This window comes from Glycine soja, chromosome 14 (assembly GCF_004193775.1).
Source record: "Glycine soja cultivar W05 chromosome 14, ASM419377v2, whole genome shotgun sequence".
NCBI classification, from domain to species: Eukaryota; Viridiplantae; Streptophyta; class Magnoliopsida; order Fabales; family Fabaceae; genus Glycine; species Glycine soja.
Window position 1 is genome coordinate 29,536,604 of NC_041015.1, and position 144,179 is coordinate 29,680,782.

At 36.7% G+C, this 144,179-nt stretch overlaps 2 protein-coding genes, 1 non-coding gene and 1 pseudogene across 5 annotated transcripts; 2 read left to right on the forward strand and 2 right to left on the reverse strand.

Annotated features, from left to right (window-relative positions):
- Positions 1 to 16,839: 16,839 nt before the first annotated feature.
- On the forward strand, positions 16,840 to 17,506 carry LOC114383989. The gene is made up of 2 exons (XM_028343675.1): positions 16,840 to 17,208; positions 17,339 to 17,506. The coding sequence occupies exons 1-2, from the start codon at positions 16,840 to 16,842 to the stop codon at positions 17,504 to 17,506; spliced, it is 537 nt and encodes a 178-aa protein (XP_028199476.1).
- A 7,851-nt stretch (positions 17,507 to 25,357) lies between these two features.
- On the forward strand, positions 25,358 to 45,381 carry LOC114384597 (PHD finger protein EHD3-like). Of its 3 annotated transcripts, none has more exons than XM_028344301.1 (7): positions 25,358 to 25,541; positions 25,872 to 26,814; positions 29,520 to 29,705; positions 29,804 to 30,136; positions 42,652 to 42,741; positions 42,881 to 42,925; positions 44,017 to 45,381. In XM_028344301.1, the coding sequence occupies exons 2-7, from the start codon at positions 25,984 to 25,986 to the stop codon at positions 44,941 to 44,943; spliced, it is 2,412 nt and encodes an 803-aa protein (XP_028200102.1). In that variant the 5' UTR covers positions 25,358 to 25,541; positions 25,872 to 25,983; the 3' UTR covers positions 44,944 to 45,381. The 3 variants fall into 3 exon arrangements, with proteins under 3 accessions (XP_028200102.1, XP_028200105.1, XP_028200103.1); XM_028344304.1 differs by having other exon boundaries at positions 25,872 to 26,808; XM_028344302.1 differs by having other exon boundaries at positions 25,889 to 26,814.
- Positions 45,382 to 48,311: 2,930 nt separating this feature from the next.
- Positions 48,312 to 52,918, reverse strand: LOC114384230 (annotated as a pseudogene).
- Positions 52,919 to 121,756: 68,838 nt separating this feature from the next.
- On the reverse strand, positions 121,757 to 121,863 carry LOC114385614. The gene has a single exon (XR_003660979.1). It is a non-coding gene; the product is annotated as a small nucleolar RNA R71 (small nucleolar RNA).
- Between the last annotated feature and the right edge of the window lie 22,316 nt (positions 121,864 to 144,179).

The following is a 144,179-nucleotide window of genomic DNA, read 5'->3' on the forward strand; positions in this document are numbered from 1 at the left end:
ACAAAATTGATCACGGAAACGTCACGGAAGCGTCTCAGCCTTGATTTTTCTTCTTTTTTCTCCTTCTCACTAATTTCAGTGAAATATGCTTACTAAGGATGCTAAACCCTTTCCCTTTAGCTTACCAAGGATGCTTACTAAGGTTGCTTCACCTTGAAGCTTTCTAATGGGCCCAGGGGCTGAGGAATGCCCCCAAATTGACCATTTTGCCACCATTTTGAGTATTTTGCTCATTTCCTTCTGAAACGTCACAAAAACCTATGGATTGCGCAACAATTGGTGTTAAGCAGCTCAACTCGGCTGGCGAAAATCCACATGTTGACAAACAATCATCCCCAGACGAAATTAGGGTATGACAGTGAACATAAGCTGGTTATTTATAGAGAAAATATTTATAACCGTGTGTAATCAATTAAATCTATAAGGTAATTGATTATTTTAACAAAGTAATTGATTGGATTATTTAAGTAATTGATTAAAGTGTTCATCCAACATCTGGAAAACAACTCAAGAACAATGTAATTGATTAAGAGACCTAAGTAATCGATTAAAGTGTTCTTGCTCACCTCTGAACAACTTAAACGAGAGAGAAGTTATCAATAAATCCAATCGGTAAGAGACTCCTGAATAAATTAGTCATTGACTCAAACAACAGTGTAATCAATAATGAGATATTGGTAATTGATCAAACCAATACGAGGCTCAACTCTATAAGCTTCAGACAACGTGTTGTAATTAATTACAATGAGGTTGTAATCAACTAATACAGAGAGTTTTTGCCTTTTAAGAAATTTTTCTAACTTAGAAACTTTTCTTCACACAAACCATAATGATGCACAATGCAAAAAAAGATATCAAATGCACTAAGATGCAACAACCAAGATAACAACCAATTCAAATGCTGCTCTAGGGAGTTGGGTATGTAAAAGCCAAAACTTCCTCAAAAAAGACTTCTTCAAGCTCTTCCTTGAGCTTCTAGCTTTAGCATTACGTTGTTCACTATGTTGCTCCCCCTATCTCAAACATAGGTGCCGCTTTCTAGACTGGTTGGACTATCCTCCATAGGAAAAGTCACAAGCAATGGTGTTGATTACACCTCTGATGTGTTGGGCAGGTTCCTGTTCTGGTGGAGGTTCTCGCTTATGCTGGTGTTGCTGGTGTCTTTGTTTGCCTTGGTCTTCTGCTCTTCTTCTATCTGCTTCCTGGTTCCCACACTGATCCTCTTGATGTCCTCTAGGTCTTGGTCCTACTTGGTGATTTTTTGTTCTCTTAACAAACTGGGCTATGTACCCAGCCTGTATAAGTTCTTCTATCTTATCTTTTTGGGTCTGACAGTCTTCGATGTTATGACCAATACCGCGTTCATATCTGCAGTATTTGATTGTGTCTGACCCCGACCTAGGAGGTTTCATCTGAGGTAACCAAATGAGTATCTCCAGGTTGAATGCTTCCTTGAGAATCGTGGTGTGATTGGCCATTAGGGGTGTATAATGCTCGTACCTAGGCCTTTTGGAGAGAGACTAGCGATTGTCTGGCTTGTGTGCTTGGTGCTTGTCACACTTTTGTTTGGCTTGGTGGACTTCATTCAGGAATTTGTACATTTCTTCCATTTGGATGTAGCCCTTGGCTCATTCGTGCAGCTCGTCCATGCTACTAGGTGGTTTTTTGCACAGACTGCCTATGAACTTGTTGGGGCATAAGGTGAGGAGCATGGAATGCAACGCTATCTCGGGATTGAGATTTCGGATCTGGACAACTGTGTGCCCAAATCTGTCCATGAATTTTTTGAGGGACTCATCATTTGCTTATTGTAGACTGGCTAAGGAAGCCGAGGTCATGCAATGAGACCTACTGGTGGTGTTCTACGCACTTAATCATTCGACAAGGGTGTCGAAGCTGTCTATGGACCTAGGTGGAAGTCCACCATACTAGGTCAATGCTACCCCCTTGAGGGAGGTAGGGAAGACACGACATAGAATCACGTCATCATTGGTTTAGAGGTTTGCTTGTGTCAAGATGGCATCCAGATGCTTGTCTGGGTCTATTGTCCCATCGTATTGCTCGTCTGGATCTATTGTCCTATCATACTACTCAAGGTTGAGTGGTTTTCACCCTAAGGGTATATCTGCTTCCATAATGCGATTGACAAAAGGATGCCGACGGACAACCCATGTTGGACGGTGCACGTGTGAGAGACTCAGATCATCTACAACGTTGCCCATGAGTAGAGGGTGTGATTCCTCATGGGTGCATTCAGGAAAAGTGTGGGTGGATTACTCATCATCATGGGGACGTCTAACACGAGCCTCTAGCTAATCATGGTCAGCCTTTAGCTTTTTCAACTCTTCCTCATGGCGTCGCTCCATCTTTGCGATGCAATTTTTGGAGTTGTTTTAGAGTGTACATGTCTGTCATAACTGTCGGGCGAGGATGGGAGTCTGTGAGGGGGGTCTTACATCCGAGGCTAGACTGAGTGCTAATCATGGATGGATGTGAGAGGATTGATGAGAGGTCACGGGGTATATTTTACCACGGCCCCACCATGGGAGCCAAATGTTCTTACCAAAATTTGGAACTGTGGCACGTCAGGGTGGACGTGGTTGAGTGGGGTCCTGAACTTCATATGTCGGCTTGGAGAGGTGCCATTGACAGGAGGGGGGACCTACAAAACAGAGGACTCCAATGCTCAAGTAAGAATATAAGTTAGGAAAATAAAGCAAGTGTATGCTTAATAAGGCTCGTATGAGTGAGAAAGAGAGAGGGGGGCACAAGCTTGTTGTCGAGTGCTAAGTGTGTGACTGTTATCTTGTGATCGTGTAAAGGGGTTTGATGAGACCTGTATTTATATTAGTTGAGCATGGTTATTGGTCCTTGTTTGTAGGGATTGTTGTAGCCTTGTAGATAATTTTTGGCTTGTAGATAATAGCCAGGAGCTTATAGATAATGTTAGAGAAACATTTATTTATAAATAAAAGGTAGAACATAATCGTACCTTGTAGATAATGTGTGGCATTATAGATAATTAATTACCTGCCAATGGATAAGATATTCAAATACGTTTAAATATTGATAGGTTAGGGACAACCTATTTGTTAGGGAGCCTGACTGCTAAGGGTCAGGCGTCTGTCCTCATTTAGTAGGGCTAACATAGAGAGTTGACACGTGTCTTTGAGTGTCAAGTAGGATGTCACGTCGGTTTTTTGGGTCCTAGATAGTACATAAACATTTAACTAAACTAAAATGTATGTAATACTTTTAGGATTTCCATTGTTGTAATCATTCCATCATACATGACAATATGGAGAGGCTCCATACTTATTAACAATAAATAACGTTTTTTAAAAATTGTTTGTAGGAAAAATATTTTCTTCAAAGAATCATCATTCAACACAAGGACCTTTTTAGAGCATTAGACATTAGGTATTTTTGTTAGAAGGTGTCATATTAACATTGGTTTTCAGTTTGACAAGTACTTTGTTTGTGCTTGATGGCATCGTTTTGGTATCCTACTTGGGAGAATGATATTGATTTGGGTGGATGTAACCAAGACTGAGTAGTGAAGACTGTCTTGCAACAATCTTAATGAGGTTGTTGATGCCTTCTAGAACGAGCTCTATAAACCATGTCATTTTTCCTCCAATGTACCTTTCATAGTATATTTTAAAGAAAATTAATGAAAAAACATATAGACAAATACTAACATTTAATTTATGAACTCATGTGGTTGTTAATAACAAAAAAACCTTAATGTTAAATTCTTAAGCATTAGCATTTAGGGACCTAAAAGAGTTGTTCTCATATATGTATGGCTCTTACAATGTTGCAACGTTACTGACCAACAAAACAAAAGCATAAAATATGAATCAAATCGAAATGAAGTACTGTAAAATTGAGATGAATATGTAAAATGGCACACTTTTAATGAAACCATAAATGTTAGATTGCAAACTGATGGAACCCTTATTTGTGGATCCAATTTTTAGCATCAACAGACCGGGGAACCAATTCGGGGCTCTATGAAACTGGGGAAAATAAAAGGATAAAGTGAAATTAGAGATGAAGATGGAAAGAACAATGCTACAATCTTGGCAGATTGATAAGTTGAGGATGATTCACCATAAAGAATAGAATTCTTTGATAAGAACATAAGGTTTCACACAAGAACCAAGATAGTCACTCTCTTAACTGTGTCTAATCTGGAATTTCGTAAAAACTGTCAACAAAGTGTTTAAGGAGTCTATTTATAACTACTACTAATAATCCTAAAGGCCCACGACCCAATAACTAATCTAATAATTAAAATACTTAAAAATAACAATAAAAAGGTAACAACCCATTACAAGTCCAAAAATAGGCACAAAAATATAATTAAAAACGAAAATAAATCTTATTCTAACAGTTGGCTAAAATAAATGAACTTCACTCCTTCTTCTCTTTCCTCTGTGAGAGAATTTAGTATCTTGTCAAGCTTTTCTTTAAATCTCTTATGCCTTGCTCAAGTGATTGGACCATCCATGTTGAGCCCACCTAAGACAAACACTTTCTCCTTGGATAGTCCTCTATCATACCCTCCTTCTTAGGAAGAATTCGCCCTCGAATTGATGTCAAAGGTACCTACATCACAAAGAATCAAGTCAGTAACATTAAAAGTGTTGCTCACACCATAGTCTAGTGGTAAAGCAATTTTATATGCATTATAGTTGATGCACTTTAAAACTTGAAAAAGGACCATCTTTCTTTTCTTCAAGTTTAGATTTCCTTTTGGAAGTAAACCTAGTCTTCCTCAAGTGAATCCAAACCCAATCACTCGGTTTGATAACCATTTTCTTTCTCCCCTTATTGGAATATCTAGCATATTGTTCAATCTTTTTCTCAATTTTTGATTCCCTCTTCTCATGCAAACTCTTAACAAAATTTACTTCAGAAAGCCCATCGATATTCATCATTGCAGAAGTGTTAGGCAAAGGTAACAAATTAAGATGGGACAATGGACTAGAACCGTAAACTACCTCAAAAAGAGAATAAGTAGTAGAGTTTACTACCCTATATTATAAGAAAAATCAGCATGGGGTAGGCATTCTTTCCATGCTTTCAAATTCTTACCTGCCACATACCTTAGAAGTTGAGATAGGGGTTGATTTACCAGGATGATGGGCATAGCACATGGGCTCAAGATTTCTCTCACCCATCCTTTTTTTTCCATCAAGCTCTCCACTTGTCTACTGTGGGCAACATCCCTATCATGCTGCCAAGGCCTTCCAAGTAAGAGATGGCTAGCCCTCATAGGGACTACATCAAACAATATCTTATCAACATATTTTCCAATGGAGAAGCATATCAAAACCTATCTATCTACAACTTGTTCCTCATTCTCACTTAACCATTATAGTTTGTAAGGCCTAGGGTGAAGGGAAGTTTTCAAAACAAGCTTTTCAATCAATCTTTGGCTAGCTACATTAGTGCAACTACTCCCCATCAATAATCAAAGAGCATATTTTCCCCATGACCATGCACCTAGTATGAAAGATGTTCTCCCTTTGAGTTTCATCTCTATCCTTACACACACTCCCCCTTGACCTCCTAACCATCAAAAGATCACTTTCCAGGGGTTGTACATCACATTCACTTTTACTCTCACTAGAAGAACTAGAAGAGCTAGAAGAAGATGCATTAGTGATATCACCATTACCTAGCACAACCATAGTCTTATTGGGAGGCAATATGACCCTTTTCCAAACAGTTAAAACATTTAATAGAACTCGCCTTTGAAGAAGTGGGAGTAGGGTTAGAATTAATTTTAAAAATGGCAACACCTTTTTCATGATATTTGAATGAAGATCCTTCCTTCTTCTTGAATATATCCTTATCTTTCTAAGTTAAAGAGCCATAGGGGGACTTCTTGTATGTTTACTTCCTCTTTATTTGTTACTCCACCTTGATAGCTTGATGAACGAGATCCTCCAAAGAGGCATAGTGGTGCAACTTTATAATTTCTTAGATCTACCTATTGAGACCATGCAAAAACCTTTCCATGGTTTCCTCTTGAGACTCCTCAACTTGCGCCCTAATCAAGGAAATCTCCATCTCTTTGTAATACTCATCCACACTCTTATTTCCTTGAATTAGTCTTTAGAGCTTGTTGTGAAGGTCTCTCCCATAATAGAACAACATTAATCTCTCTCTCAAAACTCTCTTCATGTCTTGCCAAGTATTAATCAAAGGCTTTCTCATCCTCATTTAACATCACTCCTTACTTGATTCCACCACACTAAGGCATACCCCTCAAACTCCAAGGAGACCAATTTGATCTTTTTTTCTTCATTGTAGTTGTAGCAAGCAAAGACTTGCTTAATCTTCATCTCCAACTCAAGATACACTTCCGGATCACAAGTCCTTTTAAAAGTAGGGATCTTCACCTTCACTCCCTCAATCCCTTCCTCTCTTTGTCTACCTCCATATCTTCTATGATTTCTTCTCTCCCTATACCTCTCATTCCTCCTTCCTCCCTTATCTTCTCCATGAGAAGAATTAAATGATTTGTCCTCTCTTCTTTGCTCTATATTTTCAATTCTTACACTTAAAGCTTCTCTACTCCTGTGTATTCTTCCCAAACTCTTCTCATTCTCTTCATCCTTTCTTCATTGTCATAACTCATTCTTCTTATTTGATCATCAAGTTTAATCATCTCCGCCATGAGCCTTGCGGTTTTTGGAGATGGTGAAGTAGCATATCCACTTGTAGAAGCCATACCTACAAGAAAAGTTAGTGCACAACTTAAAAATAGAATAGGACCTCACCACTCAACTTAGTGTTTCTCTCAAGTTCACTCGTGTATCACTCTTTCAAGGCTTTTTCTTTCATATTATTGTTAGTCGTTATTTACGACTAACTTTTGTATTGAAAAGCATTATGAAATTTATGTCTTTTCCCCAATTTATAGTTCTTCTTGTAGGTTTGTACATACTTTTATGTTTAGTTTAATTTTTATGCAGTAGATATTCCCTTCATTGTGAATTAATGTGTTTTCAACTTCAGTTTCAAGTGAAAAGATGAAGAATAAAAAGGTTGCAGCAGCTGGTGTCTCGCTAAGCGAGGCATATGCGCTTAGCGAGCAACATCTGCTAAGCGAGACATCAACTCGCTTAAAGAGTGAGGAGAATCTACCACGCATGCATGCGCTCAGCACGCCATCAGCTCGCCCAGCGAGTCATTTGTCTCTTTGGGCGCCCATCGCGTCTGACTCGCTCATCCAAAAATCACTAACTCGCACTTAGCACGAAAATGGCTCTAAGCGAACCTTCGAGGACAGAAAGCCCTTAAAAGCTGAAGTTGGCATAAAAAAAAGGGAGTTTTTTTAGTAGTCTTTAGTGGAAGAAGAGGGATATACGTGAGAGACGCAGCAGGGCCAGGGAGCACTAAAAACCTCAGCTTTCAAGAGGATTCTAGGTTTTAGAGTGATTTATAGGTTCTTAGAGGTGAATGAGACATCCCTACCACTGTGTAATCTGAATTTTGCTTCTAAAAACCCCTATTGTAGTTGAAAGGTGATAACTTGCCATGGAAGGCTAAAGCTTTTGTTGGGAATTTCTGCTGAGCCTTGATGTAAAAACTCTTTACTATCTATTTAATGTTGTTTTGATGTGTTCATTGCTTCTATCTGCATTTAATTTTTGCATGCTTGTGGACTGATCACCCATGTGTGTGTAAAGTGAGGATTTTTAGCATTGGAAAATGTTTTGAATCCTTAGAACTGGATAGAGTAGGGCTAGATAACTGTATGTCTGGACACAGAGTGTAGGGATTTAGTTTTTAATATGTTGTAATCGTAATGCAATTCATTTAGGCTAAGTTTGACGAGACATCCTAGAACGTGGTTTAAATAGAATTAGTCCATTCACGCGAGGAATCGGTGTTTGGTGTATTTGCCCTCATCATAGAACACAAAAACAACCTTAAATAGAGAAAAACCTTTAATTACATCAAGTTACTCAGTAGAAGGGCTCAACGTTTTAATCATTTGTTTATCTCTCGCATTTACATAGTTAATTTTGTAGTTATCTTTAGAATTGCAACTATATCCTATGTTTATTTCCATTTCATGATTTTATACAAATGTCTACTTATTGAATGAACGCTTTTCCGAATGAAAAAAACTCCATGTGATTCGATACTCGGTTCTTACCGTTTTATATTACTTGTGACTCAGTACACTCACTGATAGATTTTACATTTGTCAAAGAGCGAACAATTATGCACTCTTGCCTTTTAGCACTCTTGCTTCTTTTCAGTTCTTATGCAGAACCTTCAAGCTCAAAATCAAGAAGTATTCAATGTGAAATATGTCACAAATCAAGACTCAATTCAAGAAGCCAAGAAAAGAAATACTCTAAGACAAAACTAAGGAATTTTAAAGACAAGCAAAAATAATAAAGGGAATACACAAAAGGAATGTCAAGGAGACAAACTAAAAGACTCTCGAATGAAGAAAATGATTGTCCAAAAATGGAACTATATTAGATGTAAATAACCAACAAGATACAATTTTTTTTAAATAGATGTAAAAACAAGAAAAACTCTGGATGCAGATTTTTGTTTTGCGTTTTTTTTTTCTTTTTTTATCTCTGCACTTTTTTTTTATTTTGGCACACAATTCACATTTGAATTCAAATATATGATTGGGAAAATCCAAATCTAGATTGTAGCAGAATTTTGCCTCCAAATCTGAAAACTGAATTTCTTTCTTTTTCTTTACTTCTTTCTTTCCTTTGAATTATTGCATGAATTTTAATACTACATTTTTAATATAAAAAAAAGAAAGAAGATAAAAGGATATTGATTCTGGATATCATGGTTGCCAAACTCTAGTGTCAACTCGTAGACTCTTACGAGCTTAAGAGTTTACTTGGTCCCTACGAGACAACTTGGAAGCAAACTCATTTTTGTGCAAACTAGGTGGACTTGCGGTAGACTCGTGTAAACTTGTGAGTCTGGCCTGAGTCACATGAGTTCAGTTGGAATTTTTTTCTGTGATACAACGTCATTTTGTGCCCACTACTTCACTCTAGTTTAGGGATTTTTCTTCTTTCATTTTGTGTTTGTCCCTGTTCTTCATTCACGGCAAGTTGGAGTTGTTCAGTAGCGGCGTGACACGAGAGTGCGAGACCAGATGACACATGACATCGTGGCACGGTGTGGTGGTTCCCTGGTTCAATCCGTGAGTCCCGCCCACGAACACGACGAGCTCAAGAGAAGCTTGGCAGCTTGCTACTTGTGTCAATGACGAGCTCGAGAGAAGCTTGGAAGACGAGAGTACCATGAGCCATGACCCACGAGGTCCATGATGACGTGAGTACCACATGACATAGATTCTGGATTTCATTACGTTGGTTGAAGTAAAATTTTAACTGTTAATCACTCTTGTATATCAGTTTCAGTAGGGCACTTCTGAGACATGGGATTTCATTGTGGATTGATGTGCCTTTAGATTTTGTGGCCGGAGATGTAATTGAATAGCATAGTCAATTTGCTCCATCTGAAATATCTATTTTAGGATCATACCCAGAGGTTTATTCCCTGTTGTGAAAAGTGTAGTGGCACAAGTTTATAAACTTCTTTCAGTAAATCTAAATTCCTAATGTCTCTGATAAATTATGTTAGGTACAGGATAAACTAGGCGCTCTGTACGATAAATACAAAGTTGGATATGCTACAGCTGATGCTATTATTTCAGTTCAAAGTACACCACGCTCCCTGGTGTTTTTGTTTACAATTTTTGTTAAGCAATGGAAGGTTGGGGTGGTTTAAAATGTTTGTCTCAAGTCCTAAAGGCTTCTTTCTTTTTTGCAGAAGTAGTTTCTCGGCTGGGTTGTGATAACTTAGATGAAATTACAAGAGAAGACATGACTTGTAATTTTTATGCAAGCAATTTGAAGCATGCCATGCTAACCGCTTCTTGTTAGGAAGTATTAGATGAGCTTAATTTTTTGTATAATGAGTAAAGCATTGTTTTTTACTCTAGATAGTTGATTGATTCCTAGTTCCTAACCATTTTGACTTATATAATTGTTCTTATTGAATCTTGACAAATTTTTACTGAATTTTTTTTTGGTTATGTTGTAGCCTTATTCTTATCAATTGTTATTCTTAACTAATTTCATACTCTTAGGGAAATTAAGAAGTTGACTAGAGTAAAGAAGATGTTGGAAGAGGCAGCAAAACCATTTAAACCAACTTGGACATGCTTCCTTCCTTTACCCGAAATCAAATTGGACAATCTAAACATTTTTAAATTTGCAATCCCTGGGTTAGCTTCTCGAATTTCAGTTTTCTTTTTAGTTGTTTTCCTTTGAAATTGTAGTCTTCCTATTGTTGTTGTTGTTGTTTTAAGACTTACTTTGTACTATAGTGATATACAAGGGAGGAGAAGAATACTCCTTTTTGTACCTCTAGTACAACTTTTTTGCCTACTTTGTTTGTACATATATTATAGGCTCTTCGTTGTTCAACCTGAATACCAGTTTCAATATAATTAAATAAATTAGATTTTGAATAAATTGAGATTAAAACACAAGTGAATGGAGAGATTCTTGTGACACTCTTTGTTGGTTTATTTCTACCTTTTTTTTCATCTTTGGTTGTTGTGGGTATTTATTTTCTTTTGATGAAGGTATTTTGTGTTCCATTTCAGTATGTCTGGGAGTGGGAATGGATCAAATTCACCAAATGCCAATACAAGCACATCCACAGGTGCAACAAGTAGAAGCAAAAATGCTCTAGGAAATAGGACTGATATTGGGTGGAAACATGGGACAGATGTTTTAGGGAATGGCGAAAAAGTTAAGTGCAACTACTGCTCAAAGATCAACAATGGGGAATTTTTAGATTCAAGCATCATCTTGCTGGGACTAGATGGGATTCTGAACCTTGTGCTTCAGTGCCTGAAGAAGTTAAGATGCTTATGATGAAAGTTGTTGCAAATGTTGCTAATGCATCAGAGAAGAGAACAAAATTGAACAGTATTCATGAAGAAGGTATAAATAGTGAGGGAATAGAGTCAAATACCAGTCAAAGTGGAATTAGAAGGGAAAGGGATGCTTGCTTTCAAAGGAAGAGGAAAAGCAAAATTTGTTCAAGCTAGTGGTGAGGGAGTTCATGCAACTTTAAATCAGTTATATAAAAAAGGTGACAAAGATAAAGTTGATGATCAATGTGCTGAATTTTGGTACACAAGTGCCATTCCATTCAATGTTATTAAAAATCCAGCTTTTGTAAAAATTTGTGACATGGTTGCAAGATATGGGGTTGGCTATAAACCTCTATCTTATCATGATATCAGAGAGAAGCTTTTGAAAATAGCAGTGGAGAAAACTGATGTAATGCTTCAAGAATTTAGGGATGAGTGGAAGAAAACCGATTGCTCAATTATGTATGATGGGTGGACAAATAAAAAAAGACGTTCAATTTGTAATTTTTTGGTGAACAATCCAAAAGGGACTGTACTTCTTTATTCATTGGATACCTCAAACATATCAAAAATAGATGACAAAGTGTTAATGATGTTGGATGATGTAGTGAATTTTGTTGGAGAGGAGAATGTAGTCCAGGTGATAACTGATAATGCTGCAAATTACAAAGCATCTAGAGATTGTTGATGCAAAAATGAGAGCATTTGTATTGGACCCTATGTGTTGATTTGATATTTAAAGATTTTGAGAAACATTTGAAGGTTCATCAAACTACTATAAAGAAGGGAAGAAGGATCGCCACCTACATTTATGGTAGAACAATGTTGATTAACATCATGAAGAAGTTCACAAATGGAAGAGACTTGATTAGGCCTGGTATGACTAGATTTGCCACAACTTATTTAACTTTAGCTTGCCTTCATGAATTGAAAGCATCATTAGTGAGCATGTTTAGATCTGAAGAGTGGAAAACAAGCAAGTTTGGAACTTCACAAGAGGGGAGAAAAGTACAGACTGTGGCTTTGGATAGTTAATTTTGGAAGAACGTAACCATGTGCCTCAAAGTTCCCGCCCCTCTTATGATGGTCCTTCGATTGGTGGATTCATATGTAAAACCCGCCATGGGTTTCATATATTAGGAGATGGAAAATGCAAAAGAGAAGATAAAATGAAACTTTAATAACATCATGAAAAGGTAAAATTTCTAAACTTTCTCACATTTAAAATTTACTTGTGTATTATTTTAAGTTTTAACTATTTCTAATATAGCATATTTGATATTTATGTACTATGTAGCTATGATCCTGTTTGGAAAATTATTGACTAGAGGTGGGATCATCAGCTTCACAGGCCTTTGCATGCAGCTGCATATTATCTTAATCCTCATCTGCATTATGAACCTACTATTAGACATGATGACCCTCAGGTGAAAGAAGGGTTGCATGTGTGTATGAGAAGATTGGTCAAGGATGTTGCAGAAAGGAAAAAAATTAATTTGCAACTTGTTTAGTTTCATTTTGCTAGAGGGCTTTTCTATATGGAAGAGACAAATGATAGTAGAAAAGTCATGCAACCTGGAGAATGGTGGAAGATGTTTGGTGATGGAACTCCAGAGTTGAGGAGATTTGCTATTCGTGTTTTGAGCTTAACTTTTAGCTCTTCTGGGTGTGAGTGTAATTGGAGTTCATTTGAAATGGTAATTCAATTCAACCTTATGACTTTATTTTATTTGTTTGATAATTTTACTTATTTGGTTTAGATAGTAATTAAAATTTGATTTTTAATTATAGGTTCATACAAAGAGAAGAAATCGCTTACAACAATAGAAAATGAATGACTTGGTTTATGTGATGTATAACTTGAAGTTAAAAAGTAAAAAAAAAAAATAGAAAAAGTATTGCTCTTCCATTTGATGAGATTGAGTCTAACAATGAATGGATAACTAAAGAGGGATATAGTTATGAGGATGAACAACCTCAAGGTGAAGGTGATGGTGGCAATATTGAATTAGTGGGAGATGTTGGAGAAAGTTCAAATGATCTAGTTGTAGACGCTTTTGATCTAGATAATTTAATTTTGGTGGAACCTAATGATGATGCACAATCTGAGGAAGACCATGATGATGATGGAGATGGTGATAAAAATGATGATATTCATGGAGATGATCCTATTAGAGGATTGAACATGTTTCTTTGAAGACATTTGTGATTTTTTAATTATTTAAATGCTTTAATTTTGAGAACTTATGTTTTGTAATAGACTAATAGTATGAACTATGAGATTATTGTCATTTGTTTGCAAAATGGTGCATTTTGAATATATTTACTTATTATCCATAGGTAATTTTTTTACAAAGTAGACTCTTACGAGTCTACGATTCGAGTCTACGGAGCTCTCACGATTCTACGTAGACTCTCGATTTTGATAACCTTGCTAGATATAGTTCACAAAAGAAAGATAGACTCAAAGAAATAAAACAAAGGAATATGAAATAATAATATAGAGTTAAATAAAAAAAAATGACAGAACAAACAAAGGAGGAAACTCACATGAAATAGAAAACACAAAGGATAGATAACACCTGATTTCAAAACCAAACCTCTGGTACCAATTGATGGAACCCTGATTTGCGGATCCAATTTTTAGCATCAGCAAATTGGGGAACCAATTCGGTGCTCTACGAAATTGGGGAAAATAAAAGGATAAAGCAAAATTAAAGAAGAAGATGGAAAAGAACAACGCTACGATCTTGGGAGATTGATAAGTTGAGGATGATTTGCCACAAAGAATAGAATTCTTTGATAAGAACCTAAGGTTTCACACAAACAAGAGAAACACTCTCTTAACTGTGTCTAATATGAAACTTCATAAAAACTATCAACAAAATGTCTAAGGAGTCTATTTATAGCTTCTACTGATAATCCTAAATTAGGCACAAGGCCTAATAACTAATCTAATAATTAAAATACTTAAAAATAACAATAAAAAAGGTAGCAGCCCATTACAAGTCCAAAAATAGACCCAAAAATATAATTAAAAATGAAAATAAATCTTATTTTATCAGTTGGCTAAAATAAATGAATTTCACTTCTTCTTCTCTTTCCTCCATGAGAGAATTTAGTCTCTTGTCAGCTCTTCTTGAAATCTCTTACTCCTTGCTTAAGTGATTGGTCCATCAGTGTTAAGCCCACCTAAGTCAAACTCTTCTTCCTTGGATCATTCATGTATGGCTCTTGCAAGGTTGCAACGTTACTGGTCAACAAAACAAAACTGTAAAATATGAATCAAATCGAAATGAAGTACTGTAAAATTGAGATGAATATGTAAAATGAGATACTTGTAATGAAATCATAAATGCTAGATTGCAAACCTAGAAAATTTGATCACTTGTATCTCCTTTAATACTTTTTCTTTTTGATGTGGATGTGTGTGGTGAAACATTTGGAGTCTTAGTGACCTTGGACTTCTTTGCTTAAGAAACGATATTTAGAGCCTCATGTTTATTCATTTTAGGTTTCTTCCATAAAACGTTGTACTGTGACATGAAGGGCTTAAATAGCATGTTCAAATAACAAAGGCTCTTGGAGAAAACCATGCGTAGAATTATGATGAAGGTAGATGAAGGTGAGACACACTTTGATTTGAAATGTTTACAATGTGTAAAACATATTGCAAGTACATGTTGAATCTGAGATAAAAAAAATTGGCAAATAAACACCATCATATGAGAGATTTGGAGGGATTTTTATTATTTTCAAATTTCATCAATGAGATAAATGTAAGCATTTGAGGGGAACATGTGGTTGTTTGTTTTGGTCTGTGACAATTTTTAGTTGTTTTAACACAAAAATGGTAAAACGTGGGATGCAGGAAGCAATGGAGTTCACCAGGGTGTCTTGTGAAGCTTTCTAGGGACTTGCTAGGTGCACCCAGCAATTATGTGAATAGGCTAAATTGCTCTTCTATTAAATTTTAAAAACCAACATGCCCCATCTCGCCTCACTTCTTCCGCACCTGGTCTTCTTCCTCCGCGTCTGCTCTTCTTCCTATTGCCATTTTCGTGTGTTTTTGGAGCTCCGTTGGTGTGTTTGCTGGCATTTTCCATCGTCGAGGTTAGTACCTCCTATCTCCCCTCCTCTTTAATTGCCATTGGTGATGTAGTTTAGGCGCTATGGCTTTAGGGTAGAAGACTTCCTTTTTTTGAGAAACCATGGGAGGAGAGGAAGCGTTTTTCGCTTATGAAAGAACCTTCTTCCGCATGCGTGATTGTTTGAAAATGCTTCGTACGGAAGAAGGTTCTTCCGTAAGTTCATAAGAAAGAACCTTCTTCCGTAAGAACTTACGGAAAAAGGTTGTTCCGTATGAAGAAATTCATTCGTACGGAAGAACCTTCTTCCATATGAAGGATTTCCTTCTTACGGAAGAACCTTCTTCCATATGAAGGATTTCCTTCTTACGGAAGAACCTTCTTTCGTATGAGTGAATTTCTTCTTATGGAAGAAGTTCTTCCATAAGAACCTTTGCAATCTGATTTTTGATTTTTTTTGTTTTTGTTTTAATTTATATTGCTTATATGTTTTTATTAGAATTATACATGATTATATGTAAATTAGGTTTGTTGCATAGTATATTCAATGAGTGTTGCTCATTTGTTTGTAATTTGTATTTTATTTTATGCTTAAAAATAAATTAAAAATTTAAGAAAGGTCAAAACACACACATAGGCTAATATACATTTCCATCCCTATGGCAAACATTGCACACTCTGATCACTGCAATTAGAATGAGAAGCATTAGAATAATTGTATTGAAAATGTAATCTACATCAAAATAAGAATCATTGTACAAGATTAGAATAATTTGTGAAACCATTAAGAGTTGCAAACAAGGAACTATATTGGTGCTACTGCTTAATCATTATATAGGTTACAAGCTACTATTGATTAATTGAAATGCTAGGTCAAGCACGTATGAAATGGTAGCTTAGCTGAAAAAATAAGCTATACAATCCCCTTAGCTAAAAAGAAAACTAGTCTATTCATAAGAGGAAATCAAATAATATGCTAAATATTATTGATTATTCTATCCCAATTATGATTTAAACTCATCACTACTTGTTTAATAGAACCAAATAGGGCAAATCTTGATATTGAGATAACAATAATGTTTTTGCCCAATTTGCAAAATCGGAATTCCCAAAGAAACCTGCTTATGAAAACTCCAGATTGAGAATTCTTGGATTCTACCAACTGTTTGAATTAAGGAACTCCAATCCATCACCACTTGGTCCAGCCACTTGATTTTTCTTTCTACTACACTTTAAATTTGGTATAACTTTATTCAACTATGATTATATAAGAACCTAACACGTTTTGCTTCACTTCACCAAATTGATACTCCTTGAAACTCACATTCATTTCACCTTGGACCATACCCTATGTCAACACAATTTATTGAATCACATATCTGTCACTCAGTGCACACATTGTATATATGAATGTTGAGTGTACCTAGACTGCACCATCCCTTACTATTTAAGAACCATATCTCCTTACATCACCACCAAATAGGACCTTGTTGGTGAAAACACAACCACTACTAAAGTAGAAAAAACACTACTATGCCCCCAAAATAAGGATTACTGTTTTCATAAATACTCATGAAAACGCAAATAAAAATAACAAAAGCTCTCCTATGATGTTTGACTTGTACTATCTAAAATTGCATGACATACCTATTTGTGTTTGATTATCTATAAATTTTTCAACAAATGAGTATTGAGAAACCTTATTTACCAATTATATGATGCATGACATCCGTTACTATTCAACAAATTTTTCAAAAAAAACTACATCTTCTTCATGATTTTCAGATCATGGTTAGAACAAGAGGTTTACCTCGTGCCTTAGGTAGTGGTACAGGCAGAGGCATGGGTCAGGATGAGCATGATGATGATGTTCCCAGGCATCGTAGGCCTACCGCTTCTGCCCGTAGGCAACGGGTTCAGGTTGATGTCGCTGAGGAAGTTCCTCAGGTGACTAAGGATGTTCCTCCTCAGGTGACTGAGGATGTTCCTGATGTGATTGCAGATGTTCCTCATGTGGACGAGGACATTCCAACTGCAGATGTAGATGTTGCGGACGTAGTTGCTGATGGTGCTGAGGGATCACCTGCTGAGCATGGCAAGGGATTCCCTGGTGGGCCACATGACACATCATTGCTGACATCATTTGTTGACCATGTGGCATATAGTATCTAGCGTGGTAAGGTATTTTAATCTGGATGTGTTGGTAGTTGATAATTATTTATTTTTTGTTGTGTTGTTTGTGATAATGAATGTCTAATTAACTTTTATGTTGTGCTATTCAACTCAGGAACGACATGAGTTGAAGGTGGTCTCCCACGGTAGGAAAGTAGATAAATTTGGGAGTTCAGCGCCTGAGATTGAAGGCCTAGTTGCCGGCACCAGATTAAGTTCATTGATTGGGTGTTCTATGGTCACCGGCGATCCTGAACTTATATATGCATTTGTGGAGAGGTGACATAGGGAGACCAACACCTTCCATCTTCCAGTGGGGGAGTTGACTGATGGAAGCTTGCTTGTGGAGCTTCTATGGAGGCTGGATCTTTGAGCTTCAATGAGGTCCTTTAATGGTGATTTTCCACCATGGAGATGCAGCGGAAGACAAAGGAGAAGAGGTAAGAGGCGGCGCCATCCACTAGAGAATAAGCCTTGGAAGAAGGAGCTTCACCACCAAGATGAGCCTTGGATAAGAAGCTTGGAGAGGATGCTTCAATGGAGGAAAAGAAAGAGGGAGAGAAAGAGAAACGGGGGAGCACGAAATTGAAGGAAGAAAAAGGGAGAGAAGTTAAACTTTGAGTTGTGTCTCACAAGACTCTCATTCATCAAAGTTACAACAAGTGTTACACATGTTTCTATTTATAGACTAGGTAGCTTCCTTGAGAAGTTTTCTTGAGAAAACTTCCTTGAGAAGCTTCTTTGAGAAAACTTCCTTGAAAAGCTAGAGCTTAGCTACACACACCCCTCTAATAACTATGCTCACCTCCTTAAAAAGCTTCCTTGAAAAGATTCCTAAAGAAGCTAGAGCTTAGCTACACACACCTCTCTAATAGCTAAGCTCACCTCCTTGAGATGAGAAGCTAGAACTTAGCTACACACCCCCTATAATAGCTAAGCTCACCCCCATGACAAAATACATGAAAATACAAAAAAAGTCCCTACTACAAAGACTACTCAAAATGCCTCGAAATACAAGGGTAAAACCCTATACTACTAGAATGGCCAAAATACAAGGCCTAAATGAAGGAAAAAACTTATTCTAATATTTACAAAGATAAGTGGGCTCATACTTAGCCCATGGGCTCAAAATATACCCTAAGGCTCGTGAGAACCCTAGGGCCTTCCCTTTGATCTCTGGCCCAATCTACTTGGAGTCTTCTATCCAATGCCATTGCGGGGTAGGATTGCATTATTGACGATCACACTGGACGATGTGGCGTGTCTCCTCCATCTTCCTATCACATGGGCATTACATAGGTTTGAGCCTCTGGGCATGGACGAGGCGGTCTTGCTGTTGACGGAGCTTCTAGAGGTATCCGGCGAGGAGGCTCGAACTGAGACCGTACGTGCTCATGGGGCTTACATCCGACTGTCATGGCTCCGTGAGGTGTATGAGAGTAGATGCCAGGCCCGATGTTGGATTGTAACAGCTCGTGCTTACCTCCTCCACCTGGTGGGTTGTACTCTTTTTGCTAATAAGAGTGCAACCCATGTTCATGTGGTGCATTTGGAGGGTTTTCGTGACCTGGGTCAGTCTGGGGGCTATGCCTGGGGAGTTGCTGCGCTGGTTCACATGTATGACCAGCTAAATGAAGTTTCCCAGACCCCCACATGACAGATGGGTGGGTACTTGATGCTATTACAGGTAAATTTTAAAGTTCGTAAACAGGTTTAAGTTGGAAAATGAATTTTAAAGTTTTTTTATGTTATGTTCACTTTATTTGTGTAGTGCTAGATATATGAGCACTTTCCCAGTGTTCATCAGTGCGTCACTGATGATGCATACGCTGAGACTATCCCACGTGCATCGAGGTGGCTTATGACAAAGGTGCACATGAAGGGGATCAAGGGAGCGTTGTACAAGGCATGTTTAGATGCTCTGACAATCACGGACGTTTTCTGGTTTCCCTACAGTGAGCATCGGGCAGTTAAGGGCTTCGAGCTTATTTCATGCTGCCAGGGGCAGCTCAGATGGGGTCATGTTGTGGTCTACGTCCAACCAAAGTAGGTGGTACGACAGTTCGGGTACATCCAGACCATCCTTCCGCCGTCGGTTACTGCTTCGTTGTCATATGACGAGAGGTGGATGCATTTCGGGGACCATTTAGCACCCGCGGGTGAGATTTGTGTTGTCCCCAGGCAGGTAACAGCGGACTACATGGAGTGGTTTTTCCAGATATCTCACCCATTCGTCATGCCGGCCCAGGAAGGCGATGAGCCCAGATAGCCAGCTGCCCCAGATATGGATGCATATGTCGAGCCACGTGTCCTTGAGGTTCCAGTCACAGCTGATCTCCCTAGACATTTAGTGGTATTTTAATACAAATTTAGTGTTTTGTAATTTGTTTTTTATTTAATATTTTGTAATAACTTTGTTTTTTTACTGTCACAGGTTGCTTGTGAAGGTTGCGAAATGATCGCTGAAAGGTTGGAGCGTGTGCTCAACCTTAGGATGGTGATTGTAGGAATAGAGTTACATGACATCATGCAAGATTGCCTACGGATCGCTAAGTGTGAGGCCTCTGATGGAAGTCTTAGGGAACGATGTAGATAGCGCATAGATTAGTTTTTGATATGATGTGTATTATTTTTGTATTTGATAACATTATTGTAATTGTTACATTATTTTGGTAATACAATTTTTGTAAATTATTTGTTTCATTATTTAATTTTCCGTGTAGTGTTTATGAGTGACATAATCAATTGCTGAAAATAAAATTTAATTACGCCTAGAACTTAAAAGCACAAAAAATAAAATAAAAAGTTGGATTTTGACCCTTCAAATATGTCTAAGTAGCCCTTTTCAGTGTTTTTTTTTTAAATTATGTGTGAGTTGCCTAAGATATTCGAGGGGCGCTATTTGTATTGTCTGCACGTCAAAGAAGTAAAAAAAAATATTGTGAACCAGTTCCATCGAATAGGCCCTCAAAAAACAACCACAAAATAAAAAAAAATGGATTTTGACCCTTCAAATATGTCTAAGTAGCCCTTTTCGGCGTTTTTCTAAAATTATGTGCGAGTCACTTAAGACATTTAAGGGGCGCTATTTGTATTGTTTGCACATCAAAGAAGTAAAAAAAATAATATCATGAACCGGTTCCATCAAATAGGCCCTCAAAAAACAACCACAAAATAAAAAAAAAAATTGGATTGTGACCATTCAAAGTATGCCTAAATGTTTTCAGATTGTGATGTATATTATTTTATCATATTAACTGACGTACCAATTCCAATTCTGATCCCGGTCCTTAAGCCAAGTTTTGGACTCTTATGAAGTTTGGATTAAAAATGTGAAGCTAAAAAAAAGAAATAAAAATTATAGATTTTAAAAAATAAGATAACTAAATGTTTATATTTTAAAATAAAAGGATCAAAATTATATTTAAGACGAAAAGAAATTTGATGTTTTTCTTTTTATTATTGGAAGTTAGGTCCAAGAAAATGCAAATGATATCTTGTATTTATTTAATTTTCATCTGGTTTTTTTATTTATTTGTTAGGGTTAATTATGTTTCAAGTCATTGAATTTTTTGAATTTTTAATTTTTAGTCATTGAACTAAATATTGACTGGTTTTGGGTCCTAAACTTTTGTTGTGTTAATATTTTCAAAATACACTTATTTAAAAATGCATTTAAATGTTTTTGCGGTCACCGCCACTTGTCTAACCTTGGTATCATAAAAATACATGTGTGCTACAACTGTGTTAGAAACTACAATAATCATAAAAAAAGCCAAACACATTTTTTCCCCTCAAATTCAAACATTACATTCACTTCAACATGCTGGAAAGAAATAAAATTTGCATGAAAAACTAGGAAATAAAACTTGCATTCAATCCTGTAGCGACGTAGGCTTGTCGTCTTCGATTTCCATAACCTGTTTAGTAAAAACAGCTAAAATTTCTATTGGCCCAAATTGTTTCCAATAGTTAGACTGTAGTAAGACCTTCAGCACGTCATCATTAGTTTTCAGCTCACTAATTTCAAATTTGATAACTTTGTCTGAATACTCAAAATGACTTGGTTTTCAAAAAAACAATCGCCTTACGGTTTGTGATGCATGAATTCCATGAGGGGGAATCCCTTTAGGTGTAACTTGCTTTATCAAATCCTTCAGTTCATCTATGGTACATCATGAAGGAATTTCAAATTTTTTAGGATTTTTTCCTATGAATGCGTAACCTACAAAGTTGTTTTGGCGTGGCATGTTCCACCTCACGTTGTAATACAGAAGCCCATCATGAGTAGGGGTCATAGTGCATTCAAGTAAGTTTATTATTCCACGTGGTGTTCTTCCAATGGTGTATAATAACTCAATCAAACCAACACACGAAAATTAATCATTACACATTAACATTGTGTTGACATCGTCATCATTTATCAATTGCATTCATTGAAAGTGAATTTGGTTACATGTATCTGTGAATGGCTGCTGGTAGTAAATTTCATCCAAAAATTGTTTGTCAGTTAGTTGAAGGGTATTGTGTATTCTGGTTTTTAACGTTTCAAAATCACAGTTGTTTGGTACTCGAATGGGCACTAGAGTGGAAGTTTGGAACTAAACCCCACTATCATTGTGAATAATCGATCTATTTGGAAAAATGAAACCCAACCTTGAGTTGACAATCGTCTGACTGTTAGTTTCTCCTAAAAATGTCATACTTTGTGTAACAATTGGGAGAGTATGTGAAAACAAGTTCATGTGTGATTTATTAGCGTTTGTCGTGTCTCATATATATAGTTGGTTCTCACTGACAGATTGGTTAACTTTTTTTTAAAAAAAATAGACATGCGTGAACATGTTTCGTATTTATGTTTTTTACTAAACCAATGTGGTGTCAAGCTGTATCGTGCATCAGAATGTGTTATCAAGTCAGTCAATGTGGTGTCACACTCAAACTTTAAATGACGCAAATTGATCCAACATCGGGATGATCCTTGTTGGCTTTGGCAGTTCAAAAGATGATGCACTATGTTTCACTAAAGAGTTGCTGCTTTGAACAGAATGAAAAGCATCAACATACTCCCAGTAAGACGGATCACGCTTTGTGGATCTTTGGCTTCTTTTCATCGGTTTCTTCGGTGCACCTTTAGTGTTGACCTTTGATGGAGGAGGGCACATGGAGTTTTGATCAAGGTATGCAATATCTCGAAGCTTACTCTTCAAAGTTACTTTGCCACACACATCAAATTCCTCAAATCTTTTAGATATGGTCTCAATCTCTTCCTTGATGATGACTTCGGCCTCACATAACCCTTGATATGAAAAGCAAAGTCTCCTCTAGAACATATGGACTAAATCCATTGGAATGCTGCCAGCAATATACCTAGATAGCTCACATGCACAAGGAAGATTGTGCGTGCTTCTCATCACACAACCACAAGAAGGGGGATCGTTGCCAAGATAACATAGACGCTCAACCTCAGCAGCAATCTCATTTAAAGCATTCCTTGAAACCATTCTAAGAAGCTTCTTGTATAAGGTTTTTTTAAATACATGTCCAACCACATGTGAACTGGTTTCAAAGGATGCTTTAATTTTAACGTGTTGCAGCGTGATCATGTTGTTCATGGCATCCCAAACACTACACAGGTCTTCAAGGCTATTTTGTAATACTCTTTTTAGAGTCCAATGAGTAGATTCAATCCTGCATTTAAAATGCACAACAAACATTACAAATATACAACAATTAAATACCATTTATTAATAACCCTTACTAGAAAAAAAAACATTTTAATACCTGCTTGTTGTTGTGTTGCCTAGGTGCATCACCTTATTCGTTCAGGCTGTAATAAATTTTTCCTTGTGTGGGATAATCCATGTTTCCTTAACATAGTCAACGAACATTGGCTAAGGTGAACAAACAATTTGAAACCTCTGAAGGCACTCAGCGAACTGGTGTTCAGACGGACAATCAACCAAAGTACCCCAATTATCCATCACATACTCCCATCCATTTTTTTGACTAATTAAAGATTTTCACTTGGCCTTGACATTCTTGTCGATGTAAAATTTGCACAACAAGTTTGTACACTCCGGGAACACATTTTTCACTGCATTCATCAGTGTTAGGTCTCTGTCAGTGACAATAACAACAGAGAGGCGATCGTTTCTTAAAAATAGACCTCAAAACCGTTTCAAAGCCCATACAATATTATTAACACGTTCACCCTCCAGATATGCAAATTCGACAGAGAATGTCATCCCCGTTGGTGTCACCCCAACAAAGTCAAGTAGTGGGAGTCTGTATCTGTTTGTTTTGTAGGTATTGTCTACAAAAAACACTAGATGACATGCATTGCATAACTTTACTGCATTTGGGTGACACCAAAACAGATCACGCACCACGACTTCATCCTTCAATCTATGCCAATAAATGTATTGATCACGTTCAAGAAGCTTCATTAGATGTTGCATTTCAGTATAAGCTCCTCTAATGGAAGAACGATATGCACTTCTTGCATTGTAAATTTGTTTAATTGTGGTGCAACTGTTGACATTGTGCTCCTTCAACGTTAGCAAGATGTTTTTTGGTTTCACCATAGGCTTTGTCATGTTAGCAATAATTTTCTTTTCATCCTTGGTCAATCGCCCAGCGTATGGATGTCCAACTAAGGACTTGACCAATTCATGATTGTGAATCCCACATATCAACTTCTCCATCCAACCTTCCCCTCCATGCACTGGTTTCCCACGAAGCCTGAAAGGACAATCACATTTCCTACTCCCAGTGTATCTTCTAACAAATTATTTATTCTTACACTTGTATAGACCGCTCCTTTCACACCCAATTAACACAAATGAACTTCTTCCTCTACTATCAGTATCTGTGTCAGACCTCATAATCACTGCAACAAATCCATTTTCATGGGCAACTATTCGAGCCCACTGGAAAACATCATCTCGGGTACCAAACACCTACAATGCAACCCCGACATATTAATTTTTATACAAAATATACATTCAACCAAATGACTCAAACTAATGAACACGATTACCTGAGAAGTATTAAAAGCATCCAAACAATCAACATGTGGTTGGTTCACACCACATTCTTCTTCATTTTCATAATCCGTATGAACTTCTTGTGACATCGTATTGTCATACGTCCATTGATCTTCGTCCATCTTAACGACATATTAATAAATTATGCATCATATACAAGTACATACAAATTACCATATTAGCAAAACTAAAAATTGACTAAATAATAACTACACACATATTAACAACTAATACAACTACAATCAAAATTTAAAACTAAATTATTTACTTAAACTAAATATTTTGTAGTTCTAAAACACAATAATATTAAATTTTATGAAACATCTAATTTCATAAAAAATTACTTCAAACAAATAAATATTTTGCACCGTAATTAACAATAAAAATATATAACACTATAACTAACAACTAATTAAACATTTTACTACTACAACATAATACAATTATTTTACTTAAATTATTTAATATTATACTTAATTAAACCAATTATCTACAATTTCAAAAATATGAAATACAAAAATTATAAATTTTAATATTCATATTTATTAATTTTTTCACATGTTTTAAAAAAATTAAACAATAAAGCTTATGGAAGAAGTTCTTCCGTAAGAAGCAGTATCCGTTTACGGAAGAAGTTCTTCCGTAACAAGTCTTTTACGGTTACAAAAGGAGTTCTTCCGTAAAAAATTTACTGAAGAATAACTTTTTTTCATATGTAACAGATCTACACAAAAAAGTGGTAAAATGCGTACCTTCGGCGAAATAAAAACAACTGCCAATATTTAACCTTCACCGAATGGCTACCTCGAAAAAACTTGCAAAAATCACCCAGAACGACACAAACTGGACGACAGTCAAAGAAAGAAAGCGTAAACTGTGAAAAATTACACAGGCATCGTAAATTTAAAGAAAAACAAGACAGGGGCAAAATTGGCATTTTATAAAAGTGCTGGGTGCACCAGCAATGTGTTGGGTGCACCTAGCAACTCCCTTCTTTCTATGGTCTTTCTCGAAGCCCAAAGCCGACCACGTGCTCTCCTCTTACAATTAAAAAAATAACAATGAAGACTAAAAGGTGAAAAGAAATGACCGGCGAAATAGAGCAAAACGGTTGCATTTCAAAAAAACAAAGAAGGATAAGAAAGCCAGCTTCTTCTTCTTCAGCTGCTGCTGCTGCTGCTGCTTCAACTTCCCAACAAATATTTCAACACACTCTCTCATTTCTTCAATTTCCGTTACGTAAAGCCACTTTCTCAAACCTCAGTTTCCGTAAGCGCTTCTTCTTCCTCTCAATTTTCCTCCTCTATTTCCGTTTCGCTTCTCAGTAACTCACTTCTTGTGTGGTAAATAAATAAAAGCTTTGGGGGTGCTTAGTTTTTTTTTTTTTTTTTTTACCTTTTTTTGCTTTTTTTATTTACTGAATTTTGTGGAACGAAAGGGTCTTGATGTTTTTGTTTGTGTTGGTTCTGTTGACATTTTGTTTCTGCTTACACTGCATGCATCTTGATGGTGATGATTGAAGTGTGTGTGTGTGTGTATGTGTGTGAGTTCTGAGTTGAAGTGTGCTGGTAATTTGGGTATTTCTGGTTTTCATTTCAGTGTTGTTGTGGTTGAAGTTGGTGAGAGACGAATCTTGGGGAATTTTGGATCTGTTTGCCGTGAAACCCTAATTTCTTGCTTGTGAGGCTTTGGAAATTGGGGTTCTGGTTAGATGGAAGCTGAGGATGGAAGTAGCAACGGTGATAATGGTGAAGGGGTTGGGTTGGATCGGAGGTTGGGTTCTGAAGATGGAGATAATGGGGGGAGAATTTTAGGTGGAAGTGGTGTTGCAGAAGGCGAAGAAGATCGGGGCTTGAAGGATAGAGCTGTAAGTTATGGGGTGGCAATTGGAGGTGAAGAAGTTCAGGATCTGAAGAAGGAAGCTGTAGATAATGGGGTGGCGGTTGAAGGTGGAGATGGTCTTGCTGAAGGTGAAGAAGTTCAGGACTTGAAGAATGAAACTGTAAATAATGGGATGGAAACTGAGGGTGGAAATGGTGTTGCTGAAGGCGAAGTTTGGACCTTGAAGAATGGCGTTATAAATAGTGGGGTGGCAATTGCTGATGGGAGTGCTGCTGCTGAAGATGGAGAGGTTTCAGGCTCAAAGAATGAAGTTAACGGGGTGGCATTTGCTGATGGGAATGGTGTTACTGAACATGGAGAAGTTTGGGGATCAAAGAATGAAGCTGTAAATAATGAGGTGGCAATTGTTGATGGGAATGGTGTTGCTTACAGTGGAGAAGTTCATGGCTCAAAGAATGGAGCTGTAAATAATGAGGTGGTCATTGCAGATGGGAATGGTGTTACTGAAGGTCAAGAGGATCACTGCTTGAAGAATGAAACTGTTAATAATGTAGTGGCAAATGCAGATGAAGGGAACTCTGGTGCAGTTGAGTGTTTTCAAACATACAAGAGGCGCAAGCATGCAAAGTCAAGTTCAGAATTTAAAGTCCAGGAGAACAGCAGAAAACATATGGGAGCTGCAAGTCAACTGTTGGTACAGGTTTTCTCTACTGCTTTTACGACATGTGTGCCTGTGATGGTTCTGTATTGCTACTTGTCGCACTGTATAAGAGATTTCATTTGTTATGTATGTCTTTTTGTGGAATTCTTAAGCTGCAAGCTGCTAGATTTTTATGTTTATGTAGAAAAGAGGTCAATCAGCTTGTAAGATGCACATGTGCTTATAATTTGTAGCTATGGAATAATTTGCAAGAGTGTCACGGGCATTCCTGTTCTATATGGATTGGGTTGTTTAGTCATATAGTTGAAAAAGTATTGATTGCAGAAAGATTTTATCCTTCCTTGGTTTTTATGGCTGATTTTACTCTGGCTATATTTGGATGAATGTAGTGCAGTGGTTGTTTCTTTAGCTGCTTCCTAAGGCATTTGTTCTAACCTAAGATATCAGGTTTCTGGTGTTTGGTTTCTTACAGTGGCTTCTTAATCTATGGTAGTGAGTATTGTAGAAGATTTATTAAGCTGAGTGATACCGAAGAAACATAAAGCTGAATGCTAATGTTATAGTAGAAGAAATACTGAATTCTGCTAATGTTTATGTTGTTCTGCTCTTAAGTCTTAATTTGTAAATGCTTTAAAGATATGGAATTACTCAGACAAAAGCACACACACAATCTTAGTTCAATAAATGGACTAGATGTTTGTAAGAATACCCTAACTAACCTCACCATGAGTTGCATTTGTTTCACACTTAGGTAGGTTATTGTTGGTTAATTTTGTGAATTTTAGGACAAAAATGATGAGGACAACATCCACACATGAAAAGAATCTGAAGATTTTTTTCTTCTTGTTTTGTAGATACTGTGCTCAAGAGCAGCTATGCCTTTTAAGTTAAAATTTTATTATGTTCAAAATGGAGTTGCAACTTTGAGCAGTGTACTCATTCAGACACTAGGGAAGGATGTATTTTGGTTATGGGTCATAATTTACGTTTCAATGACGAGAGAACTAATTTGCAAAGTTAATGTTTGGCATTGCTATTATGCTAAGATCAAATCCTCCTGTATGTACATTGTTGATGAAGATTAATGAGGCTGAATTGCAACCTATGTGCTGTATTTTCAAAATAATGTACTGGACAAGAAATTTACATGGAACCTTGGATTTATTGAGGGGGAGCCAGATTCTGTTTAACTTTTGTTGTAGGAGCCTAGGTGATGCAAGCTCCATTGGAGCTTGTAGGCCTAGGATCTTCTTCATCAATGGATTCCTTTGCTTCTTTGAAGATGAATGGCAGCGGAATGGAGAAAGGGAGAGAGAGAGGAGACGCCACTTTAAGGAGAAGATGAGTCTAGAAGAAGCTCACCACCATAGGAGGCCATGGATAAGAGCTTGGAGGAAGAAGGAGATGAATGAAGGGAGAGGGAGAGAAGAGCACGAAATTTTGTGCTCTAAATGAGCTTTGAAATCTGAAGTTTAATATTCAAATGATCAAAGTTGAAAAAAATGCACACACATGACCTCTATTTATAACCTAAGTGTCACACAAAATTGGAGGGAAATTCAAATTTCATTTGAATTTGAAATTGAATTTGTGGAGCCAAACTTTGGAGCCAAAATTTCACTAATTATGATTAGTGAATTTTAGTTATGGTTCAGCCCACTAATCCAAGATCAATTCCAAGATTCTCCACTAAGTGTGCTTAGGTGTCATGAGGCATGAAAAGCATGAAGGACATGCACAAAGTGTGACTATATGATGTGGCAATGGGTGTAGTAAGCAAATGCTCACCTCTCCCTCTAAAATTTAATTGGATTGGGCTTCTACCAATTCAATTAAATTTATTTCCAATCACACACATCAAATATCCACTTAGTGCATGTGAAATTACAAAACTACCCCTAATACAAAAACTAGTCTAGGTGCCCTAAAATACAAGGGCTGAAAAATCCTATATTTCTAGGGTATCCTACCTACATTATGGAGCCCTAAATACAAGGCCCAAAAATAATGAAACCTTAATCTAATATTTACAAAGATAAGTGGGCTCGTACTTAGCCCATGGGCCCGAAATCTACCCTAAGGCTCATAAGAACCCTAGGGCCTTCTCTTGCATATCTGGCCCAATCTACTTGGAGTTTTCTATCCAATGCCCTTGCGGGGTAGGATTGCATCACTAGGAGGGGGCTAATTTGCTTGATTTATGCAGGAATGATGTGATTCTCAATGATTATATTAATAATGGTAATACAACTTTCAAGGTTAAGGAGAAAATGACACTGATTGTATGTTTTAAGATATAAGATATTTAATTTGAGTAATGGGTTGAGAAAAATAAATTGCTTATTTTTAGCAGAAATTGTAATTTATATTTAGTAGATTTGTCTTTTTTTATTGGGTGGTGGTGGGGGTGTGGGAAGAATGATGGATAATTTGTTTTCCCTTTTGCTATCTTACATTATAATAATTTCTTTTATTGCATGTAATTACTCCAGCCAGTGGGGTTTAATTTTGTCCACTCATTACTTTGCTTGAATTACATTATTTTTTTTACTAGTTACTATTATAGTAGCATTTGTATTTAATGTGTGGGAAAAGAGAAAATTTGGCTGTAATCTACATTTGTGCTTCACAATATATCATGTGATGATTCTGGTCTTCGCCCATACATGACTTCAAGAGCACACTAAATACACTTTCTTGGCTCTTTCTGCAAAGCTGTATTTGAAATTTTCTCATGATTGTAGGCGGTGAAGAAACCATTTGATTTAGCTGTTGGCAACACTTCAAAAGATCATTCACATGACCATTGGGGGAATGTTGTACTAAAGCATTTATATCATTCATTAGGCAATGACAATGGTGGCATGAAGTGGTGTATAAGGGAAGCACTCATGAGCTGTCCTAAAATTAGTTGTGCCCCTACAATGAAGGTTGGTTCTGCAGTTAGAACTACACATATCCTGCATACACTACTTGCCCTAATTCACTTTTGTTCCTTCAGTTTTACTCTGCTCTTATTTTTCTGCAGGAAACTCTTAAAATTGTCAAAGATGGTCAGGAGTGCTCTCCGCAATTAGAAAGTTTGTTTTATAGATTACAGAGTGAAGCTAATGGACATGAAAATGTTGTGCACAACGGATTTTCTAGTGAGTCAAATGGCCGTGATACAACTGAGGGGTGCCAGCGTGTGTTCCGCGATATCTTAGCCTCTGAAAAGTTCAGTTCATTATGTAAAGTGCTACTTGAAAATTTCCAAGGAACGAAACCTGAAACTGTATTTGACTTTAGTTTGATAAACTCAAGGATGAAGGGGCAAGCTTATGAACAATCGCCTACACTTTTCCTATCTGATGTTCAACAGGTAATTTATAATAATAGCCTCTTTACTGTCAATTTTTACCCGGCTATATGATTTTACTTGAGAAAATTTGAAAAATTTAAATAACTGAATATGTGGTTTACCTTAGTGTCATGATGATGGTGTGCTTGTTTTGGCTTGCTCTTTTTTTTTTTTGGTGAAAACTTAATCAACAATCATGAATATCTTTTGCATCCAATTATCTATTATCTTCCTCAAAGAGATCCTTTCATTGGGAACTAAGCAGGTTTATTTTTTAATCATAAAGCACAGTGAAAACAAATGATATATCGATTTAAATAATCCATTTTTAAAGCAAAACCCCTTGTTAATGCAGAGAAAAAGTTCCTTGAATGTTTGCATTTTTTAAAGATCGCCCTATTAATGGAATTACAGTGTAAAATTGAGAAAGTTAATTTTCCCCTAATTGAGAAAAAAAAACACGGATTGTAATTGCAAGACCAGTATCAGTCAGTTGCTTGAGGAAATGGGGTAATACATTAAAAAATTGATACTTGAGAGGATTGCTAAATATTTTTTTTATATTGCTTGATCCCTAAAGTTCTAGTGGGTTGACCTGGATTTGGGAGTTTTTCTATTGGATTCATATAGTTCTGGGTTGTTTTTGTCTTTGTTGTTTATCATTGATCTTCAGAGCTACTTTGGTGCCTAGGCATCTTATGTTTATTTATAATTTTTTTCAAACTACAATGTTGCTTGGTATTCACATAAACTGTAAGTTGACAGGGTTAAGTTCTCATGTCTTGCTTCAAGGATTAGTATCTAAAGAAACAGATGATTTTCATTGTTCTCTATTTTAATATATCATTGTGAAAAGTGATGAGAAGATTCATTCATGATTTCTTGGCCCAGATATGTTGCACTTGAATTGGATATAGTCGGACTATATAGAGATAAATTAATGGAGGAGACAAACCTAACTAAATAAGGGAAAAACTTTGGACCTTTACATTATCTGATTCAGGAATCGATTATAATAATTCCTATTAACCTGATGTCCTTATCAGAATTCAGAACTGTCCATAATCTTCATTGCCTAACCATAACCATCCCTAATCTTCATGTCCCCTCAAGCTGGAAGTAGATGTTGATTAATCCCAGCTTGGAACTTATTTTTATACTTTTTAAAGCCTTTGCGAGTATAGCAATTTGAAGGTTTGAAAGAGTATAGTTAGTGTTGAGTCTCCTTCTATCTTCTTCATAATGAAGTGTCTATCAATCTCCACATGCTTGGTTTGTTGTAAAAATTCGAATTCTTTGCAATTCTTATTGTTTGCTTGATTGTTACAAAATAACTTTTTTGGTCCTTTGCTTGTGATCTTAAGCTCATTATCCTTTTCTGTCACCTTCTCTCACATGTGCCATGTGCCATTGTTTGGACTTCGAGTTTGAGCACTATTGCATGCTACCATTGATTGCTTTTTGCTTCTTCATGTTACCAAAATTCCCTACTTGTAAGTGCAATAATCATAGGTGAGATCTAGGATATGTTAGAGAAACTCTAATGGGAGTTGCATAACTCATTTTTTTCAAATAAGGAACTATTTCATTCTGAATATCATCACTAGAGTTGTTTTAGTTGCAAATTACACAAGGAACTGCATCCTCTTCAAGAAACCTTTCCAAATCATACAACACAGGCCTGACATTTAAGGTGTATTGTGAAAGCAACAAATTTAAGTACCCAAAAAGATAAAAAAGCTTAATGTGCGGTGAGTACCAAGACTAGCACATTCAGCCATATCCAAATCCTTCGAGCACAACCCCAACGAGGATCAATACCAACATGATCAGCCACATGTTGATGTCTAGCACACTCCTTTTTCCTTTTCCTATCTTTTGTGCATTAATCTGTTGTTTGATGTAGAGCAGTCATGTGGCAATGAGCCCACCAAAATATATGCTTTGAAGGGTAGAATTCCAGTTGCAATGAAAAACAAACCCTCCCCTGCCATCCGCCCATCCCATTCTAGAACCATGGGGTAAAACTGCAGTCAAATCCAATTGATCCTCACATGCTTACAACTCCTTCATGCTGTCACAACATATCTTAAAGAATCCTCTCCTACTGCCAGCATTAGATAGGTGCCAAGTAGGTGCTCACCACTTGCACTTGCAGCACCTGTGCGAAGGACACGTCAACATGATCTAGTGACATCCTGAAAGGTGAGGAGAGTTCGGTGGCACTGTCCTGTACATTTTGGACACCACAGATTGAAGGGATGGCTTTTATGGTGGGGGAGAGAAAAAAATACAAGACAGATCGAAGGTAGATCTACTTTTGAGAGATGAAAGGTTAGAGGTGAGTGGCTAGGAGATTGAAATGGTGAGTAATTGGGAGTAGTTGGAATTATGCATGAAAGTTATTTCTTTTGTTGGAATGGATGTAAGTCAATAAAATTGGGAACATTAAGATCTAAATGTTAAAAATGGTGATCAGTAAAAAAAAAATTCTACCATTTCACTTCTACGTTAAAATTGTGAATGAAAAAATGATTAATGTCATAAAGTTTTACTGTTAAAAATTGTATATATAGCAAATCAAGTGGCAAGATAATTTCACAACTCAAACCTCAAATTTCACTCATTTTGTTCACTTACACACTTTTCTATTCCTTTCATTTGATTTTTCCAAATGGATTCTAATCAATTTATTTCTTTTTTAAATTTTATGCAAAATTATCACTCTCCCCAACTCCTTTTAAAATCTTCCATTTTTAAAAAATTCAAAAAGTAACCCAACGATCAGAAATTTTCAATTTTCTATGTTGCCATTTGCATATCAATTTCCCTTGTTTAAATCACCATAAACTAATCTTGCCATGTTTTATGGGTTTTTTTAAGGGTATAAGTAGTGAGCAGTTCATTGATAAAGAACTCGAAATACTGGTTGGGTCAATGTTTGAGTGCCAAGTTCCACCATTTCCATCCAAGTAGGCATGGAAAAGTTTTATGTCAAGGGAAGGAGAAGGGTAAAATGCTCAAACAATTTAGAGAAAGATGCATCATTAAGGAGGATACACTTTTCATTTAAACTTGACCAAAAGACATAGTTTTTTTATTAAGGATTGAAGATAACCATAACGAGTATTGTGGTAATTTGCAAGAGGCAAATGATCCCACAAAAATCTCAACATAGATTGAGTAAAATCTTAAAAGTTTGTGGGGTGTTACAAACAAGCCATTCAAGTAAAGAAAAGTGGCAGCTTTGTTGAGAAAGCCATCATAGCATGTGCATGTAACATTTATGCATAAGATGAAGGCGGACATCATAGAAGGTCAACTTTTGGATACTGCACTTTCATTGGAGGAAATCTAGTTTACTTAGAGGAGTGAAAACCAGTGTGGTGGTTAGGAGTAACAGAGGTAGAATATAGATGAATGGCATAATGGATTTGTGCATAGGATCCTGAGCAAGGTGCCTAAAGGCAACTCTGAAGAGAGGAATGCTATACAGAGAAATGGATGCCTGATGGTGGAAATGTACAGGGATGCGAATTGGGAAGACTAGCAGTATTATACAGAATGAAGCATGTGGAAGGCGATAGGCATTTTGTTAAGGAGGAAATAGAGAAGGTTAGATTTGCATTCCTATACTCCAACCAAAGATCAAATTTGTCGACATTACGATCAAAACCTTGGGAGAACCACATCACGAAAGCTAGCTGTTGTAGTTGGAGAGTCCAAGGCCTTATCAAACCCACACTAGAATCCCATAATGTGGGACTCAAGTCCCATGCCTTACAATTGGATCCCAACATCCCACCATGCTCTGCAACCCTAGTGGCCATGCCATGCAAGTTTTCTGTGCACTATCCCTTTGATTAGTTCCGAGAAACACTGCAATGCCACCTTCACCACTTGTGCCACTCATTTGCATGTAATAGATATGGGGGAAGGCTCTGATACTAATTGATAGAATTGGATTAGATTTGTGAGTAAAAAGTACAAATTTTTATTGATGAAGCTTAGTTCACAATCCTGCCACAACATGGGTACAATACCAAGAACTGAAACTATGCAAAGAATAGTAAATTCCCTGGATATTAGAGAGATCCATGATTTACCCTATCCATAATGCTAACTCGCCAATTGACCAAGTACTTCCCTCAATCCGTTTCTATCTATAGGCAGCATGCCTTATTTCTCTAATTATTCTTGCCCTCAACTAACTAACTCTAATTATGTTACTAAATGGGTATCTATCACATAATAACCATAGGTTTATTCAAAAAGCAATTTGAGAGTATAATTCTTAGAATTTGGGCATAGGGTCTAACTCAACCCCTCAAAATTGGCTTGTAAGGTGAGGACTGCTCAAGCTTTATAAGCTCTATTTAAGCCATATCTTTAGTTGATGTGGGACTAAACCACCATCCTTGAGGTTGCAATTAAGGTAGCCCCCAAAGAGGCTGAAACTAAGGCTGGTTAGGGGTATCCGCAATTAAGGTGGCTTTCCAACAATAATTGACAAGCTGTCCATGGAGGATATCTCCAAGAAAATGTTTTTTGTTAGGGGTGGGGCAGGGGGTTGTTAGCATCCATCAATAAATGTTTGATTTTATTTTATTACTGTAAATATTCTGTTTTATTAGGTTAGAGTGTGAATATTCTACAAATTAGGAAATCAGCTCTCTAGGATGCTGCGATTAAGCTAGGATATTTTGTACTTTCTTTTATGGTAGTAATTTTTATTTATGGTTCATTGTTTCTCCCTGTCCATCCTCTCTGTAAGAGGATTTGTATTTGTAGTAGTACAGAAAACTTATTCCAAATGTCTTTGATATCCTTGTCAATAGTGTGTCTCCTTCCTTTAAACTTGATTTTTAGATTGGATCCACTTGGGTATTTGTTGGTTTGAACCCAAGTATTCTAGTTTTCTTTAGTAAACCAAGGATATATTTTCTCTGTGAAATTGAGGGCCTGTTTGATTTCAATTTTCCAGAACAATTTTTTGTTTTAAAAAACAGAAACATAAAAATAATTGTTTGAACATTTATTTTTTGCTTGATTGTTTTAAAAAACTGCTTCTCATAATCTGTTTCAAGAATAGAAAACTAAGGGGCAGTTTACTTGTGTTGAAAACCAGAATCAAATTTATTTTATTTGTCATATATCAGATTTGTAGGCAAGTAATCCGATTTAGAGAAAACAAAATCTCCTCTAATTTATGTGTATTTAATATCTATTTATTGTAATAAGCCAGTATAAACCTTGCTCCGTGTTGTCATTCAAACACACGGTTTTCAGCAAATATGCTCTATGTCTCTCTCTTTAAACAACTTATACCATTTTCTGTTTTTATTTTCAATAAAAATAGAAGATGATCAAGAAAATGTGCTTGCTTAGAATTTTCATTTTCAATTTTAGAAAACACTCAAAATTTCAGAAAATTTTGAAAACACCTGAAAGTCATTTTGGAAATATTTTTGAAATTTTCGTAGGTCCCTTTTATGGTTGTGGTGGAGGTCCCCATTCATCCCCACTAGAGTGCACAAAAGCATGTTGCACATGAACTTCCTCTCTCTATCTCCATCGTGTCATGAACAATTGCCTTCAAGTTGTGCCTCAGCTTCTTGAGGAGATGGTGAGACCTGGTATCAAGCTGTGCTTCAGTGGTGGAGGTCTGTGCATGGTGTTTGACAACAGTGCTTTGGTTTGGTTTGCATGGACCGTGGTAGGTTTGATGAGCAGTTGCACTTAATAATAGCAGCCTAGGAAATAGTCCCCACCAAGTCTATTAAGAGACTATATATACATGGATGATGCAGAACCTAAGAATTACATTCTCTTTCTCTTAATAATAAAGCTTTACCTTCTCTAAGTTCACCTTTTTTTCTCTAAATTCTCCCCCTCTAAGTTCAATGAAAGGCATAATATGTAAAAGGTTGCCATAACACACTAAGATATACAATCTTGGGTGTGTGACCGTGTGCTTTTCTATGGGCAATGGAAATATCAATCAAGATCATCAGTTGATGGTAAATTAGGAACATTTTGGGACTCAATATTTCTTAAACTTGCTGTTGTTAGAGTTAATGTGAAGAGGATAGTTAGGGATTGTCTTTATGTAATTACAAATATTCTAATTACTGTAATTACATAAGGAAATTTCCCAACTATCCTCTTTAGAATTACTCAACATATGCAAAACCACTAAGAAGGATTTAGATATCAATGGTTTGTCTATAGACATGATTCACAATAGAAAAATCTTGGTTATTGTCGAGTGAAATTTCTGAAATATAAATCTAGCTTTGGATTTTCCTTTTATGGGATACACTGAAGTAACTCTTGTTTGATCATCTACTATTGCAATGAACCATCTAGTGCTTGACACCTGTAACACAGGATGGCCTCCAAACCTTGAAAAGGGATGAGAAGGTTGATAAGTGTGTATAGAAGCAAGTTTTTTGTGTGTTTAGCTAGTTGACAGAATTCATGAATATATTTAGATTTTTATTTTAATCAATGGTCAAGTCAAATTCGACAAGGATTTTTGCATTAGTAGGGGGTAGCTTTTCTTGGATTTCTAGCAGTTGTTCTACTTATGTAGCCATATTATGGTTCCTAATGAAACTGTAGCAGTTTCACTAAGGAACCATGTGTATGGTATTCTACTTATGTACATAGTACCTCTGGTACTTGTATTTATTCATATATATATATATATATAATTATTTTTGCCGATCAAAAAAAAAATTAGATTTTTATGGACAAACAAGGATGGAAACAACTTTGCAGGATACATGATCATCAATCTAAAATGCCATAGCATAACATCATCATGGGTTTTGACAGAAGCAGACACCCTACTACATGCCATTGGGACTGAAGCAAGTTAGCTGTTCAAGTTTGAATTTATGGTCATTGTGAATTTTGTAATAGATAACAAGCTGCATTACAAATTTGGAACAAAGAGGACAGATTCAAGTGTTAAATCTTCAGAAACTTTGAGAGCCAGTGCAGAAGCTTTGGGTTTCCAGTCAGCAGTTTGCTGTGAATTTTCTAACTTGTATCCACAGTCCTTAATTTGTCCTAGACTCTAGAAAAGGTCACATGATGGTCTCCCTTTCCATGGTCTACCATCATTTCCCTGATTCTGGTTTACATGAAGAGCAGAATCTTCGCCTTCAGAAAGAGGTCCTTGATTTCCCATTCCATCATGACTTCTCTTCTGCTTTATTCTCTTCTAACCACTGCAAAAGTTTCATGGAGGGATGCATCTTCCATGAATTCTTCCTTGTACTTCATCAAGGTCATTATTGAGGCCAATAAAAAATTTGAAGATCCTCTCCTCCATGATTTTATTATATATTTATTGATCATCTTGGCAATTCCAACTGTCAGTTTCAAAATGTATCAAGTTGATGTCAGTGCTGAGTAAGGACATTATAATATTCAGTTAAAGAGGTTTCACCTTGCTGGAGGATGTAAGGATGCTTTTATCTTGAAAAATTCAGAAGTATTCACCAGGTTGAGTAGGTTTCCTTGATGCTGCCCAAGATTTCCTTTGCAGTTGAATAGAACATAAAGTTTTGACCTATTTTCAAGTTCATGATGTTGATCAACCAATTTCCAGTTCCTAGTTGGATTTGGATTAGACTTGGAAGGAGGATCAGCAGTGCTGGTAAGGTAATCACCTTTTCCTTTACCACTGATGAAATGGGAACAAATGGAGACCATTGGAGATAATTTTTGCCATTGAGTCTGTGCGTGATGAGGATGTCCAAAGCATGCAGATTTCATATTAGATTGACAGACAATGCTCATATTGGAGAGGTGATGTTGGAGTGTCTGCTGGTGTCATAAGTGATGGCTGGAATAGAGGGGTTCTTTAGTATTTGATGTTGGTCCAGCGGCCTCAATAACTTAAGAGGGATAGACTTAGAATACAGAAGAAGCAATAATCAATTTAATAATATTCTTTAAACATGCAAGACAAAATTGATTGCAACAAAATAAATGAGATAAGGGAAGAGAGAATGCAAACACAGTTTTTATACTGGTTCGACAAAATCCGTGCCTACATCCAGTACTCAAGTAACCCACTTGAGATTTTTCATTCCCTTTGTAAAAATCCGTTTACAAAGTCTGAACCACACAGGGACAACTCATCCCTTGTGTTTAGGAATCCTTATAACTTAAGAGACCCTCAGTCCCTTAATCAATCCCTTTGAATGAGAAGAAAGAAAGAAGAATTTTTTCTTGAGCAAAGGATATTACAATTGAAGTTCATGGAAAAACTCTTAATAGATTTGCAAGTGTTTGCCCAAGAGTTTCTTCTGAGAGAGCATTTGACAATGAAGTTCTTTTGGAATCTCTCTCATTTCCTTTTGAGAGAATAAAATATTTTGGACCAGCAAAACTCTCTTGAGAATTCGTGTCCAAGTCACCTATTTATAGGCCTTTGATGACCATTACCAATTCAATCAAAAGATATAACTGTTGGCAGATTTTCTGAAAACTCTCCACTGGTAATCGATTACAATATTTGTGTAATCGATTACACAGTTATAATTTGAAGGGTCATGATTTTTTAATTTGAATTTCAGGAGTTTCGTTGTTGGTAATCGATTATAGACATATGGTAATCGATTACATATTTAAAATTCAAATTCAAAATCCTTTTCAACAACTCTTTTTCATTATTCCCTTCTGGTAATCGATTATCAGAGCCTTCCATGACTTTGAAACTCTTTGTTTTGAGGCAAGACTTTATCTTTAGTGAATCTTGAAACAAAACTTTATTTGTTGAAACAATCTTGAATTAATCTTAAAACAAATGTTTATTCTTTGAAGCAGTTTTGTTTGATTCTTCTTTGGTATCATCAAAATTCATGTATTCATACATTCACATTCTCTCTTTTTGATGATGACAATCAAGTGATTTCTTTTCGACATCATCAAAACAATGCATGATTTACATTCTCCCCTTTTTGATGATGACACTCATTATCCAAGACTTGATCTTTTTGACATCATCAAAATCTTCATAATTTACATTCTCTCCTTTTTTGATGATGACAACCACCTGTAGGTTAGGAACAAAAAAAAAAATTCATTTGTATATAGTTTTACTCCCCTTTGTTTTGCAATGATTGCTTATATGAAACAGTTGAAGATTTCATATATAAAAAGTTGTTTTATAAAGATTTCATATATCTTGTATCTATCTCTTCCCCTTTGTTAACATAAAAAACAAATTATGAATAGAGAGGAGAAAAATGTTATCACTTGTTGCAATGTATGAGAATCAAGTGATATAAAAAAACATTAAAACAATCATTCAATATTAATCAAGCAAAAATAAGTACAATAACACATCAATCAAACACAATCAAATATAATCAATCATCAAACATTTCAAATCAAATTAATTAAATTAACAATCAACTAACTATGCACAATAATTTCTATTAAAAAAATATTCAAATTTTAAATTTCAAATTATAAATTTTAAATTTCAATTTTTAAATTTGAAATTTCAAACTTCAACTTCCAACTTCAACTTCCAGTAACTTTTCCTTCCAACTTTCAATTTTCATTTTCAATTTTCATTTTCAACTTTCAACTCCTAATAACTTCAATTTCCAACTTCTAACTTTCAATAACTTCCATTTATAACTTCCAACTTCCAACTTTCACTTCCAACTTCAACTTTAACTTCCATTTTTAACTTCCAAATTTTAATTTCAAATTTTAAATTTTAATTTTCAAATTTCAATTTTGAAATTCAAAATTTCAAATTTCAATTTCAAAATTTCCTTTTCTAAATTTAATATAGTTTTCTTAAAATATGAAATTAATTTGAAAAGTTTAATAGATTCTTTAAAGACAATCTAAAATTCAATCAGGAACAACCATCAAAGACAATCAAAACTCAATCAAGAACAATCATCAAACACAATTAATCAAATATAAAATATAATCCATCAAACTAACAAAAATTGAATATCAATCAAGATAAACACATCAATCAAAAAACACAATCAATCAAATTCAATCACAATCATCCAGAATAGTCTAAACTCAAGTAGAAAACAAGTATAAAAAGTAATCAATCAAAGACAAGTGACATGTTGGTATCATTTGATATCACTTGTTAGACTTGTTGATCAAGTGACCTTTGTTGTCTCCATAAATCACATATTCACTTTTCTTGGGGAGAAATGTGGCCATTGTTTGTTGTCTTCATAAATCACATATCCACTTAACTTAGGGAGAAATATGAATAAACTTTGATGCATGCCATGTGTTTGGAGAAATTGTTATCAATGTATCGACTTTGCTTTTCTCCGTTTTCATAGTCTTTTATCATGATATTCAGACTTACGATTTTATTCTCTGAATCACTTGAAGAATTTATGACATTATCTTTCCAAATGATGTATCCTTTATTTTCTTCTCTTTGAAATTTCTCGTCAGATTTTTCATTCTTCTTTTGAAGACAGGACAATTGAATCTCATGTGCTCAGATTGATTGCATTCAACATTTTGGGACTAAGGAGAAATCTTCTTTCTTCTTTCATCATCATCTTCTTTCTTCTCTAGTTTTTTTATTTTATGTAGTTGCATTTCTCTCTACCATTATAGGAATAAAAAAATCAAATTTAATGGCTTCCCATATCTTTAAATTTATGGCTTCTTTAAAGATTTGCATTCGGGTTTTTCAATAATGGTAACCCTCACCATTGAACATAAGAGCCTATTGATAGAATTTTCTCAGGAAATGGAAAGTTGGATGAAGCCATATTTATTCTTGAAGTTTTTAAAATTTATATAAGAATCCTGCTCTGATACCACTTGTTGGTTCAGTGGCCTCAATAACTTAAGAAGGATAGGCTTAGAATGCAGAAGAAGCAACAATCGATTTAATAATGTTCTTTAAACATACAAGACAAAATTGATTACAACAAAATAAATGAGATAAGGGAAGAGAGGATACAAACACAGTTTTTATACTGGTTCGACAAAGTCTATGCCTACGTCCAGTACTCAAGCAACCCACTTGAGATTTTCCACTCCCTTTGTAAAAATCCGTTTACGAAGTCTGAACCACACAGGGACAACCCATCCCTTGTGTTCAGGAATCCTTACAACTTAAGAGATCTTTAGTTCCTTAATCAATCTCTTTGAATGAGAAAAAAGAAAGAAGATTTTTCTCTTGAAGCGAAGGATATTAGAATTGAAGTCCATGGAGAAACTCTTAATGGATTTACAAGTGTTTACCTAAGAGTTTCTTCTGAGAGAGCATTTGACAATGAAGTTCTCTTGGAAGGTCTTTGATGGCCATTCACAACTCCAATAAAAAGATGTGACTGTTGGCAGATTTTCTGAAAACTCTCCACTGGTAATCAATTACTATATTTGTGTAATCGATTACACAGTTATAATTTGAAGGGTCATGACTTTTGAATTTGAATTTCAGGAGTTTCGTTGCTGGTAATTGATTACAGACATATGGTAATCGATTACATGTTCAAAATTCAAATTCAAAACCCTTTTCAACAACTCTTTTTCATTTTTCCCTTCTAGTAATCGATTATACTTCCTGGTAATCGATTACCAGAGCCTTGCATGAATTTGAAACTCTTTGTTTTGAGACAAAACTTGATCTTTAGTGAATCTTGAAACAAGACTTTGTTTGTTGAAGCAATCTTGAATTAATCTTGAAGAAAATGCTTATCCTTTGAAGCGGTCTTGTTTGATTTTTCTTTGACATCATTAAAATTCATGTATTCATACATTCACATTTGAGAGTGCTTTGGTACCATAAAAAGTCATATGATACCATGGAGAGGTGATGTTGGAGAGGCTGCTGGTGTCAGAAGCCATGGCAGGAATTTAGGGTTTCGTTTGTATTTGAGAGCGCTTCGATACCATGAAGAACTAATGAATGAATTCACTTCTCTCAGTTGTAATCCTAATCCTAATATATAATAAAACTGTCCAATCCTCTTCCACGTGTTGCTTTTTGGTGGAAAATTTCCCGCCTAATGGCATTAATGTTAATTTCATACAAAACATTTTATTTATTATTTGAACATTTTGCCTTTTTCTGTGCATGTACGCAGCTGCAGGCACTTACTCTAGTATAGTGATACAGTGTTTACAATTATACAATTCAATACAGGTGGTGAGAAGATTCACCGATGATTTCTTGGCCCATATTTGCTACACCGAAATCAGATATAATCAGATTGTCCAGAGCTAATTAATGAGAAGAGACAAACCTAGCTAAATAATGAAAAAAAATAGGTCCTACAATTTTTATGTGCTACAATATTTCCTAAACTGAATAAATTATGATAACCCCTATCAACTTGATTGCATCAGAACCATCTATAATCTTTGCCTAATCAGAATCATCCATAATCTTCAGTGTTGTTTAAGGATATTTCTTTAGAGTGCTTGTTAATTTTATAGCTTTTGAGCCGGTGACAGGAGAATTTAATTTCTTATTTTACATGACATGACATTGTCGATATTTCTAGGTTTGGCGAAAGCTTCAAAGTACTGGAAATCAGATTGTTGCTATGGCCAGGAGTCTCTCCAACATGTCAAAAGCTTCCTTCTGTGAGCAGGTAAAGAAAACTCTTGTAGTTATTTGCCACAGCACCTAAGTTCCATTCTTTTTTCTTTGCTTCTGAATTTTATTCTTTTTTAGCTATGCGTTATGTTTTTTCTTGTCTTTTTTTGATCATATCTTTTCCTTATTGTCAGGTGGGAATTTCAGCGCAGAGTTCCTTTGAAGATGAAAAGGAAGTGGTAAGAGTATTAAATTTTTATTCTGATATTTCATATGCTGATAATGCATTTATCCGGATCAAGTTTGATAAATCTAATATTTAGATAAATTTTGTTTTGGCATCAGAGTTAAGGAAGCTTTGATAATTGGATAATTTTTTTGCACAGATTCCTAATCCTCTCATACCTCTGCCATTATTCTATGCAATATGTACAGGAGACTATTATTTTTATTGTAATATCATAAGTTACAGTTTTTGTATTGGAAGATACAGTATAAAATAAAATACATGCATATATGCCCTGGTATTTTTGAAAAAAAGAGAAGAATAACTGTTTCAGTTTTGTTAAAAAAACATGAAATAAAATTAAGAAGCAAACCCTGAAGAGTCTTTTAGCTCAAGTGACAGCAAATCTCTATGGGGACATAATGCAAGGTCCAAATTCCACTGAGGATGCTTTGCTCCAACTCTGGCTTGCTCTCCCTCCCCCACTCGGTTGTCGATCTCCTTTTAACCATTAAGAATAAAGAAACCAAAGTTGCAACCCTTTTTTCCTTTGCACCTTCTAGCTACTCTGACAGACCAATGCTGTAAATTACATGACAGAGACACATGATATTGATTATTAATCAACTCTGGTCAAATGCATAAGATCTGAGACCAAAATTGGTTGTCCTTTTTGTTCTGTTATGTCTTAGCTATATCATAGATTAGAGATTCCTCATCCCTAACACCTATTTCTGCATGATCAAAGACCAATGTTTCTTCTCTTTTCTTCTTCCTTTTATTTTTGTTGCTTTTTTTTTTTCTTTCTTGAAAGACTAAATGAATGAAGAATGAGTTGTGGTTGTATGGCCAGAGTTTATCCCTTATCAATCCTCTGGCATCTAAAAATTCACTGTAATCAGCAGTCAGGGAACTTGTTTGATTTTTAAGAGCTTTCTGGGTTTTTCCAAGCTTAGCCTATCTATTGTGCACAGGATTGTTTAAACTGCAAAAGCTCTGCCTTTTTATGTTGCTCAATCAGTAGCAAGTGTACTTCATTCGATATGAAATTTTGCTTGGGATATATTAAACTTAAAGTTGTTTTTATGTTGTCATGTCAAACAGCTCTGTAACCAGGAATCCATCTCTCACATGAAACCAGAGCAGACAGTAGAATGTGTTGCATTCAGACTTGGCACTTGCTGGCATTGTGGAGACAAAGCAGATGGGACAGACTGTTTGGTTTGTGATTCATGTGAGGAGATGTATCATCTGTCCTGTATTGAGCCTGCTGTGAAGGAAATACCCTACAAAAGCTGGTTCTGTGCCAATTGTACTGCTAATGGAATTGGATGTCGACACAAGAATTGTGTGGTGTGTGAACGGTTGAATGCCCTGAAGACCCTGGATGATATTGTTGGTGAGGAAAACATCCCTACAAATGAGGAAACACTGAATGAATTAGAAGAGAATTCAAATTGTACTTATGATGGGATTCAAATTTCCACAGATAGGAGAAACTCATCCGACTGCAAAATTTGTAAAATGGCGGTGGATGGTGAAAAAGTAAAAATCTGTGGTCACTCTTTTTGCCCTAGTAAATACTACCATGTAAGTTGTTTGTCAAGTAAGCAGCTAAAGTCATATGGTCACTGTTGGTATTGCCCTTCTTGTATATGCCAAGTTTGCCTCACCGACAAAGATGACAATAAGATTGTACTCTGTGATGCCTGTGATCATGCATACCACGTCTACTGTATGAAACCTCCACAAAATTCTATTCCGAAAGGGAAATGGTTCTGCATAAAATGTGAGGCAGGGATACAGGCAATACGCCAGGCAAGAAAGGCGTATGAGAGTAACAAAGGGAAAGTTGGTCAGAATGATTCAAAGCCAAATGAAGATATTGACAAGAAATGGAACAAAAAGCGAGGACGGGAATTAGACAATGTTGGAGGAATGATGGACATGCTTATAACTGCTGCAAATACTCTGAATTCTGAAGAGGACTTAAATGCAATGCTGATTGACTCAAAGAAAGCATTAACATGAGGGCGTGTGTGCTAACTGCTAATACCTAATGTTTTCTATTTCCTGCATTTGTTTAAGTCTTTAGATAACTGATTTTGTTACCGTTGGAGAGAAAGGATTATAGAGGCCAAGGAGCAAAAAGCATCAATAGAAAAAAAACTGTGATAAGTGAAGTATGGGATATTTTGCAGGCCAGATACTGATGCAATATGTGGTTGATATGAAATTTAATAGGTTGCTTTGCTCCCTGCAGTATATAATGTTTTGGATTGTCATGATTACTTAAGCGAAGACTTCAAATTAGAATAATATCGATTTCCAATTTGTGGATAATCAAAAGGGATGATGTTTTACCCTTTAGATTTCAATGTTTCAGTGCCAATTTTGCACAAGCCTTGAACAGTATTCTGTTCTTGATTTTCTTATCCGTTCAATGAATGACTCTGGGAGTGTTTGAAAGAGTTTCTTCAATTCTCAATTTAGTTTACAAAAATAAAATGACCTTTCTGTAAACTTTTTTTCGGCTGATTTCCAATTTTTCATAAGTTGTACGGTTAAGTTTATGAACAAGTTCTTACCACTTTTTTTTTTATATTTTAATTTTTTTAACTTTGTTTTCCTAAAGTCTTGAGTAGAATCACGTCTCCCTTATGTTTTAACCTCTTTTCTAAACAAATTTATTTTGAAAATTTATTTATTTAAAATGACTTCAATCAAATAAAAAATGAAAGTCAAGTTTTAAAACATAATCTTTGGAATATGACTTTTCATCTATTTATATATAATTTACCCTTTCTTGTAGTTTTGCATAGATAAAAATACAAAATTTAGTTTCTGGAAGTGTAAAAAGTGCAACAAATGTCCTGTTGTAAACTTTTGTCTGTCACCATTAATAAAATAGACTATGTGACACGGAGGGACAAATTTGTCACTGAAATGATTGTCAACGTGGATTGCTAGCATAGGGACATATTTGTCATAATTTTTTTTTATTTTTAGTCTTCCTACTTCACTAACAAATGTGTTCCTAAAAGATGAAAATGCTTGAAAGTATAAAAAGTGCGATAAATATATCCGGACGTTAATAATGATTGTGACTAATTATTATTATTATTATTATTATTATTATTATTATTATTATTATTATTATTATTATGTGTTTATAATTTACTGCTTCTATTCGTTTAGCATTTATGCAATATATTTTTTAAATTTTCTTTTAATATATATTTTTATTATTTTGATTTTCTTATCAAACTTTAATCTTTACTATTAAATTTTTTTTATCTTATATCTTATAATTTTATCAAATTTCTACTAAATTTTTCACTTTTAATCTTTAAAATTATTCCATATCACAATTCTAACTTAAGTGTCCTCATATTTAGATTGAAAATAATATGTTAAGAGTTTTGAGTAGAAAAAACACAATCGGTTGCATGACCAAATTTATTTATTTATTTATTTTTAAAAAAGAATTTATTCAACTATTTTTTTAAAAAAAATCTCACAAAATTTAAATTAGATAAATCTAAAGTGGAATTATAAGTCTTTTTTCTTAATCAATAATACATATATACCTCAAATATGAAAGAATCTCTTGCATAAACCTTATGCGCTTCCATTCGAGACAACACTTATTATAAATATGAATGAAATCAAAACAGTTACTAAAAAATAAAGAACCCAAATAAATTTAAATAAAAAATACAATAATGTTCAAACTAATACAGAGATTAACTTTAAACAAAAAAACTAATACAGAGGTTTATTCTTTGCCTTTGGGATATAGAATTGTATCTCTCGCTGATATAGGGATTGCAGCGACCTTGCATTTCATTTGACATACTGTGCAAAGTACGTAATAAAGATTAATAATTAATTGAAGAAGCAAAAATTTTCAAGAAATAAAAGCTTTCAATTTTTTAAATGGTAACTCAATTTTTTTATGTCATAAAACTAAAGAATTTTATTTTATTTTGAAAAATAAGTAGTTATATTTATTAATTAAAAAACTAATTAACAATTTGATAGATGGATAAATAGATAGATAATCAAAGTGTAAGAGTTCAAATCTTAAGTTGTATTTTACTATTTCTTTTAATCCCTTTTTCCATAGCTTATCTCATATACAATTCCTTGATAACATCCGAATATATTTGTTGCACTTCTTATACTTTAGAAGATTAAATCTTGCATTTTCATCTTTCAATGACGTATGTGTCAACGGAGTGGGAAGACGAAAAGACAAAAAAATATTATGACAAATATGCTTTGACAATCCACGTTAGCAATCATTTCAGTAATGAATTTGTCCCTCCTTGCCACGTAGACTATTTTATTAACGGTGACTCACATAAGTTAACGACAAGATATATGTGTCGCACTTTTTACACTTTTAGGGACTAAATTTTATATTTTCATCTTTCAAGGACGTATTTGTCAGCGAATTACACATTGAGGGACAAAAGTGACTATTTATCCTAAAAATTACCCTTTTGTAAAGATCTAACGAGAGTAAAGGACAATGTTTTCGGGAAAAATGAAGACCTACTTAGAAAATTTGACAAAATAAAAAGAACTATTATTTTTAAAACAGTACGAATCATTATACCAGACAAAATATTAGTTCAATAACATAATGATGTCTATTAACAATTTTAAATTTAATTTTAGAATAAAAAAGAAAATAAAATTACGCATTTTAACTGTTTTTTATATTTTAGAGAAAATAAAGAATGTTGTATTAAACATTTTTCATTAATTTATTGAGTCAATATTTGTCCGGTTTTCTTGTTCTTTGATTGATTTTTCTTAAGGTTTATTTTCCGGTCAGATCGAAGCCCATAATTTTGACGACCCCATCTAGAAATCTAGAAATTGTTATAGAAATTCAACCATCTTCCCTAGACAGTTTCTTCCACTACGAATAAATCTATATAAATATATATAATAAATTAATCATACTTTACACACAGAAACTAGCATAGCATCTATGCATTTTCACTCAACTTTTTCCCACAAATTAACATATACTCCTACAGGTAATACATTATTTTGAGTGTATCCTTTTAGTTTATTTCTTCAGGTTTCCCTCATACAATCCAGAAGAAAAACGGCATAAGCTTTATTCATTCGCATACAATCCGCAAAAGGATAATGGGTAAAAGAACTGTTACGTTTTACCATTTTTAGGATGCAGTTTAATTGATGGCAATTGCTTTCTGTACTTCCGAAATTGCTTCAATTACTTCCATTCCGGAAGCAATATGAGAAGTGCAGAAAAAAACACCCTGGATTGATTTGTAGTTTTGGGTCATACACAGGAATTTATTTTACTTTCAGGAACCAGTGCATTTTAGTAATCAAGTAATCTCCAGCACAAAGCCTTTCTGCAATTACTGATCTATTGGATCTGCAACAAGTTATCATTATTACACTATCACATTAACATAACTATTATGTCAACTACACGTCCTAATCAACTTTGTTGAGCATTTAGCATTGAGCTTCTGAACAGTATATAACATGAAGTTTCCTATCTCAACAGAAATTTAGATAATCAAATATTACTAACGTGTTTGGTTGCACGTTGTCGATGTGACTTACGACATTGCCCAATCGATGTGATTCTTACTTTTTAACCAGAAGCTAACAGTTATATCTTCCACGTTTTTGGGCCAAATTGATGTGATTCTTACTTATAGACGAGTTTTCAAACATGTACTACATTGGAATATTTAGATAACTTTCGCCTTTTTTTTCTGTACCTTCACGAGCTTTCATCCTTTTCACCCACCCCATAACGATTTTGAGAGGCACACATGCCAGATGAGTGAAGTTGCTTTCTCTTCTTTACAAGACGTAATGCAATTTTCCTATCATCTTGAGCTTCCTCATAATCAGGCTGCACAAAACAAAAACCTTTGTTTAGAATCCATTTGAAAATGGATGGAAAGATACATCCTTTAGAATCCGTTTGATTCGTTAAAAATTACGGTCTAGGATAACACAAATACAATTGTTCTATGTTTGATTTTAAAAATGCTCATGGGACAGCACAAGTGAGAGAAAGATGGACAGCACAAAACTTCAAATTTTTGTAACTTAAAAAATCACCTCACAATTTTTTGTTCCTAAGTACAGCATGTTTAAAGACTAAAATACCCACCTTTCTCCCCACTATCTTGCTCTCCCCACTGGTCTCTCCTCTAACAATCTTTTCTTTCACGGTTTCACCCCACCTCTCCCTTTTCTCTTTCTTGTTCCCATTCTTTCGACTCTCGTTCAAAGAAAATTGTAATGGTGCAGGTTCCTTGGATAAGGCAATGCCATTCAAAATGGTTGACTTTCCTTCAAATCCATATAAAGGTAAGGATAAATAATTATATAATATATTTATATTTTATATTAGATAAAATATAATATTTATAATATGGCTTTATAATTCTGGTTTAGAAAAATTATATTTATAATATATATTAAATATATAATCCAATATATTATTTTATATAATAATAATGATGATGATATGAATTATAAAATAATAAATATTAAAGGTTATTATAATAAATTTCACATTATTTTGTCTGTGCTGCACCTTGTCCACCAAACAAAGTCCACCAAACAAAGTATAGGATTAAAAGTTGTCCAGCAACTTACACTTTTGTCTTGTGCTGCTTTCTTTGTTCCGTACCTCAAGGTTGTATCAAACGGACCCTTAGTGATTCAGCTTAAGCTTCAGAAGAAAACATGCATATACCAGTGGCAAGAACCCAGCTTTCCACAAAAATCTCACAGGCCCAAAATTAAAATGTAACAAAAGTTCTCATTTAGTTCTGCTAATTAAAATATTGAAGTTGGGATCAAACAATGATTTTAGGTTCCCCCAAATGCAACTACTCCAAAGTCTATTTAACTGCATGTTTGATTCTTAAAATTATTTACCACTTTATCTATCCATTTATATTGGAAAGCCAATTATAACTAGACAATCGTCTGGTTCTTTGATGTTGTAAATATAAATACAAGCTCAATACAGGATTATCTAACCCGACTAGCAAGCAAGCATCATGAAGACACTTGAAAAAGGAGACTAGGAACTGAATATTATTTTCTGAAAATGAGTGTATGGTGATTATACGTTTATATCGGGAGGCTAATATATATATATATATATATATATATATGTTATAATTTTGCTGTCATAATTACAGTTAAAAAGGAAACTAAATTACAAGTAAATAAATCGATACAAATAAAAAGTGAAATAATTAAATATGGAAAGAAAATCATGACTAACCTTGAGAGCTAAAGCACGGTCAAAGCTTTCAATAGCATTATTAGGTTCGCCAAAATTTAGTTGTGCTCTGCCAAGTGTGACCCATGCCTGGAAGGATCAAGATATAAATAAATGCATTACTTAGAAGACTGAAATTAATTGGCATTGCTCTAGTTGGCATGTGAGCACTGGTGATTCAAAATCAAACTTTGGAATATTTTTCAGTTTAGACTATATGTCCTACAAATACAATCCGCAAAGGATTTGGTATAAAATATAAGCAGTGATCGTATACCAAATCTAACACAGACATAGCCAAACACAGAAATAGCATACAAGCCGACCTAGCATCGAAGAGGGTGAATCAACAAAATATTTGCAAGTTCAAGTTAGAGCATTTTCTCTTGTTCACAAGAAAAATATAACAAGGTTCTAGATCTTACAACTTGGATTTGCAATGCTAATTCCTTTACGGCATTGACCACATTCATCACTTTTATGCATATACATTACAAGAACAAATGTGACAAATGTGAGTCACGTGAAACTGATATTGAATTTCAAATATGTATTCAACCACTAGCTATTTTGGATACACTAAACAAAACAAGGCAAGCAACCAACGATTGTCACATATTGCAACCTGTATTTGGACATCAAAATGAGGAAGACCAATTGTATGCATGAAATAGATTACATATGCACAGGTCAAAGTTTTTCTGAGTTTAACAAATTTCTAAAGAGAATCTTTCAAATTCCCCTCACCCATTGTTAAACTATGATTTATATATTTACTTAGTCATAATTACTACTTGAAACTACTTAACAAAATTGCAGCACAAAATTAATATACAGAACTATCATGAGTAGGAAGTAATATTGCAGGAGTTGCGGTGTTAAATTTTACATGGTGAATACAAATATTGTAGTATCATACCTCAGCCCATGATGGGTCCAATTCAGTAGCTCCTGTCAAGTCGAGAGCACAATTATCAAATTTCAAGCACTAAACCACTAACAATTTAAGTTATACAACAGAACTACTACTTTACCAGAATTGAAGTTCATACAGGAAAGATGAACTTTCTTAATTTGTCACTAAAAGCAAGGGGCTTACTATATTCAAATTACACCTCAGGAAACAGTTCAGTTGTTACATTTAGTTTAGTAATTTAAAATTTCATTTAATATAGCTCAAATAAACAAGATTAAGAAGAATAAAGCGCATGGACGCACGAGTTGCAGCCTTTAATAAAGCATTCCAAGCATCTCCAATTTCTAGTAAAACTTGGGCCTTTTGTTCATGCACAACTGGAACATCAGGTGCCAACACAAGAGTAGCTTCCCATTTACCTAGTGCTTCCCGGTACTTCCCATCCTGCAAGAAAGAATATGGAAGTAACTATGTAGCACAGGCACTGACAGAGGCATATACAACATGACATGGGGACAACCAAATTTTAAAAATTGCACGATAAGAACATGGAATATATACCTATATATAATTGAAAATTTAAGGAAAAGGATTCACAATTAATAAATCATATATAAGTTTCAATATTACAATATCTTGATATATGTCATATGTGTCAAATTGTATTGTAGTCATGGAAAATGAAATTTGATAAATGACAAAAGCACCTACCTTATTTATCTTCTTTACTATTAACAGTCTCTTGAGTGCTTGTAAGTTTTAATGAGGGTCATTAATTGTGGAGCCAATTTTTATTGTTTTAAAATTTGGATACACACAGACCTGTTTTGGACATGTGTTGTCAGTGTGTCATGTCCGACAAGTACAACACATAGATACAACACCAAAATGGACTGTCCATGCTTTAAAAACAGGATGTCATATTGATTCTATTTTTATGGCACAAAATCACAAAGGACACATTGTGTGCCACTTTCATAACCATGTGACAGATTGCACTATTGCCTATTAGAATTGAAAAATACAAACTTTCAATTAGGAATATACCTCAGATCAGAGCTAAACTATAAAAGTTAAATCCACATTGACAGAAGTTAATCTGAAACAAATCACAGGGGTATGTGTGCAATATTTAAGAATTAAGAAAGAACTTTCAAATCAATCACAGGAAAATAAAAAAGTAGCAAGCTGTTAAAATTACAGTGTCTAGATGAATCCACAAAATAAAACAACTTATGCCCTTATCACGAATTCATTCATGCTACTCCTTATTAGAAATTAAGTTCACCAAATTCAGCATTGCCTCATCATCTGTCCATGTCATCTAAAATTACAGAAAACACAAGCAACGTGTAAGAGAATGCCACTACTGCAGCTATGTCCATAGTCCATACAGCTGAAATGCAATTGATAATTCAATTTTTCCTTAGTCCACCTTTTCCTTCCCCAAAAATAAACAAACAGCAGAACCTAAAACAAACCACATGGGTAAGTGTAAAAAGGAAACATGATACCAGAGCAAGCTCGTCTCCTTGAGCTTGAAATTCGTTAGCCAATTGTGTTGCGTGGGATTGATCAGGGTCGGGAACACGCGCGCCGTCTTCAGCGTCAGTGTTGGAGTGTTGGTCGTGTTGTTGTTGTTAATGATTATCCTCAAAGGGAAGGTCAGTGAAGTGTGACAACGTGGGTAAACAACGTTTCTTCTTATTGGTGCTGTTCTTCCAAGCCACTTTCATTTTCCACCGCCACTTCTCTCTTCCAATGTTTTTGTTTGTTTGTGCTGTGCATGTGTTTGGGTTTGTTATGGCTTCTCTTTGGGAGTTGCTACGTGCACCCAGCATTATTGTTGGGGCACCCAACAAAGTGGCGAAAATGACCTTCCGCGAAGACTATTTCCGGAAGAACCTTCTTCCGAAATCATTCCGGAAGATACCTTTTTCAGAAACTTTCCGGAAAAACCTTCTTCCGGAAGAAAATTTCGTGATTCCGGAAGAACTCAGGAACACTTTTTGGAAGAACGTCATCCGGAATGTTTCCGGAAGAAGGTGCTTCCGGAAGATAACCTTCTACTTCCGGAAGAAGGGTTTTTCGGAAATTTTTTTTTTTAAAAAATGATATTTTTTGTAATAATTTAATTTTAATGAATAAACTAAGTTATAAAATAATTATTATTATTATACATAAATAATTAGTGAACATAATTATAACTAATATTTATAATTTCTTTTTTACGCGCATGTAAATGTAAATATTAATTTGTGTGACAATTTAGTATAATTTAAACCATAAAAATTAATTAATTTGTATATTTTATTAAAAATATAAAATATTTATTATGATAAAATTTAATTTGTATTACAAAAGTTAATATATAATAAAAAATGATTATTATTTTATAACAATGTGAAGAAAAAATAATTTTCATTTTATAATAATAAGTAAAAATAAAATAATATTTAATGCATATGTAATGACGATTTTGCCCCTGTATAATTTTCTTTAAATTTACTGTTTCACGGCTTCCATTTCACGCTTCCATTTCTTAGTGCGCCTTCTTCCTTCGTTGCTTTCTTTCCTTTTCTTGCTGTTGCTTTCCACGCTGTGTAGCTTTGAAGATTTGGTGGTCCCGTGAAGTATTTGAAGATTTGGTGGTCCCCGTGAAGTAGGTGTTCCGTATTTGAAGTTTTGTTAGTCGTTGTTCTTCCTATTTCGTTGGAGGTACGCATTTATGTGTATTTTTTGCGTTTTCTGGCTAGTTTTTAGAGAAGAAAAATAGTAAAAACCTGTATCCGGAAGAAATTTTGTTATAGGAGGAAGAAGTTCCGGAATGAGAATCTTAGTAACTTCCGGAAGCACTTCTTCCGGAAGTTACTAAGGCTCATTCCGGAAGAAGTACTTTCGGAACTACTTCTTCCGGAATGGGCCTTAGTAACTTTCGGAAGTACTTCTTCCGGAATGTTACATTATTAACAAATCTTTTTATTTCTATTTTAAAATTTATATATATATATATATATATATATATATATATATATTGTGGATTATTGGTTTAATTAGGTTTAATGATTTGGTATAATATTAAATGATTTAGGTAACTTAATTGTATTTTGTTGTAGTAGAAAAATGTTTTATTAGTTGTTTATTATAGTGATAAGTTTAGTTTAAGTAAATAATGTAGTTATAAATTTAGAATATATTTGTATTAGTTGTTAGTATGTTTGTTAGTTAATAAGTAGTCAATTTGTGGATGTGGTTATATGATAATTTGAATATACTTGTGTATGATGCATATGTCCTGTTAATATGTTTGTTATTTAATGTGTAGTAAATTTTTGGATGTGATTATATGATAATTTAAATGTACTTGTGTATGATGCATATGTCCTTAAGATGGACGAAGATCAATGGAGGTATGATTATGCGATGTCACAAGAAGTTCATATGGATTATGATTATGATAATGAAGAAGAATGTGGGGTGAATGAACCGCATGTGGATTGTTCAAATGCTTTTAATACGTCTCAGGTAATCATAGATAATTTGAGTCATTTGGTTGGATTGATGTTTTGTATGAAAATTAATATGTTTGGGTTGCGTTGTAGGTATTCGGTACTCGAGATGATGTTTTGCAATGGGCTCGAACAGTTGCCCATGAAAATGGATTTGTTGCAGTGATTATGAGGTCTGACACAGAGACCGGTAGTAGAGGAATAAGTTCATTTGTCTTAATTGGGTGTGAAAGGAGTGGTACGTACAAGTGTAAGAATAAAGAATTCGTTAGAAAAGACACTGGGAGTAGGAAATGTGGTTGTCCCTTCAGGCTTCGTGGGAAACCAGTGCATGGAGGGGAAGGTTGGATGGTGAAGTTGATCTGTGGGATTCACAATCATGAATTGACCAAGTCCTTAGTTCGACATCCATACGCCGGGCGATTGACTAAGGAAGAAAAGAAAATTATTGCTGATATGACAAAGTCGATGGTGAAACCAAAAAACATCATGCTAATGTTGAAGGAACACAATGCCAACAATTGCACCACGATAAAGCAAATTTACAATGCAAGAAGTGCATATTGTTCTTCAATAAGAGGAGCTGATACCGAAATGCAGCATCTGATGAAGCTTCTCGAACGTGATCAATACATTCATTGGCATAGATTGAAGGATGAAGTTGTGGTGCGTGATCTGTTTTGTGTCACCCAGATGCAGTAAAGTTATGCAATGCATGTCATCTGGTGTTTTTTATAGACAGTACCTACAAAACAAACAGGTACATACTCCCACTACTTGACTTTGTTGGAGTGACACCAACGGCGATGACATTCTTTGCTGGGTTTGCATATCTGGAGGCTGAGCGTGTTAATCATATTGTATGGGCTTTGGAACGATTTCGAGGCCTATTTTTAAGAAACGATGCCTCCCTCTTGTTATTGTCACTGACAGAGACCTAGCACTGATGAATGCAGTGAAAACTGTGTTCCTCGAGTCTACTAATTTGTTGTGCAGGTTTCATATCGATAAGAATGTGAAGACGAAGTGCAAATCTTTAATCGGTGAAAAAAATGCGTGGGACTATGTAATGGATAACTGGGGTACTTTGGTTGATTGTTCGTCCGAATACCAGTTCCATGAGTCACTTCAGAAGTTTCAAGTTGCTTGTTCGCCTTGGCCGATGTTCATTGACTATGTTAACGACACATGGATTATCCCCCACAAGGAAAAATTTATTACAGCATGGACGAATAAGGTCATGCACCTAGGCAACACAACAACAAACAGGTATTAAGAACTGATTTTATTTGTTAGTAAGGATTAGTAATAAATGGTATTTAATTGTTGTATATTTTCATGTTTGTTGTGTATTTTAAATGTAGGGTTGAATCAGCTCATTGGGCTCTCAAAAGAGTACTACAAAATAGCATTGGAGACCTATGTAGTGTTTGGGATGCCATGAACAACATGATCACGCTGCAACACGTCGAAATTAAAGCATCCTTTGAAACCAGTACGCATGTGGTTGGGCATGTATATAAAAAAACCTTATACAAGAGGCTTCTTGGGATGGTATCAAGGGACGCTTTAAATCAGATTGCTTCTGAGGTTGACCGTCTATGTTATCTCGACAAAAATCTCTCTTCTTGTGGTTGTGTGATGAGAAGCACGCACGGTCTTCCTTGTGCATGCGAGCTTTCTAGGTATACTGCTGGCAGCATCCAATTGGAGTCAGTCCATCTTTTCTAGAGGAGACTTTGCTTTTCAGACTAAGGGTTATGTGAGACGGAAGTCAGCATCAAGGAAGAGATAGAGATCATATCTAAAAGGTTTGATGAACTTGATGTGTCTGGCAAAGTAACTTTGAAGAGTAAACTTCGAGAAATTGCATACCCTGATCATAACTCTATGTGCCCTCCTCCATCAAAGGTCAACACTAAAGGTGCACCGAAGAAACTGATGAAAAGACGTCAAAGATCCACAAAGCGTGATCCGTCTTACTGGGAGTATGTTGATGCTTTTCATTCTGTTCAAAGCAGCAACTCTCCAGTCAAACGAAGTGCATCATGTTCTGAACCGCCTCAGCCAACAAGGATCATCCCGATGATGGATCAATTTGCGCCATTCATTCAAGGTTTCATTCGTGACGTTGTGGATGTGAAAGTAGACGGTAACTGTGGATATCGGTCCATTTCCGCTTTATTAGGTATGGGGGAAGATTCGTGGCCGTTAGTGCGTAATGAATTGATTAAAGAACTTGGCAGGTGGTCGCATGAGTACATGAACCTTTTCGGTGGCACAGAGAGATTTGAACAATTAAAGTTGTCCCTACTTGTTGATGGGTTTTTGAAGGTATGTTTTTAGGTTAATTTTTTTAATAACAATCTTTAAATTACTTACATGTGTATGTTTGGTTCATTCAGGTTAGTGTGGACAAGTGGATGGATATAACGGAGATGGGATATGTGATAGCATCACGGTATAACGTAATCCTTGTATCGTTGTCCCAACAACAAAGCATGACATTTTTTCCTCTTAGAAGTCAACCACTACCTGATTCTTCTGGGCACCGCATGATATGTGTCGGTCACGTGTTTGGAAATCATTTTGTTCAGGTACATTGAATATAATTAGTATAACAATTATGCAATGACTTCGTTGGTTCGTTTGACACGGTCACCGCATGATATAATGTTTGTTCATGTACAACAGGTTTATTTGAAAGACCATTGTCCCTTACCGCCTCCAGCATTGTTGTGGTCATGCAATTGTTATTCTCAGGCAAAGCAGTGGACAATTCCATATATTAGTAGAATGCAACAATACACAAGCTTGATGTCATTCAAAACACACTATGTCGACCTAAATGAAGACTAAACATGCATTGTTTATGTAATTGTATTCATTATGCGATATAATTTGTTGTAACCCATTACTAACCAATTAATATTATTAAGTACTCGTTTGGTTAAGCAAGAAAATTGTTGGTCCAACAAAAATCATTTACGCGTGCAGCATACATCATTGTCATAATTGACAACACATAATGACATGCATGCGTATTAAAGTTTGAGCGCGACAACACATTGGCTAACTTGACTACACATTCTGAAGGAAACATAAACACGAAACATGTTCACGCGTGTCTATTTTTTTGTAAACAAAGTTGAGAAATTGCTCGGTCACAACCATCTATATATATGGCAGACACGGCTAATAAATCACACATTATCTTGCTTTCAAATAGTCTCCCAATTGATACACAAAGTATGGCATTTTTAGGAGAAACTAGCAGTCAGACGATTGTCAAGGTTGGCTTTCATTTTTCCAAATGGATCAATTGTTCACAATGATACTGGCGTTTACTTCCAAACTTCAACTTCGGTGCCCATTCGAGTACCAAATAGTTGTGATTTTGCAAGCCTAAAAACCAGAATACACAATACCCTTCAACTATCTGACAAACAATTTTTGGATGAAATTCACTACCGGAAGCCATTCACCGATACAGGTAACCAAATTCGCTTTCAGTGTATGAAGTTGATAAATGATGACGATGTCAACACAATGTTAATGTGTAATGATCAATTTTCTTGTGTTGGTCCGATTGAGTTATTATGCACCGTTGGAAGAACACCAGATGAAATAATAAACTTACTTGAACGCACTATGCCCCGTACTCATGACGCGATCCTGTATTACAACGGGAAATGGAACATGCCACCGCAGAACAAATTTGTTGGATGCGCGTTCATAGGAAAAAATCCTAAGAAATTTCAAATTCCTTCAACATGTACCATCGATGAACTGAAGAATTTAATAAAGCAAGTTGCACCTAAAGGGATTCCCCCTCTTGGAATTCACGAATCACAAACGGTAAGACGATTGTTTTTCCGCCAACCAGCTCGCTTTGAGTATTCAGATACGCTTATAAATGTTTATTTTTTTGCTTTTTCGTTGATGTAACCTTTATCTGTTTACGGCGTGTTTAATTCCCATAATAAAGTTGAATGTGTTGTTTCAATGGTCCAAAAAATTAATTGTTAGAAGGGTCGGATTCCTATTTTATAGGATTTTCTGGCTTTGTTTTTAGGTGTTATTTGACGGAACCGGGGTACGGGACTATTTTTTTTGGATTCTTTGACGTCCAAACATGAGAAATGGCCGCCTTCCATTGTCTCACGTCACTGGGACACCCACGGAAAAAAATTTCAAACATGGGTACTTGAACATGAAAAAGGGCCCATTTCCTATTTTTTTGGATTTTCTGGCTTTGTTTTTAGGTGTTATTTGATGGAACCAGGGAATGAGACTAATTTTTTTAGGTTCTTTGATGTCCAAACATGAGAAATGGAAGCCCTCCATTGTCTCACGGCACTGGCACACCCACGGAAAAAAACCCCAAAAATGGGTACTTAAACATGAATTTTTTTTTTAAAGTGATATTTGTAGTATCTTATATGGCGATTTCATTGTCATGTAATTTTTTTTAATATTTTGTTTTTGGTACGAGCTTATATATTAATAGTGTAAATTATGCTCGAATCATAATTTATTATATATGATAATTACTTTAAAAGTCTTACTAACACATAATTATGAATTATGAGTTATGAATGATTTTAAAAACATTTATTTTTTATGTAATTCTTACAAACAAAATTCATGATTTTAGGTTCACCTTTTTTAAAAATAAATTTAAAACACTCGCAAACTTCGCTTAAGGACCACAATCGGAATAATAAACTATAGTATAAAATAATAAACTGTGCAAAACAAGTCAACTATATTAAACAAAAAATTGTAATAATTACAAATATTTATGTTAACTACAAGACAAAAAATAAATACAATGATCAATGGTTCGTGCGGCGTCTCTGACGAGCCCTGACAGTTCCATCAGCACTGGGTCCCTCTCTCGCGATCGTCTGGCAGTCCTGCATAATGTCATATAACTCTGTGCCTGCAGTGACTATCCTAAGGTTGAGCACACGCTCCAACCTCTGTGCAATCGCTTCATATCCGTTGTAATCATCCTGTCAAAGTCATTAAAAACATTTATTATGAAATTTAAAATAAATAACAACTCATGAAACATTAAACGCGCAAAGAATCTTACCACATGTGGAGGGGGGTCAAATGCCACTGGAACCTGGGGGCTGGGCGGCTGTATGTAGTCCTCAGGGTCTGCAGCTGGTGCATCTCTCGGCTGGTCACCTGCCTAGGTCGGTATCATGAATGGGTGAGATATGCGGAAAAACCACTCCATGTAATCCGCAGATACCTGCCCAGGCACTAGACAAAGCTGACCTGCATGTAGTAAGTGCTCCGCAAACTGCATCCACCTGCCATCTATCTCATCGTGTGACAATCGAGCACTAACAGGCGGCGGAGGGATGCTCTGGATGTAACCAAACTGGCGTAGCACCCTCTCCGGTCGAGCTATGACCACCATAGGACCCCATCTGAGCTGACCCTGGAATGATGAAATCTCCTGAAAGGCCCTAACCCCCCGATGCTCCGTGTACGGCAACCAGGACACATCTGTGACGGCCAAACCATCACAACGTGCCCTGTAAGGTGCTCCTGTGATTCCCTTCATGTGCGCCTTCGATGTCAACCACTGGGAAGCACGTGGGGACGTCTCCTGGTATGTATCATCTGTCATGCACTGGTGCACACTAGGGAAGTGCTCATAGATCCAGCACTACACAATAAATGAGGTTAACATAACATAAAAACATGTTTAAATGATAATCGAACGTAACATATTAAAAAACACAAAATTTACCTGTAGTAGCGTCAAGTACCCCGCAAGCTGTCGGGTGGTGGTCCTACAAGCCTCATCTAACTGGTCATACATATGAACCAGCGCGGCAACTCCCCAAGCATAACCACCACTCTGAGCGAGGTCTCGGAAAGCGTCAAGGTGAACAACATGCACATATGTTGCACTCTTATTAGCAAAAAGAGTGCAATCGACATGGTGCAGCAGATAAGCGCGAGCTGCGACAATCCACTGCCGGGCCTGACATTTCGTCTCATAAATGTCTCGAACCCATCCTAGTCGTACATATGCCCCACGTGTCAGTGCTGTCTCGGCTCTGGCCTCCTCGGCAGACACCTCGAGCAACTTTGTCAGCAAAAATCTAGCCTCCTCCGTAGAAAGAGCATGGAAACTGTGCAAGGCGCTGGTGATGGGCAAATGAAGGAGTGACGACACATCATCCAATGTGATCGTCAACTCTCCTACCGGAAGGTGGAAGGTGCTGGTCTCACCGTGCCACCTCTCCACGAATGCGGATATCGATCCAGGATCGTCAGTAATAACTGAACAATCAATCAGTGGACTTAATCCTTTGGCAGCCACCAGGCCTTCAATCTCAGGCACTGGCCTCCCAATCAGTGTCACCTTCCTCCCATGTGACACTAACTTCAAATCAGGACGTTCTTGATTTGAAGTACAAATTATACAAGTTTTAAATAAATTAATGACAAACAAATAAATCAACAATGATAAATAATTAATAAATTAAAATACCTGTCCACTCCAAACAGCATGTGCAACATGCTCGACAAATGATGTCAGCACTGATGGGTCACGTGGCCTATCAGGGAATCCCTCAGCAGCATCATCAGCATCTGACCCCTCAGCACCATCAGCACCCTCTACGTCCGCACGCATCTCAGGTGCCTCCGCAGCCAGCTTAGGGACATCGTCAGTCATGTCAGCAACGTCCTCAGCCATATCACGTCCCTCCGCAGTCATCTGATGAACCCGTAGCCTACAGGCTGAGGCAGTAGGCCTATGCCTCTCGGGAACATCAGCTACATCATGGTCATCATGTCTATCTCTGCCCACAAGTCTATCTATGGCACGACCTAAACTTCGTGTTCTAGCCATGATCTGCAAATCATGTCGAACACGTATTTTTTTCGGTCAAAATATACACAACTTTCTTTATAAAAATAAAACAAGTTTATTTGTAAACAAATAAAACTAATTTAAATCAAATTATTTGAAAACATACACAGCATAATTTTTAAAAAAAATTAAACAACTTCATTTATAAAAAAACACAACTAATGTAAAAAAAAATTAATTAGTAAACATGCACAACTTAATTTAAAAAAAAGTTAAAAAAACTTCATTTATAAAAAAAAAAACAACTAAATTATTTAATAAAGAGAAAGCAACTTATTTTTTTTAAAAATAAACAACTTCATTTATAAAAAAAACACAACTAATATAAAAATAATTAATTACTAAACATCCACAACTTAATTTTAAAAAAAAACTTCATTTATAAAAAAACCACAACTAATGTAAAAAAATTAATTAGTAAACATCCACAACTTAATTTAAAAAAAAATAAACGACTTCATTTATAAAAAAAATACAACTAATATAAAAATAATTAATTAATAAACATCCACAACTTAATTTTTTTAAAAAATAAACAACTTCAATTATAAAAAAAAACATAACTAATATAAAAATAATTAATTACTAAACATCCACAACTTAATTTTAAAAAAAATAAACAACTTCATTTATAAAAAAAACACAACTAATATAAAAATAATGAATTACTAAACATTCACAAATTAATTTTAAAAAAAATAAACAACTTCATTTATAAAAAAACACAACTAATATAAAAATAATTAATTACTAAACATCCACAACTTAATTTAAAAAAAAACTTCATTTCTTAAAAACCACAACTAATATACAAATAATTAATTATTAAACATACACAACTTAATTTTAAAAAAAAATTAAACAACTTCATTTATAAAAAAAAATACTTAATTTATAATAAAATAAACAACTTTATTTATAATAAAATAAAAAAGTTTATTTATAGACAAAAAAACACAACTAATTTCAAAATATATAATTAGTAAACATACACAACTTAAATTATATATAACAATAAAAGAAAAATGGGAAAAAAAATTTCCAAACATACACAACTTTATTTATAAAAATTAACTACTTCATTTATAAAAAAATACATAAGTAATTTAAAATTAAATAATTAGTAAAATACTCAACTAAAATGATATAAAAAATAAACTGAAACAATTAACAAAAATAACAAACTTAATTAACGGAAAGTGCTTCTGGAACCACTGAAAGGTCATCCGGAAGAATCCTTCTTCCGGAATGTTTTCGGAAGAACTACTTCCGGAAACTTTCCGGAAGAGGTGTTCCGGGAGCTTTCCGGAAGACCTTCTTCCGGATGTTCCGGAAGAACCCCTAACGGGTCTTCCGGAAGGCGCCACCGTCACCAAGCTATCGCCATTTTTTCCGGCGTCTTCTACCCTAAGGTTCCACTAACCTACCCTAAATGCTACAAATGTAGTGCATAACAAAACCAAAGCTAAGAAGAAGGCCACCTACCTCGAATGCAAATGGGTCCAAGGGCTGCCGGAGAAGCCTCGTGGAGAAGAAGCTCGTCGTGGAAGAGAGAAGAGAAGAAGCTTTCGCGGAAGAGAGAAGTGAAAAGAGAGAATGCTTCCGAAAGAGGGAAAAAAAGATTTTTAATTTTTTAAATGAAGGGCAAAATTGACCTTTCAATAAATTGCTGGGTGCACCAGCAATATTGCTGGGTGCACCTAGCATATCCCTTTCTCTCTTCTCTTCTCTTCCTACCAAACTCTCCTATTTTTCTCTCGTCTCTTTGTTGTTGTCTTCTTTACACTTTGGGCCTCTGTGTTTGTTAGTAGGTACTTGGTATTTACACCTTTGATTTTCCTAAGTACACCCCAATCTCCCTCTCACATCCAAATTACCCATTATACCCTTTTTCCTTAAAGGAGTACACCCCTAGGTACCCATTTTCCTTTCCAGAAATGTCTTTCCAAAATACCATATATCTACTCCAAAAATATATTTCTAGAACCATATATCATAGTTGCATAAATACATTTCTGGAATAAGTATATTGTATTCCAGATATTTTTTTTTGATAGTAATAAACTTAAGATTGCTGATATTGTAAACACTTATCTTACATCAATATTTGTTAGTCTTATTTTCTTCCTGTCATTAGTGTTCTTTGAACCCTATCTAAAATCTTTTTTTTATCCTACCTTTATTGTTCTTTAAATCCTAATTTTGAGCCCCATGCCTCATGGTATAGAAAAAAAATATGATTTTGGCAATATAATGCCAAAAGCTATACCAAACTTCTTCTTCTTATATATTATTCTACTTGGAGGCCCTTTGACCTCGAATTCATAGATTTATCCTTTATCAATACCCCTACACTAACCATCCCTTGTAGCACACTTGGAATATATTAGAAAAAAAGAAAGAGGACAAGATGCATTGGGGGAAAGAATTTGACTTAAGAAACAAACACTACTATTTGAATTTAAGAGAAATGTTAGGAATACATTCTCTCTAAAACACTCTTTCTTATTGGTTGAAATTTATCAAAATTCACAATTATGTGTGTCTCACATGCTATTTAATGATTCTCTCTTATGATTTTAATTTTTTTAATAAATTTTAATTAATAAAAGATAGTATGCTAGGAGGATTGTGTTATAAAGTGTGTTGCTAGGACTTTTTCTTTAAAAATTGATTTCCTCTTTGATATGAACCCCCATGAGAAGTGGATGTTTGGGTCATCCATGAATTTATGCCCAAAATCCACCCTCCACCACATATTGTTACACATCTAAAATTATACACCTCAAAATTGAGGGATTCCAAAACAAGGTGAAAGATTTCTTTATGAACCATAGGATAGACTCAAGAATCACCGAAAAAGGTCATGTATATTATGAGATATTATTTGAGGTTAGATGAGACAAAAAAAATGGGAATTTGTGAATGAAAATAAACATACGAACCATAATTAGAAGACGTCACAATCCATAAATTGATAAGCCTATGAAGTCACAAGGATAAGCTGATATGAACCCTCATGGCACAAGGGTTGACTTAGGATCGTCTAGGATTAAACCTTGATGGAAAATGCGGAAATTGATTAAGGAAATGATGGAAAATAAGGTGGTTAATTTCGTGGGTCTTAATAAGGTGGTTCTTGGCATAAAATGGATGAATGGGATGGTAAAATGTAGGTTAAGTGGTGGCTGGACAGAAATATAGAAATGGCAATAACTGAAGCTACAGGGCTCCAAATGAGGTGATTTCAAAACGAGGTGAAAGGTCTCGTTTTGAAAGTCAATTTAGGCTCAAGAATCACTTAATTTGAGTGCGTAAAATGGGAGTTATGGCCACGAGATAATTCTGGGCAGAGGTGGATTTTCTGGAATTGTGGTTTGAAAGAACAAGGGTGGAGATGATAGGAAGGAAAGAATCACTCTTTCCAGCGAGGGCAACACACAAAGGTTGTGAAAGTCCTTTGATACAGCCAGGGTGTTCTTGAATCACTCAAGAATTTAGGAGAATCACTCTCACTAAGATAAAAGAGATAAACTCTAATTTTCTGAATAAAACTCAACTTGTGTTTATTGATAAAATGGTTCAGCTTATATAGAAGCTTTACAGCAGATTTTAGTAATGACCCACTAACCTAGAATTAAAATAACTTAATGCCATTAACCTAGGGAATTAAAAAAAACTTAATGGCTGAGTGTAACTGAAATTGTGGCAACCAAAAGTCACCCCCAACAGCCAACAAGTCAGCCACCATTTGGTCTCCCAAAAGGCTGATGCCTAGGTTGCCAATTGGGCCCTTATTACAACTTGAACTAAACCTAACTAAAGCCCTTTTAATTGATTAACCCAAAACATATTTTTGGTCAGCCAACTTTACAAGGATTGGGCCATTATTTAGACAAACTAAACACTCTAAAAATTGAGACAAAGTGGTGTCATTTAGTCCTCCTCCATTTGGGCCATGATACAACTCACAACCTTGGACTTTTCTCCTTGAAACTTGGGCTTGTATTCAAATAGTATGGACAGCACTTGTTGAAGAGCTTCCTTGGCTTTCCTTGCTCTAGCCCTTGTCATAGGTCCTCCAAGTCCTTCAAGTGGATCCTTGCCCTTGCTCTTGGTCATGTCCTCATCATAAGCACCCTTGATAAGTCCAGAGATTCTGAGAAGAATCTAAGAGAACGAGTTTAACACAATGGCTAACTTGTAATGACTTGAATTTCTAAATTTCCATAAGCTTTGGTGTGGCTTTTATAATGGGCAGCAACCTTACAAACTGTTTGACATAAACTTAGTGATAACGAGTATTCAGCCCAGATAAAAAATAACAAAGAAAAAATGAAATTAAATGGAATAACTGGGCCAAGTATGCATGCAAACAAAATAAAACCAGCCTAATCAACCTTATTAATCTAATTGTGAGAAAATAAAACTAAGTGCAGAATTTGGACCAAGTGGAATGCAGCCTTCATGCTCTTAATTCTTCATCAATTTGGACATCAACTTAAGTTCGCATGTCTAGCAATGTTTATTCCTCAAGGTCTTCAATCTGAATTAGCTAAAATGCTAATAGTTGAAAATAAGTTTGAAAGTTGAAAAAATTGAATCATAAGTGTTTGATAAAATAATCTAGTTGAAAATGTACCATTAAACAATCAAATATGCTTTTGAGCTAATAATAAAAAGTAACAATTAACTTAAATATCTTATCAAACACATTATAAACCATTTTGAGCTTTTTTTCCTCTAGACTTGGCCATGTCTCAAATAAAGTAGCCACTAAGTGATTTAGAGCCTTGTTAACTTTGTTAGTTCTTGTTCTTGTCATTAGGCCTCCCAGGTCTTGTGTATATGTTCTCCATGTCATCTACCTTGCTCATGTCACCTCCTATGTCCTCATCACTATTACTACATATTTTAGCATAATGCGTTTTCAACTGTATTTAGAAATGTATCATTAATTTTTTTTATAAAAAAACATGCAATTTAACACCATTTCTTATGATTTTTCTTGCTTTTTCAATTGTTAACACACTTCTTCAACCGCTACGTTACACAACAAACAAAAGATAGTAGAATTTTAATTTGTATATGATGCATGTAGTCGCTTAAAATTAAACCTATTTTAATTAATCGTTCTTGGCTACTTTGCAACTATATTTGAGATATGGAGTTCTTGGGGTTCATTTTTTAACTGCACCTATGAAGTTTGAATATAATCTAATTGCTCTTTTTAACTATGCACATAAGTATTTGATATTTGGCTAAAATATGTTTCCAGTCCCTGCAAAATTTTGGGTATGTTTTTTGTCATCGCAAAATTTAATTATGTTATTTTTGGTCCGAAGCTAGGCTTGGGTTGTCCGAACCTACATGATAATTTTTTTCGACGTTTTATAATAAAAAAGGGTTTGTTTCTTTTGGTTCATCTTCTTTGCCATCTTTGACCTTCATGTTCATGTTGTTCAAACTCTTCGACCTTCACGTTTATGTTAATCGACCTCTTCGACCTTTTTCTTCATCTTCTCTCTTGTGAACCTTCACCTGTGACGTGACCTGCCAATGGACAAATTTGGAGCTTGTCAGCGATGGGGTGGTCCAAGTACATTGTCATCTTCATTTGCAAGGGATGACGAGTCCATGTTGTTCCAAACTTCAAGGAGTGCCGACAACCCCAGAAGACATTTTTAGAGATGTCTAAATTGGACGGTAAGTGCTCTAATTGCTGCATTTTTATGTTCTCCATGTTCCCTTTTTATGTTTTTCATGATCTTGCAACTTTTTAAGAGTCCAAGTACCTGCAATTTTTTTGACTGGGATAAGGGTCCTGTGAATGTTATAGGAGCAAATGTTGATGGAAGGCAAATGGCTGTTGCTGATCCAAGTCAAGGCATATTTTTTAGGACAAAACAACAATTGGAGCAACAATTAAAAAAGGCTCAAAGGAAGATTATTAAATTATAGAAGAAAGTTGTTGGTGAAAGAAGAAATGCATATTTGTTGATGGGTCTTTTGGTGATGTGTTTGTCTATGTTAAGGGCATTGATTTTCATTTTTCTATTGAAATGTAACTATTGAATGTAATGGATTGATGTTGTTGCTAGCAATAAAGAAGAATGTAATGGTTTGATGTTGTTGTTAGCAATGAACAAGAATGCAATGGGTTGATGTTGTTGTTAGCAATGAACAAGTTGTTCTTTCGTATTAATGGAGTTTTACATACTTTATTTTTAAATACTTCATTTTTAATTATACAAATTACAACATTCCGTTTTAAGAGTCCATGCAAACACTTCAATTTAGCATGGTATTAATTTGGTTTTACATTAAATCATTTTTAAATACTTGAGTAAAGCATTCCTGTAAAAAATACAATAAAGCATTTATTCGTGTATTGAATGAAACAACAAAGTTGATGTAAAATATAGAAAACAAAGTTTAATATTGATAAGGATAGTCTTTAGTAATCACATAATATTATAACCATTGTCTAGTCAAAAAAGCAATAACAAACAGTGTTTGGTACTTTGTGTTCAATCGAAAGACTACATAGAAGATTCTCATTGTTTAATTGAACCAAAAAAAACCTCACCCACTCAACAAATACATCCAAAAAAATCCCACTAGTATTATCCACCACACATCAGCACCCAACTTGATTCCCTTTCACATGTGATTATCCAGAAATCACCACCTCTTTCCTTTGTCCTTGTTTTGGTTCATCATCTTTTGATTCACAATCATTGTTAGCAATTGTGTTGGAGTACAATTTGAAAGGAATTACTTTTCTTTGTTGATTTCCTTCATGCTAGGGGCAAAACATGTCTTCTCCTTTGTTTGCATGAGTAGACATGTTTAGAATACAAATCAGTAAGAAGTACAATAAAGTGTAGCAATTTTTATCTTTTGTTTTGGTTTTGGTTTCTTTTTTCTAGATTTACTCCCACTCGGGTTGGATGTCCCAACTTGAGATGCCTGTGTTGGAATATCATATTTAGTAGCTGTTGAACAATGTTTCCTATTGGAATTGTAGATCTAAGTCCTTCCACCATAAATCCAACATCTACAACATTGTTTCATGCTGTTGGAATTTCAGATCCAGTAACTTGTGCCTCAAATCCACCATCTTCAAAAGTGTTTCCTACTGTTGGAATTTTAGATCCAACAGCTTGTGCCTCAAATCCACTAGCTTCAACAGTATTTCCTGTTGCTGGAATTTTAGATCCAATAACTTGCGCCTTAGATTCACCAGCTGCCATAGGTCGCTCTTTGCAGGTTTGAGTGTTGTGTCCATATTGAAGGCATCTCTTGCATTTTATTTTTGGTATTTTCTCTTCTCAATTTAGTTGGTCTTGTCTCTTCATCTGGCTCTTTTCTTCTTAATTCTTTTGGTCTTCCAGGCCCAACCTTGTAGATTGGAGGCAAAATTGGATTGGTAGTATCCTTTGGCTATCTGCCTTCACCATTTATAGGATTCATTGTGTGATTGTAGATCTTAGCATAAGTCTTTCTATGGTAGTAGGCATGAACATAGTCTTCTAGTTTCTCCCTGTTTTGTTGTATAGTAGAAACAAAATGCCTACAAGGTATGCCAGCCAATGTCCACAGATTACAAGAACAAATCCTAGATGCTAGATTTATGATGAACTTTTTAGTAAACAGTGTGTGTGACCTCATACAACATGTTTCCAGCATATTCAACAAACCAATGTTTTGATTTTTCAGTCTCCCATTCTAACCTTTTCATAGGTCTTGGCATTATCTTACCCTGAATTTTTTCCAACTTTTCCCTCATGACATTAAAATCTAGTTACTAAATAAGTCCTAATCCAGTCTAGCATAACTATTTTTGGTTTATCTCTAGCAGGCAAAATTACACTATTAAAAGACTCACACAAGTTATTCATTACAACATCACACTTGGAGTAAGTAGTAAATGCATGCTTACACCATGCATTTTTGGGAAATTCATCTGTCAACCAGTCATAAACCTTGTTGTTGATCTCTTTGATCTGATTCATTTTCTCTTCATATGCCTCCAAATAAGTTGCTTTGAAGCAACCATTACTACGTCTCTTAGCAGAGCTCCTCCTCCATTTTTTTTAAAAAATTAGCATACATATGCCTTACACATAATCTGTGTTCAATTCTATCATCCGTCTCATGGAATGCCTTTACAAGTCCCTACACAAAAAAACAATTTGTTTGTCACGAATTATAAAAATTACATAATCTAACATTACATAATAACATATTAAACTTAATTACCTTTTTCCTGTCAGAAATGAAAACCCATTTGTGCGTTTCAAAATCTCCAATGCCAGCCAACAACTCATTTAAGAACCATTTCCAACTCTCTTTGTTCTCAGTCTCAACAACAACAAATGCTAAAGGATAGTACTAGTCAATAGCATCTGCCCTCCATACTGTGTCTTAAGGTGACAAGCATCTACTTCAATAAAAGGTCTGCAACCATCTACAAACCTCTTTTGCAAGCATCCATACACATGTAAAAAGATCCAAACCGTGGTGGAAAAGTAGGAACAAGTCTGTTCACATGGATCTTAAAGGTTTTGTTTACATTTATGGATATTGATTTCACTATTGTAGCGTCTGAGCAATGTGTATTGTTTAATTGCATCACCTTCAATTTGACATAGTGTTAGTTTCCTAGCAAAAATTGCACAAGATCTGGTTATTCCCACAACATAAGTGGATTTCATCTCCTGCATGATTTGTGGAAATTTGAACCTTTCAGGTGTTCTAAACTTGTCAAGTAGCACCTTTGTAACCCATTTTGATTTGACATTTTTATTGTAAAAAACTCTAGCACATGTGTGGGTCAATTCCAGTGTTTTTAGTTGGAAGGTAATGGTCTCACCAACCCTAGATACATATGTTGTAAATGGACACTCCTTTATCTTACATACAGGCTTAACCCTTGAATGGTCATTTTTTGGGAAACAAACCTGATAACCATTCAAGACAAAATACTCCATCATTCCTTCCTTAAAATCTTGCAAACATGTGAATTGCATTCCTAGTGTCCACTTGAAAGCCTTAGACAGTTTTTTCCCCCTAAACATTGGAAACCTTTTTCCAGGCTTTGTAGTGTCATCCTTAGATTCAACATCACTATACAACTCCTCAGTTTCATTACCAGTCTCCAAATCATGCATCTCTTTAAAATTTGTATTAGGTTCCTCATGTGGTGGGTTAGTCATACTATCGTCATCCATCCAATTTGGGTCTTCATCACACTGACTAGGATTTTCAACAAAAGGATCTTCATATCCAGAATCCTTTTGTTTTCCTTTGTTGCTGACTTTGCTTTTCACTCTAAGCTCATTTTGCTTCCTGGATGGCTCATCGTTGTCATCAAATGCCATAACACTATCCCAATCAAACAAATCATCTACACCATGGTCAAACACTAAAATTTGTTGGTCTTTGAACAACTCTTCACCCTCAGTAAGTTCACCCCTAACTTCATCCTCAGTAACTTCTTCATAATCACTCTCCCTAAACACCACATAAATATCAATTTCACACTTATGACTCAAAGCATACCTTGCCAAATCCATAGAGTCTTGATCATTGGACAAATCCCTTAAGGTTTCATTATTAACATCAAACCCTTTCCACCACATTTTAAGCCCATCAATAACAAAATACTCAAGATCATGTATCAGGTCAACAACTTCAAGGAATGACCATGTGCCCATATCCAAGTCATGATAGACATTCTCCTCTTTCCCTCCCCATTTCAATGTTGGGTTCATAACCCATGAGCCCATGGAATGAATAGCAATTGAAAACCCTATACCTAATGAAAAATCAAACACAAATAAGTCAACAATGACCAAAATCCTTAACCTAGTTCAAAAATATAAAATCTCCAACTACTATAACCCAAATCGCACCCACAAAAATTAACCCAGTTTGCATTCACGTCAACACACCCATGAACACAAATCAAACTCACTTCCAACCCAAATGAAACCAAACCACAAATAACACTATAACACCCTGAAATATTACTAATTATAAATCAATGTTTAATTGTATTTATTGTGTTATTTGACTATATGGTTGACTTGAATTAGTTGAGGTATGGCTTGAATTAGTCATATGTGAATTTCTTGATGTGGATGTTGAGTTATGTGGAGTTTTGTTGAGCTAAGTTGAAATTATGAGATTTCAAATTTTACCTAAACCTATTTCAGTAAAATCGCTATCCCGGATTTTTTAACCGTTGGATCGTCTTCAAATGTTGTCTGGAGGTTCCTAAGAAAATTATAAACATTCTGACTGTTGGGATTTGAAATAGAGCAACTTGAGTATGGGATATGTTTTTTTACCGAAGTAGAAAAATTTGAGCTGGATCAGCTCGCCCACGCGAGCCAAACTCGCCTGGGCGAGTTTTGTAGGCTACAAATACGTCCAATAGCGTAAAAGAGCCATCTTATTCCTCCTACTCTTTCCCTAAACCTTCCCCCAACACCCCAAGCTCCTCCTTCACCATCGGTGACCGCCACGAGCCGCCTTTGCTTGCCATCGGATCACCACACGGAGAAGAACAGTTTAATCGGAGCGGAATCTTCAAAACTTAACTCGAGGATTTGGTAGAGAACGAAGCCTCCAACCCTTCCTTCGTGGTTTCTTCAAGGTAACCGTGATTCTAAGCCTTCTCCTTGTTAGTTTGAGCTTATCTTTGCATCTCTTCTGACTTGGGAACCATTATTGGATGTTTTTACACTTCCTTGGAAAAACCCTTGAGAATGAGACATTGCAAAAGTTATCTTTTTATAACATTAATTTTATTTTCTTGACCTTCATTGAACCTCGGTCACATTGACATGATTGAAATTTTAAAATGATGTCTCCTTTTAAAATCCGAAACACCCCTCAGTCCTTTACATTTTGACAGGGGTATTTGACTCCGAATGTTGTCATTAACCTTGTTTCTGAAATCTATACTAAATTTCCTTCAATTTGGTATATAGAACCTTGCTTTTGGACTGACGAACATGAACGAGAGAGGTCTTTGAGCGACGCAAAGAGAAACTGACGTAGAGCTCATGATAGGTGAGAGGAGTTTATTATCATTTACAGTTTTTAATACCATAGTTGGGGGTTAGGGAACCTAACTATGGGGATGTATGCCTGCCCCTGTTGCATGCTGATTTTCAAGAAAAAAATGTTTTTGACTAATGGGATGCGATATATCTATTATTGATGAATAAAATTATTGTTTTTATTTGACTTGTGTTGTCTGAAGACCTGAGGAGTGTGAATCTCAGGCATGAACTATATATGTATATGCGGAGTGTGACTTACTGATGATATTTCTATTGATGACATTAATTGATATGAGGTGACGTTGATGTTTATGATAATATTGACATGAAACGATGTTGTTATTGATGACTATGTTAACATGAGTTGATGTTGTTATTGATGATTATGTTAATATGAGATGATGTTGTTGTTGTTGTTAATGCCATTAAGATGAGATGATGTTGATGTTGAGATGAAATGTTGATGATTTTGAAAATGCATTGTGATGATGTTATGTTGTGTATGTACATGGGGGGTGCAGTGACCTTGTTGGATATCCCTGGTGGGGGAAATAAAGTGGTTAAAGAGTTTTAAGCATCTCTAGAGGGGGGTGGCTTAGAATCTTTAATTATCTATGGTCAGTGCATTGATGGTGCCCATGTTTCATACGTTGTGTGTTGTGTATGTACATGGGGGGTGCAATGACCTAGTTGGATATCCCTGGTAGGGGAAATAGAGTGGTTAAAGAGTTTTAAGCATCTCTGGAGGGGGATGACTTAGAATCTTTAATTATCCATTGTCAGTGCATTGATGGTGCCTATGTTTCATACTTCATATGACATGGAAATAGTATAAACTTCGTCAGTAAGTACTTGTAGTTTCTCATGAGTAGGAATACTTGTACTTGGGGGCATGTCACTCGGTTTGGAACTCCATTGAGACTCAGGCTGATCACCATGGGGGGGGGGGGTGGAGTTACCTATGCACGACAGGGTGACCTCGACACTTACTGCGTAGTTTTCCTAAGTGAGAGTGTCGTGTGGATACAATTAGGCTATTTCCTTGGGGATGGTACCACATTGCATTTGAGAGTTGAGGTCAGGAGCATGCATCATACTGAGCATGATTGATTGGAACTATGGACGGATGATGACTACTTGTTGAGTGTATGTTGGACTAATGGATGTGTATGTTTATGGTATTTGATAATGTTTTCTTAATAATTATGATTATTTGATTTTTTGTATTAACTTCTTTTATAATAAAATCATCCCTCGCAATTTTTGTACCGTGTGGTTGGTACCTGTGATGATCGCGAACCTTTGTTCGTGGGAGCAGAATGATAGCAGTAAAGTACAAGAAGTGAGATTCTTTTATGGAGCCGCCGAGCCAACGTGATGATGTTGGGATTATTTTAGGAGAGAGTTGTGTTTTGTTAATCAACTCCTCCATAGTTGATAATTCTTTTTGTTGATTGAACAAATTTAATTATATATATGAACAAATTTACTTTCCATTATGTGAATGATGTGTACTGAGTTACTATACCTATATATATATATATATATTCATTTACTTAAGTGATGGTACGTTGTTTGGTGAATGTATATCGAGAAAAAAAAATTACTTTAATTTTTCATAAGCAAATTAACGGAGTTTTCATTTAAAAAAATTAAAATTCTCACGGTTTAGAGTGGTGATATCATAGCGATGAGGCAGGTCGTTACAAACACAATTGAATAACCCAACCTCAAATAGAATGAAGAGTAAAAGAGTTAAAAAAAAATTACCTTCCTATTTGGGACGACAACCACATTCAACTTTGAACCACACCACCTGCTTCAAGTTTCAACCACCACCACCTTCAAGTACTCCAATAACAGACGATGTGCCCTCTCAGAGCATCTCGCATAGTGCCTCTTTGTTAATAATTACTCAAATTCCGAATGGGGTAATGATGTGATCCTTACTAGGAGCAGATCGCTTGATACAGGTTATAGAGTTTTGGATGACGCCACTTCCAGAAAGGGAAGATAAGTTAGGATAAATGCCACAAGGATTACCTTGATAAGTCTGAGTTTGGGCCAAAATTAAAATGAAAAATTATAAATATAAAAAAATAGAACATTTTTGGCATGGGCCTTCAAATTAGTTTAGGCCTTCAACAACTATTAATAGTCTTGGTAGTGCCTCTGCCTTTGGGCCTTCATCATTCTCCACTTGGGCCTTGTTAAGTGTGCTTGCTACCATTTGTTGGAGGGTATCCACTGACTGTTAATTTGGTCTTACTCTTGGTCATAGATCCCTGTATTTGGGTAGTTTTTTTGGATTCTCATCATTCCCTCCTTCTTGGAAAGCATTTGCCCTCAAATGTTCAAAATCATCACCGGGTTCAAGTACCACTTCCTTCCTGTTATTGTTGGCTTGCTTGGCATAACTATCATTCTTCTTTGCAATTTGCGCCTTCACTTGGTCATGCAATCTTTTCACATACTCAACTTTAGCCTGTGCATCCTTATGTTGAGTCTCTTGGGGATTGCTTTTGTAAGCTGGCCTATTAGGCAATGAAGCTCCTGGAAAGAGGTCAATTTGATGTTCTATGCCTCTTGAAGGTGGTAGTCCATGAGAAATCTCCTTGGAAAAGATATCTTTAAATTCCTGCAATAAGGGTTCAACACTAGGAGAAACAGAAATAGTTAACTCATTAGAATTATCAGTAGAAATTTTACTATCTTTGCAATACAATAGATATAGTGGCTCATGAGCAAGTAACACTGCCCTCACTTCACTCGCATTTGCTAAATAATTAAATTTTCTCTCATGTGTATCACTCTTTCTCTCAGGCGAATCACTCTTCTTTTTCCTATTCCTCTTTGGTGCCTTACTCTTTTCTTTCTCTTGTTCTCTCTTTTCTCTCATTCTGATTTGGTCATCCACACTTCTCTAGGGGATAGAGGTTTAAGAATAATCTTCCGATCAAGGTGCTGGAAAGAAATCTTTTTGGTGAAGCCATCATGCACTGCCTTGGTGTCTTATTGCCATGGTCTTCCCAATAATATATGAGTCGCCTCCATTGGAACCACATCACACAACAACCTATCATTGTTGTATCTTCCAATGGTGAGACACACCTCAACCTGTTGAGTCACCTTTACCTCTTCATCTTCACTAAGCCACTGAAGTCTGTATGGCCTAGGATGGGGTTGAGTATCCAAGTTCAGCTTGGACACTAACCTAGAACTTGCAACATTGGTACAACTTCCTCCATCAACAATTAAAGAGCAAAGCTTACCATTAATTGTACATATGGTGTGAAAATATTTTCTCTTTGGGTGTCATTCAGTGGCTGCATCTGACTTCCTAATATAGCCTTCTCACCTTTAGCATATCACCCTGCATAGCTTCCTCCTCAAGCTCTTCTTTCACTGATTTTAGATTCACTAGTGATTCCTCCATCTGCCTTCATGATCATGGTCCTCTTGGTTGGACACTTAGAAGCAATATGTCCTCTACCTAAGCATTTTATGTTTCTGGTACCAGTGTTGGATGATGAGGCAGAATTATGCTTGGTTTCAGCACTTGAAACTGCTGACTTTCCATGGGGACTGGATTAGTTGCCTCCCTCCTTCTTGGATCTGTCATTCTAGTTCTGGTTGAAATTGTTGGATAAGTCCTTCTTGCTGCAATTTTCCTCTTCAGTTGCTATTTAACCTGGACTGCCTTATGCAACAAGTCATCCAATTCCACATACTCCTGTAATTCAACAACATCTCTAATGTCATGATTTATGCCACTCAAAAAATGAGCCATTGTGTCCCCAGTTTCGTCTTCAATGTTGGCCCTTACTAGTGCCATCTCCATCTCCTTGTAGTACTCTTCCACAGCCAAACTTCCCTAGGACAGCCTCTGGAGTTTTTGTCGCATGGTTCTATTGTAACTAGTTGGAACATACCTTTTTCACATAACCCTTCTCATCTCAGTCCATGTATCTATCTCCTGCCCTTTCTCTCTCTTCATCTCTCATTGATTTTTATTCCACTAAACAAGGGCATAGTTTGAGAATTCAGCTGCTGCTAAACTTCACCTCCTGTTCTTCAGTATAATCATTGCAGGAGAATACATGTTGAATCTTTGTCTCCAAGTCAAGGTAGGCGTCTGGGTCACTCCTGGCTTTGAAAGGGGGTACATTGAGTTTTACTCCCTCAATTCTGTTCTGCCCCTCCATTTGGTTCGGTCCATCATTGGCCCTTCTATTCCCACCATAAGGTCTCCCAACATTTGGATTCATTTGGTGCTCTAGTCCTTCTATTCATTTGTAGAGCTCTTCATTGTTATGGTTCAGCAAACATTGCATTTGTGTAGTCATCACGTCCAGTAATAAGCACCGAGATCCGTCTAGTTGATGATATTCACCACCACCATCACCAGCTCCTACCATGATTAAGGAACAAACAATTTTGTAGTAATTTAAACAAAGATTACAGGACCTCACCACACTCTACTCACATGTTTCTCTCTTTGATGGTAGTTCACTCGTGTTTGATGCTTTCAATATAGGCTTTTGTATGATGTTTTTATTTCACTCTTGACTTTTACCACTCACTCCCTCTTAAGTTCCTGGATGAATCAAATTGGACGCACAAAGGTAATAGAATAGGAAAGACAACTTAATTATGGAATAGTAGACTGGATAACAAACTAACAGATTGGATAACAAACTCGAATAACAGATTTTTGCCAAAATAAAATGCCTCTAACTGCCTCAAATTCGTGTTCAAAGATTCAAACACCCACTTTGTTTTTTCAAACTTTCTGCAGCTTTTTTTTTTCAAAATTCGTCTAGGATAATAGATTGGTTTTCACTCAATCAATTCCATTGGTCCAAATTCAATAGGCAATTGGGAAATTCGTTCAATAGTCAAACAAACAAATATGAGAAATTCAATGGCTTACTACACCCTAAACCCCCAAAATTCTTCTAGTAAGCCAAATTGTCTCCAAACAAAAATTGTAATAGAACTTGAAACATAATTCAAACAATTTTTTTTTGACACAGAATCTGAAAGAAACAAGAACAAGAATACGAACGAAAACAAGAACACAAACAAAAACGCAAGCAAGAACACAAACAAGAACACAACAAGATGCAAAGAAGAACGCAACAAGGACACAAATAAGAACGAAACAAGACACAAGCACAAAATTGAGAAACAAATGAAAAAGGAAAAAAATAAAAATTGGATAGGATAGGACCTATAACAAGAGTCGAAGCTCTAATACTAGGTGATGTGATCCTTACTAGGAGCGGATCGCTTGATACATGTTATAAAGTTTTGGATGACGCCACTTCTAGAGAGGGAAGATAAGTTAGGATAGATGCCACAAGGATTACCTTGATAAGTCCGATATTGGTTCAACAAGGAACCCAGAGAGAAGCTCTCACAAAATTTTATCAAATGCCAAAAGTTCCTTCTATTGAAAACAAAATCCATACATATAGTGTATCTGAACAAAAAGATAGAAATAGACATGGGCCTTCAAAGCAGTTTGGGCCAAAATTACATCGAAAAATTATAAATATAAAAAATAGAACATGTTTGGCATGAGCCTTCAAATTAGTCTGGGCCTTCAGCAACAATTAATAGTCTTGGTAGTGCCTCTGCCTCTAAGCCTTCATCCTTCACCACTTGGGCCTTGTTAAGTGTGCTTGCTACCATTTGTTGGAGGGTACCCACTGACTGTTTGGTCTTACTCCTGGTCATAGATCCCTGTATTTGGGCAGTTTTCTTGGATTCTCATCAGGTAACAAACTATTGAACAAAGAGTGGGTTCATAGACAAAACGTGTCATTGAAGACTATAAGCCACTAAAATTGATACCAACCTTGTCTTCAACATGCACCCAAAAGATAGCCAACAAGAAATCGACACATGGCAAGCTCCAATTCACTTGTTGACGCATTTACCATTGCCATGTAGGTTTGGATAACCCACGTCTAGCTCCAGGAAAAAAATAACAATTAAATTTTGCGAAGATGAAAAACATATCCAATATTTTGTAAGACCAGATTCTAAACTTTTTAATATTTATAGGAACTGGAAACATATTTTAGGCTTAATATTTTTATATAAAACATACTTAATAGTTTCAGGACTAAGATGTATTTAGTTCACGAAACAACTGCAGCGGACCTGAGTCATGATAGCATAAGGTCTCTCTAGTTTGACTTGTTAATACTTCATATAGCTTATGATATGATGGATAAATGGATAGATAGTTAGATATATAGAGAGAACACAATCTGTGGTAGGACCCGTTGCAATATGCTTACTCACATGCATTCATATTGAATTGATCATTCTTGGTCACTTTTGTTTTACCATCATCTAGATCACAAAGTATTTTGCAAAATGACCTTTTGTACTTAATGAACATTCCCGCAATTATCATTACATTATAAGAGAGATAAAAATGTCTTCAAAGTAGTGTAGGACCTGTCATGTCAATTATGAAATTCTCCAAGGAAAAAAATAACTTTAATTTTCTTCTCTTTATTCGTCAAGGAGATGATAAAGTCCTCGGGTTTTTTTTAACACACTGCACCTTCTCTCTCTTCATTTTTTCCAAAATACGCCTATTGGAAAACTATTTCCTAAAGAACATTAGTTGAACACTACAGTAAAGAAGTCGGGTTTGGCCACCCCGACTTCCGTGCTTGATGTTTTTTTAAATTTAAATTATTAAAATAATATAAATATTATGTTATATAAATATAATTTTAATTGGTTTTAAAAATAATTTTTTATTAAATTAATTTTTTAAAATTTTTTAAGAGTTGATTATATTAATGTTTTTAATAAGAAAATGATACTATTAAATATAATTATTTTTCTTATATTATTTAATTTACTTAAGACATTTTTTAGATGAAATTTTTTTTTAAAAAAATCTGAATTTTGTCTAATAATATATGTATTTTAGTAAAAAAAATTAAAACTTTTAATATTATTATTTTACTAAATATAATTTGTTAGTTTATGTCATTAGATTTATTTAAAAATGGTAATACTTTTTGTTTAACAATTTATTTATAGAAGAACATTATACTACATTATCAATAAAATACTTAAACAATCACATTTGGCTAAGAAAAAACTTAAGATGAAGATATGATAGGACAATTATTTTTGTTATGGCCATGTCGGAAAATTCCACATTTTTTTGTACTTTCCTGTTCATTTTCGTCTTCGTCCATCTCAGTAGGAATGCGAGTTGAAACAGGACGACCCTTTGCAGTCCTCTTTCCCCTTGGATTAGGACCCCACTAATCTCCTTCATATTCTTGCCACATTGATTCGTGTGACAGTAAACCAAAGGAGTTGTCGTAGACGTGTAAAATATGTTGTAAAGTGCATAACGGCGGCACATAGTTCATGGGATCAACATTGAAAGATTTACAGGCAGCCATGACATGAGAACACAACAAGTGTTTAGCATGATATTCACCACAATCACACTTTTGGGATTGTAACATTACTCTAAACCTTCCTGGTGGTCTGGGTGTTTGAAGTGGGGATTGGATCTCTGTTACAATAAATGTGTGATTGTGTCTGTTTAATTTGTTTACAATGTGTGTATTTGATTCTTGTTGACCACTATTCATTGCCTCAGAGACTAATTTAGAATAATGTGAGCCGGAGTTGATCATTGCCCGAGTTTGTCGACCTTTAATAGCAAAGAGTTGTGTGGTCTTGATGTACGTCTCCTCAACCAATGATGCCACCGAAAAATGTCATGGATTTTTTGAACATTGAATTAACAGACTCAGACAAATTGGTAGTCATGTGTCCCCAACGTTTCCCCTCATCGAAGCATTGTACCCAATTTTTTTTGGGTAATTGATCAAGTCATTCAGCTGCACTTGGCTTATTCGCACAGATATCCCCAAGATGTTATAACGACCCGCCTCGTCGCTATGATATCACTTACTATAAAATGTGACATTTCAATTTTTAAGTGAAAGCTCCATTAATTTGATTGTGAAAACGATGGTAAATTTTTTTGCGATGTACATTCATCAAAAAACTCACAAACACGTGAACAAATTCATACTTATATATATATATATATATATATATATATATATATATATATATATATATATATATATATATATCATACACCACTGCACATCTTTCAAATGTAAGAACATAATTGTGGCGTCCCTAAATAATGACTGGTTTAATAGTAATAAATTAAATAGCAGAAACCATGAGAATTTTTTTTCTCTTTTTTTTGCACTGTTATTTATTTCACGGTAATTAATTTCAGAAGGAAAATTATCACTATAGAGTCCTGAGTGGCCAGTTCACAACTCTATTCGGATTCATTTCTTTCTGATCACTTATAACCTCCAAACTATTTTTCTTTTTCAGAAAAAATACCAACCATCATTTTGGGACGTCACGTGAGAAATAATAAGGTGCGGTCGGTAAACTCTTTTCAAATAAAGTTCGTTAACATTTCTTTTTCAAATAACAAGATAAAACATAATTGTTTTCATCATAAAAAATTGTCCAAAACATGGGAGTTTGCAAAATAGCAAAGGTAACAACTGTGGTGGCATCAGTCACAATATATATACAATCATCAAAATTTCTATACAAGAGGTCTACCCACCCAAAAATTAAAAGAGTAAACCTACCAGTCTGAACTAGATACACCCACCCACAAAAGTATGTACGCTTAATCTAAGGAGCCGTCTGCTATGATGAAGAGTCGTCACTATTTGCTGTCCCTCCAGGGCCACTCTCCTCTGTAGAGTCTGCCTCTGATGCTGGCATAATATCCTCTGGAGAATCTACATCAGGGAGCTGGTCCTCATCATCCTCTGGTAAGTCAGGGGCATCCATAGCAGGTTCAGGAGATAACTCCTCTGGGTCCTCTTCAAGATCCTCTTCAGAGGATGACACCTCTATCAATTGAACAGGCTCAACTAGTATCCACTCCACAGGCGTAGGTAGTATCCACTCCATAAGCTGTTGAAGTGTGCGTGCGGGTTGCTTCGGATGTACTAGCGAAGTAGCAGTGAGTCGAACTGTGCCACGGAATCGGCACCTCTCATCGCCTTTGAGGGTCTCCCAAACACCCTCTAGGCACACCATCACGACGCGATCATGGATCAACTGCGCTGCCATCACGATCTACAAGAGATGAAAGAAAGGGGGTAGACTCTTTCACAAGAAATCTAACTACACAGGTAACAATACAATGCGTCCCATAACGGCTACGCACAGTCAAAATGTCTTTTTCATGAGATTTCCTCTCTGGTAATCGATTACCAAAGTATGTAATCGAATTAACAGTGCCCAAAAATGAATTACAACAACCATTGCACATTGGAACTTAAAATTTACACTGTGTAATCGATTACACATAAATGGTAATTGATTACCAGCAGCATATAACACTGTGTAATCGATTACACACAAATGGTAATCGATTACCAGCAGCTACTGAACGTTCTGTTTCAATTTTTAAACCCTATAATCGATTACACAATGTGTTGTAATCGATTACCAGAGGGAATTTTTCAGATAAAAACACAAGATAGATAGCTGGCCAGCCGCCACACAAGCCTCCCTGCTTCGTGGACTTTTGTTCCTTTATTGGTTGACTGCCAGAAGCTCGCCTGCTGAGGTACGTCACAGGTTCTCACTGGCTGACTATGCCCAGGTTGGGTTGGGATTGGCCAAGCTTGGTTTTGGGCAATAGCACCCCACCTGACGTCCCCAAGGTCTCCTGACCCCCGCGACATATCCTCAGGCACCACTCTGTGGTCAACTAATAAAAGTTGGAAGACTGACTCTTCCACGCTTTCTCACACAAGGCTTATTGGGTTATGGGGCACCCGTCATATGTGGTACTAGGTGGCGATCGGGCGATGGCGCAAAACAAATATCCCATTTCCACAAGTCCAGGCATAAACACACCATCCACAGTTGCCCACCTTTAAATTGAGCTCACGTACACGTATGTAGCCCTTCTCCTCGTCTCTCTCAGCATCGGGTCCCCATCAACCCCTCCAAGCCTTCACAATGTCAAATCAATTCAATTCCATTTGACATGAAACTACCTTGGAAAAAAACAGAGTGGAGGCAGAAATCTTAACACAAGATTCATTCGAATTCCATAGAGTTTTTCCTACCAACATACCTCAGTAAAGTCCTCATCCCCGATTCATTAACCATTGGATCGCCTTGAAAAGTTAACTGGGGGTTTCTAATACAGAAATCTAAGTTTTGACCGTTGGGAGCTGCTAAAGAATGTCTAGAACACGAGATATACTGTTAGACAAGTGGCCTCAGATATCTTAAGAAGGGGGGGTTGAATTAAGATATTCCAAACTACTTCCCCAATTAAAAATCTATTTCACTTTCTATTCAAGTTATAAATTGCCTTAACAATGAACTTCTTAAATATTAATTCAAATAAAAACAATTTGAATATGAATATAAAGCAATAATAAACAAAGGAGTTTAAGGGAAGAGAAAGTGCAAACTCAGATTTATACTGGTTCGGCCACACCCTTGTGCCTACGTCCAGTCCCCAAGTAACCCGCTTGAGAGTTCCACTATCTTGTAAATTCCTTTTACAAGTTCTAAACACACAAGGAAAATCCTTCCTTTGTGTCTAGAATTTCTTTACAACAAAAGACCCTCGGTCTCTTAATCCCTTAGAGAATTAAAAGGAGAAGAAGAATGAATCTCTCTAGAAAGAGATAGATTTTACAGGTTGAGCACTCAAATAATTCCTTAATGAATTGCAATTGAATTGGCCAAGGAATTCTTAAGAGGATAAAATGATTTTGCTCTTTGAGAGGATAAACACTTTTGTTCTGAAAAACTCTGAGCAAATTCGTGTTATAAGTCACATATATATAGACCATTGGTGGTCATGAAAAAAACCCTTTGAGAAGTTGTGACTCTTAGAAAGATTTTTCTGAAAATCTTGTCTGGTAATCGATTACAGGAATTGTGTAATCGATTACAGCTTTTAAAATTTGAATTAAAACGTTTATTAACTGCAGGTAATCGATTACCAAAATTGTGTAATCGATTACACAGTCTAAAATTTAAATTCAAATTTTAGTAGCTGTTGTAAAACATATTTGGCCATTGGTAATCGATTACCAGAGAGTAAATCCTTGGAAAAACACTTTTTAATTTAAATTACTTGGCCAAACCTTTTGCTAATTCAATTAGGAATTCCCTTCCTAATATACTAGTGATCATCTTGATGTTGTGACTTGTAATCTTGAAGTATTGTCTTGAATTTAATCTTGAAAAGCCCATTTGCATCAATTGCATCATATCATCATGATCATCATCAAAACACCAAAGGCAATTGCATCTACATATACTACCTTTCCCGTGACAGCAGAAACTAGCATTGCACAACTAGGTTTTTTTTTTCCTGCATAATTGGCAGATTTGCTGCATAATTGGGCATTTTTCCTGCATAATTTTGCAGATTTTCAAAGTCTAGCTTACACGCATCCAATGCCACTCAAATTGGATCCTACAAGTCCTAAACAATGTATAAATCATGTTCAGGCCAAAAACAAACTTCAAACCAAGGTAAAGCGAATTATAGGTATCCTAAACCCACCAAATTTAGTGAATTTTCAAGGTTTGAAAGGTGAAAATGAAAATTGGGTGATTTTGGGGTAAACTTTCATCTTCATCAAGTCTATAACATTGAATTAGACTTGCTCAAACTAATTTTAAGGATTTTAAGGTAAAATCTCCACCTATTCAAAATTTGACCTCTCAACACTCAATTTACACTATAAATGACTCTTTTCTTTCACATTTGCCACTAATTTTCCTCATTTGCTTTGACCAAGCTTTCCTACAAGTCCTAATTGACATTCTAAACTAGAATCAACTCACTTTAAACTCAAATTTCCACTAACACAAAATTTGGCTTTCTAAACCTCAAAATCTCACACTTTTCCACCTACAACACTACCATTCTCACATTTAACTCTAAGCTAACTCTCCCCATCCTCTCTACCAGTTTTCTATCTACATTTTAAGCACACATATATCTCAAAACATCATTATTGAACCCTAAATCAACATGGGCAGTTTTGCTTACATTAAACATGTCAAGTTTAGCATAATTACAACAATTTCCTTCACAAACAACTACCCTAAAGAAATAACCTAGTAGAACTACCCATTATAGCTCCCAAGAACCCAACACCCACAGATTTCAAGTGAGGATAAGTCCACTCTTACCTGAAATTGAAGGTCCCACGAGGTAGAGGTAGGCTCCTAGACTCCAAAAACAGCTTTATCTTGCAATTTGGTGTGGAAATGAAGGGGGATTTGAAGCTTGAAGAGAGACAACAATGGTGGTGAAGAAAATGAAAAAGAAACGTGGAGGAAGAAAGAGAGAGCTGTGCTAGAAGTTTCTAGAGAAAGAGAGAGAAGATTTGGCTTTTAAAATGGTTTTTCTTTTCTTTTTCATTTTCTTTTTAAAAGCAATTCCACATGTCATTTTTTAAATTGGAGCAAAAAGGGCCCACCTTTACCTTTGACTTGACCACATACTCAGCTATAAAAGAAGAAAAAAATCGGACCTTTTTGGATGCTGAAATCCTGCTTCGGTTTGCGTGCCGTCTCTCCCGTTCCAATTCTTCGCGTTTGTTTGCACCCGTCGGGGCCCGTTTTCAAAGATAGGAAATATATATATATATATCAAAACGCTTAGAATGAGACCCTGAGCGTGGTTCAGAGGTTGGTTTTGTTTAATTATAAGTTTCACGCAAAACGATAATTTTTAGACTAATTAATTGCGAATTAATCTATAACCATCCAGTTATGGGTTACTCTTCGTTAATTAGTCTAACCTGCGTATTTCTCCCCCAATGTACATACTTATACCAAGAATATATATATATATATTTAAATGTAATACTTACAAAATTTCGGGTAGAAATTCCAGGATGTCACAATAATTCAGATTTTTTTTACATATATCTAAATATTCAAGGAACCAACTAAGGAAGAGTTCATAACAAAACAAAACTCTCCCCTAAAATAAATTTCAACGTTATCACGTCGGCTTGGCGGCTCCAACAAAAGACTTCCCTCCAAGTCACCTATTGCTGCTCATCTGCTCCCACGAACGAAAGTTCGAGATCATCACAGGCACCAATCACATGGTACAAAATTTGCAAAGGTGAGTTTATTATAAAAGATCAACAAACACCAAAAGACAATGATTAACAAGAAAACAATAACAATGACCACAATCATTCTTAATAACCCATTGGTTCAACGTACCCTTAACAAACTAGTCATCAACTTTTCCATAATTCAAATCATATATGCTCAGAATGATGCATGTACCTAACTCAACTCTAACATGCAATGTGGTACCATTTATACAGAAATATCCTAAGCGTGTCCACATGACACTCTCACTTAGGAAAACAAGGCAGCAAGTGTCGAGCTCATCCTGTCGTGCACAGGCAACTCCCCCCCATGGTGATCAACCTGAGTCTCAAGGAAGTTTCAAACCGAGAGACAAGTCTCCAAGTACAAGTATTTTTCCTCATGAAAAACTACGAGTACTTACTGACAAAGTTTGTACTATTTCTATGCAATATGAAGTATGAAACATGAGCATCATCAATGCACTGACCATGGATAATTAAAGATTCTAAGCCATCCCCTTCTCTCTCCAAGAATTCTTAAAACTCTTTAAAACACTCTATTTCCCCCTCTAGGGATATCCAACATGGTCACCACACCCCCCATGTACATACACAACATAATCATCACAATAACATCATCAACATCAACATCATCATCAACATCACAAGCAATCACATGCCACATACATACATATAAATTCATGCCTGGGATTCACATTCCTCAGGTCTTCAGGAAACATAAACCTCATACAACAATCTATAATATCACGAGACTCATATTTTTAAGGAAAATTATTAATTAAAGAGGAAAAGTATGGTATTAAAAAAAAACTCTTATGCCTATTTAAAATTTAATAAAGAAGTAAATAGAAGAACAAATATAAAATTTTGGGTAGAATCTCCTCTATAATTAAGACTTTTCCCAAAAATTCCAATCAATACAACAACAACATCATTGACAATTTCAATCATCAATAACAAACCTATCACATCCCATTAGTTAAAAATGCAGTTTTTCTTGAAAACCAGCATGCACAGGGACAGACATACATCCCCATAATTGGGTTCCCTGACCCCACCTATGGTATCAAAAGCTATAAACAAACAATAAACTCCCTTCACCTATCTATATATCTCTTTGTTAGTTCCTTGCGGCGTTGTTCTAAGATCTCTTAGGTTCACATCCGTTCGTCCAAACGCAAAGCTCTATATACCAAATTAAATATAATTCAGTATAGATTTCAAAGATAAGGTTAATATTAACTTTTGGGGTCAAATACCCATTTAATTTAAAAAAGGGATAAATGGGTGTTTTGAAATTCATATCAAAGAGAGGTCATTTTAAAATTCTAATCACGCCACTGTGACCTGGGTTCAACAAATGTTACAAAAGCAAAGTCTATTTTATAAAAAGGCAACTTTTATAACATCTCTTTTTCAAGGGTTTTTCAAAGGAAGTGTAAAAGGAAGAGAAGTTTAACTTTGAGTTGTGTCTCACAAGACTCTCATTCATCAAAGTTTCAACAAGTGTTACACATGCTTCTATTTATAGACTAGGTAGCTTCCTTGAGAAGCTTTCTTAAGAAAACTTCCTTGAGAAGCTTCTTTGAGAAAACTTCCTTGAGAAGCTAGAGCTTAGCTACACACACCCATCTAAAAACTAAGCTCACCTCCTTGAGAAGAGAAGCTAGAGCTTAGCTACACACCCCTATAATAGCTAAGCTCACCCCTATGAAAAAATACATGAAAATACAAAAAAAATCCCTACTACAAAGACTACTTAAAATGCCCTGAAATACAAGGCTAAAACCCTATACTACTAGAATGGCCAAAATACAAGGCCCCAAAGAAGAAAAAAAACCTATTCTAATATTTACAAAGAAGAGTGGACCCAACCTTGGCCCATGGGCTCAAAAATCTACCCTAAGGTTCATGAGAACCCTAAGGCCTTCTTTATCAGCTCTAGCCCAATCCTCTTGGAGCCTCTTGCTCATGGCTCTGGTAACTGGTCCTTTCCTAGGGAGGATTGCATCATTCCCTCCCCCTTGAAGAGGATTTGACCTCAAATCTGTTGGTTCCTCCTCCTCTATATCAGCTCCACCTGCAAAAGGAATTAAATCAGAAATATTAAAAGTGGTGCTTACTCCATACTCTCTTGGGAGGTCCAACCTATAGGCATTATTATTGATCCTCTCCAAGACCTGAAAAGGTCCATCCCCTCTAGGGCTAAGCTTGGATTTCCTTTTAGTAGGGAATCTTTCCTTCTTAAGATGGAGCCAAACCTTGTCCCCTTCATTAAGAACTAGCTCTTTTCTTCCTCTATTGCCCTTAGTTGAATACACCTTTTTTTGGTTCTTTATTTGGGTCTTAACCCTCTCATGCAACTTCTTTACAAACTCTGACCTAGATTCCCCTTCTTTATGTATAAAAGAAGTGTCAAGTGGGAGGGGAATGAGGTCTAAGGGTTTTAAGGGATTGAACCCATAGACAACCTCAAAAGGGGATTGCTTGGTGGTTCTATGAACCCCCCTGTTGTACGAAAATTCTACATGACGAAGATACTCATCCCAAGACTTATGGTTGCCTTTTAGAAGAGCCCTTAAAAGGGTGGATAACGACCTATTCACTACCTCTGTTTGCCCATCAGTTTGTGGATGACAAGTGGTAGAGAAAAGAAGCTTAGTTCCTAGCTTAGCCCATAATGTTTTCCAGAAGTGGCTAAGGAACTTAGCATCTCTATTTGACACAATGGTCCTAGGCAAACCATGGAGTCTCACAACTTCCCTAAAAAAGAGTTTTGAGATGTGGGAAGCATCATCCACCTTGTGGCATGGTATAAAGTGTGCCATCTTGCTAAACCTATCCACCACCACAAAAATAAAGTCTACACCTCTTTGTGTTCTAGGGAGCCCAAGGACAAAGTCCATACTAATGTCTACGCAAAGTGCAGATGGAATGGGTAACGGTGTGTATAGCCCATGAGGCATCATCCTAGACTTGGCTTGTAAACAAGCCACACACCTAGTGCAATGCTTATGGACATCTTTCTTCATATGGGGCCTGTCATACCCTAATTTCGTCCGGGGACCATTGTTTGATGGCATGCAACCTTTGCTTGACCGCTTCGAGGTACTTGGCACCCATTGTTGCACAATACATAAAGTTCCATAACGTGCCTGAAGTCAAAAGAAAGCATTGTTGCATGATCCATGAAATTCCGTAACATGCCGGAAACCAAAAAGAAGCATTGTTACGCAATCCGTGAGTTTCCGTAACATTCTGAAAGCCAAAAAAGGGATGATTACGTGATCCGTAAAGAGATAGAAGTCTATGTAGATGACATGATCGCCAAATCTCAGACCGAGGACGAACACCTCATCAATCTGCGTAAGCTGTTTGGAAGGCTGCGGAAATACCAACTGAAACTAAACCCCGCCAATTGCACCTTCGGGGTAAAGTCAAGAAAGTTGTTGAGTTTTTATCGTGAGCCAGAAAGGGATAGAGATAGATCCCGAGAAAGTGAAGGCCATTCTTGAAATGCCAGAGCCACACATGGAAAAGCAGGTTCGAGGTTTCCTGGGCAGGTTGAATTACATCGCGAGATTTATCTCGCAACTCACCCCTACCTACGAGTCCATCTTCAAACTATTGCGTAAAAACCAGGCGGTCCTGTGGAATGGCGATTGCCAAGAGGCCATCGAAAAAATCAAACAGAGCCTCGCGAATCCCCCGGTGCTCATGCCACCTGTAACAGGAAGACCTCTTTTCCTGTACATGACTGTTTTAGGTGAGTCTATGGGGTGCGTGCTGGGTCAGCACGATGACTCTGGGAAGAAGGAACAAGCTATTTACTATTTAAACAAGAAGTTTACCGCATGTGAGATGAATTACTCGATGTTGGAAAGGACGTGCGCCTTGGTATGGGCGTCACATCATCTTAGGCAGTACATGCTCAGTCATACCACTTGGCTTATTTCCAAAATGGATCCCGTGAAATACATCTTTGAGAAACCGGCCCTCACGGGACGAATCGCTAGGTGGCAGGTACTACTATTTGAATTCGATATTGTGTACGTCACCCAAAAGGCGATAAAGGGAAGCGCCTTGGCAGATTACTTGGCCCAACAACCCCTCCAAGATTATCGGCCGATGCACCCTGAGTTCCCGGATGAAGACATCATGGCCCTATTTGAAGAGAAGCGGACGCACGAGGATATAGACAAATGGATTGTTTGTTTCGATGGGGCATCAAATGCTTTGGGCCATGGAGTAGGGGCAGTCCTTGTATCCCCAGATGATCAATGTATCCATTTCACGGCCAGGATGGGTTTCGATTGTACCAACAACATGGGCGAATATGAAGCATACGCCTTTGGGATTCAAGTTGCCATTGATTTTGACGTAAAGCTACTCAAAGTGTATGGAGACTCGGCTTTGGTAATACGTCAGTTGAGAGGAGAATGGGAAACTAGGGATCAAAAATTGATACTCTATCAAACTTATATCTTGAAGTTAGCCGAATTCTTTGACGACATTTCTTTCCACCACATACCTCGGGAAGAGAACCAAATGGTCGATGCATTGGCCACCTTGGCATCCATGTTTCAACTTGCCCCACACGGGGATCTGCCGTACATTGAATTCAGATCTCGGGGCAAGCCGGCACATTGTTGTGCGATAGAGGAAGAGCGAGATGGGAAACTGTGGTATTTCGACATCAAACAGTATGTAGAGAACAAAGAATATCCACCAGGGATTTCCGACAATGACAAAAGAACGTTAAGGAGATTGGCTACTGGTTTCTTTGTGAGTGGTACCGCCCTGTACAAACGAAACCATGACATGACCCTCCTGCGATGCATAGATGCCAAAGAGGCGAACTACATGATTGAGGAAGTCCATGAGGGTTCATTTGGGACGCATGCCAATGGGCATGCTATGGCCAGGAAGATCCTTAGAGCAGGTTATTACTGGCTCACTATGGATAGCGATTGCTGCACCCATGTAAGGAAATGCTATAAATGTCAAGCGTACGCAGACAATGTCAATGTTCCGCCACATCCTCTAAATGTCATGTCCGCCCCTTGACCTTTTTCCATGTGGGGGATAGATGTCATAGGGGTCATCGAACCCAAGGCTTCGAACGATCATCGCTTCATTCTCGTGGCGATAGATTATTTCACCAAATGGGTCGAAGCGGCTTCCTATACCAATGTCACGAGGAGTGTGGTGGTCAGATTCATAAAGAGGGAAATGATTTGTCGATACGGACTCCCTACGAAAATCATTACTGACAATGGCACAAATCTGAAAAACAAAATGATGCAGGAAATGTGCGAGGATTTCAAGATCCAGCATTATAACTCCACCCCCTACCGGCCTAAGATGAATGGGGCTGTGGAGGCTGCAAATAAAAATATTAAGAAAATTATTCAGAAGATGACAATGTCGTACAGAGATTGGCATGAGATGTTGCCTTTTGCCATGCATGGATATCGAACCTCAGTACGAACTTCTACTGGGGCAATGCCGTACTCCTTGGTTTATGGGATGGAAGCGGTACTCCCATTTGAGGTAGAGGTCCCTTCCCAGAAGATACTAGCGGAATCAGGCCTAGAAGAATCAGAGTGGGCTCAAACACGCTACGACCAACTCAACCCTATTGAAGGTAAGCGTTTGACGGTCATGAGCCATGGGCGCCTGTATCAACAACGGATAAAGAACGCATTTGACAAGAAGGTGCGCTCGCGCAAGTTCAACGAGGGGGACCTTGTGCTGAAGAAGATATCCCACGTTGTTAAAGATAATCGAGGGAAGTGGGCCCCGAACTACGAAGGGCCTTTCTTTGTGAAAAAGGCTTTTTCTGGAGGGGCTCTGGTGCTCACCAACATGGATGGCGAGGAGCTACCCTCACCCGTGAACTCCGATGTTGTCAAGTGATACTACGCTTAAGATTTAGGGAAATTGAGGAAATCACTGCATGTTCTTTTATTTTTGTGTGTTCTTCTTGGTTTCCCCCAGGGATTCCTGTCCGCTGTAATTTTCTCATCACAGTTCTTTAAAAGAAGAGAACATGGGTTTGAGGCTTCAGTCCTCACTTTGGTTTTAAACCATGTGCAGTTTGTGATAACCTGAGCCCTTTCGCTCAGTTCATGGGGTGCCCCAAGCGGTTAATTAAGACTGGACCTAACTAGCTTTCACTAAGAAAATTGTTGCATTTGAAAACACTCATGCATACGCATACGCATGCATATTTTGTGATAACAGGGGCAGAATTGTCATAGGTAGCGGTCAGATGTCGGGACGAAGCTAAAAGCAGAAACCAATCAAGGTAAAATGGTAACGCGGCCACAGTTTGCCGCGCAATGTCGTTTCCTACTTTCAGGTACTTAGGGACGGACGCAAGTAGAGGCTAGGGTCACGACCGATGGATCGTCGTCCCTTGCCCAGCTCTGGACAAACGGAAAGCACTGCTGCAAGGCAACCCAGTATCCTTTAAATTCCCAGTAATTATTACTATTATGTCTTTAAAGTAAATATTGGATGCCTAATATACCCTGAGGGGGTTCGAGTAAGCGAACGCCGACCCCTAGAAGCCTTACTTATTTCCTCCCAAAAAAAAAATGTAGGTTAGCTCGCCTGGGCGAGCTGAGCTCGCTTGGGCGAGCAACCCCTGCACAAAATGGGTTAAAAAGGGGAGGGGGAAGGTTTCTGCACCAAAAACTCTCCCCCCCTCATTCAAAAAAGCAAGAGCTCACGGGATTCACGAATTTTGCAGCCCTTAGGTCACCATTTTTCGCATTTTTGATTCCATTTTGCTCTATTATTCATCTCCAACAAGTAAGTACCTCATTCTTGGGCTCTCTAGTTTTCCATGGATGTATTTTGGTGCTCTAAGTTGCATGTATTTGCTCAAAAACGTGAGGGATTTATCCTTGGATTGTTGCTTGTTTTTGATGAATTGAGGGGTTGTAGGGGATGGCCCTAGGCCTATGGTGCATGCCACATTGCCCCCATTCCTTTGATTTTCATGCTTAAACATGCGCCCACCAAGAGTTCGGTGAAATTCCTCAATGGCATTTGCGCATGATTTTGTGAGACTTAGCTTGTGAAACAAATTGTGCACATATGGCTGCCATTGTGAGTGTGTGGGTAGTTTTGTAGAAGCTAGACCAAAGTGCCAAAAGCACGACTTACGCCTAGGAATCTAAGTTTTTGGTTTTGAATGTAAAAAATGCATGAATATTAGAACATGTTTGAGAAGTTTTTGACTAGAATTTGAATTTGCTGCCTCATGAGGAATACCTTGCACCTAGGTAGCATGGAAAATACCTCTCTATAGTATGTATATATGTGAATAAAATGCCTTGCAAGGTGTGTGAATGTATAGAAAAAAATGTCTTTCAAAATTTGTATATGTTGGATAGGTAGCGCAAAAAATGCCTTTCAAAATATGTATATTTGTGAGTAGGTAGAATAAGGAGCCTTTCAAAAAATGTGCATATATGTGGGATGTAGCATGGAAAGGCTTGTCAAAAACATACATGGACGTGTGTCATAAAATTCCTTTCACCAAAAAAATTTATGTGTGCGTGTGTAAATGCATGTATATAGACATGTGTCATAAAATAACACATGCCCCAATATGATTATTTTGTAAAGTGCATGGTGACACTCGCACCATATAAGTGTTGTTGGGCTCTTGTTCGTAATGATTGGTATTTTCTTGTAAACTAACTTTCCAAATGTTTGTCCTCGCAGGAAATGGCTCCGAAAAAGCTTTCCGCGAAGAGATCTAGGAGTGACGCTGCAGCTGAAGGGACCAGCGCCGCCCCCGAGTTTGATAGCCACCGTTTCAGGAGCGCCGAGCACCAGCAGCGCTTCGAGGCCATCAAAGGATGGTCGTTCCACAGAGAGAGACACGACCAGCTCAGGGACGATGAGTACACGGATTTTCAGGAAGAGATAGCTCACCGACATTGGACGTCGCTGGTCACTCCCATGGCTAAGTTTGACCCGGATATAGTCCTGGAGTTTTATGCTAATGCTTGGCCCACAGTAGAGGGAGTGCGGGACATGCGGTCATGGGTGAGGGGTCAGTGGATTCCCTTTGACGCAGATGCCCTCAGCTAGTTCCTGGGTGACCTGCTAGTGTTAGAGGAAGGCTAGGAGTGCGAGTTTAGTCAGAGGAGGAATAGGGCCGATGGGTTTGACGAAGAGGCCATTGCCTAGTTATTATGCATACCGGGTCAGGATTTCGCTCGGACCGCTGCAGGGAGGCGGGTGTGGGTCATGCGCACCAGCATGACCACCTTGACCCAGGTGTGGATGACATTGCTGCTCAGCAATGTCTTGCCTAGTGATCATAACTCCGACCTTCCTCTGCCGAAGTGTCAGCTGGTGTATGCCATCCTGACACGGATGAGCGTCCATGTGGCTCAGTTGATTGCTGACGCCATCTATTTATTTGCAGGTATGCCACCCACTAGGCACCCTCTAGACCCGGATAAGTCTAACAGGGCCCTGGGGTTTCCAGCATTGATCACGGGCCTTTGCCAGTCATTCGGGGTTCCCGTCACACCTAGTAAGGTGATCCGACCACCGATCACCCGGGCCTTCATTGAGAAGTATTGCACGCCTAGGCAGGCACAGGGCGATGCACCACAGGCCGCAGATGCACCACCACCACCTCATCAGGCTGATCTTGTTGGGTCATTAGGCATGGAGCGGTATCTACAGCACTTGGTTCGCCAACAGGCGGCCAACCACCGGGGGCAGGTGCAGATACATGAGTGTCTCTACCAGCTCAGCCTTAGTCAGCAGGGCCAGGGTTTCGTTCCTTTTGTGTGCCCTACTCCTGATCAGTTTAGGGCTGAGGTCGCATGGCCTGGAGATTGGCTCGAGGCCCAGGCTGGGGAGGCGCCTGCAGAGGCTCCCGGCGATGCAGAGGAGACCTGCATGGATGAGGAGATGACAGATTTGCTCGGTTTCTTGGGAGGGAGTGGAGCCACATGACCATGGGATCCCCAGATTCATATTCTTTTTTATGTTTCATCCTTTATCATTTACATTTTATTTTATTTCTATGACTTGAGGGACTAACGCTTGTTTTTGTTGTTTTGAGATTCATTTGTTTTGTGCATACATTTTGTTTGGACTGTTGCCTTAGTGCTTACTTCGTTATTGTCGATAATGTTTGTTGAAATTCTGGAACCGTGTAGAGTCTTCATTTAGGAACATCGTCCAAAAATAAAATGAACAAACATCACGATAACACAAAGATTAGAAAAAAGAAAGAAGTGTTGTGAACAAAATGTCATGTCTGTATATGAAGAAAAGAAAAGAGTTTTTGTATATAATAAGTGTATGAAAAGATTTTGTGTGTATAAATAATGTGTGAAAAGAAATTATTGTGTGTGAGCAATGAGTGTATATAAAGAATGGATGGATTCGTTGAACCAATGAAAGAACATAATTTGGAAACATTGGGTTTACTTGCGTAAATCCCAAGCCTTAGTATCACAATGCCATAAGTTGGATGCTTGAGTACCCACCTAGCTGTATGCATGACTAATTTTGCACGTTATTTTCAAATCATCATTGTTACACGTGCCTCGTGGAAATGATAGGGAAGTTTAACCCGAAACCGACACCCTACACATAAATCTGTTTCGGCCCAAATATCAAAATCGGGCGCACACAATGGAAAGACCATGTTGAGACACAACCTTAAGCTACTTTGAACCTTTGCCCATGAAGAAAATCCTCATCCTTTCCCCCGAAGAAGAGGACAGCAGAATCTCCTCAAGGGAGAGCGAATAACGAATGCTAAAACCCAAATTCCCAATCAAAAATCGGAAGAAAAAGAAAAAAGAAAAAAACAAAGAAAAGGAAGAAATGAAAAGAAAGAAAAGAAAAGGAAAAGAAGGATTCCCGATCGAAGATCGGAAGACAGCAAAAAGGGAAAGATCGGAGGAAAACAGAATAATTCCCGATCAATAAAGGAAACCAGGAAAGAAAGCAGAAGATCTTCGGACCGGATAAATTTTCTGCGAGGTAAATGACCCCTGGCGAAGGGAAAACCCATTTTTTAAGTGGTTCTTCCTTTGGGATTGCCGTTCAAGGTCGCTCCCGACTGGCAATGTCCCACCCCACATAAACAAAGAGGAAAAGACCGAAACACCCAGCTTCCTCTCCAAAAAAAAAACACTACCCTCGAGAAAATCCTATTGATCCGTGATCGTGTGTGTAATCTTTTGGTTTGATAGGAAATCATGTGCAAAATAAAGTCATGGTGCAGCTATGGTTTGGAATTAGGGTAAAACACTTACCTGTGTGAGTTTTTATACACCATAAGTGATTTTATTCCCAATTTCGGTTTGACCCGACGTTTCCCCTGAATGTTCATTTAAAAGCTAAACGTTGACATCCTACCTTTCATTTTCGGTTACAAGGAAAACTATTTTTGGCATAAGCATATTGTTTCTCTAAAATATGGTGCTCTCGTGAATGATTTATTTTTCCTTGCTAATGCATGTTCGCCTTTTAGGTGAAAGAACCCGGTGGACCATTCGGTCCTAAAATCAAATCAAATCTTATTCGGAGCCCCATGAATTGATTGTCATTCATGCATCCTCCACCATTAAGTCTGGAGCCCCATGAATTGATTTCCATTCATGCATTCTACACCATCGAGTCTGGAGCCCCATGAATTGATTGCCTAGCGCTGTTCATGCATCCTCCACAATCTTACTCAGAGCCCCATGAATTGATTGTCATTCATGCATCCTCCACCATCAAGTCTGGAGCCCCACGAATTGATTGCCTAGCGCTGTTCGTGCGTCCTCCACCATCAAGTCTGGAGCCCCATGAATTGATTGTCATTCATGCATCCTCCACCATCGAGTCCGGAGCCCCACGAATTGATTGCCTAGCACTGTTCGTGCATCCTCCACCATCAAGTTCGGAGCCCCGTGAATTGATTGCCATTCATGCATCCTCCACCATCGAGTCCGGAGCCCCACGAATTGATTGCCTAGCACTGTTCGTGCATCCTCCACCATCTTATTCAGGGCCCTACGAATTGATTGCCTAGCGCTGTTCATGCGTCCTCCGTTATCAAGTACGGAGCCTCTGGTGAGGGGAAAATACAGTTTTTTGTTATTTTCCCAATCGGTTCCTTCACCAAACATGCGTATACGTATATATATTATGTTATTTTTGTTTGTTTGTTTGTTTTGTTTTGTGTTGTGCAGTGAAAGAAGAAGGAGAGACGGGAGTCACTTATTTCAAATCGTTTTGGGTTGGAACTATTGTGATTGAGATCAATTAAATCCCCATGATGGGCAAAGGATGGCCTTTAGGAGTCATCATAGATTTATTACGGAAAGGGCTAAGATGGACGAAATCAGTATTTTATCTTTGCTTTCCTCCTATCTCTGATAAAAGGCAAGTAAAGAGGGGCAACTGTCATACCCTAATTTCATCCGGGGACCATTGTTTGATGGCATGCAACCTTTGCTTGACCGCTTCGAGGTACTTGGCACCCATTGTTGCACAATACGTAAAGTTCCATAACGTGCCAGAAGTCAAAAGAAAGCATTGTTGCACGATCCGTGAAATTCCGCAACATGCCGGAAACCAAAAGGAAGCATTGTTACGCAATCCGTGAGGTTCTGTAACATTCTGAAAGCCAAAAAAGGGATGATTACGTGATCCGTCAGGTTCCATAACATTACGGAAGGAAAACAAGTATCGTTACGAAGTTTGTAAATTTCCGTAATGTTACGAAAAAAGAATCAACAAGAAATGGCAGGGGGTGTATTTAGTAAACAGGGGGTGCAAATAGCAACCAGGCCCACTTGGGCCTTCCAAGATGTTCCTCCAGAAGGCGGTTGCTTCTGGAGGAAGGCGAGCTGGGTGGCAAGCTCCTCCCTCATTTTCCTATAAATAGGGGGAGGAGAGAAGAAGAAAAATGTTCAGCCCTCCTGGTTTCTTGGGATCAGTTGAAATTAGTGAAAAGAATCGTTTCCGTGAAGAAAATCCAAGCCAAGGCATTTCCGTAACTCGTCCGAGACGTTTCCGTAAGCAAATCCGTGAAGATTTTCCACCGTCTTTCGTTCGTTCTTCGTTGTTCTTCGGTCTTCAATCGGTAAGTTCCCGAAATTGAACTTTTTAATTCATTCTATGTACCCTTGGTGGTCCCCACTTGTTTCGAGTACTTTTATTTTCATTTCATTTACTTTCTGTACCCCCTTTTAATGTGCTTTAGTAATTTATTTAAGTCATTTTCTCGCCTAATCAAAAAATAAAATAAATTTCCACCGATCATTTGAATTGTAACATCTGTTAATTTCTGTTAAAATGAAATCTAACTGTTTGGTCATGCCGTAACCACGTTGGAAACCCAAAAAGAGGTAAAATAATAATATAATAATAAAAAATATCTTTTAGTAAAATAAAACAAAAAAATCAATCGGACGTTTCTCTTTGGGATTTTTCTTTCTTAATTGAATTGACCAATAACTAAAGTGAAACTAAGGCTAAAATCGACTCACAAAATCAAGCTTTGTCCGCAAAAATCACTGAAAAAAACGTTTTAAGGTCCAACGCCTCAGCTTTTCTCACCAAGTAAAAATGGATCATTTTAAGGTCCAACGCCTTAAATGACCACCTTCCAAGTAAAAAAGAATCACTTGATTCGCCCCTTTTTGAAAGAACTACGTAGGTCTGATTTCCTCTTCGATGGAGGGTACGTAGGAGCAAGAGCCCCGCTTTTGTCAACCTCAAAAAATAAAAAGAAATAAAAGTTTAGATACATAATTTCACACAATTCTAATCTAAGGATGTTGTCCTTTGGTTTTTCTAACGTTTTCCTTTCAATAAACGTTGGTGGTGACTCCGCGCATTTTCCTCCTATGGATGACGCACCCGTGAGCCTCATATCGCTTGCCCGCAAAAGGGTAGGTTGCGACAGGGCCAATAGAACTTTTCTTTGAGTAAGACAAGGGTCTTGTCTATCCCAAAGTGGCCCATGAACCCACCCTCATATAATTTCCTGATGGTTCCTTGGGGTATGCAAAGCTTTCCCTCTTTGAACAAATACCCCTCAACCAAATAGAATCCATCTTGGGCCTTTTCCCCACAACTCTTGTAAATGGGAGAGAAATGTTCATCTAAAGCATACAAGTCCCTAATGTTATCAAATCCTAAAATTTGAGCTCCTAGGGAGCAAAACAATGTGTGTCAACTAGAAAGGGCCTCAGCTACCACATTTGTTTTTCCCTTTTTGTATTTGATAACATATGGAAATTGCTCTAGGTACTCTACCCATTTTGCATGCCTTTTGTTTAACTTTCTTTGCCCTCTAATGAACTTAAGTGATTGATGATCACTATGAATGACAAATTCCTTGGAAACAAGGTAATGTTCCCAAGTTCGGAGTGCTCTTATTAAGGCATAAAGCTCTTTATCATAGGTGGGGTAGTTAAGGGTGGCACCATGAAGTTTTTCACTAAAATAAGCAATAGGGTGCCCACCTTGTAACAAAACAGCTCCAACTCTTACTCCAGAGGCATCACATTCTAGCTCAAAAGTTTTAGAAAAGTCAGGAAGAGCTAGAACAGGTGCCTTAGTAAGCTTTTCTTTGAGCAAAGCAAAGGCTTGCTCTTTTTTTTCACCCCAGGTAAATGCCACATTCTTCTTCACTAGCTCATTGAGAGGTGATGCAATTGTAGAGAAATTAGGAACGAACCTTCTATAGAAGCTTGCTAACCCATGGAAGCTCCTAATATCTCCCACACTTTTTGGGGTGGGCCATTCTTGGATGGCCTTGATTTTCTCAAGGTCCACTTGGACCCCATTTCTACCAACTACAAACCCTAAGAACACTATATTATCTACACAAAAAGTACACTACTCTATATTTGCATAGAGGGTGTTTTTCCTAAGGACTGAAAGAACTTGCCTGAGATGTCCTAAGTGATCATCTAGGCTCCTATTGTACACTAAAATATCATCAAAATAAACAACTACAAATCTACCTATGAAATCCCTTAAGACATGATGCATAAGGCTCATAAAGGTGCTTGGTGCATTAGTGAGCCCAAAAGGCATCACTAGCCATTCATACAAACCAAACTTGGTCTTGAAAGCGGTTTTCCACTCATCACCCTTTTTCATCCTAATTTGGTGATACCCACTTTTATGATCAATTTTTGAAAGGATATTGGCACCATGCAACTCATCAGGAAAATCATCAAGTCTAGGAATGGGGTGCCTATACTTTACAATGATGTTGTTGATGTCCCTGCAATCTCTACACATTCTCCACGTACCATCCTTTTTGGGCACCAACAACACTGGCACAGCACATGGGCTTAGGCTCTCTTGGACCCAGCCCTTCTCCAACAATTCTTTAACCTGAGACTCTATCTCCTTAGTCTCATAAGGGTTAGTCCTATAGGTTGGCCTATTAGGAAGGCTTGCTCCTGGGACTAAATCTATTTGGTGTTCTATTCCCCTTAAAGGAGGTAGCCCAGGGGTATCTCTTTGGGAAATATATCACCAAATTCATGTAAGAGTTCTTGGACCTTTGGGGGTAAGGTCTCAAATGTAGGAATTGTGGCAGTGCTAAGGGATGTTTCCCTTGATAGGAGAATGTAGAAAGATTGTTTAAGAAGGAGTGCTCTTTTAATATTACCTTTTGTTGCAAAATGATTTTCCTTCTTAACAATCTTCTTGGAGGAATCCTTTTCCTCTTTTTCCTTCCCCTTAGCCTTTGAAGACAAGGCCTTACTATCCTTCTTTTTCTTTTGTTTTTCTAGTTTTTCTTCCTCATCCCTCTTATCTTTCATAGTTAGTTGATCTCTGGCCACCTGTGAAGGTGTTTGAGGATGCAACACAAATTTAGTGCCAAGATGGGTGAGTGTAATCTCATTAGTTAGGCCATTGTAAATGATCTTCCTATCAAATTGCCACAGCCTTCCTAAAAGAATATGTCCTGCCTCCATGGGAACTATATCACAATTAACTTCATCCTTATATGTCCCAATGAAGAAAGGTACCTTCACTTGTTGGTTAACTATCATTTCCCCTTGCTCATTGAGCAATTGAAGTTTATAAGGTTAAAGGTTTTGGGTGGGGAATGATAGTGAGGTTCAACTTGGAAACTAATCTTGTGCTACAACAATTGCAACAAGATCCACTATCCACAATGAGAGAACAAGTTTTATCTAAAATTTTGCATCTTGTATGAAATATGTTCTCTCTTTGGGATTGAGATAGATCACAAGATTGACCTCCAAGGAGCCTTCTAACCATTAAGAGGTCACCTTCTTCATGGGGGTAGACTTCCTCACTAGACTCTTCACCCCTTACTTCATCTTCACTTCCACTAGAGGAAGGGCAAGAAGTAGTTTCCTCTTGACTACTATAAATATCTTGACCCCTTATAATCATGGTTTTCTTTGTAGGGCATTGAGAGGCAATGTGACCTCTCCCAAGACATTTGAAGCATTTAATGTTGCTAGTCCTTTCTTGGGAACTAGTCTTAGGGGTGTATTTCTCTATGGTCTTACCCTTTTCTTCCTTGGGTTTTGAAGGTGTAGCCCCGAAAATTCCATGGGCTTGGTCCTTCCTTGGATATGAGTGAAAGTCTCCCAAGACTATAGGAGGCATGTTTTTCTCTTTTCATTTCTTTTATTATTTTTCTTCTTTCTTCCTCTCTTATTTTCTCTCTTTCATCTTGACTTATTTCTTCCACTCTTTTTTTTCCTTTTTCTTTTCTCTCTTGTTTTTCTTTCCATAACTTGAGAGAACTCAACTCATCTAAGATTCTAGATAGAGGGTCCTTATGACTAGTACCCTCGTCATTAACAGTAGTTGAATGATGACTCATGTTGGTTTCTAAGTTGTGATTCTTTCTTGTTGGAGGTTTGAAAACAAAAGGTAAAAGAAACTATGGTTGAAACTAGCCAAAATAAACACTAAAAGAGGTGTGAAAGATAAGGTAAACAAACTAATTGGTAAAATGCAAGTTATCTAGGCGGTTTGACAATGGAAGGTAAAAGAAATAAGCTATGAAAGTAAGCAAGAAATGTAAACTAGGTGAATCCTAAGAGTGTTTGGATGACCACATTCAAGGTTCCCAACAAAACACTCACTATCCTAAGGAAAAATTGCCTAAAATTATTACACACAAATGGAAGTTTGGTAACCTATTGGAGGTTCCCAACACACTTCCAATGAAAGGCCTTTTTGTTACAAAACATGAAAGCAATGAAGGTAAGTAAATTGCAAATTACAAAATTACAAAACGGTCCTCAATTTTGGTGGTTGTTCTCTCTTTGGTGATTCACTCAATTTGGAGTGCTTCTTAGTCCAATAGCTCTTAAGGTGGTTGGCCCCTTGCTTCTTGACTCAAATTCTTCAAGGGATGGCACCAATCCTTCTTCCAATTCCCTATATGGCAACCCACAAACAAGGAAACAAAGAGACAAGCAATAACCAAAGACCAAAAAAAATGAAATGAAAGCTAAACCAATGGAGTTTTAAAAAGACAATTTTTCAAGGATTGTTCAACAATTAAAGCAATGAAAAGGACATAGAAGCAAGCTAGGACTCAAAGAGAAACTTAGAATGGCTCTAGAGTAGAGTAAAAAAAACAAAAAAAAAAGACTCAACAAACTTCTAGCTTTGACACTTGTTTTCACAGTAATTTTCAATTGAAATTTCGGATCTAAGATTGGTATAACATAGGCACCAATTATAGAATAAATTTTGAGCCAAAACAACAAGCGCACTTCCCTTTCACCTTTTTTTTCCTGGATACTGATTTTTCTGCCAACTTGTATGATTTTTATTATTTTTTCCTTTTATCCAAATCACTTGGTTCTTTTTTTATAACTTTTCTCCAGATGTCTAGAAAATTCCGTAAAATTTCAGCTCAAAATTCGAAGTAACCAATTCTCAGTAATTTTTACAAGTTTGTATGTCCAAGCTACCAGCACCAACAATTTTTTTTAAGCATGGTATATTGATTGCCTTGGGCTTACTTTCAACCTTCCTATGTATGTTGAACTCACTAGGATTGTTTACCACAGTTTTAGGAGTTCAATATTCACTTAGGATCAACATTTCAGCCAGCAATTCAATCACCAAAACTAAAATTCACAATAGACACAATCATAAGGAAACCTAAAAGTTCAAGAAAAGGTTCACAATCAAAGACTCTCTAAGAATTTTGCATGAACATGTTAAGGACTAATTAACATGAAATATTTGACTCAAATCAAATAATAGGCTAAGATAATTTCATACACTCATGATCAAATGAGTTAGACAAAGAAACAAGAAAAATAAAATTCAGCACAACATAAGAAATCTTATGTGACAAGTTTCATGACTAGACATGACTTCTATGACAAAACTACAATAGGTGAACAAGTCACTCTAGATTTTTGAGGTTTTCTTCTACTTTAATATTTTTGTAAGAATTTTATGGTTTAGGTTTCAGCCACAAAAAATAAAAAGACAAAACCCAAAGGAACCTAAACTCTTCACAATTCATGGTTCAAGAACAAGAACAAGAAATTTGAACCATAGAAAATCAAATCTAGCTTCTATAGCAAGTTTAATCGGTGGAAACTCTAAAGAATCATGTTAACAACATTTAGCACAAGACATGTGAGGAGATACGTGGAGAAAAAATGAAGAAACAACAATGGAAGAGAAGGTAAAGCAAAAAATTAATGGAGGTTTAAGGAGCACCTACTTGAAGCTCTCGTGCTCTGATACCACTTGATGGAAGCTTGCTTGTGGAGCTTCTATGGAGGCTGGATCTTTGAGTTTCAATGAGGTCCTTCAATGGTGATTTTACTCCATGGAGATGCAGCGGAAGACAAAGGAGAAGAGGTGAGAGGAGGCGCCATCTACTAGGGAATAAGCCATGGAAGAAGGAGCTTCACCACTAAGATGAGCCTTGGATAAAAAGCTTGGAGAGGATGCTTCAATGGAGGAAAAGAAAGAGGGAGAGAAAGAAAGAGGGGGAGCACGAAATTGAAAGAAGAAAAAGGGAGAGAAGTTGAACTTTGAGTTGTGTCTCACAAGACTCTCATTCATCAAAGTTACAACAAGTGTTACACATGCTTCTATTCATAGACTAGGTAACTTCCTTGAGAAGCTTTCTTAAGAAAACTTCCTTGAGAAGCTTCTTTGAGAAAACTTCCTTGAGAAGCTAGAGCTTAGCTACACACACCCATCTAAAAACTAAGCTCACCTCCTTGAGAAGAGAAGCTAGAGCTTAGCTACACACCCCTATAATAGCTAAGCTCACCCCTATGAAAAAATACATGAAAATACAAAAAAAAATCTCTACTACAAAGACTACTCAAAATGCCCTGAAATACAAGGCTAAAACCCTATAGTACTAGAATGGCCAAAATACAAGGCCCCAAAGAAGAAAAAGACCTATTCTAATATTTACAAAGAAGAGTGGACCCAACCTTGACCCATGGGCTCAAAAATCTACCCTAAGGTTCATGAGAACCCTAAGGCCTTCTTTATCAGCTCTAGCCCAATCCTCTTGGAGCCTCTTGCTCATGGCTCTGGTAACTGGTCCTTTCCTAGGGAGGATTGCATCATCCCCTCCCCCTTGAAGAGGATTTGACCTCAAATCTGTTGGTTCCTCCTCCTCTATATCAGCTCCACCTGCAAAAGGAATTAAATCAGAAATATTAAAAGTGGTGCTTACTCCATACTCTCTTTGGAGGTCCAACCTATTGGCATTATTATTGATCCTCTCCAAGAAATGAAAAGGTCCATCCCCTCTAGGGCTAAAACCCAAATAGAGAACCAATTAAATCTAAAAACTAAGCTCACCTCCTTGAGAAGCTTCCTTGAGAAGCTAGAGCTTAACTACACACACCCCTCTAATAACTAAGCTAACCTCCTTAAGAAGAGAAGCTAGAGCTTAGCTACACACCTCTATAATAGCTAACCTCACCCCCATGACAAAAAACATGAAAATACAAAAAAAATCCCTACTACAAAGGCTACTCAAAATGCCCTGAAATACAAGGCTAAAATCCTATACTACTAGAATGGCCAAAATACAAGGCCCAAAAGAAGAAAAAAAACCTATTCTAATATTTACAAAGAAGAGTGGACCCAACCTTGGCCCATGGGCTCAAAAATCTACCCTAAGGTTCATGAGAACCCTAAGGCCTTCTTTATCAGCTCTAGCCCAATCCTCTTGGAGCCTCTTGCTCATGGCTCTGGTAACTGGTCCTTTCCTAGGGAGGATTGCATCACCTTTACCTTTCATAGGACTCAAAGTCTTCACTTTTATCTTTCATAAGACTCAAAGTCCTCGCCTTTATCTTTCATAGGACTCAAAGTCATCGCTTTTATCTTTCATAGGGCTCAAAGTCCTCGCCTTTATCTTTCACAAGACTCAAAGTCCTCAGCTTTATCTTTACAGGACTCAAAGTCCTCACCTTTATCTTTCATAGGACTCAAAGTCCTCGCCTTTATCTTTTGTAGGACTCAAAGTCCTCTGTCTTTATGCTTTCATAGGACTCAATGTCCTCTGCCATTTACATTTCAAAGACTATAATGTCTTCAGCCATTTACATTTCAAAGACTTCAATGTCTTCTGTCTTTTACACTTTATAAGACTTCAACGTCTTCTGTCTTTCATAAGACTCAATGTTCTCGTCTTTATAGTACTCAATGTCCTTGTCTTTATATTTCATAGGACTCAATGTCCTTGTCTTTGTGCTTTTTAAGACTCAACATCCTCTATTTCTATGCTTTAAAAAAAACATCAAATGACTTTTGCTCTTATGCTCTATAGGACTTCAATGTTCTCCCTTTTAACGTTTTTTTTTTAAAAAAAACTTCAAGGTCCTCTGTTTAGTGTTATAGGACTTCAATGTCCTTTTGCTTTTTTGGTTTAATTTCTTTTGTTTTCTCTGGCGTCCATTTTAGATAGCAAGGTCGCTTGAACAAAATTAGTGTCCTTATCTTTACTTCCCTTTTATTTCCAATAAAAGACAAGTAAAGAGGGGCAACTGTCATACCCTAATTTCGTCCAGGGACTATCGTTTGTTGATCTTTTGATCCTTGCTAGTCGACTTATAGTGTTGAACACCAGTTATAGTGCAAAGCAAGAAACCATTCAATGTTTCGATCATAAAGATAAAAGATACCAAGAAAGGAGGGCAAAAGGGTCTTTTCCTTGTTTTTCCTAGGCCCCAGCTCACCCAGACCGACATTTGGCTCGCTTGGGCCACCAAATAACTTCAAGGCTAAGGGACTAGCTCACCTGGGCTAGCTGGAACAGCCCCAAGGTGGCCTTTGTTGGACCTTGTGGCCTCAATAACAAAAGAATGGGTGAATTAATTTTCCACTAACAAACTTTTAACCCCCTTCTAAAAGAGATAGGCTCAGAATGCAGAAGAAGCAGCAATCAATTTAATAATGTTCTTTAAACATGCAAGACACACTTGATTGCAACAAAATAAATAAGATAAGGGAAGAGAGAATGCAAACACAGTTTTATACTGGTCTGGCAAATTCCGTGCCTACGTCCAGTATTCAAACAACCCACTTGAGATTTCCACTTTCTTTGTAAAATTCTTTACAACTTCTGAACCACACAAGGACAACCCATCCCTTATGTTCAGGAATCCTTACAACTCAAGAGACCCTCAATCCCTTAATCAATCTCTTTGAATGAGAAGAAAGAAAGAAGAATTCTCTCTTTAAGAGAAGGATATTACAATTGAAGATCAATCAAGATTCCTTATTGAATATGCAAGTGTTTGACCAAGGATTCTTTTTGAGAGAGCATTTGGCAATGAAGTTCTCTTGGAATATCTCTCATTTTCTTTTGAGTGGATAAGACATTTTGGACCAGCAAAACTCTCTAATCAAAATTCGTGCCCGAGTCACCTATTTATAGGCCTTTGATGGCCATTCACAAATCCAATCAAAAGATGTGACTGTTAGCATATTTTTTGAAAACTCTCCACTGGTAATTGATTACAATGTTTGTGTAATCGATTACACAGTTATAATTTGAAGTGTCATGACTTTTTTGAAAACTCTCCACTGGTAATCGATTACAAACATATGGTAATCGATTACATGTTGAAAATTCAAATTCAAAACCCTTTTCAACAGCTATTTCTCAACCCTGTCTTCTGGTAATCGATTACACTGCTTGGTAATCGATTACCAGAGCCTTGCATGTCTTGAAAGCACTTTGTTTTAAGGCCAGGCTTGATCTTGAGTTAATCTTGAAGCAAGGCTATGTTTGTTGAATCAATCTTGTATTAATCTTAAAGCCATGCTTATCCTTTGAAGCAACTTAGTTTGATTCTTCTTTGGCATCATCAAAATCATGTATACATACATTCACATTCTCCCCCTTTTTGATGATGACAAACATGTGATTTCTTCTCGACACCATCAAAGCTTGCATGATTTACATTCTCCCATTTTCTCAAACAAATTCTTCTTGACATCATCAAAACCTGCATGATTTATAGCCTTTTGCCTATAAATAGGCATCCAAGGGGTGTTTTAAAGGGTCCCAAGGGTCAGAAGTGGAGAGAATTGAGAGAAGAGATAAAGAAGAAGAAAAAAGAAGAGGAAACGAAGCCGAGGCGCTACCGAATCGCGACCGCAATCATTCCCTACGTCGTTTCTTGTTCGGTGTTCTTTGCACCAGTCGGTTAGTTTTATTTTTAGGTATTGAATGTGATCTATGTACCCTTAGGGGTCCCCCTTGTTATTATGTACACATTCATCTTTTCCATCTATCATCGACAATCTCTTTTTCTAATCTTAACCAATCACTAGTGCAGTAAAATTGTCTTTAAAAAGATTGAAAGTTAATAAACAAAACCAAGATAAAACCAACTCATAACTAAACTTCATTTCATCAAATATCACTTGAGATCGTTTCAAAGGTCCAACGCCTTAACGATTATCCCCGCTTTTTAAAATTCAAAACATCATTTCAAGGTCCAACACCTTAAACGACTCTTATTCGCAATTAAAATAAATCTTTCAAAAACATAAAATCAATTTAACACACAAACATTCAGACTTGAAGAACTATGTAGGTCTGAATTTTTCATCGCACCTGAGGATATGTAGGAGCAAGGACAACACTCTTGTCGACCCCAAAACAAATAAAAATATAAAAAGGGAAAAGAAAATAATTTTGAAGTCACGTTGCGCACGTTGTCCCTTGTGACGGGCACGTGGGGTGCTAATACCTTCCCCATGCGTAAACAACTCTCAAACCCTTATTTTCAAAATTCGCAAACCTCTTTTTGGTTTTTCTAACATTTTCCTTGAATAAACCTTGGTGGCGGCTCCACTTGTTTTCTCCCTTGGAGATGAACACTTTTGGCTTATTTATTTCGCTTTCGCTGTCCCGTCGTGAGGTAGGTTGCGATACACACCAGGGTGGGTTTTGGGTTACTCCTTCACTGGAACAAATCCAATAAGATTTGGCATTCCTTCGAGATGTAGCATTTAATCAAGCAAGTTGCACCTATAAGGGTTCCCCCTTATGGAATTCACGAATCACAATTGGTCAGACAATTGTTCTTTCGACAACCAGGTAATGCTAAGTATTTAGAAAATTTAATTGAATATGAAAAAACAGAATTGAAAAATGACGAAGACGTGTTAAAGGTGTTAGCACAATCCAACTCTTGGAAACGATTCAGCTCAATAGAAATTTTGGCTATTTTTAACAAACCAGTAATCGAAATAGTAGAAGATATGTATCTTGCACAACATATTTCAGATTATCATTAGTTTTGTTATATTTGCATTGCAATTGTATTTTTTAATATGTTTCATTATTTTCGGCTATCATTTCAGTTATCATACTTTTAAATTTTATGTCTGTTGTATAAGACATATGTATTCATTATTTTTTCATTGTGTTTTTTAATTTGTTTTAATACTACTAACTAATTTTCTTATTTTTTAATTAACGAACATAACAAAAAAAAAACATCAACGACACATAAATTTAACTAAAAAATTACATACAACCTAACTAAAAAATTATACTATAATTTTATCCAATTTTTTCATTTTTCTTTATTTGTATATATCTCTTAAAAAAATTTAAAAAAATTAATTTAATAAAAAAGTATTTTTAAAACCAATTAAAAATATATTATATAATATAATATGTATATTATTTTAATATTTTTTTTTTAAAAAAACATCAAACATAGAAGTCGGGGTTGCCAAACCTGACTTCCTTACTTAAGTGTGCAACTAGTGTACTTTGGGAAATAGTTTTCCAATAGGTGTATCTTGGGGAAAATGACGAGAGAGAAGGTGCAATATGGTAAAAAAAAATCGAAAACTAGAGGTGCAATCAAAAAGATTTTAGCCATAATCTAAATCTTTCATATTTAAAAAAGTATATGATATTTCTTTCTCTTTCTCTCTCTTTGTAGTGCGGAGGTGGTCGAAAAATTGAGAAAGAGATTGTCCATGTCTGCAGTGAGCTTAGAAAATATTAAAAGCACACCTACAAGGTAGCAATATTTCAACAGTCAAGAAAAAGGTTTAGGAGAAGGAATATTTGAAAAATCATACACCAAATTACTAATTATCTTAAAAATCTCAATCAATTTCACATAACCATTTTGTAAAGAAAATTCCAGTAGGTCAAGACTATCTAGTTGTTTTCTAATATGTTTTCAAATGAGATAGAGAATAGTTTGGGAGCTTCTGGAAATTTTGTTTGTTGAGAAAATGAGGAAAAGAAAAAAGCTCAGAATAAGAAAAATGAGATTTTGTTTGCTTAAACCCAGTTAAGGAGTCGTTGGAAATGAAGCTCTAGAGGGTGAGGATTTCACCGACATTGATTTGGGAATAGGAAAAAGAAATGAAATTTGAATTGAAGGTCAGTTTAATTAAATGGTAACTTTTGATGATTAATAAATCTCAGACAATCATTTTGATCCAACCGTGCATATTGGTTAAACAAGACATTCTTCAATTTATCTCAAACTGAGAGAATCCGTATCCGTGAAAAGGAAGGATGAGAGAGGAAAATGTTTCATTTTCTTTTAAAAAAGAATTAAATCTCAGCCTTTGAGATGTTTCAGTACCACGTGTGTAAAAAGAAATAGAGATGCCCATTTTTAAGTGCTTCAAAGCAAGAATGAGGTTTAAAACTTTCAAAAAAGAAATAGAGATGCCCATTTTTAAGTGCTTCAAAGCAAGAATGAGGTTTAAAACTTTCAATGCCATTAAAATCTATGATGAGGTACCGAGTCGCTTATATTATAAACAACGAAAAAGATAAAATAATAGTGCGTAAAAAAACAATAGTACGTAAGATAATATAATATAGATCAGCAAAGGTGGCAGAACCTCCTAGTTAGATTTATATTATATTATAACTAATAAATAAAATACACAGTTAAGAGTAAGCGATAAGCAGAAGAAAATATCAAATTAGATGGATAGAAGACACTCCTCAAGTGGACACTATAAGTTACCTCATTTAAGAAAAATATAGAATATGATGATCACAGACTCTTTTTTTTTTACGTACATGATCCTTATCGGTTTTCTGGATATTAAGCTGAGTACTGAAGATCCTTACCCGCCTACACTCTTTGGGTCTTACAATGATCTTATTTTCCTCCAAGCACCAGCCTAACCATAAAGGATTTCCATTGCTTTTCAAAAACAGATATCAAGGGTGCCTTCAGAGAATTTTTTTAAAACAAATCCCCGGTTTTCGAAAAACAAAGTAAAAAAATTCAAAAGTAAAGTAAACATCTGGGTTCTAAATCATATTCACATTTTCTAAATGAAGATAACTAAAGCCCCTTGAGGGTGCCTTCAGAGAATTTAGCCAGACATGGCGAATATTATACTTACAGATTGATGGAAAAATCAAAGGGGGAGAGGGGGAGATCTGAAAAGAAGCTGGATATTATTGTTCAAAACACTATTACAAACTTTTTCTTTTAGTTTCTCTCACTAGTATTTCTAGTATCTCTCTAGTGTGTCTCTACAACTGAACTTGGAGGCTCTTTATATAGAGAAAACGAAAAAAGGCCCCTTCACTCAAGAACAGTAAAGTTATTGTTCATTTACTTTGTCACAGGGCCCATTTTACAATAAAATTTTATAGATAAACTCTGGTGTCAAAGTCTTTGCAAAAGTAAAGATTCCCGCCTTAAATTTACAGTTGTATTTTGGAATGATGCTTCTTCTTCAGAAGTATAGTCAGACCAACTAACTATTGAATATATTTCTAAGTTAGTGAAGGCTGTCTCATCTATTGGAATGAGATTCATCCTACAACTTTTTATCAATTATGCTTCTCTTGTAAATAGATTGGTTTTATTTGGACAATCTCTGGAGTAATGTCCTGGTTGGTGGCAAGCATAACATTCTAATTGCTTTGTATATGTTTTGTTATCTCTAAGTTTTCTGACATATCTTTCTTTGTTAAGAGTAGGTTTTCTAGAATTAGAGGCTCTAATTGAGTACCTACGAGTTGGATTCTTTTTCCTTGAGGGTTGTTTATTGGGAGGTCTGTACTGAGGTCTTTTTCTCCTAATTTCTTTATGGTATTGTAGAGGAATATAATTTGTTTACAGATCTCTGAATCAACCATTTTTATTTGTTTGTTAATGGCTATGTTGGTACATGTATCTTCCATCACTTTCATTATGTGTTGGATTCTGACAGTTAAATTGTTCATGACTGGGTCAATTTGGTCATCGTTCCAACTGTCTCTAATTTTTTGTCCTAACTTACCCGGAAGTTTTAAAAATAATTTTTCTCCTAAAGATTTATCTGTAAATCCTCCTGCTATAGAGGCATACATTAGATAATCTTGGATAAATTCTTTTATTTTACCAAAGTAACTTATAGAGAGCCTTTCTAGGTTGCCTAGATAAATCTTTTGTATGATAGTATTTCCATCATTTACAGATTGAGATGTAAAAATTCTTTGTATTAGGCTACAAAAATTGTAGATGCTTGGACCAGGGTCTACTAAATTTGTTTTGATTTGTTCTGGGAAAGTTTGTTTGAAAGATTCCCAATAGGCTCTAGCTATATCTCCTAGATATGTTTTGGCTCTTGCTACCATGTCTTGACTATTGGATACATGGCTTTCATGGTTTACTCTATAGTCTCTTATAACAACAAATGTCTAATGTTCTATGTAGTTCGGAAGTAATTGGGGGTCAATACTTCCTATGTTTAGTAAAAGAGATGACATATTGAATGTTGGTTCTATAAGCAGCATTTTCCCTTTTGATTTTATATTTTGTTTGTAGAGAAAATGAGGAAAAGAAAAAAGCCCAGAATAAGAAAAATGAGATTTTGCTTGCTTAGACCCACTTAAGGAGTCGCTGGAAATGAAGGTCTAGAGGGTGAGGATTTCACCGACATTGATTTGGGAATAGGAAAGAGAAATGAAATTAGAATTGAAGGTCAGTTTAATTAAATCGTAACTTTTGATGATTAATAATCATTTTGATCCAACCGTGCATATTGGTTAAACAAGACATTCTTCAATTTATCTCAAACTGAGAGAATCCGTATCCGTGAAAAGGAAGGATGAGAGAGGAAAATGTTTCATTTTCTTTTAAAAAAGAATTAAATCTCAGCCTTTGAGATGTTTCAGTACCACGTGTGTAAAAAGAAATAGAGATGCCCATTTTTAAGTGCTTCAAAGCAAGAATGAGGTTTAAAACTTTCAATGCCATTAAAATCTACGATGAGGAAGATGCTTCAATTTTGTCTCGTTACTCAGTGATTAATTAGTTTTAGAATAAAATATTTTTTAATTAATATATTACAAAAAATTTAAAAAAAGAAATATTAATAAAAGGTAGTTTTAGAATAAATAAATAAATTTATGATAAATTTATTATCATTAATTAGATTAATCATTTTTTAATTTTAGTAAATTACATATTGAGACTTATGCATGGAAAAAGAAGTAATAATTAACATCTAGCAATATATATATATAAAAGCATGTCCGGGTCAAAAACTCTAGTTGCGCATGTATACGCGTGTAATTTAAGATTCTAATTTGTCGATGTCAAATTAACAATACTTTAAGAAATGTTGTATAACCAAATTAATCTCTTACCAATTTATCTTTTCATTTTTATTTGGATCTTTGAGGATCATTCTTGTCTAGAATAAGTACGTGACAAATAATTTTTGACGTAACATCTCTATAGTTTATTATCAAGTTAATAAAGCTACCTGAAAACATTTTATATGCTAGATTGTGAGAAAATTGAAAATTTTAATTTATTTAAATCCAAATAATATAAATAGTATGAATAGAAACACAATATTTTATGATTGAATTAAAGTTAAAAAATCATTTTTCACTTTTGACTAAAAAATAAAATATTTTGAGAAAAATAAAAAAATAATAAATTTCAAAAGTTTCTTTGACCAAAATATTGATCAAAAGATTTGTATAAATTGATTATGATAACAGACTTAGTTTATTTTAGAGTCAATTAAAGAAAATTAAAGTAAAACTTTTTAAACTCATGACACCAACCTATAAAACAAAAAATTAGATAATATATTTTAACCTATTTTAATTTTACAAGAGAAATAACACGATGAAAGGAGTTTTATTGTTATTTTAAGTTTTGAAATATTAAATTATATATTTTAGTTGATATTATTTTAAATTAATTATTTTATTTATATTTAGTTTTTTTTCAAAATATAAAATATTGACGAAATACTAATGCTTTTAACAGAAAATGAAGACAAAGATTAAAATGAAAATTTAAAATACATAAAGTATCAAAATAAAACTTTTAAAATTTAATTAACGTACTAAAATAAAATATTAAAAAACATAAAGAATCAAGATGAAACTTTTAAAACTTAATATAACAAAATGGAAAAAAGATCCAAAATATAATGGACAAAAAAGTGACATTTAACTTATTAAATTTAATTTAGTATTTAAAACGAAAAAAGAACACAATTAGGAAATTAGTTAGCTGATAAAATCTATAACAATAGATAAAGGGGATACTCATCTCAACAACTATATTTGGTCTTTACTTTTTCTAGACCATTTTATCTCTAATAAACACCAATAGTCTTTGCATGACATGATTTAACCAACAATAACAATAACATAATCGAAACCACCATTGGATTTCCCTTGCAGTTGTTTTTTGTTCCATTTTTTCTTCATTCAAATATATTCAAGGAAAATCCGGTTTGTCAGAAAGCGCACCAGATCGTCAAGTATTTAAAAATTAAAATGGATGAATCCAAATATCGAACACAGGGAACTAACGGTAGCCTGAATTAAGTTCAAAAATGAAGCATTGTTGAGAGAACATGTATGATTGATAATTTCAAACAGAATTTAAACTAAACTTTTATGCTAAATCTATAAAATGCAAAGTAAGTAAAAGTGACAGCAGTAGGTAGAAATGTTGGGTCTTTCTCACAAACAAGCTGATGCATATAAATATATTTCTCTAATCAATCATGCTCTTGTGTTCTATGTTGTAGCCTAAATTACTAAACATCGATCCCTCGTCAGACTGAATCAATCTAAGCTTCGTCCTCAGATCCCTCTTGTTGGACTAAGCCCAATTGAGACAGCCCTCTTAGGTTTAGACTAACTTAAACTAAGTTTTGTCCGCAGATCCCTCTTGTAAGACTAGATTCAGCTCAAGCAGCTTACGAAAGTTTAGCCTAATTTAGCCTAAGCTTCGTCCGCAGATCCCTCTTGTAAGACTAGGCCTAGACTAAACAACATTATTGTAACAACATAATTAAAACCAAAACTTAATCCGCAGATCCCTCTTGTAAGATTAAGTTTCGATCCTGCTTCAATCAAGTTCTAAGGCAACAGTACATTTCCCAATGCTAAAGTCACCTAACTATGCACACAAATGGATGATTAGACCAAAAGCATACAAACATGTAGCATTGAAGGAAGCATAGAACACAGAAAACATAATCAATTAGATATTAGGTATTTACATTAGTTGTTCATTAGAAATCCCCAACTAGGGTGCTTAGCCAGCCATTACAAAGAAACCCAAACAATAATAATCTTACAAAACCTAGGTTTCAATGAACAAGCTGATCCTCTTGATGTTTCTAGGGCTTTTTTCCCGAAATAGACACTGTGGTGTGCTCTGGAATCTGTGCCCTTTCTTCTGCCTACAATCTGCCTAAAAGTCTCTAAAAGTGTGTGTCCAAGTGTACCCTAATTCTGCACAAGACAGGCTTTAAATAGGCTCTGAATTCGTGACGTTGCGCTTAGCACCATCCTTGCGCTTAGCGTGGGTAAGTGGATTCGAGCTTAGCGCCAGTCGTGCACTAAGCATGGCTGAAGACAACTGCTGTGCTTAGCGCACTAATCTCGCGCTTAGCGCGCGGCCTTGATGCTGATGCTCTGCCAGATTCTCCTTCGCGCTAAGCACCCTGAAGCTGCACTTAGCGTTGGATGCACGCTTAGCCCAATTACTGAGCTAAGCTCAACTGTCACTTTTTGCACTTCATGACTTAGCCTCATTTTTTACCTGAAAATGCACAAATTTTATCATTAAATCCAATGGACATATTCTAAAGACATCTTTAACCATAAAACAAGATTTATTTACAAGATTACTCCAAAACAACCATAAATTGGGGAACTATACAAGTTTTGGAAAATAATTTCTATGCAAAAGTTAGTCGTATAAGGCGACTAACAAACTCCCCCAAATTTACAGTTTTGTTTGTCCTCAAGCAAAGAAAGAACAACTCACTTGTCCTCAAGTGATAAAGACAGTGGTCAATCAAAAGAAAATGGAGTCTGATTCAAAAAGGAATTCAACCGTATGAACTGAATATAATGGAATGCTTAAATCAACTACTTCTCACAAGCATGCAGCTTTTCAAAGATAGGAGCATACACATTAGAGTCACACCTGAAATAAGCTAGTAAGCATGGCAGAAATCAAGGAAGGATCATCAACCAAAACCTCACAGTCATTGTTTCACTCAAGCTCAAGTGTTTAGGCTTATTCCATCATAAACAACCAACACAAGTTCCAACCTTTGCATTTCATCTCATATCATATAGCAATGAACACACAAAATTGAATCCGAAGGACTTTCTAGGCTTGTAATGGGGTGAGGCTACCAACAATTCATGGTTTTTCTAGGATTCAAAAGCTTAGGTTCTAGGAGAGCATTCATCCATAGAATAACCTTCACTTTTTCATCCATTCCTACCCCATACTTGCCCTTTATTTAGGCACTTAGCTTTCATTCATTATTTTGCAGCATACACACTTATTAATTCCATTTGTACTTACAGTTTGTTTTTTGAACAGTGTGTGTATACTATTTTCTTTGACTGTTTCCATCCTTACCGAGTGCCTCCCCCAAATTTGGGACAAAATTGCTTTGAACCCAGCTTCTGTGGATGATGCTCTCCTACAACCTAAAATAAGGTAGCAGAAGATACAACTGAATAGGCTCCAGGTTCAATCAATCAATCAATTCATTCGACTCAAACTGGTTGCAAGGGATAATTCATTCAAGCATATGGTCAGTTTTTTGGCTAAGTAGCTATTCATAATCAAACATGGCCTTCATCATCCTCAAATTCATGCATCCAGTCCATACTTCAGAGATTCTCGCAAAAATCAGTACCAAATGATAGTCGTTTCTCTCAAAATTTAAGGATTACACTCTAAAGTGCCATTATTTTCTCTTATTTCTTAACCCTTTTTGTCACCAATTTAATTACTGATTTACTCTAATTGTTAAATTTATTATTCAGTTTTATCAATTGGGCCCACTTGACTAATTTGGTGTTTTTAATTCAATTTCAGGATAATTATATGCTATTGGGCTGAGCCAGATTGGACTTGAAGAGAGCAGACAATTTTATTAGATTTCGTCTAATTTCATTTTTTATTGCGTCCAGTTATTTTTATTTCATTTTAGGCCAAAATAATGTAATAGGGCCCAGTGATTTTGAGTGACCCTTATAAATAGCAGCCTTGGGATTCGTGTAAATGTTGTTCTATTATTCAGGAGAGAATACCTAAGCTGAGTGCATGGAGTTTTAGGGTTTTACATTTTTAGCTTTGTATTACTATTCATGTGAATGCATTTTTTCCATTTTCTGCCTTCAATTGCAATTTCGTTTTTGTTCCTTCTTATGCTTTTAGCTTCATTTATGTTTTCTGCCTTTAGCTTCATTTACGTTTCTGCTTCTAGTTTCATTTATGTTTTCTGCTCTTGTTGAACTTATGGAAGGCTAAATTTCTAGTGTTGTTTCCCTCTAAGGATGAAGCGTAACTCTCTTTGAGGTTTTATTTTTAATGTTGCTCCCCTATCGGTTTTCCCTTCACCAATTAACCAACATGCATTTTGTTAATCTGTGCACGCTTCGTGTTCGATTAATTGCCTCTGTGCTTAATGAACAAGGGGTTAATTGGTGTATGTGTTGCTTAATCACATATTGACAACCCTAAATTGATTTTTGCTTAGTAAATTAAACTAGGGTTGGATTAAGTGGTTAACTGCCAGGGGTGAAATCCTCATAACCTAGGATAAGAGAATGACTTCTGAATCAGAGGAAACAACACATTTTCAATACTATTAATTTCGTATTCCAATCTGCATGTTCTTAAATTCACAAAACAAACACCCCCCTTAATTGTTACTGTTATAACGAAGCATATTATGAACATTTGGTTAGCCATTGCTCGTTGGGAAACAACCTAGGATCACTTCCTAGTTACTGCATTCTAATGTTTATTTGATTCGGGTACGACCTCAATCAAATTTGGCGTCGTTGCTGGGGAGCAATGGTCTAATAGTTCATAATAGCTGGTGATTCGTGTTTTATGTTTAGTTGTTTTACGTTTAATTCTTTTATTTAGTGTGTTCGTGTTGTGTTAGTGTGTGTTAGTGTGTTGTTCTGTTTTATTTGATGTTCTGTTTTGCAATTTAATAGATCCCTTGTTCAACGCTTCTCCTGTTTCAGTTTTATGTTTTGCTGTGAATGATGCTTAGTGACGGAATTTGATGCAAGCTCCATTGGAGCTTGTAGGCCTATGATCTTCTTCATCAATGGATTCCTTTGCTTCTTGGAAGATGAATGGCAGCGGAATGGAGAAAGGAAGAGAGAGAGGAGACGCCACTTCAAGGAGAAGATGAGTCTAGAAGAAGCTCACCACCATAGGAGGCCATGGATAAGAGCTTGGAGGAAGAAGGAGATGAATGAAGGGAGAGGGAGAGAAGAGCACGAAATTTTGTGCTCTAAATGAGCTTTGAAATCTGAAGTTTAATATTCAAATGATCAAAGTTGAAAAAAATGCACACACATGACCTCTATTTATAGCCTAAGTGTCACACAAAATTGGAGGGAAATTCAAATTTCACTTGAATTTGAAATTGAATTTGTGGAGCCAAACTTGGGAGCCAAAATTTCACTAATTATGATTAGTGAATTTTAGTTATGGTTCAGCCCACTAATCCAAGATCAATTCCAAGATTCTCCACTAAGTGTGCTTAGGTGTCATGAGGCATGAAAAGCATGAAGGACATGCACAAAGTGTGACTATATGATGTGGCAATGGGGTGTAGTAAGCAAATGCTCACCTCCCCCTCTAAAATTTAATTGGATTGGGCTTCTACCAATTCAATTAAATTTATTTCCAACCACACACATCAAATATCCACTTAGTGCATGTGAAATTACAAAACTACCCCTAATACAAAAACTAGTCTAGGTGCCCTAAAATACAAGGGCTGAAAAATCCTATATTTCTAGGGTACCCTACCTACATTATGGAGCCCTAAATACAAGGCCCAAAAATAATGAAACCTTAATCTAATATTTACAAAGATAAGTGGGCTCGTACTTAGCCCATGGGCCCAAAATCTACCCTAAGGCTCATAAGAACCCTAGGGCCTTTTCTTGCATCTCTGGCCCAATCTACTTGGAGTTTTCTATCCAATGCCCTTGCGGGGTAGGATTGCATCAGAATTAGAGACTGATTATGTGTTACTGTTCACACAGCATTACATAACGACTGAATTAGCGACGACTGTTGACAATTTAATTGGCGATTTTTGTTTTGATAGTTAGGGTTGTTATTTTTGGCTGAATTTTGGTGTGGTAGGTTCTTTTGACTCATATTTTGTATGAAAAATACCAGGAACACTTGTGTGGCTGGATTTGAGAGATTCAAAAAATTTGTAGAACTTGTGTTTAGCAAAACTTCAAACGGCCATAACTTTTGCTCCGGGTATCAGAATGACTATTTTTATATATGTATTTAGGGTAGAAAAAAATGTTGGATCAAGTGGCCTCGAAATAATTAAGAAGGGGGATTGACTTAATTATTAATGAACCTTTACTAATTAAAATTTACCCTTCTTAGGCTTTTACTATGTTGTTAAGAAAGTAAAGAACATAAATATAAACTTAACCAAAAGTAAAAGCGGTAATTAAAGTGCACAGCGGAAATTAAAAGAATAGGGAAGAAGAAGACAAACACACAAGAGTTTTATACTGGTTCGGCAACAACCCGTGCCTACATCTAGTCCCCAAGCGACCTGCGGTCCTTGAGATTTCTTTTCAACCTTGTAAAATCCTTTACAAGCAAAGATCCACAAGGGATGTACCCTCCATTGTTCTCTTTGAACAACCTAGTGGATGTACCTTCCACTAGAACTGATCCACAAGAGATGTACCCTCTCTTGTTCTCAATCACAACAACCCAAGTAGATGTACCGTCTACTTGTACCACAAAGGATGTACCCTCCAATGTGTTAAGACAAAGTTCTCAGGCGGTTAGTCCTTTGAAACTTTGTGAATGGGGAAACAAAAGAATTCTCAATGAATTAGTCCTTTGAAATCTTTTGTTTATGGGAAAGGGAAGAATCAAAAGAATTCTCAGACTGTGTCATTTTGAATTCTTTGACAAGGGAGAAGGGAGACACAAAAGAATTTAGGCGGTTAGTCCTTCGTTCTTTTGGAAAAGGGAGAAGAGAGACACAAAAGGAATTCAGGCGGTTAGTCCTTGGCGAATTCTTTTTGGCAAAGGGAGAAGAGAATGAAAAAGATGAATAGCACACTTTTGTTTTCAAGGTTTGGAAAACCAAAAAACTTTAGAAAGCTTTAGCAAAGGAAGAAGAAGAAGAAATTCAAGAAGATGTTCAAAGAGACTCAAGGGTTGTAAAGGATTGAAATCAATGTATTCAATTGTATGTAAAATGCAAGTTAAGGTCTTGCTTTTATAGACTCTTCATGTCTGGTCAAGAAAACCATTAGAAGAGTTATAACCTTTAGAAAAACTTGAAAACCATTGGAAGAGTTATATCTTTTGATTTTTATTCAAAACTTATCACTAGTAATCGATTACCAAATCATTGTAATCGATTACACAAAGCATTTTTGTGAAAGGATGTGACTCTTCACATTTGAATTTGAATTTCAACGTTCAATCACACTGGTAATCGATTACCAATATATTGTAATCGATTACACCATTTTGAAATTGATTGGAACGTTGTAAATTTAGTTGAAAGCTTTTTGAAAACAAAACTTGCCACTGGTAATCGATTACAGTAAACTAGTAATCGATTACCAGAGAGTAAAAACTCTTTGGTAAAAGCTTTTGTGAAAACTTCATGTGCTACTCATTTTTTTGAAAATTTTTTTAGTACTTATCTTGATTGAGTCTTTTCTTGATTCTTGAATCTTCAACTTGATTATTCTTGATTCTTGATTCTTGCAACTTAAATCTTGAAACTTGATTCTTGAATCTTGAAATCAAATTTCTTCTTGATTCTTGAAGTGTTCTTGATTCAGTCTTGAACTCATTCTCTTGGGCTTTTTGTCATCATCTTTGTTATCATCAAAACTCCTTGAATCAATCTTGATTCAACATCATGAAGCTTGCTTCTACAAAAAATTTCCCATGCTGTGGCAGCTTGCCATAGGCCAGCTGAGGTCTCCATCTTCCAAAAATTGTGATTCTGTCAAAAGTTTTTTATTTTCCAAGTATTATTCTCTTATTTTTCTTAACCTACCATTTTCAGCTTCTATAGTTAGATTTTGAATTTTTGTTTGAAATTTTGTGTGCTATCTTCTCATCATTTTATAAGGTTGCTCACAAAATTTCAAGTCATTTGGATATCATTTGATGATAGTTGTAGTTCAAACCTACACTGTTACTTGCATGAGAAGGCAACTAATTGTGCATGTTGAATGTAGTGTATGACTAGAGGCAATCCATCTGATTTACAACCCTTTGATCCTGAAATGGATAGGACATTTCATAGATTAGTTAGGCATAGTGTGCATCTTGATTACCCTGAACATTTTGTACCTTTTGAGCATCCTGAGCATTTTGTTATTGGTGAGTCTGAGCATTCTGTGGTTGGTGATTTTGAGCATTCTGACTTTGAGCATTCTGATTTTGAACATTCTGAAAATATGGCTCAACCTCCACCTCGTGAGAGGACTCTAAGGGAAATGGTTGCACTTGATTTCACTTATGAAAGCTTGTGCATTCAATACCCTGATGAGGATGTCCCATATGTTCTTAAAACTGGACTGATCCACTTGTTTCCCAAGTTTCATGGTCTTGCAGGTGAAGACCCTCATAAACATCTGAAAGAATTCCATATTGTCTACTCCACCATGAAACCTCCAAATGTCCAAGAAGATCACATCTTTCTGAAGGCCTTTCCTCATTCTTTAGAGGGAGTGGCAAAGGACAGGCTATATTACCTTGCTCCAAGGTCCATCACGAGCTGGGATGACCTCAAGAGAGTATTCTTAGAAAAAATTTTCCCTGCTTCCAGGACCACGACCATCAGAAAGGATATTTCAGGCATTAGGCAACTCAGTGGAGAGAGCCTATATGAATATTGGGAGAGATTTAAAAAACTATGCGCCAGTTGCCCTCACCACCAGATTTCTGAGCAGCTTCTTCTCCAATATTTTTATGAAGGACTCAGTAACATGGAGAGAAGTATGATAGATGCTGCCAGTGGTGGAGCCCTTGGAGACATGACCCCTGCTGAAGCCAGGAATTTAATTGAGAAGATGGCTTCCAACTCCCAATAGTTTAGCGCCAAAAATGATGCTATAGCCATTAGAGGAGTGCATGAGGTAGCCACAAACTCATCTACATCATCTGAAACTAAGAAGCTTGAAGGTAAACTAGATGCCTTGGTTAACCTGGTAACCCAGCTGGCCTTGAATCAGAAATTAGTACCTGTCGCAAGAGTCTGTGGTTTATGCTCCTCTGCCGACCACCATACAGACCTTTGCCCTTCTATGTAGCAATTTGGAGCAATTGAGCAGCCTGAAGCTTATGCTGCAAACATTTACAATAGACCTCCCCAACCTCAGCAGCAAATTCAACCACAGTAGATCAATTATGACCTCTCTAGTAACAGATACAATCCCGGATGGAGGAATCACCCTAATCTCAGATGGTCTACCCCTCAACAACAACAACAACAACTTGCTCCTTCCTTCCAAAATGCTGTTGGTCCAAGTAGACCATGCGTTCCTCCTCCAGTGCAACAACAACAACAACAACAGCAACAACAACATCAATAGAGACAACAATCCACTACTGAGGCCCCTCCTCAACCTTCATTAGAAGAATTAGTGAGGCAAATGACAATACAGAACATGCAGTTTCAGCAGGAGACTAGAGCCTTGATTCAGAGTTTAACAAATCAGATGGGGCAGATGGCCACCCAGCTGAACCAAGCTCAATCACAAAACTTTGATAAGCTGCCTTCTCAATCTGTCCAGAATCCCAAAAATGTGAGTGCCATTACATTGAGGTCGGGAAAGCAGTATCAAGGACCTCAACCAGTAGCATCTTCCTCATCCGCAAATGAACCTGCCCAACTTCACTCTACTCCAGAAAAAGATGATGACAAAAATTTAAAGAGTAAGTTGCCTAACAATTTCTATGCAAGTGAATCTTCTACTGGTAATTCTGACTTACAACAGCAACATATCCCTCTTCCATTCCCTCCAAGAGCAATTTCCAACAAAAAAATGGAAGAGGCAAAGAAGGAGATCTTGGAAACATTTAGAAGAGTAGAGGTAAACATACCTCTATTGGATGCAATAAAGCAAATTCCAAGATATGCTAAATTCTTGAAAGAGCTGTGCACTCATAAGCGAAAGCTTAAAGGAAGTGAAATAATTAGCATGGGCAGAAATGTCTCCGCATTGATTGGTAAATTTGTTCCCCAAATCCCTGAAAAATGTAAGGATCCAGGTACATTCTGCATACCTTGTATTATAGGGAACGATACGTTTGACAATGCCATGCTAGATTTAGGAGCTTCTGTTAGTGTTATGCCTCTGTCTATTTTTAATTCTCTATCTCTTGGTCCTTTGCAGTCAACTGATGTGCTGATTCATTTAGCTAATAGAAGTGTTGCCTATCCTGCTGGTTTCATAGAGGATGTCTTAGTTAGAGTTGGTGAACTGATTTCCCTGTTGATTTTTATGTTTTGAATATGGAGGAGGGATTTTCTCAAGGATCAATTCCCATCATTCTAGGCAGACCTTTTATGAAAACTGCTAGAACCAAGATAGATGTATATGCAGGCACACTATCTATGGAGTTTGGTGATATAACTATTCATTTTAATATTCTCGATGCTATGAAACACCCATCTGAAGATCTTTCTGTATTCCGTGCTGAAATAATTGACCATATTGTTGATGAATACATGACTGATCTTCATTCTAATATGCATGCCTGTCACTCTTCATGCATTGAATCTGAATTTGTATTTCATCATATGTCTAAATTTGATGCTGAGAGAGAATCTGAATTTGATATTGATTACATGTCTGGTGATGTTTTACCTCTTGAGATTGATTTTCTAGAGTTAGATAGAACTAACCATGCTTCAGGAAGTTCATATACCTCTGACTTTCTTTATGAGGTACAGGCTGAGAAACCATCTCTTTCTACCACTATCCAGCCGCCCACACCAGAATTGAAGCCCCTGCCATCAAATTTAAAATATGCTTACTTGGATGATAGCAAAAGTTTTCCAGTAATTATATCTTCCTCCCTTGCCGATGAGCAAGAGGAGAAGCTGTTATCAGTTCTCAAGAAGCATAAGAAGGCTATAGGCTGGACCCTGGCGGATATTCTTGGTATTAGCCCATCCACATGTATGCATCGGATAAATTTAGAGGATGGGGCTAAACCAGTAAGACAGCCACAGAGAAGACTCAACCCGGTGATTCTTGATGTAATAAAGAAGGAGTTAACCAAGCTTTTGCAAGCTAGAATCATTTATCCTATCTCCGACAGCCAATGGGTGAGTCCCGTCCAGGTAGTCCCGAAGAAAACCGGCCTCACCGTGATAAAAAATGAGAAGGAGGAGCTGATTCCTACTCGGGTGAAGAACAGTTGGAGAGTCTGCATCGACTATAGGAGGCTGAACCAGGTTACCAAAAAGGACCATTTTCCCCTGCCATTCATTGACCAGATGCTTGAACGCCTGGCAGGTAAATCTCACTACTATTTCCTTGATGGTTTTTCTGGTTATATGCAAATCACTATTGCTCCCGAGGATCAGGAAAAGACCACATTCACCTGCCCCTTCGGCACTTTTTGCCTATAGGAGGATGCCTTTCGGCCTGTGCAATGCCCCTGGTACCTTCCAGCGGTGCATGATCAGTATTTTCAGTGATTTTTTAGAAAATTGCATAGAGGTGTTTATGGATGATTTCACTGTATATGGATCCTCTTTTGATGTTTGTTTGGATTGTCTGGAAAAGGTTTTGAATAGATGCATTGAAACTAACCTTGTTCTAAATTTTGAAAAATATCATTTTATGGTTGAGCAAGGTATAGTTTTAGGCCACATTATTTCCAATAAGGGCATTGAAGTAGATCCTACAAAAATTTCTGTTATTTCACAATTGCCTTACCCCTCTTGCGTGCGAGAGGTGCGATCTTTTCTTGGTCATGCAGGATTCTACAAGCGCTTTATAAGAGATTTTAGCAAAGTAGTCCTTCCTTTATCCAACTTGTCTCAAAAGGAGGTGGAGTTTGACTTTAATGATAAATGCAAAGAGGCTTTTGATTGCCTCAAAAGAGCACTGACTACCATCCCCATCATCCATGCACCCGATTGGACAACCCCTTTTGAGCTTATGTGTGATGCATCAAATTATGCATTGGGGGCTGTCCTTGCTCAGAAAATTGATAAATTGCCTAGGGTGATATATTATGCTTCTAGGACTTTAGATGTTGCCCAAGCGAATTATCTACTACTGAGAAAGAGCTACTAGCCATAGTTTTTGCTCTTGAAAAATTTCGTTCTTATTTGCTTGGTACTCGCATTATTGTTTATACTGACCATGCAGCTCTAAAGTACTTGTTGAAGAAGGCTAATTCAAAGCCTAGGTTGATCCGATGGATGCTTTGGCTCCAAGAGTTTGACTTGGAGATCCGTGATAGGAGTGGAGCACAAAATTTAGTTGTTGATCATTTGAGTCAGATCGAATGTGTGTCTGATGAGGACTCACCCATTCGGGATGATTTCCCGGATGATCATTTGTATATATTGTATAATATTTCTAATTCTTTTTCTACTCCCTGGTTTGCTAACATTGTAAATTATTTAGTTGCTTATGTTTTTCCTCCCTTAGCATCTAAGGCTCAAAAAGATAAAATTAAAAGTGATGCTAAGCATTTTATTTGGGATGACCCCTACTTGTGGAAATTGTGCAGTGATTAGGTCATTAGACAATGCATTCCAGATCATGAGACTGACTCAGTCCTGCAATTCTGTCATTTTTCCGCACCGGGAGGTCATCGGGTGTTCAAAGGACAGCTCGCAAAGTGCTTGACTGTGGCTTTTATTGACCCACCATCTTTAAAGATGCGTGGATGACTTGTAGCACTTGTGAGCAGTGTTAGAGAGCAGGAAGTGCACTTACATGGTGACAACAAATGCCTCAGCAACCCATGCTATTCTGTGAGGTGTTTGATGTCTGGGGCATAGATTTCATGGGCCCTTTTCCTGTCTCTTTTGGTTATGTTTATATTCTCCTTGCAATTGATTATGTTTCGAAATGGGTGGAAGCTAAGTCCACTAGAACTAATGATGCTAAGGTTGTTGTAGATTTTGTCAGATCTAATTTGTTTTGCAGGTTTAAAGTACCTAAAGCAATTGTTACTGATCAAGGAACCCATTTTTGCAACAAATCAATGCATGCCTTGCTTAAAAAGTACGGGGTTGTACACAAGGTATCCACACCATACCACCCCCAAACCAATGGATAGGCAGAAATTTCTAACAGGGAGATCAAGAGAATTTTAGAGAAGATTGTGCAGCCAAGCAGGAAAGATTGGAGTACCAGGCTTGATGATGCTCTTTGGGCATATAGGACTGCCTACAAAGCACCCATAGGAATGTCTCCTTATCGGGTTGTCCTTGGAAAGGTATGTCATCTTCCAGTGGAGATTGAGCACAAAGCATACCGGGCAGTGAAGACCTGCAACTTCTCTATGGATTAAGCTAGTGAGGAAAGAAAGTTGCAATTGAGTGAGTTAGATGAGATCCGCCTAGAAGCGTATGAGAATGCCAAGTTCTACAAAGAAAAGACCAAGAAGTTCCATGATAGCATGATAATTAAGAAGGACTTCATGGTTGGGCAAAAAGTGTTATTGTATAATTCTAGGCTTGGACTCATGAGTGGTAAGTTGAGGTCTAAGTGGATTGGTCCTTTTGTTGTTACTAATGTTTTTCCTTATGGTACAGTTGATATCAAAAGCGACTCCACAAACAAGAGCTTCAAGGTCAATGGACACCGACTTAAGCCATTCCTCACAAACCCTTCTTCAGTGGATGCAGTGTTGGAAGAGACTTCCTTACTCCACCCTACTTTTCCTCCACCATGACTTAGGGAGTTCTTCTTTTCCTATCTCCTTCTTTGCTTTTATTACACTTGTCCGATTCTATTTGATGGTTTAATTGCTTTTAATCTTTTAATTGTGCTACATTGAGGACAATGTGTTGTTTAAGTATGGGGGGAGTGTTCTTTGGTTTTGCTAGTTTTGTTGGTTTTGTTAATTTTGTTAGTTGTGTTAATTTTGTTAATTTTGTTAGTTTTGTTGGGTTTCTAGTTTAATATTTTAGGTCAATTCTGTTTGTATGTACAACTTTGCATGTTTTTCTTTGAATTATAGATTATGTTCAAGTAATGGGTAATTGTTTTGAAAATAAAAGTCTCTTGACATTTTGTGATTCGAAATCCTTGTTTTTCCTCTACATGTCATGATAGTTTTGAAAGCTCAATTTGAAAGTGATAAGTTTACCTTTGTGAGAATTTGAGCCATCATCATAATCATTTGGTGTGTTTTGCCCCATTGATTGCTTGCACAATAGCCTTGGCTTGATTCTTGTTGATGCTTCCTAATTCACATGCATATTTGCAAATGATTTAGGCAATTTTGTTCTTATAAGCCTCTAGCCAAATGGACTTACCTTGAGTTAATTCCTTTGATAGCCCTTTGAGCCTATGTTTCCCTTTCTTTATTTTGAAGCTCATTACAAGCCTTAAGTGAAAAACCATGATCTCACCTTAACCTTAAGGAATTCTGGAGCTTTGGAATTGTTTTGGGAATAAGTGGGGGGTTTTGTTTCATTGGATAACATGTTTTGTTGGCTATACTTCACGATGTATTTTGGGCCATACTTGATGTACATTGTATAGTGGTTAAATGTTGGACATGCTGAGTGATATGCTATTTCTCAAATGCTACGCTTCAAAAAAAAAATTCAAGTTGAATCAATTAGAAAAAGAAAAAGAAAAGCAATAAAGTTGAGTTAATAAGATCTTAAATAGAAAAAGAATGATGAGACTCTTGGTTCTACTCTTTATGTTTAAATTTTATCTATAGGTTTTCTTATTTTTTCTTAATATGCACTTATTCCCCATTGCTCCTCTATTCCTTTGGGATTTAGCTACTTATTCCATATTTTTCCCTACCTTGTCCTTGGCCCCATTACAACCTTAAAAGACCTTTTGATCCTCATGTGCTTGTGTTTATGGGTTGATTGTCAATTTTAGAATCTTGCCAAGTTTATGTGGTATTGGTTTTCATGGGTGCTTTGAGGGTAAATAGTAGCCTAGACACTTGAGAGATAGAGTGTATATTTTGTGAGGCTTTATCACTTGAGCTGATTAACTATTCTACCATGATTGGGTTGCTTGGATGATTTTCATGAATGTCTTGACTCTTTGGATCTCTTCATGTTAGATGTTACCTATTCCTTTCATTCCTTGATGTTCATTGAGAAATATGTAAATGTTTTTGTTTGTCTCTCTTTGATATCCTTGGATTTTGTTCCTTGTTTCATTTTTCCCAAGAGTGCAAAAGGCTAAGTATAGGGGATTTTGATGTGCCATTATTTTCTCCTATTTCTTAACCCTTTTTGTCACCGATTTAATTACTGATTTACTCTAATTGTTAAATTTATTATTCAGTTTTATCAATTGGGCCCACTTGACTAATTTGGTGTTTTTAATTCAATTTCAGGATAATTATAAGCTATTGGGCTGAGTCAGATTGGACTTGAAGAGAGCAGACAATTTTATTAGATTTCGTCTAATTTCATTTTTTATTGTGTTCAGTTATTTTTATTTTGTTTTAGGCCAAAATAATGTAATAGGGCCCAGTGACTTTGAGTGACCCTTATTAATAGCAGCCTTGGGATTCATGTAAATTTTGTTCTATTATTCAGGAGAGAATACCTAAGCTGAGTGCATGGAGTTTTAGGGTTTTACATTTTTAGCTTTGTATTACTGTTCACATGAATGCACTTTTTCCATTTTCTGCCTTCAATTGCAATTTCGTTTTTGTTCCTTCTTATGCTTTTAGCTTCATTTACGTTTTCTGCCTTTAGCTTCATTTACGTTTCTACTTCTAGTTTCATTTATGTTTTTTGATTTTGTTGAACTTATGGAAGGCTAAATTTCTAGTGTTGTTTCCCTCTGAGGATGAAGCGTAACTCTCTTTGAGGTTCTGTTTTTAATGTTGCTCCCCTATCGGTTTTCCCTTCACCAATTAACCCACATGCGTTTTGTTAATCTGTGCACGCTTCGTGTTCGATTAATTGCCTTTGTGCTTAAATTATGTTCGTGCTTAATGAACAAGGGGTTAATTGGTGTATGTGTTGCTTAATCACATATTGACAACCCTAAATTGATTTTCACTTAGTAAATTAAACTAGGGTTGGGTTAAGTGGTTAACTGCCAGGGGTGAAATCCTCATAACCTAGGATAAGAGAATGGCTTCTGAATCAGAGGAAACAACACGTTTTTAATACTATTAATTTCGTATTCCAATTTGCTTGTTCTTAAATTCACAAAAAAAACACCCCCCCAATTGTTACTATTATAACGAAGCATATTATGAACATTTGGTTAGTCATTGCTCATTGAGAAATGACCTAGGATCACTTCCTAGTTACTGCATTCTAATGTTTATTTGATTCGGGTACAACCTCGATCACACTCTCACCGGGATACGGTTAATGCATTCCTTCACAATCAATCTGACAACCAACTAACATTTTCAGACATACTTCCAATCACATGCTCATTCTCCTCTAATGACTGCAAACTTGATCAAAACAATCATCTCAATCCATTCAATTCATACATTTGCTCAATCAACTCATTTTCAAACACTCATTTCATACCAAACAAGCCACTGCATACAAAGTTCAACCAATTCACTGTTCAATCAAGCTTTTTGTACAAGCAAACAAACAACTACACTAGTGAAATTTAAAGAACGGAAACATAAAAGCTGAAATTTCAATGACATACTCATAAAATAACTAAGAATAACTAAAGTGTTCAGAATGCAAAAAATTTAAACGTCCTGCTCCTCCTGTGGCTGCTCTTCATTAAGATCCAGTGCTGATGGCTGAGTCTCCTCAGGAGCAGGTGCCGAGGATGGAGATGGTTGTGGGGTCTGATCTGGAGTGGTCTCCTCCTCTGCTGCTGCTGGTGCTGGTGCTGATGGCTCCTCAGTCATAGGCTCCTGGGCTGTAGAGGCCCCACCCTCTCCAGAGGAAGAGGGCTGGTCTCTTGGCCAGGTCACTTGAGCATCAAACTCATCCATGCTCATAATGGAGGACAAGCCCAAACCCTGAAGGCTCTACATGATGATGGACTGCCCCCTGTGGATGCTCTGGAGCATGAAGTGCAACATTTGTGGAGTAAAAATAAAGTCTGCTGAACCTGTAGAAAGAGGAGCTGGAAGTGGAATCTGTGTTGATGTAGGAGGAATAATTGGAGTCTAAGTGGATGGAGAGGGAGGTACTGTAGAAGAAGAAGGTGATGGTGCCTCTGATGGTGCTGAAGTGGAAGGGGCCTCAGATCTCTTACCCCTGGCCTTCCTAGGTCCTCTGAAAGTTACTGTTGGATCATCAAGATTCCAACAATTCTTCTTAATATATGCCAAATTAATGGCTGGACTCAGGCTTTCCAGGGACCTCGAATCTGACTACACTCCCCTAGCCTTACATAAAGTTGTGATCAAGGCATGGAATCCAAGTCTAGATGTGTCATGTTGTGCTATGAGGGAGATCTAGTGGGAGATGAGGTACCCCAAATTCAAATCCATTTTCATGATGATGCCATAAATGAGTTTGGCTCTATCTAGGGTGACATCAGAAGTATGGGAGGTAGGAATCAGGTTAGAGAAGGAAAGAACACTCCATGTCTGAGCTAGGGTGGTCATGTTCTTCCTTAATATCTTCAACAGATAACCATCAACATTAAGCTCGAATCCCTCCCGGGGATACAGAGCTTAGCAGCTAACTCCTGAGGGTCAGACCTCAGGAGTGCAAATCTGGAATATGCACAAAGTGTTTCCCCCTCTTCCACAACAACAAGGGTCTTCAAGAATGTGTTGAGAGTATCCTCATCAAGCTTAATCAGATGACCTTTCACCCTCACCTACTTAGGTGATTTGTCCTCTGGGTCATAGAGGCTTGCACAGAATTCCTTCATAATGGCAACATCGATGTTGCTGTCAGCAAAATCAGTCAACTCCTCATCCCATTGGCGTCTCTCGAGTTCCTCCTTGAACTCATCAAACTCTGTATAGTAGACCACCACATTCCTCTCTGGTAACAGCTTACGAGGCACCACAATGTCGGTGTATCTTTCCCAAGCTTCTTGGGAAGTGAATCTGGATTTATCGAATCTGGCTTGGGTAGGTGTAGAGGGTGCCTTTCTTTTCCTAGAAGCCATCTGCAAAATATAAGACAAAACACAAGAGATTAGTATAGGTTTATTCTCAAGAAAATAGAAAAATTAAACTGAAAACAGAGCTGGGCGCTTAGCGCAGCATGCTAAGCTTAGTGTGCCTTATGAAATTAACATAAGCACTAAGCGTAGCGAGCTGGCGCTTAGCTCGAAGACACATAGATTTTTTTCTTCTGCAGAATAGGCTTAGCGCACAGCTGCGCTTAGCCTAAGTCTACAATTTTAGAAACAGAAGAGGACTGGAGCTTAGCGCAATATACTGGTGCTTAGCTCAGCCTCAACAGAAAGACACCGAGGCTTAGTGCACAGGTGCGCTTAGCCTTATTACAAAGGTAAAGAAACAGAACCTAAGTGGCGCTTAGCTCAACAAGTTGGGCTTAGCGCCTGAACAACTTTGAGTATCTTAGTATACCATTGATGCTTAGCACACATGCGCGCTTAGCATCTACATCGTTCTGGTTCAACAGCCATGATGAACACGCTTAGTGCGACATGGTCCACTTAGCGTGATCATCAAAAATCCTAAAAACTTTTAACAGTTGTGATGAACAAGCTAAGCTCAGCAGGCGTGCTTAGCGCGTTCATCGCAAATCCCAGAAAGATACACATAGGGGTTTTCACCCCTTTTTAACCACATTGCCCCTAATAGGCTTCTAAACTACCTAAAGTCCTAAAATACCTAACCCTAAAACTAAGTAACCTAACCTACAACAATACTAGTCACTAAAACTATAAATCAACTATCCAAAGGTTTGGAGCCTGAAAGTAAAAGTAGAAATGCTAACTTACTTGGATTGTCTTTACAAGGAAGCAAAAAGGATGCAGAGGAGCAGTAAGCACACTGCAGAAACAAAAGAATGCTCAGGGATGAGAGGTTGTAGAGGTTTGGGTGCAAAGGTAGCAACCCAAGTTCCTTTGCCTCTACTTTATAAAAACTGAAATTGGTATGGCGCGCTTAGCGCGCAGCTACGCTTAGCGTGTCAACGTGACGTTTGAGTTTAAAACACTAGTGCTTAGCCTAGCCTCGCACTAAGCCCAACTTGAAGTTGTAAAATCCTGTAAGCATTTAGGGCTTAGCGCAGCAGTGGCACTTAGCGCTTTCTGCAACACCAAAAATCTTTTTGCAATATGCGCTTAGTCTGAGATGCGAGGCTTAGCGTACATCAAGCTGCAACTTACAGTGAGTGATTCAGGCTTAGCGCCACTACTTGTGCTAAGCGCACTTCCAATGACTTCAAAACAGAACGATGTTGGCACTTAGTGCATCCTTTCCCACTAAGCTCAGCTTGAAAGCTCAACTTACAGAATGAATCTGAGGCTTAGCGCAAGATGGCACGCTTAGTGAAGCTATAATAAATTTTCACAAAGAGGAAGTGGTGCTTAGTGCATCATCCACACTAAGCCCACTGCTTAAGGTTCAACTTACAGTGAAGATGTTGGGCTTAGCGCAGCGATGTGCACTTAGTTGAACAATTCAGCCAATCAATAAAGGGGTCTTTGCACTTAGCGCAAGCAAGCTCAACTTAGCGCGTGAAGAGATACTTAGCGCAAGGTTTGTGCTTAGCGGATAAGAAATCTTAAAATTTTTCTAAGTCATTTTTTGCTTATCTCTGCACACATAATTTAAAAACCCTTTTTGTTCATTACTAAACAAGCTGAAATCAATCACAATCACAAGCAAGATATCCTAACTACATGCAATAAATAAAAATAAAGATAGAAGGAAAAGAAAAGCTGGGTTGCCTCCCAGTAAGTGCTTCTTTAACGTCACTAGCTTGACGCATCATCCTGTTATCCAGGATCCAATAATGTTCCCACTTCAAGGACCTTCTTCTCAGGTCTTCTTTCCTCCATCACATGAACTTTAAAACAGACATTCTGGTCAGGTAGTTCTTTATCTTCATGAAATACATCAAAGCTGATTTTCTGATCTTTTATGCTCATTTGCAACATCTTTTTTCCCATATCTACTACACAGCTTGTAGTAGACATGAATGGGCGGCCAAGAATGAGAGGAATATCAACATCCTCTTCTATGTCTATCACCACAAAATCAGCTGGAAATATAAGGTGTTTCACCTTCACCAAAACATATTCAATCACTCCATATGGTCTTGCGATGGAGTGATTAGCTAACTGGAGGGTCATGCGTGTAGGTATTATCTCTATCTCTCCAAGTCGCCGGCACATGGAGAGAGGCATTAAGTTGATACTAGCTCCCAAGTCTATGAGAGCTTTTCCTACAACAACCTCACCAATGGAACACGGTATCGTGACAACTCCAGGATCTTTGTGCTTAGGTGGAAGAATGCGTTGAATCACAACACTACAATTGCCTTCCACCACAATTTTGTCACTATGGATGTACCGATTCTTCTTTGTCAACATATCTTTTAAAAATTTGGCATAGAGGGCATTTGTTGAAGTGCTTCTCCAAAGGGTAAAGTAATTTCCAGTTTCTTGAAGATATCAAGAAATCTGGCCAAAGGATAAGGTACCGTCTTTCTTTCTCTTTTCGGGAAGGTACCAAAGGATAAGGTACTTCCTTGCCTTCATTTGGAATAGTATCCTTCTTCTTGTCAGTGTTTGCCTCACTCTTGCCTTTCCTCATCTCATCATCAACAACTTTCTCTTTTTGTTTTTCATTTTTCAACTTTTTTTCTTTTTCTTTTTCTTCTTCTTTTATTCTTTCTTTTTCTTTCTCTTTTATTGGTGTCTCTTCTTCCTTATCATCTTTAGTCTCCTTATTAATATCTTCAAGTTCTACAAAATCAAAAATGGGTTCAAGTGCTGGCTTAGGTGCCAACTGTTGTTTATGTTCCTCCATCTTCTTCTTAGCTTCACTCTCATCCACATGGATTGCCATTCTGCTTCTAGTCATCACAGCTTTACACCCCTCCTTGGGATTTTTCTCTGTATTAGTTGTAAGCCTGCTTGATGATCTATCCGCCAGTTGCTTTGCAAGCTGTCCCACTTGGACCTCCAGATTCTTTATGGCAGACTCTGTGCTCTTCTGGTTGGACATAGAAACCTGCATGAACTAAGCTAGAGTCTCATCTAGCTTCGTTGTGCGATCATAGAGACTAGCCCTTGTGGATGGTCCACCTTGATCTCTATTGAATTGATTCCCAGGGTGGTTCCTCCATTGTCCCTGTTGTTGATTGTATTGCTGGCCATGTTGGAATTTAGAAAATCCTCCTGCATTAAAATTATTTCTGGGCTGATTTCCCATGTAATTGACTTCATGAGTGGGTTGTTCTTCAATAGGGATACAACGTCCAGATTCATGAGCTCCCCCAAGATGGTACATCCCGCAACCTGCAAAACAGAAGCATGTGAAGTATGTGCAGAATGAATTTGAGTTGGCAACTTACTTAGTGTTTCAGTCAATGCCTCAAGTTGCTTAGACAATGACTTATTTTGTGCCAACAATGCATCACGGGAGGTTGGCTCCAATAAACTCTTTTTAGTAGGAATGTGAGCTCTATCTCTCAAAATAGCAATGTCACTTGCAGCCATATTTTCAATGAGATCCATGGCTTTGTCAGGGGTCTTCAATTTGATTTTTCCACTTGTAGAAGCGTCCAATAGCTGCTTGGACTGCGGTCTTAACCCATATATAAAATGTTGAGTTGTGTCGGTTATGAGAATCCATGAGTTATAGTCTTTCTCAATAAACCACAGAATCTTTCCAAGGCTTCACTCAAAGATTCATCGGGAAATTGGTGAAAAGAAGAGATGGCGGCTTTGCCTTCTGCAGTCTTGGACTCGTGAAAATATTTCTTGAGAAATTTCTCCACAACTTCATCCCATGTCTTAAGACTATTGCCTTTAAATGAGTGAAGCCACCTCTTAGCTTCTCCTGATAAAGAAAATGAAAACAAGCTCAATCGGATTGCATCTTCAGGCACTCCAGCCAACCTAATAGTATTGCATATTTCTATGTAGGTGGCTAAGTGTGCATATGGGTCTTCGTTTGGTAAACCATGAAACAAATTATTTTGAATCAACTGAATCAATGATGGTGGATATGTAATGATTTGTGCTTGAACTTCTGGTTTAGCAATGCTGGTGAAAAATTGTGGCACATTAGAACTTGAATAATCTTCTAGGGTGACTCTTCTTGGCTCTTCCTCCATGATGTGGTCTTCGATATGATCTGAATGAGAATGTCCTACAATAGGAAAACTAGAAGATGCCTCAGAAGATTGAGGTTCTTCCTCTGGAATTGCTGCTGCTTCTAAATCCTGCAAAAAAGTTCTAATTCTCTCTTGATTTCGCCTCCTACAAGTGGTGTTAATCTCCAAATCAATGGGGATCAAATCACCTGCAGTAGATCTTCTTTGCATACAAGAAAACAGAACAACAGTTATCCAGTTCAAAAGAACAATGAATGTGCTATAACTACTATGTTAGTCAAAAGAATCAATAAATCAAAGAAAGCAAAAATAAAGTAATGTTGCAAAACTGAACTAAACTCTACTAACAGCTTAGTTCCCCAGCAACAGCACCATAAATACTTTGTTGGATTTCCCCTGCAGTTGCTTTTTGTTCCACTTTTTCTTCGTTCAAATATATTCAAGGGAAATCCGGTTTGCCAAAAAGTGCACCGGATCATTAAGTATTTAAAAATTAAAACAGATGAATCCGAGTATCGAACATAGGGAACTAACGTTGGCCTGAATTAAGTTCAGAAATAAAGCATTGTTGAGAGAACATGTATGATTGATAATTTCAAACAAAATTTAAACTAAACTTTTATGCTAAATCTATAAAATGCAAAGTAAGTAAAAGTGATAGCAGTAGGTAGAAATGTTGGGTCTTTCTCACAAACAAGCTGATGCATATAAATATATTTCTCTAATCAATCATGCTCTTGTGTTCTATGTTGTAGCCTAAATTACTAAACCTCGATCCCTCGTCAGACTGAATCAATCCAAGCTTCGTCCTTAGATCCCTCTTGTTGGACTAAGCCCAATTTAGATAGCCCTCTTAGGTTTAGACTAACTTAAATTGAGTTTTGTTCGCAGATCCCTCTTGTAAGACTAGACTCAGCTCAAGCAGCTTATGAAAGTTTAGCGTAATTTAGCCTAAGATTCATCCGCAGATCCCTCTTGTAAGACTAGGCCTAGACTAAACAACATTATTGTAAAAGCATAATTAAAACCAAAACTTAATCTGCAGATCCCTCTTGTAAGATTAAGTTTTGATCCTGCTTCAATCAAGTTCTAAGGCAACAGTACATTTCCCAATGCTAAAGTCACCTAACTATGCACACATATGGATGATCAGACCAAAAGCATACAAACATTAAGCATTGAAGGAAGCATTGAACGCAGAAAACATAATCAATTAGATATTAGGTATTTACATCAGCTGTTCAATAGAAATACCCAACTAGGATGCTTAGCTAGCCATTACAAAGAAACCCAAACAATAATAATCTTACAAAACCTAGGTTTCAATGCACAAGTTGCTCCTCTTGATGCTTCTAGGATTCTTTTGCTCAAATAGGCACAGTGGTGTGCTCTGGAATCTGTGCCCTTTCTTCTGCCTACAATCTGTCTAAAAGTCTCTAAAAGTGTGTGTCAAAGTGTACCCTAATTCTACACAAGACAGGCTTTAAATAGGCTCTGAATTCGCGACGTTGCACTTAGCGCCACCCTTGCGCTTAGCTCGGGTAAGTGGATTCGAGCGTAGCGCCAGTTGTGCGCTGAGCCTGGCTGAAGACACTTGCTGTGCTTAGTGCACTAATCTCGCGCTTAGCGCGCAGCCTTGATGCTGATGCTCTAGCAGATTCTCCTTCGTGCTAAGTGCGCTGAAGCTGGACTTAGCAGTGGATGCGCACTTAGCCCAATTGCTGAGCTAAGCACAACTGTCACTTTTTGCACTTCATGACTTAGCCTCTTTTTTACCTGAAAATGCATAGATTTCATCATTACATCCAATGGACATATTCTAAAGACAACTTTAACAATAAAACAAGATTTATTTACAAGATTACTCCAAAACAACCATAAATTTGGGAACTATACAAGTTTTGGAAAATAATTTCTATGCAAAAGTTAGTCGTATAAGGCGACTAACAACCACCCACCCACTTCTCTCTACTCTTTCATTTTTTCACTTTCTTTTCAAACAGTGCTTCACGTTTTCTCCTTCCACATTATAATTCTAGTGATGTCTTTGGAGAGGAGAAAAATTTGGAGTACATTGGTTTAAGGCCATTGATTTCAATGCTTATGTGAATGCAAGGGTTAGCTAGGGATTTCATAGCAAAGGAAGTTGTTGATTAGAACAACAAAGACAATGGGGAAGGTGGTCGCTCTTTTTCTTTATTTCCACTTTGCAATTTCTTTTGTATGCATATATAATGTATTGTCCAGGACCCACAAAATACACGTGGCATCCTACTTGGAACTTAGAGACACGTGTCCACTCTCCAAGTTAGTCCTACTACAAGAGCGTGGACGCCTGACCCTTAGCAGTCGGGCTCCCTAACAAGCAAGTTATCTCTAACCTACTAATATTCAAATGTATTTGAATATCTTATTTATTGGCAAGTAATTAATTATCTATAAGCCCACACATTATCTACAAGGTACAATTATCTTCTACCTTTTATCTATAAGCAAATGTTTATCTCTAACATTATCTATAAGCTCCCAGCTATTATCTACACTACAAACAAAGGCAACCTAAACATAGGTGTCGCAACCTACCCTTCGGCGGGAGGGTGACGCGAGACTCGCGGGATGCGTGTTCCACGAAAGGAATACGCGCGGAGTCGCCACCAACATTTATTTGAGGAAAACGTCGGAAAAACCGGAAAAGACGCGATCTACGAACTTTTAAGTGGAAGGTTCGGGAGTTGTATTTACGCACGGGGAAGGTATTAGCACCCCACACGTACGTCCCAAGGGACGGCAGCCTTTAATCGAATGTGCAAACATGACTTTGATTTTTTTTATGTTCCTTTTTATGTCTCTATATCCTTTATACCCTTTTTATATTTTTCTCTTTTGGTGGTCGACAAGGGTGTTTCCCTTTGCTCCTACGTATTCCTCAATTTGCAATGAGGAAATCAGACCTACGTAGTTCTTTCTTATCAAGTGATTCTTTTTTACTTAAGAGGTGACCATTTTAAGGCGTTGGACCTTAAAAAATGATCCATTTACTTAGTAAGAAATTGAAATGACAAACTTCAAAAACCTATTTTTATGGACGAGCTTGACTAGGCGAGTTGATTTTAGCCTTAGTTTCACTTTAGTTATTAGTCAATTCGGTTAAGAATGAGAAATTCCAAAGAGAAAACGTCCGATTGATTTTCCGCTTTATTTTACCTAAAAGATGTTTTTTTGATTATTATATTATGTTTTACCTCTTTTTTGATTTCCAACGTGGTTACGGCACGACCGAACGGTCGGAATTCATTTTAACCGAAGTTTACGGATAATACAATTCAAACGATCGGTGGAAATTTATTTTATTTTTAGGTTAAGCGAGAAATGACTTAAGTAAAATGGCTTAAGCACGTCAAGAGGGGGTATAGAAAGTAAATGAAACGAGAATAGAAATATACAAAACACAATGTGGATCACCATGGGTACATAGAATGAATCGAAAAAGCTTGGTTCGAGGTACTTACCCGTTGAAGATCGAAGAACGATGAAGAACGAATGAAGAACGTCGAAGAACGGTCGAAACCTTTGCGAAATTCTTCTCGGAAACGTTACGGAAACGTTTCGGAAGCGCCTCGGCTTAGATTTTCTTCACGGAAACAATTTTTCCAAGCAAATTCGAAAGAGAGAGAAGTGCCTAAGGGGCTGAACCCTTTTCCTTCTCACTTCCTCCCCTATTTGTAGCAAAATAGGGGAGATGCTTGCCGCCCAGCTCGCCCAGGCGAGCCAGGTTGCTTCCTCCAGAAGCAACAGCCTTCTGGAGGAATCTTCTGGAGGGCCCAAGTGGGCCTGGTTGCTATTTGCACCCCCATTTTTACTAAGTACACCTCCTCTGCTTTTTTTGGTGATTCTTTTTTCGTAACGTTACGGAAACTTACGAATTTCGTAACGATACTTGTTTTCTTTCCGTAATGTTACGGAACCTTGCGGATTACATAATCATCCCCTTTTTGACTTACAGAATGTTACGAAACCTCACTAATTATGCAACGATGCTTCCATTTGATTTCCGGTGTGTCATGGAACCTTTACGGATTGTGCATCAATATTTTCTTTTGTTTTTCGGCATGTCCCGGAATTTCACAAATTTCCTAATGATGGGTGCCAAGCACCTTACAAGGACCAAACAAAGGTCGCATGCCATCAAGCAAAGGTCCCCGGACGAAATTAGGGTATGACAGTTGCCCCTCTTTACTTGTCTTTTATTGGAGATAAAAGGAAAGTAAAGATAAGACACTAATTTCGTTCCTCTCGATTGACGAGAGTCGCGGGTGACCATAAAATCTCCGCATGCAAATGACTTGTTGTTCTCGAGGGAACAAAAGGTGCAGAAGATGATGTCAATCTCTGCATGCTATCAAGCGTTCTGTCTTACAGATAGCAAAAGAATGTTTATACGGATAACCACTAGGGTATTTCCGCCCGTCAGCGTGACTCAAAAGTCAGTATGACAGATCTTGTAAGTGCGGAAGATGATGTAAATCTCTGCGTGTCATCGGGCCCGCCGCCTCTGGATGACAAAAGGGTGCAGAATGAGCAAATTTTGTCTCTGCGTGCCATCAGACACGACTGTGTCTGAATGGCAAAGGGGTGCGGAATGACCAAATTTTGTCTCCGCATGTCATCGGGCCCGCCGCCTCTGGATGACAAAGGGTGCAGAATGACCAAATTTTGTCTCTGCGTGCCATCGGACACGACTGTGTCTGAATGGCAAAGGGGTGTGGAATGACTGATCGAGGCCGTACCCGAATCAAATAAACATTAAAATGTAGTAACTAGGAAGTGATCCTAGGTCGTTTCCCAACGAGCAGTGACAAACCAAATGTTCATAATATACTTGCAGTAACAGTAACAGTAACGATGGGGGGGGGGGGGGGGTTGTTTGCTTTTGTAAATTAAACAGCGAATATATGTGAATTAGAAAATATCAGAATTAAAACACGTTGCTTCCCCTTGATTCACAAGCAAGTTTCTTATCCTAGGTTACGAGAGTTTATCCTTCATCAGTTTAACCACTTAATCCAACCCTAAATTAAATTACTAAGCGAAATTCAACATAAGGCATTCATTATGTGATTAAGCATCACATACACCAATTACTCATAAACGATCATTAAGCATGAACGTAAATTAAGCGCAGAGACAATTAATCAAGCACTAAGCATGCATGAATTAAAAGCAACAAATTCAAAGTAATTAGTGAAGAGGAAAAACTAAACAGAATTTAACAGTAATAATAGAACCTCAAAGAGAACTGTGCTTGATCCTCAAGGGAAAACAACGCTGCGGACTTAGCCTTCCATTAATCAAATAGAGAATGAAATTTTATTGATAAAACTAAAAGTCTGAACTGGAATTGAAAAAAAACGAAAATAAAAGAGAAAGAGAAAAGAGACTAAAACTAAAAACGAAAAATAGAAGAGAGAGAGGAGAGAGAGAGAGAGTCTCCCGCGAGGGAGAGAGAGGGGGGGCTCCCTAAACTAGAACCTTGGTGCTGTTATATAGTTTTTTTTCAGCCCCAAAGCTTACAAATATGTTTTAAATCCAAGCCCATAAGTAAAATCAAATCAAATCTAGATAAGATAAGATAAGATAAGATCTAATTTTATAGAATAAATTAGTCTGCCCTCTTCAAGTCCAAGCCCAATTCTAGATTCAAGCCCAATGCTAGATTCAAGCCCAATGCTTCATTAATTCCTGAAATTAGATTAAAAACATCAAATTGGCTGAATGGGCCCAAATAATAAAACTGCCTAATTAATTGACAATTAAGACCAATCAATAATTAAAATGGTGCAAAAAGGGTTTAGAAAATAGAAGAAAATGATGGCACATCAAAACCCCCCATACTTAGCCTTTTGCACTCCTGGGCAAAATGAAACAAAGAACAAGAACAAAATCCAAGGATATCAGAGGGAGACAAACAAAAACATTCACATATTTCTCAATGAACATCAAGGAATAAAAGGAATGGGTAACATCTAACATAAGGAGATCCAAAAAGTCAAGACATTCATGAAAATCATCCAAGCAACCCAATCATGGCAAAATAGTTAATCAGCTCAAGAATGAAAAGTGATAAAGCCTCACAAGATATACACTCTATCTCTCAAGTGTCTAGGCTACTATTTACCCTCAAAGCACCCATGAAAGCAAACACCACATAAACTTGGCAAGATTCTAAAATTGACAATCAACCCATAAACACAAGCACATGAGGATCAAAAGGTCTTTTAAGGTTGTAATGGGGCCAAGGACAAGGTATGGAGAAATATGGAATAAGTGGCTAAATCCCAAAGGAATAGAGGAGCAAAGGGGAATAAGTGCATATTAAGAAAAAAATAAGAAAATAAAAAAAAAGTAAAGATAAAAATTAAACATGAAGAGTAGAACCAAGAGTTTCATCATTCTTGTGCCATTTAAGATCTTATTCACTCAACTTTATTGCTTTTTTTTGTTTTTTTCTTCTTCTTTTTTTTTTCGAATTTTTTTTTTTTTTTTGCCTTTGAGAAACAACATTTCATTCAGCATGTCCAACATTTAACCAATATACAATGTACATCAAGTATGGCCCAAAATACATCATGAAGCATAGTCAACAAAACAAGTTGTCCAATGAAACAAAAACCCCCCGCACTTATTCCCAAAACAATTCCAAAGCTCCAAAATTCCTTAAGGATATGGTAATATCATGGTTTTTCACTTAAGGCTTGTAGTGAGCTTCAAAACAAGGAAAGGGAAACAAGGCTCAAAAGGGCTATCAAAGGAATTAATTCAAGGTAAGTCCATTTGGCTAGAAGCTTATAAGAACAAAATTGCCTTAATCATTTCCAAATATGCATGTGAATTAGGACGCATCAACAAGAATCAAGCCAAGGCTATTGTGCAAGCAATCAATGGGGCAAAACACACCAAATGATTATAATGATGGATGGCTCAAATTCTCACAAAGGTAAAATCATCACTTTCAAATTGAGCTTTCAAAACTATCATGACATGTAGAGAAGAATCAAGGATTTCAAGTCACAAAATGTCAAGAACTTTTATTTTCAAAACAATTACCCATTTCTTGAACATATCCTATAATTCAAAGAAAAACATGCAAAGTCGTACGTGCACACAAAATTGACCCAAAATATTAAACTGAAAATCCGACGAAACTAACAACATTAACAAATTAACACAACTAACAAATTAACAAAACCAACAAAACTAGCAAAACCAAAGAACACTCCCCCCCCCCCCCCCCATACTTAAACAACACATTGTCCTCAATGTAGCACAATTAAAAGATTAAAAACAATTAAATCATCAAAGAGAATCGGACAAGTGTAATAAAAGCAAAGAAGGAGATAGGAAAAGAAAAACTCCCTAAGTCATGGTGGAGGAAGAGTAGGGTGGAGTAAGGAAGTCTCTTCCACCACTACGTCCACTAAAGAAGGGTTCGTGAGGAATGGCTTAAGTCGATGTCCGTTGACCTTGAAGCTCTTGTTTGTGGAGTCGCTTTTGATCTCAACTGTACCATAAGGAAAAACATTAGTAACAACAAAAGGACCAATCCACTTAGACCTCAACTTACCACTCATGAGTCCAAACCTAGAATTATACAATAACACTTTTTGCCCAACCACAAAGTCTTTTTTAACTATCATGCTATCATGGAACTTCTTGGTCTTTTCTTTGTAGAACTTGGCATTCTCGTAGGCGTCTAGGCGGATTTAGATTAATGCAAACCCAATTTAAAAGCAAGAGATAAGAATTTAAAATAGAAGATAGAAGATAAGGTAAAGAAAAGATAAGATATTTAAAGATAAAATTAGAAGATAAAAGAAAAGATAAGATATTTAAAGATAAAATTCGAAGATAAAAGATAAAGATAATAGATAAGATAAGATAAAAAATTTAAAGATAAGATATGATAAAATATTTAAATTGCGATAAAGATAACTACTTCTAAGAAATTCAAATAAATAAGATCTAAATCTACTAAATCTAAATACTTACTCCTAAAACCCAACAGTAAAAAAAATGAGGAATAACTACTTCTAAGGAAGACCGACAATGAAAATAAGGACTAAAATCTATATATTAAAATCGCTAAAACCTGATAAGTCTAATTAGCCTAGATATATGGATTCTGGATTTGTCTGTTATCAATACCAGTGAACTAATCAACACTAACACACATACTAACAATTAAACATAAAACACGAAAGGATTAAACACACAACAATAGCTAGCTATTATGAACCTTTGGACACTGCTCCCCGGCAACGGCGCCAAATTTGATCGAGGCCGTACCCGAATCAAATAAACATTAAAATGTAGTAACTAGGAAGTGATCCTAGGTCGTTTCCCAATGAGCAGTGACAAGCCAAATGTTCATAATATACTTGCAGTAACAGTAACAGTAACGATGGGGGGGGGGGTTGTTTGCTTTTGTAAATTAAACAGCGAATATATGTGAATTAGAAAATATCAGAATTAAAACACGTTGCTTCCCCTTGATTCACAAGCAAGTTTCTTATCCTAGGTTACGAGAGTTTATCCTTTATCAGTTTAACCACTTAATCCAACCCTAAATTAAATTACTAAGCGAAATTCAACATAAGGCATTCATTATGTGATTAAACATCACATACACCAATTACTCATAAACGATCATTAAGCATGAACGTAAATTAAGCGCAGAGACAATTAATCAAGCACTAAGCATGCATGAATTAAAAGCAACAAATTCAAAGTAATTAGTGAAGAGGAAA

What these genes read in the sequence shown, in the direction of transcription:
- LOC114383989 (XM_028343675.1), top strand. Translation starts at nt 16,840, where the DNA reads ATGGTTAGAACAAGAGGTTTACCTCGTGCCTTAGGTAGTGGTACAGGC. An exon ending in CATCATTTGTTGACCATGTG is followed by an intron (nt 17,209 to 17,338) that starts GCATATAGTATC and finishes TATTCAACTCAG; the next exon opens with GAACGACATGAGTTGAAGGT.
- LOC114384597 (XM_028344301.1), top strand. Translation starts at nt 25,984, where the DNA reads ATGGAAGCTGAGGATGGAAGTAGCAACGGTGATAATGGTGAAGGGGTT. An exon ending in CAAGTCAACTGTTGGTACAG is followed by an intron (nt 26,815 to 29,519) that starts GTTTTCTCTACT and finishes TCATGATTGTAG; the next exon opens with GCGGTGAAGAAACCATTTGA. An exon ending in TTGAAGATGAAAAGGAAGTG is followed by an intron (nt 42,926 to 44,016) that starts GTAAGAGTATTA and finishes CATGTCAAACAG; the next exon opens with CTCTGTAACCAGGAATCCAT.